Below are 135000 nucleotides of genomic sequence, written 5' to 3'. Positions count from 1 at the left end.
TGTTCACCCTTTTAGTTATCATTCCAGTGTTCTCTCCACTGGTTTGGTTCATGACATCAGCACCAAGAGGAACAAGCACTTCTTAAGAGCACTGGCCAAGGAAAGAGAAGACTCAAATGTGCGCTCTAAAGCAAGCGGAAATGTTCTGTCTAGCTTCTCCTGAAAAAACAAACAAAGGACGTCTTCTTCTCAACAACTAGAAATGATGTGGTGAATCAGGGGCATGCGGGCCAGTCTACTCATGTAGTTTAATTTGTCCATCTTTTTTTTCAAGAAATGTGTGTGTGTGTGTGTGTGTGTGTGTGTGTGTGTGTGTGTGTGTGTGTGTGAGTGAGTGTGTGTGTGTGTGTGCCAGAGAGAGGAGGATCAGAGTAAGAGCAGACAGGTGGACAAATAGAAAGAGAAACAAAGAATATGTGTGTGAAGAGTCAATCATGACCAAGCAAAGGCCGGTTAGTCACAGTGTTCCCACTTCTGAACAAATGAATGGTTGTTCTATTTATAGTGCTGAAGCCCCAGTCTGGCTGATTCAGTCGTTGAATAAGTGGGTGAGGTTAACCTACTGTACAGGACAACTAATGAGTCTTAAGATGTGGTGATTACAAGAGGTGGTGAAGTCTGAGAGGAATGCATTAGTTACAACTGGAAAGAATTACAGTTGAAGTTCAGTTCAGAAGAGAACTTCTGGAGCCGAGTTTTTGAATGAATCTCTACCCCATTCATGACTGTTCTGAAAAACCTGTTTGATACCAAAACGTCAATGCTGCATATTAATCAATACAATGCATACTAATCAAGAATTGAATATACAATCTATCATCTAATAATAGATAAGATCTCAGGTCTCACAATAATATCCTTTTCGATGTGCTAAGTCTGGTTAGACAGCATTTTAGTATCATGCTCCTTTGTCCTGGAAGGCACTTTAAAAACAGTTATAACTGTATTCATTCCACTTTCTGATTTTAAATTCTCCATTGGAAATATTAAATATCTCTTTGAATACTTTAGACTTCTCCTGACTATCCATTTCCCTTAGTCTGTGAACTACCTGTTTTTTTTTTTATTTTACGTTGTATTTTAAATTTTAAGTTGCATGTTTTATATTCCTTAGTTGCTGTGTAGTTACAGTGTAGGCCTAGTTGTTTTTTGGCCAGGGCTCATTTGGAAAGGAGACTTCTGTCTCAGTGGTGTACCTTGGTTAAACAAAAGATAAATCACATTAAATGAAAACAAATCAAATTTACTTTGAAACGGAGATTGTTGTGATTGTGCAACTTGAGGAATCAAACTACACAAAAACATTGATGTGCAACACATACAGTATAGTAGGTTAGACACAGAGGGGTTGTTCACTGGTCAGTCGTCAATAACAGAACCGAATAGGAGGAGCCCTTGGGCCGCCCCACTGTCGCCAACCGCTTGTCCTGCCTTTGAGGACAGGTCAGACGCCATAGTCATCATTGTCAAATATATAGATAAGGCTGCAGTCGGCTAGTGTAGCCAGCCACCAGTCTAGCCCCCTCGCTGCAGCGTCAGACATTTCCTTCCTGTGACTGAGAGGTGTCATGGATACTACAATGGATTGCTCAAGTGTCTGGGCTGCCCAGTGCCCATCTGACCAGCCTGTGACTGAACATTTTCACTTCTGCACAAAAAGGAATATCTAAGATTACGTTGGCGCAGCGGTGCGTCACTGAGGACAAGGTTTCCTTTCACTGCAGTGGAACACACACATACACACACACACACACACACACACACACACACACACACACGCAAACGCACACGCACACGCACACGCACACGCACACGCACACGCACACGCACACGCACACACACACACACACACACACACACACACACACACACACACACAATAAATCACTGCTATGTTAGTGTTTCAAATAAATGTTCTAATACATTTACCAACTAATTACAGTTTTTTTACAATCACTTTGCTACTATTTTCAGAACCTTGATGTCATTTTTCAAAACTCTAGACACAAAACTCAAAACGGTTAACACTTGTAACACAGGCCCTCTAATGTTCAAAACATTGGATTGTACATTCACATCTTCAAAGAAATCTTGCAATTGCACAATCATTGGTTCAAAAAACAAATTTACCGTGAAATACCACTGAAACATAACTATAGATCACCCGCACAAAAGCAACCGATAGTTTCATTGTGTCATTGTTCGTACAATCATTAGATATTGTACAACAAAATAGGTGATACAGGTTTCATTATGGTACTACAGGAACAGTACAGTAAACACATCTCTGTAAAAGTACTGCATTAGTAGAGAGAATACTACAGACACAGTGGAATCATTGATCAAAGTTTGTAATATATTGATGCAAAACACTACAGTACAATCACAGCATAGGTTTATTTGAATTAAAGTAAAAATAATTAGCTATGAAATAGAAAAGAAAAGACAGCCTGATGAAAATATAAAATATAAAAAAATATATATATTTTTTTATATAAAGATATAAAATATTAGGCTACATCCATGTATATTGTAGTCTAATTGGTTCATGCTCCACGCTAATTGGTGACAGTGAATCTCGTTACAGTATCTTGAAACTTTCATGATTTGCAGTAAACATGGACGATTGTGTGTCTGTTTCGTGTTTCCATACAACTGCATAAGAGTAATGCAACAGTTACTTATCATTTTGAGCAGTTGTATCAATCGATAGTTAGATCATTGTAAGGAAATGAATAGACGCTCATTTGTAATGTGTGAATTGCCTTTTGAAATAGTAGTACTTTGATGTTAAGTTGTATCATATTGAACAGGTGAGTTTTGTTGAATGAACAAATGATTTAAGTTTTATGTGTATTGTATCCAAGCAATTGAGAAAAGGGTTAGAGTTTTGAAAAATGTGCATTTTGATCATTGGTTGTGAGTTTTGTGTTTAGAGTTGTGAAAAATGACATCAAGGTTCTGAAAATAGTAGCAAAGTGATTGTAAAAAACTGTAAAGACTAAGCAAAGTATGTCCTATGCAGGTAATTAATTCAGATTAAACAGGATGGTGACAGTATACTTAATTGTGCTGACAGGTGACTGTGATGACTGTCCATACATGTGATTGACCTCAAATAACCCAAAGTTCAGATGAGCAGGTTGGCGACATCTTGTACGGTAGCCTCTGTCATCGGTGTATGTATGGAGTGTGTGTGTGTGTGTGTGAATCAATGTGAGGCATGAAATTGTGAAGCACTTTGAGTGGAATGCAATCCGTTTATCAGTTCCCAAAGAGTCAGCCACCTACACAGTGTAATTATGTGGTCAAATAACAAGAGGAAATGCTGGTTACACATGTGAAACCACTAGTGGTGCAACAGGAGGAAATTGGCTGCAACAAGGAGCTGTTCTGGTGAAGCCCAGCGGAAGTGGGGGCATTTTGACATGGCCATGCAAGTATGGGCTTTTACTATAACACATGTGATCTTGAAAAAGTATTAGCTTTTACTATAAGACGTGGCCATGAAGAAGCACTACCACTACTACTACTACTACTACTACTACTACTACTACTACTACTAATAATAATAATAATGATAATAATAATAATACAGTAGTAAGCATTGCATAGCACCAGGAACAGTTCAGATGAGGCGCAGAGGAAGTAGGGGCATTTTACTATATGACGTGGCCATGAAGAAGCAATAATTATAATAATAATATTATTATTATTATTATTAATAATAATAATAATAATAATAACAACAACAACAATAATAATAATAATAATGATAATAATAACACGTTTATTAGCACCTTTCATAGAATGCAGCTCAAAGTGCTTTACATTTGGAACATTTGAACAGTAATAGAGAATAAAATAATAATGATATATTTTGAGGCGAAAGCAGCAAGTTGTTGCAGTAGTATATACGGTACAGGCTTTGCTAACAAATGCTTTGGGCCTTTACTCTAAGACATGTGAAAGAAAGAAGCGAAGGACAGCACTCTTCAGATTTTCCTTACAGGTAGGTTTTACGTGGGATTCAGCACCCAGTTAAAGACTTGAAATTATTAAGGCGATAGTGTGAGCGCGTCTCCCCCACTCTAAGACATGTGGTCATGAAGAAGCATGGGCCTTTACTTTAGGACATGTGGTCATGAAGAAGCATGGGCCTTTACTTTAGGACATGTGGTCATGAAGAAGCATGGGCCTTTACTTTAGGACATGTGGTCATGAAGAAGCATGGGCCTTTACTTTAGGACATGTGGTCATGAAGAAGCATGGGCCTTTACTTTAGGACATGTGGTCATGAAGAAGCATGGGCCTTTACTCTAAGACATGTGGTCATGAAGAAGCATGGGCCTTTACTCTAAGACATGTGGTCATGAAGAAGCATGGACATTTACTCTAAGACGTGTGACTGACCATGAGTCAGGTAAACGGAGCAGAGTGGAGAAATACAGCTTGTTTTTCTTGTTTATGTCTTCAATTAGTCAGACTAACCTCCTTTAGTCAACCTGTGGAAACGTAATGATATTCCTGTCCTCTTACTGTAGGTTATGTCTGTAGGTTATGTTATGTCTCTTTTCAGAAACTTGTGATTGTTGCTCTAAAGGGAGCAGAGCGTTGATATAAGGCCCTTGTCTCTGTTTACAAGACTGGCTCAGATGGGGTTACAGATGTGGACAAATACCATTCCTAGGAGATTATGCTCGTGCATGCATGCCTCGTAAAAAGGCTCTTTGTGATGTATCCAAAACACACTAAAAAAAAACAAGTGCTTATAAATTCCTGAATCTGCTTATTTTGTTTGGTTGATCAGGGGACAAGGGGTTGATCCTGAGACTGCCAGTTTCAGTTGCTCTTCAGTGGTGAGAAGGACATGTTATGGAGACACATCTATAATCCGTTGTACACTTTGTATGAAAATCGTATCTTAGTTTACACTAAACAGGTTAGCAGAAAATGAGCTCATAGATTTTTTGGATAGCTTTTTGAGATAGCTTTGGAGATTTCGTCCAACCACAGTTAGTTGTGCTGCTTTGTTGCATAAACATTACAGCGCTGTTCTGGCAGGCGTGAGAGGGAGTGACGGGGCAGGCGATGCCTTTGCCAGCCCCTCACAGCCCAGCAGGGAATAATCAGCCCTCAAGGAGACTCCTCACAGGCCCTCCACCGCAGAGCCACGGACATGCATACCAAACACTACCAACCAGCTCTTTGGAAAAATATGCATGGTTTGGTTGGCATGATGAAGCCCCTCTCTCTTTCCTTGGGCCTGTTTGTGCATGTGTGTGTGTATGTGCGTGCATGTGTTTGTGTGTGCATGTGTTTGTGTGTGTGTGTGTGTGTGTGTGTGTGTGTGTGTAAACTCAAGATAATGGGGGTACGCAAGATCTAAAGCACACTCTCTGTGAGTGTGTGTGTGTGTGTGTGTGCGCGCGCGCGTGTGTTTATGTGGCTACAGCAGCAACCCACCGGATTTTAGGACCCTGAGCACTGTTCTCTCAGATCACTCGCCAGCTCACAAGGCCCCCAGCTCATGCTGGTTACCATGGGAGACTGAAGTTTCATAAAACAACACATCCTCGTCTCCTGTTCTCATGACAGTCAGTCTGCTTGCTCAGTCAGTGTGAGGCAACAGTTAGTCTGAAACTGTTATTCTAAACAAAACACACTCATTTAGGGAGGGAATCACACTTCTGGCAACATATTTGTTCCCATCAGCGAAGATTTTTTGGAAGTGTCTGATTCACCGGACAAGAGGGATGGAGTTCATCCATTTGGCTTTGGAAGTTCCGTGTTCTAAATGAAAGAAATGTTGACTGTAAAAGTTTTTGATAATCACAAATAATTTTGCCTGCCATGACTGCTGCAACATTTACAGTGAAGTACAGCAATTCAATGCTCATTGCTCTGTCTGCTAGCAACATCTGACCAGGGCATTTTTCACTCTGACGCAAACTGCTTGAGATTATATGCAACAATCAAGACTGGGTGTTGATTTCATGAGAAGTGCAGTCCTCATAAAATGGTCAGTCAGTTATTTCTGAATTCAACAATCCAGTTTTAGGCAATCAACACACCCCGATAGTAGCCTACTGTAAGTAAATAGGTTAAGTAAGTCTTTATCTATAGCACATTTTTAATGTATGCAACCCAAAGTGCTTCACAAAATTAGGTTATAGCGAACAATTGGAAATAGACAGAACGGCCGGACAGAGCATTGTGACACGCCAACCATTGTATCTGCCACCTAAATATGTTGAAAATGTGAAAAGATGAGCATAAAACTCGTACAAGCACAGTGACTGTTGAAAGTGTTTCGCATAGACACAGAAGGGCAGCATCAATAATAAGTTAAGGATTAGGGCCTGTGTCAATCAGTCAACACATTACACTAACTCTACTATATTGTCATGGCAATTCTCCATCATCATGTTCATCTTTTGAGTAAGTAAATAAGTAAGAAAAAAGGATCACTTTGCTGTGCATGGGGATTTGAGATTTTTTGAGCAGTAACATTCACTTCAGGAACAAAATATTTCCAGCAACAGGTAACAAAGTTGCTCTGTTTATTTTGTGTTGTTGCAGTTGATAGTGGTAACTGGTATAAATGACAATAAGGTCTAGCCCACCATAATAATATAGCTCTAGGTACTTGTTTTGGTGCAGCTATCAATTTTATACATACATTTTATACTTAGTTTGATTGTATTGATTCATTTGAAATTATACTTTGAATTCTAGCAGAAACTCCTCTTTCATAATTGCTTGTAGGCCTATAGCCTACTTGAATGTGGAAATAATGTGCTCCACCATGGCTACCTCTGATCAGCCTCTGTGATACTCAGTTGAAAACATTAAGGTTAATGCAAGGATTTAATTGGGTGTGCCCGATCAATTAGGTGTGCTTGACTGATTTGAGGGCCACTTGGGCCAAATACTCGTTTTTTTGTCCGTCCCTGCATGTAAGCCATTGTAACATAACCCACAAGTGTATTAGTGCTCAATATAAGGTCTGTAGTAGGCTGTCAGTACATTCAGTGGGTCTTTTTTCAACAATTTCTTATTCTTGCTCAATAGGTGAATTAGACTCTGGATAAGCAACTAGTTGGTCTTCATAAGGTCATCATGGATCAAAAGAGAATATCTAGACCCTTCTAAGACATGGTCTTAATATGGTATTATTCTGTCACTAAAAGTCACATTCAGACAGTGAACTCTAGGCTACTATTATATAGGTCTACCAGTAGTACCCTTCGATCAAGATCAATTGGTTGCTTATTAAGGATTTGTAAGAATAAATGACTGATTACCAGTATGGAAGAGTTCAATAAAGACATGTGCATTGCTGAGCACTAATAGGCTACATAATTACACACATTAATGGTAGCCTATATGTTTTCCCTGAAATAAAGTGTTTTTTTAAAAGTATTTGTTTAGGTTTTGTACTTGTTCATATTTTCCTTTATGCTGAATTTAGCAGTTATGTGCAAGAATATTGCCGGATGACCTTATATGGGTTTGCGCTGGCAATGAGGGCTGGAATCTCCAACTGAGTCACGAGCTCCCGTCGGGGGCTGCACGCAGCCATGGTAATAAATCCAGCGCTAATACCGCTTTCGCTTAGATTTCTGAACAGTATATGTATCTGAAGGACCTCAATCAAGCACGACAAATACGTTTTTTTCTTCGAATTGACGTTTGGAATATTAATTTGACATGTTTATCGCAGCATTGGGAAACGTAGCTGTCCTCGCGTTGGCTCTCATCTCCGCGATTTCAGGTGAGTTATGCAGAATCATTTTACTCATGACAGTGGAAAATGCGAGTTTGCTTGTCTTTAGGTTCTCACAACAAATATAATAGAAATTTGACCAGCAGTTCAACGAGAATGACCTTTCTCCTGTTTCTACCATAGGTGAAGATTATCCACCTCGGGCACAGAATGTAGCGTGGTCTTCCTTTAACTTTAAGACAATTTTAACTTGGAGTCCCAAACCCACAAACTATTCTTACAGCGTGCAGTACTCCAGGTAGGTTTACCCCCCCCCCCCCCCCCCCACACACACACACACACACATACACATATATAGATAAACAACCAAATATTCTCAGCACCAGTAGTAATATTGGAGGGGAGGCTGCTTGTGCTCCTCCAATGTTAATTACTTCAGCGCTGAATGCAGGATTCCAGATGTTTTCTATTTGCTACATTTTACTGATAAAGTTGTCGACAGTACATCAACTTCATCAGTCATTTCCAACGTTGTCAGATACCATTAATCAGCTTGACAGACTTTTGGTAACAGTTACATCAGTCTCCACAGCCTCCACAGCCTCCACGATACAAAATTAGGATGCTTCCATTATAATGCAAAACTGCTGTAGTTAAACCACCTGGAAGGTTGTTTTTAAGGACAGCGTTTTTGGAGACACATGGGCAAGTAGTCAGACTACTTTTCTGAGTCTGAAGCAGGGGAGCCCTTGAGTCTGGGGGTTATAGCACCTATAATATATTATTATCGGGGGCCCTGAATTATTGTCTGTCATAGGGCCCACATTTTGTGTCAGCGCCCCTGGCCTGAAGTATGGCCTATTTGAGTCTGAAGTTGTCCATTTTAACCACAGACTGGGTGAGGACAAGACCCTGCACTGCATCCTAACGCGGGAGACGGAGTGTGACCTGACCGATAAGATGGAGGACGTGAGAAACACCTACACTGCTGACGTGATCTCGGAGCCCCTGCCCTCAGCAAGAGAAGACATCGTGGAGCTCCCATACACCTCAGCACCTCACTTCTGCCCCTATGAAGAAAGTACGTGCTTGCTTTGTCTTTCAACCCACAGCATAAGTCTTCTTCAGGTGTACTCATGTTGACCAAGACTATGCAGGTTTTTTTAAAACATTTTTTTAAAGAAGTGATGATAATGGCAAGTCAGTAAATATTGTATATTATGGAACATCCTATAATGTGAACAGGCATTACTGAGTAACGATTTTAGGGTTCAGGTCAAACGCTGTTCTTTGAAGATTTCATCTCCTGTGACCTCAGATGACCTGACCAGTGTATGTCTGTATTATTCCCCCCTGACAGCAAAAATAGGAAGTCCGAAGTTTAAGGTGGTTCAGAATGAGGACAAGACTAAGATGGAGCTCCACATCCAAGATCCCCTGACGGCCATAAAGAGAAATGGGCGCCCGGTGAACATCCGAGAGATCTTCACGCGTGACCTGATGTACAAAGTCCAGTACAGCAAAGCTGGAAGCACAGGAAAAGTAGGTTGTCATTTTTACTGAGGAATTGAGTTTGTATTATGTTTTATTGCTGTATCACCGATTGTTATGTTTACTGATATCCTCAACACCAACCACAACGCCTCTACTTGGGCGTAAAGATACACTGTGTTACTCTTGGGTCTCGGAAATGATATGGTGTAATCGTTTTACAACCAAGATGTTGTGTACGTGTGACTCTAATCTTAGGCGATTACTCACTATATCACCACAATATCCAAGCCTGTGGTTATAATTATAATGTTTTCACTTGTCTACGGTGCCATTGTGACTATGGATCATCTCCGTGGTATTGCCTAATCGGAACAAACGGTGCCGGGTTTGTACGTTTCTAGTGAGTTATGTTCCTCACAAGCCGAGTTTGCCTGTGCCAAACACACAAAGCTGTGTTGGTGTCACCCAAAAGCTTGAGTGAGGTACATGTTTGTATGTATGTGTGTGTGTGTGTGTGTTTGTCACATGTTCGTGTGTCTAACAAATGTGTTATCTTTCTGTATCCTTAGAGCAAGACTCAGAACCACAGTAATGTGGTGGAGATTAAGAAGCTGGAGGAGGGCGTGAGCTACTGCTTCTCTGTGGCTGCGTACGTCAAATCCCGCAAATCGCAGAATCAGATGGGTACATGGTCCCTTCCCGTCTGTTGGCCTCCGAAGACGCCATCTTTCTTTGAGGGTAAGCAGCACCACATCTGGTCTGTTCTCTTAGCGATTCTTGAGAAATAGGACAAAACATGATGCATCATTTTAAATCAGTCAAGTTTTAAACCTTATAATAGTTCCAATTGTTTGGCATATTTTGTTAAATTGCTCAATAATCAGCACTAATCCAGAGGAAAGGAAATTGTATAAATTCAATTTAAGATTTGAAAGAGAAAGCCAACATGGCCGCATCACATAGGCCCATGTGCTTTGAGTTAATTGCCATGTTTAATTAATTGAAGAAGTTGATTAAACAGAGTGCCTTTATTACTTAAAACAAAATAAGATTTGGATAATGGTCTCATATTTCTTCAGTTCAGTTAATGAAAAATATCCTATTGTCTCAGACTCTCAGACAAATTAAATTCAGTTTAAGATCTTAAAATACTCCTCTGCTTTTTGCTCCTAAAGGGGATTTAGTAGAAGCGGACCAGTATTTAGGAACAGCTGATACAGTATATGTACTGTACGATTAACCAGCAAAAAGACTGCTGTAAGCAACAATATTTTCCTATGGAAAGCTGGTGTCACATCTGGTCACCACAAGCTTGACGTTGACGGCTACTGCACACCTTAGTCTACGATGTGATGGAGAGCTTCCTAAGCCCTCCTTTTTCTTCCACACTTCTGGTGATCTTTCAATCCGCTATGGGAATGTCCTGAGGATATATTTAGGAAGCTGTGCTAGCATTTTGGGTCTGGTACATTCCAATCCCCTCTGTTTTCCCATAAGTTGCGGTTCGCTGAGTCCTTAGGAGCCTCAAATGAGGGGGAGTCAGAGCAGAGGCCCTGAGGGGTTCCACACCACAGCTGTGGAACTCAGAGGCTCTCTCTCTGTCATGCCTAGAGTCGCCTACACTCTCCACACACATGTTAGCTACAAGAACCCAGGAACAGTAGCCAGAATGGTTAAAGGCACAGGCTTTTTATGAAATTCAGCTACCTCGTGGACAGTCCTCAGCGTTCATACAGTGCAAGCTCTTTAAACAAACAGGCCTAGCTCTGTAAAGGGGAAACAAACAGTCGTAGCTCTGTAAAGGGGAAACAAACAGTTCTAGCTCTGTAAGGGGGAAACAAACACAGTGACTCGGAGCAACAGTGCCGTAAACAGTTCCAGGCCATCAACACATTGTTGCAAGAGTAAGGGGGGACTGTGATTTTATTGGCTGTTGAGCTGAATTATCACCAACCTCTTGCCAGAATAGCATAGTCTTATCTTCCATATGGAAATGGAAATCAGCCCTGTATTATATTATATTTGAAATCTTGTAAAGCAGCAGGAGATTAACAAGACTAAAGACAAAAGACAATCTTGTCCTCCTGGTCCTCAATGTTTTCAATCTTTCAATGGGATAGCACAAGTTCAGTTCATGTGCTGTTTTATTGTTCTACGTGCTGTGACAACACCGTATCTCTCCGTCTATGTCACACTAATAAAGCATCTTTGAATTTGATTCTCTCTCCACCACAGAAGTCAGCTGGTACGTGTTAGCAGGGGGTGCGGCCATCCTCTTGGTCATCCTTATTCTCCTGATCGTCACGATCATTCTGTGCTGCAAGAGGGCCCGGTTCTCCAAGCAGCTGAAGGTCGAAGGCGCATTGGGGACAACAACGACTGCTGTATAGAACGCATTGCTGGGGACGAATCCAAGTCTGGGAGGCTTGCACAGCACTTTGTGGAGTGTGGCTGGTCCACACTCCTCTCTTTGGGAGAAGCCCTCTTGCATTTTTACACCTGACAGTTTCTGTGAAACAATGTGTTCGCTCCAGACTTTCCACTTTCTGTCGGGGGAGTGGGGAACATGGTCCGCAGATGAGGGTTAAGATATTTTTTTAAAGATAGATGTACTTTTATATGTAAGTAATTTATTTAATATTTTTTTGTGAAATATGATTTATTTATTGATGAAAATCAGCTATATGTTCCAGCATTTTGTAGTGTTTTGTACAATGTTGAAAGTTTTGCACTATTAAAACGTATCTGACTGGTACCACCATGTCCGGTTTCCTGTTACTTCTGAAGGAGAGCCAGATGGTTAACAACTTGGTGTCCAGGTTTACACAGCTGGAGGAAAAGGCTGCTGAACAGATTAACAGCGCCATCACCAGGCCAAAAGTTCTCTCAATCTAATAAACAGCCTGGTCTCCACACCCCATTCTGCGACACTTGAAGTTTATGGCATCTGCTGAGATTAACTTGTTTTACAGTTTTTGTCAACTGTTTACACACTAAATCTTTGCCTGTCACACAATTTTATAAACATGTCTTTCTTACACCACCATAATCTCTAATTGACATAGTTTTCACCACACACAATTTTCTACTTAACGCACAATAATCTAACAGGAAGTAACTTGATATTGTTCAAAATGCCATGCTTATTCACCAGTGTTTCTCTCTCTATCCTCACATACAGTAAATAAACACTCATCACTCTACTGAACACCATCCAAGCATGCCAGCCTCAGGCATATGCCTCAGGCACTTTTTTAGATCCTTTCAATCTGCTGTTAGAAGATTTGCAGCTGAAATGTTCAGAACCAATGCAGATACTTTGAAGCGAAAATGAGTTTGACTTTTGTTTGATGTTCTGCAAAAACTCGACTTCATATAAAACTTGTCTTTTGTTTATCCCCAAGTTACCATTAGCTCAATTATTTTTTTCTGTGCCTTCTTTGTTTCTGCAGTTGAAAGGGTCTGCAGGCCAATGAATACTGACACCCCACCCCCAACTCTCACACACACACACACACACACACACACACACACACACACACACACACACACACACACACACACACACACACTCTTGTTTGTAAATATACATAGAAAGACAAAGGAGTTTTAGCTTTTGAGCAACAGTGTGTACATGATGTATTCAAAATGTCATAGTAGATAGATAGATAGATAGATAGATGGATACTTTATTGATCCCCAAGGGGAAATTCAAGATTATTAGGGGACAGATGTGTATAATGTGAGGTGAATATTTGCTTTAAAGATGAGTTTATGACATTTTTATTGTGTGTCATTTTGCTGGAGATTTGAGGCATTTTGTATTTCTGGTTTTACAGTATGTGTAGGGTTTGGAAAAATAGACACAGAGGACCTCTTCAGGCGTATTGGTTTTGCAACGTGCACATTAAAAGATGGCGAGGTACTGTATGTACTTTAAACATTGCCTGGCTCCACCTGACTGAGAGGCTAATATAGTGGTTGTGTAAGTGTAAGCATACAAAGGAGAAGTGACTGAGAGGCCACTGCAGTGCACTATAGTAGTGATGCAGAGGTGTGAACGTGCAAAGGAGAAGTGACTGAGAGGCCACTACAGCGCTCTATAGTGATGCAGAGGTGTGAACGTGCAAAGGAGAAGTGACTGAGAGGCCACTACAGCGCTCTATAGTGATGCAGAGGTGTGAACGTGCAAAGGAGAAGTGACTGAGAGGCCATTTCAGTGCTCTAGTAGTAGTTGTGTAAGTATGAATGTATAAAGGAGAAGTACTGATCCACGTGATGAGTTTTCCAGCAAAGTGTGTGTGTTTTCCATGTCAAAGTGTGTGAGCTGAATGGATGCATTTGCCTAAACGTTGCTTATCTGCTTCTCTATGGCCTATGGGGCTATTTTAATTCCAACTAAGAAGTCATTCTCTGATGGGAAAAATACCTTAAACAGGTGGTTAGAGTTCCACATCCCATGTGATGATGGCTATTGTGCAAGCATACATGTCAAATTTGCACTGAACTGTCCCTGGACTGCATAAAAACTGTGTGAGGTGTACTTTTGTACACTGCAAAGAAAATAAAAAAAGTGTAGAACATTTCTCAATTTGGAAATGACGCTAGATATGAGAACATTACAAGGTATTACTCTGATGTAGGTCGGTCTCACTCATCTCATCAATAAGTGGGTTGATCCTTTGAGTACGCAGTGTTTTAATGCATTCACAGGAGGGTCAGGGGAAAGTGGTGGTTTTAAATAGATGGGATGGGAGATGTGTAACATGCACCTAATTAGGTATTCCCCTGTACTGTATGTACAAAAACTTCCCATGAAAGTGCACTAGTCTATTTTTGAGCCTAAATATTACTGCCTTGTAAAAGCAGGTGTTAAATGTGGTTTGCAGTGAAATGCGTCTATAAGAGAACCTTTCAAAGACAACAGAATCACTGTTTAGAACACCAGTTTTGCGTCTTTGTATTATATTAAATGCAACCTTAATTCTCGTTGCCCTTTTGAATGTCTTACTTTCATTCCATCCACTTAAACTTTCCTACTTGCTAGACTTGACCAGTCTTGCCTAGTTTGAGTAGAACTACAGATCTTCATTATCTTCCTGTTTGTTGAATTGTATTATTTCATGATGATAAACATATCATCAGTTAACTTCATTCAACTGTGCTACTGATTGAAGTGCCGTTCAGCTGTTAACCTCTGCAAATTGCAGTAGGGGGTTCGGAGAAAGGCGCTGTTTATCTGATATAAAGAGAAATATGACGTTAACATAAGTATGAGAATGTGCGGTTTCTGAGGGTTGGCGTTCGCAAGTGTACATACATATGGCCCAGAGATCCAAAGTGAGTAAAAGATGTTATATTACATATTCTGAGGAAAAGGTTGAAGTACCGGTATTGAATGAAGGAAGAACCAGACAAAAACATGAAATGTAACATTATATACATATATTCATATACATTAAATACTTAGATCATCTTTACAGCTTCTGAATTGTCTGTCCATTAACAGGTACAGTGCACTGATCCTTTTATAAAAACATAACTTAAAAAAGATCAACATACTAACAAGTCCATTTGATAAGGCGTTATTCACCACTTGTGCCTAAAGGTTTCAGTAATTACATTTGTGTACTTAATCATCAGTAAAGGCATTTTTCAATCTCCAAGTTTACCAATATGTTTCAGCAGGCACACATGAATCACTTCCTAAACAGTAATAAAATACTTCAGTACAGATAAAGTAGAGGTCATTTAAAACGCTGATTTGCTGAACGCATGGATGGGTAGAACTTCTGCAGTCCTCTGATTACGGGCCTTCACCGGACGGTGTCAGGATCCGAACTGCACTGTCTCCTCTGTGATTGGCTTGAACTCATAGCCCCCTCTCCCGTCAATGTGCAGGTAGTACTGCAGAATATCAACAAAACAGACCGCTCGGTTTTCATGTCCGCTCAGTGTGTGTAGTTGAAATGACATTAAATGATGACAGCTTCATATTCATGGGTTTCATCAGGTCCCTTTCTACAGGTGTATTACAGTAATCAAGCACCATACAGTCTGCATTCATAATCTAGGTGCTTGATTTGATACACCTGTGGAAAGGGAGCTGGTGAAACCCATGAATAGAATGTCACAGTAACACATCACATTCAAAGGAAGTCAAAACTAACACCTCTCATACTGTGGAACAAAATGCAGCACACCAGTGAGGAAACAACTAGTGAGAAAAAGAGTGTGTGTTGTGCTAACAGAGCGGCTAGGGCTCACCCTGTGGTGTTTCCATAGAGATTTCCTATGAGAGACGGTGAAGAGAGTGATGCCCACCTGAGGACAGAGGAACACAGGCTCACATCCATTGAGCACACACAGCAGAGAACAAAAGCAAGCACACACACACACACACACACACACACACAAATCCACTCGCCACACACACAAGACAACAAACAATCCCCTCAACGCCCACTACACTCATCTGGCTCCCAGAGACATAAACTTCCATCAGACACAAATACACACACACGCACACGCACACGCACACGCACACGCACACGCACACAAGAAATCCTTGTGTTAATGAATGTCATGGCTAACATATTATGGGTTCTGATTGGCTGTTAGCTTTTTATCGTTCGCAAAAGTGATCGTCCTTATCGTTCTTCGTGTCATTATCGTTATAGTTTATGTGTAAACCTTATCATTCATATTAACGAGAACGATATTTGTTTACAGTTATCATTACAGTTATCCATCTTGGTGTGAACGGCCCTTTAATTGTCATGTAGTACTGCTGGTAATAAACATATGTACTGTACATTTTTGCAGTGCGTGTAAATGTAGTCCTCAACGTCCACGCTCACTGCACTGGTGCACTCGTCCAGGATGGCAAACTGGGGCTTGTGGTAGAAGAGACGGGCCATCTGGGAAGACAACATTCTCACGGGTTACTCACAGGTGGCCTCAAATGAGCTGCACTCTCCTATGACTGATGACCCTCCCACCACGCATCTCAAAACCACATAGTGTCCACACCCAACACACAACTGAGCACAGCTCACAGATAGCCATTGATATAAAAAAAAAGGAACTTGTTCTTGTTGTTTGTGTTTGAGTACGGGCCACTTTACAATGAGTAGAGAGTCTAAAGACATGAATGGCAGTTAAGTTGGGCAACAGCACAATCAGAATCAGCTTTATTGGCCAGGTACGCGTTCACAAATGAGGGATTTGACTCTGGTAAATATTTGCTCTCAAAGTATGAAACTCAACAAAAAAAACCATCAAAAGAATAAAAACTACAGAACAGTTGGAACAGGATGACCCACTCACAGCCATCCTCTGCTTCTCTCCGCCACTCAAGATGTCCATCCAGTCCTGCTGGGTGTCCCAGCCCCCTTCTCTCTGGAGAATGTGCTCCAACTGCACTGCAGCCAGGAACTCCTTCAGCACCTACACACACACACACACACACACACACACACACACACACACACGTTTGAAAACACACACAGACACACACACACACACATATGAAAACACACACACACACACACACACACACGTTTGAAAACACACACAGACACACACACACACACATATGAAAACACACACACACACACACACACACACACACACACTCTCTTAATATCTGCAGATTGCCATACACTCACACTACACCTGTCACTCAGCCAATACAATAAGCCTTGTTGTGGGCGCTGGCGCTGTACCTGATCAGAGATGCCCTTCTGCCTCTGGCGCTCCACCGTGTCAGGATAGATCACCTGGTCGCGCAGCGTCCCCAGCGTCATGTACGGCCTCTGCAGAGCACACGGCAGCACACAGCAGCACACAGCGGCACGTCAGTACAGCCACACACAGCAGCACACAGCGGCGCGTCAGTACAGCCACACACGGCAGCACACAGCGGCGCGTCAGTACAGCCACAGAGGGTTACAGCGGAGCGAGAGGCGCAAACGTTCAAACAATTCCGCGTTCTGGGGAGGGGGGGCGAAATCCCCCTTTAAGCAGACCTAGAAAGTGACGTTACATTCGAACTAAACTGCTCGCCAATCTGACAGAGATCGATATCCCACTATGACGACTTTGCGACACGCCTCTTTAAGCAGACAGGAACTGCTCGAATTTTGCTTCCATAGAGATGCATTATGTTGCTCTATCTTGTCAGTAATGAAGGATCTTCCATAGAGATGCATTATGTTGCTCTATCTTGTCAGTAATGAAGGATCTTCCATAGAGATGCATTATGTTGCTCTATCTTGTCAGTAGTGAAGGATCTTCCATAGAGATGCATTATGCTGCTCTATCTTGTCAGTAATGAAGGATCTTCCATAGAGATGCATCATGTTGCTCTATCTTGTCAATAGTGAAGGATCTTCCATAGAGATGCATTATGTTGCTCTATCTTGTCAGTAATGAAGGATCTTCCGTAGAGATGCATTATGTTGCTCTATCTTGTCAGTAATGAAGGATCTTCCATAGAGATGCATTATGTTGCTCTATCTTGTCAGTAATGAAAGATCTTTGGTGCAGCTACACGCGGCTCGCACCTGCAGTTCACCTGCAGCCCAACTGGAGTGTGCCAACGGGACTTGGTGCTGGGGTACAGTAGGTGTAACGGGCAGACTACACTGGGCACGTGGTGTGTAAAAACATCTTTAAAAGACGGGTCAATTTTTTTCCCCTAAATGTACACATCGCTGTCATGTCTGCCATGACAGTTCCACTGATTACAGGCTCTTCAACAAGTCAACAAGAAAAACAAAAACAATGCTTAAACGTTCTATTTTGTTCCCAAACTACTTCCGCTAACATATGGAATGTAAAAACGGAAACCGTGTGGGAACAACCATGACACTGATAATGAAATTCTCTTGAAACAGTCTATAATGGAAGATAATTCTGCCCTACAAAGGCTAAGAGCAGTATCAGCAAAAATGTCAAACTGAGAAAAACAGCTTTTTGTGTTTTTCTTACATCAAGTATAAGCATAAAATTATATTCAACAACAAAGGGTATCATTAGATAGATCAAAGTGAGCTGAATATTAAACCATTTGTTTTTTGACATTAATGCAAAATTTGGTAATGTTATAGGCTATACTGCGCTTTGCCTTTGCATTACTGCTTATACTTGCATGGCCATTCAATAACATTTTGCAGTAAGTGTAGCAAGTGATCATAATCACTCAGTTTTTATATTAATTGAGGAGGTATTTACTACATTTTTAGTGAAGATATGCTTCTTGATGCCTTATCAATGGCATAACTCTGTCATTTATACACATTTATGTAAAAATAGAATAAAAGGCAAGTGAAACCAAGGCAGAATGCAGTAATGGCAAAGGCAAGTGAAACCAAGGCAGAATGCAGTAATGGCAAGTGAAATCAATGCAATTTATGTGGATACTGCAATCTGCCTTGGTTTCACTCTACTTTTCTGTACAAACTGCAAACTAAAAATGCAAATTAATCTAAGAAATGTATTAGGTAGCCATATGAAATTTTAACAGATCGAAGAGCAGATCCGGCACTTCTTATTAGTGCAAAAAAAAAAAATTGGAAAAAGTGCAGATACTGCTCTTAGCCTTTGTAGGGCAGAATTGTTTCAGCATATGCAACACAAACGGACCACTTCCGTATGTGCCTGGCTTATCTACAGTATAACAATGGTCTGGGTGTGCAAGAGGGTGAATGCAGAGACGGTTTATAAAGTGAGACGATTCTTAAGAGGGTAAATTCTGGTTTCATTGTGACGTAGGGTTCGCGACTGCCACTCCCCTTTAGGAGGCAATCGGGAGATCCGGTGTCAATGTATTTCTATGGGAGAAATAAACCTTATCTCGGATTATGACCATTCCCTTAGCCCTACATTCAGCAATGCAAGTAACAAACCCATATTCTACAAGAAACATGTCTTTCTAACATTCCCACATTGAAATCGTATTTTCCAACGAGATAAAAACATAACTTTGTCCAGAAAAATAACTTTGTTCGCGATCTGTCTCTGTCTCTGCTAATAGCGCAGGCCGCCTGTTCTCAACAGCACACTGCTTCTGCTGCTTCTACACCGTTCTACACTGATTATTTTGTCACTGATCACGCCCCTGTAGGAGGCAGGAAGTGGTGCCATTTCGTTCCAATGAAAAACCCCTTTATGATTCATCTTACAGTAGCAACTAGACAATCTTTGGTGAATGTGTTTAGGCTCGGTTTGCTTAGTCATGGTTACCTGAGGGACGTAGAAGAGCTTGCCCCTCTCGGGCTTGGTCAGACAGCCCCCAAACAGAGGCCAGAGCTGCAGAAGGAAACACAGAAAGTGCAGAAAGAGGAATCAACTCTGACCCAACCACCGGGTATTGCACAAACAGAAATTAAGTCATCGTGACAGTTACTGTACGCGGAGGAGATGAACTGACTGAACTCTTATTCCTGTGAATTAGTGTCATGATGATATTTTTGTTCAGTTTCCAGTGAATATTGGACACTGGTTTTCTGTCAAACTCTGGGCTATAGAGAGAGTCAAAGGTCATCACAGCACAGATCTCCAAGCTGGACTACTGTAATTCCCTGTTAGCTGGCCTACCTGCTTGCGTATTAACTAAGACCACTAAAGTTGATTCAGAATGCTGCGGCACGACTGGTCTTCAATCAGCCAAAGAGGACACATGTAACCCCTCTCCTAGTTACTCTCCACTGGCTCCCTATAGTAGCCAGAATTAAATTTAAATCTCTCACTCTGGCCTATAGGACACTGACTGGATCTGCTCCCAGCTACCAACCCAACCGCCCATTGCGATCTTCTGAGGAGCGTCTGTTATGTCGATCAACCAAACATGCTAGGTCAAATTGTAGATCCTATTCTTCAGTGGTTCCATGTTGGTGGAATGAGTTGCTCAGTGCTCTCCGTTCCAGCAACAGTTTTGGATCTTTTAAGAGGGGTCTTAAGGCATATTTGTTTAATATGCACTTAGTCTTTTGAGCGTTTGTTATGTGTTATGGTTTGTATGATAGTATTGCTTTGTTATAATTTGTCCATTGATAGAATTTGATGTTTATTTTTGCTATTGTCCTTAAATTTAGCCTTACCATGCCATAGTTATTGTTATTATATAATTGATTGAATGACTTATTTCATTGCTATTCTCATATTCATTGTTTTATTTCTCATTAGGTTAGTGCTTAAAATGATTGTTTTATACAGTTTTATTGATAATATTGCTATTCTCCTTATTTTGTAATTGTTCACTGTTAATTTAATTTGTATTGTTATTTATTTGTACGTCGCTTTGGACAAATAAATAACTGCTAAATAACTATAACCATAACCATAACCATAACCATAACCACAACCACAGATGAAATTAATAGAAGCTAGTGTGTGTATGTGTGTGTGTATGCACGTACATTAATGGTGTAATTAAGTATACGTAAATTAAGAGTAATTTTCCTTGTAAATTTGTTTCCATAATGCATTACTCAGCTCATCCTGTTGGTCATCATTCTAGCATGTGGTTAAGAAATGCTTCCTCGTTACTCCTTCTGACCTCTGCTCCAGGGGAGTGACCTACTGTATGGGACCAGTGGTCCATCTGTGTAGTTGCCAAATTTCTGTCGCAATCACTTTTCTTATTTACTGGTGTGACGCGTGGAAATACCAAATATAGCTGTGCAACTTCATTTAAAATGATTATTGGTGCCTAATGGTTTCTTGATGTACATAATGTACTACATACTTTATGTACCCCCCCTCTCCCCACACACACACATTACCGTAGAGCCACCAGACAGGTAGCACACTTCAGCAATATCCTGGAATTTGCCATGGTAGGCTATACATTTAATGATGTAATGATTTAATAATGACAAATATTGGTCGACACAAGTAAACTGTTTTTGCTGATGACAATGGAATATGTTGGGTTTAAATAAGAGAAATGCTGCCAATGACAAAGGCTGTGGTCTAGGGTGTGGGCTATCAGGGTACACCGTTTCCACCAATGATATGTATCGCCGCATCATCAACAACTTTGTGGAACTACAGTGTTCGAATGCTGGAAGTGACGAGTTGCAACACTGGTGCGATATTTGAGCTAATGTTGCGACATACCGATGGTGGTTTTGCAAAAATGTAGGTCACTTTTGTAGAAGCGGAGCCCTGATTGTGCGGGTCCAAACTAGTCACATCAGGAGAGGGTGACAGAATAGTGTAGTAGAATAGTGTAGTAGAATAGTCACAGGAAGCGAGAACATCAAAGTTGAGAGTTGAGTACAGTAATACTGTGCACTGACCTCTCCCAGAACCCGGAACAGAGAGCTCTTCCCGCTGCCGTTAGGTCCACACACGAGTACGTTAGTGCCGGAGGTCACCTGGGGAAAGACACAGAGGTCAACGTTCAGGTCAAAGGTCACAGTCAGATTCCATACCAACATGCACCTCAGAACTCCGGCAACAAGCACAGGGTGATGACACATTAAGGGTTGATCTGATGCTATAGTTCTCAACAGGTTACATCAGCAGAGTTGTGTAGTTTCTTGCACGACATCTGACATTACCTCAAAGGAAAGATCTCTGATGAGGACATCTCCGTTAGGGGTTGCTAAAGGAATGTGTTCGAACCTGAAAAAATACATAGAGCTGCGTCATCATCACTGTTTGTGTGTGTGTGTGTGTGCGCATGTGTGCGTGTGCGTGTGCGTGCGCGTGTGTAAATGAGTTTGCAATGCCTATGGTAAATCCAAACATTCCTCCCTTGGTCAGATTCCAGTAAATGACTTCATCCCACATGGCACCCACCTGATGATGTGGTCAGAGTGTACGATGGTCCCACTTCCAGGAACCAGTGAGATTCTGTCGGCCTCTCCAGTCTCTACAAAATGTCACACACACACAACACAGATTATCATGACGTTTACAGTTTTTCACAGTTCCTCAAACACTAAACCCTATTCTCTGAATCAAATTCTCAAATGCCTGAACAATATAAGTCAGTTCAGAGTTGAAACAGGCTGGTTGGAGGTTCATATCAACAACGGACAAAACCCAGAGACGCAGGGGACAAGTGTGTGTTACAGTAGAGATGGGGTACAAGGAAGAGGAAGGTGCAGGTAGGAGGAAGAGGAGGAAGAGAAAGACGAAGAGTCCCATGAGTTGCAATACTGTAAATGATGAAATCTGGGCAACAATCATTGACCATGTTCTGGTTCATGGAATACCAATGAGAGAAGCAGGACTTCAAGTCCAACCCAAAATCAGCAGTTTCTCTGTGGCTTCAATAATCCAAAAATTCAGACTATAAAACAGGAATAGCGTACATCATAGTAATCACTGAAAGTCCGTTATTACTGTACACTTACTGTACTATCCTTTGAGCGCAACTCTGAGAGAATGAAAGAGCTGAGATATCAGTATGTCCAAGTAAGTGTAAATTCAGACACAGTACAATATTACAGATACCTACTCTGAAACTTACTATCAGAGTCTGTGGCTTCACAGTACAAATCATATTCTGTACAGTATCGGCCTGTCTTTCTGTTCACTTACAAAATTACAGTATTGATTTATTTCTTCATATAGAGACTATTTCTATTTTAAAATCCTTATTCTTTATTTCCATTGTGATATTTTATTTTTTAAATTAGAATGAATAAACATTCCTCCAGGAGCCATACACCCTACCCTGTGTTTTGAGTGTTTTGTGGTGCTTTGAGGTGATTGTGTTCACAGTTTTGAGAAAAAGGTAGAGAGTTTTGAAAAAGGTGTTCTAGCAATTGTGAAAATCTGTAATTATGTTGCATATGCCTAGACTGAATTAGACCACAGCACTAGTAGAAAGTCCACCACCTACTGGCCAATTGGTGTAGAGTCACTAAACGTGCACATCTATTACAGTAATCTATTGTATGGCCCCCCCGCGAACGGAATTCCGAGATTTTTGCCATGGTTATGGGATGGGTTGAGATGATCCCTTGAGACCAACATACAAAAACGATGTGGTCATCCTAGGCCCTACGATTCTTGAGAAACCTGTATCCGCTCCAGTGCGGTGGGTGACGGAATGAAACAAAAATCAATGTAATAATCAAATCAATCGGTATCAGTCTGGCTCTATGGAATACCAAAGCATTGTGGGTAATGTCTCTGATATAGTAACAGCTGTGCTGGAGTAAGTGGAGGGACAGGCATGATAAGAGACATGTTGCCATGGTTATGGGATGGGTTGAGTACCAGCTGTGCTGGAGTAAGAGGAGGGACAGGCATGATAAGAGACATATTGCCATGGTTATGGGATGGGTTGAGTACCAGCTGTGCTGGAGTAAGAGGAGGGACAGGCAAGATAAGAGACATATTGCCATGGTTATGGGATGGGTTGAGTACCAGCTGTGCTGGAGTAAGAGGAGGGACAGGCATGATACAGTAAGAGACATGTTGCCATGGTTATGGGATGGGTTGAGTACCAGCTGTGCTGGAGTAAGAGGAGGGACAGGCATGATACAGTAAGAGACATGTTGCCATGGTTATGGGATGGGTTGAGTACCAGCTGTGCTGGAGTAAGAGGAAGGACAGGCATATTAAGAGACATATTGCCATGGTTATGGGATGGGTTGAGTACCAGCTGTGCTGGAGTAAGAGGAGGGACAGGCATGATAAGAGACATATTGCCATGGTTATGGGATGGGTTGAGTACCAGCTGTGCTGGAGTAAGAGGAGGGACAGGCATGATACAGTAAGAGACATGTTGCCATGGTTATGGGATGGGTTGAGTACCAGCTGTGCTGGAGTAAGAGGAGGGACAGGCATGATAAGAGACATGTTGCCATGGTTATGGGATGGGTTGAGTACCAGCTGTGCTGGAGTAAGAGGAGGGACAGGCAAGATAAGAGACATATTGACAGTGTGCCAGGCTAGATCACCAGCAGTCACTTCAGACACACACTGGAGAGAATGAGGCTCAATTCCTTGTGCTACAGATACAGGACTTCACACAGCGGCAGGCCAGGCACCACTGAAGCCTTAAGCCTTAAATCATCAACAGAGTCATCTTCGTGGGACAAAACACATCACCAACAGGGCAGCCTTCATGATGAGCCTTTCACTGAGGCCATGAAGCAGGCAGCAAGCAGTGAGACTCAGGATGAAGGGGAGAACTGATGGAACGACTCGTTTCATGACGTAAGGGCACACTAACCTCTGGCTTGCTGGGAGACCATGGTGCGCTCGTATCTGCCCTGGTTCAGGTCTTTCAGAACTTTCTGGATCTGAGTGATGCGTGCTGTGAAACTGAAACAGAGAGGGAAATGAGCTCATCGATACACTAAAACTACGACTACACACACCACACCATACTAAGTAAACAAAAACAAAAAACACACTGTTTTGTCTGAACTACCCCATGCTTTAAGCGAGCAATACAAAAACTATCTATAGAGGGAACATCAGTGGAGCCAATGGAACACGAACACACACACACACACACACACACAAACACACACATAGCAGAGGAGTTAATGGAGGTGGCTGGCGTTAGAGGTCAGAGGTCACATGAGGATGAGCCCTTACCCAGACAGTCGGGTCATCTCCCTGCCCGCCAGCACCATCCTACCCAGAGCCTGAGCCAAACTGATCAGCATCCGGCCACTCTGGTAGTACTCCTGTGGAGAGAAATGCATGGCTAAATGTGTGTGTGTGTGTGTGTGTGTGTGTGTGTGTGTGTGTGTATTAGAGCCCTACCGATATGGGATTTTAAAGACTGTACTGATTTCGATATTTGAGGATTTTGGATTTTTTTAAGCCAAAAAGTATTCATTTTTAACAAACGTGTAATATAAAAATGTACTTAAATATTTAGCGTTATTGAAAAGTGCTGATAAAGGTAGAACATTGTGTTAACACTAAAATGACATGCATAGCACAATTGTTTAAACTGACACAAGAGAGCAAAACCTCTTCTCAAGTCTCCAAAAGTCTAAGCACAATGGCACTTTTTAAATTCACTGAACAGGGTTCTCTGCATAAGACACGACAATCATGTATAAAGTAACAATGTTTGCCATTTCAAAACAATGGCATTCAAAATCACACTATATGAGCTAATTGACCAAAATATGTGCCATGTAGCCAAAGACTTCAATGGTTAATTTTTACCACTTTAATCAGGAAGTAAGCTCTATGAAAAGACCATAGGTGAGCACATTTTTACAACAAAAATGGAAGACGTTTTCTATATCATTTCTTTCTTTTTTAGTTTTTTTTTTGTGAGCATATTTCTGTTCACTCCGATGTAAATATATCTGCTGTGCATATGTTGCACTGACTTCTTTAGTGCAAAACAAAGAAAAAAAACGTTTCAACAGCATGCATGTGTTTCTGCAAATATTTCTGTGCATGTGAAGAACTTTCTACAATCTGAACTATTTTAGTATTATGGCAAAGCATACTAAAGACGAGAGTGCTTTTCATTATGCCCAACAGTGTGTTGTTGAAGAATCCTCTAATATGACTTATGTTTTCATTGTGTGCTACTCTATTCCTATTAGCTAATTTGAATATTTAAATATAACAATCAGTTACTAATGCTATAAATGGCGATACCAATAGATCAGCAAATAGCTTATATCAGCCGATAATATCAGCACACCGTATTATCTAATGTGTACGTATTGTGTGAGGTGTGCGGAGAATGGTTTAAGTGTTTATACATTTTGTGAGATATGCATTAGTGTATATATGTGTGTGTGTGTGTGTGTGTGTGTGTCCACTACACTAACCTCCAGCAGTTGAGAGTGTGTGCTGTGACGATGGCGAGAGTTGGAGAGGTCCAGGAATGGTCTACTGACCACCAGGTATCCCACCACCATGGCGATGTCTGTAGCGGGAGGAGTACAGAAACCAGCCAGTGGACAGTCAACCATTAGGTGTGAACCTCCTTCATATCATCAGCTCTAACCACCATCCAGTTTAAAGCTGCATTATTCAACCCGAGTGACTACTCAACTGAATCTCTACAGTCTCATTGATGTGGGTCAGAGCAGCAAAGCCAGTAAGCCTGTAAATACATATTTTATGCTTCTTGTCCATTTGTTTCAGATGCTTTGAAACAACAGTATACTCTGTCATACAGACAGGTTACAGGATAAAGGTTGAGGGTCAGATGTGATGGAGTAGGTAGTCTCTATGTTGTGATCTTTTGTTGACAAAGATATTGTCATATGGAAAATAAGCATATTTATAATGTGAATCATTTCACACAGCCATTCTTTGGGTGAAATATTTACGTTGGCTTAGAACTGGAGTAGGTGTAAAACACTTAAAGTTTTATAATGCAGCTTCACAAGATGATATCACAGTGACATGTCACTGCAGAGTGTTTGTGTGTGTGACATATTCTCACACTTGGCAATTATGCTGTCCACGAATCCCATTGAAAAGCGGAAATAAATGAAGCTGTGCAAATGGCTGACCTAAAGAAAAAAACAACAACAGAGAGAATGTTATGTTTACATCCCGTCATGCTATCCCAATACACACAACACAAACCTTAACTCAGACAGAATAAACAATGACTAATTAATAATCAATTTTATAAATAAATAAATATAAATATAAATACACAGAAATTGTCTAGATATTACACATTAATTATTTGTAATATGTGGTTTAAAAATATTATTACCATGAAATTGCATATTACCATAACATTACTCACTTATTACTGATCTGTAATTTAAAGTGTAAAGGACAAAATGACAATGTTTTGTCCTTCTAGAGCTAGTTTTTACAGGTCAAAGTGCCCATGTATTGGTTAGCAATACTGGATGATAAACTTCGACTAAACTAAGAACTCGATAACTAACTAGCCACATAGTTGACAGCATAATTTTACAGGTAAATGTTGGTCAACAGTGCATGTTTACAGTATATCAACAAAAATGTTAAAATGAGTTAAGTATTTGTATTAGCTTGACCCATAATAACCATTCTTACCAACTTCTGGAAAGTGGTCTGGATGATCTCCTTCTCTCTGGCATTGCCATTGTAGAAAGCAATCTCCTCACTGGAAATACAGAGGGGAACATGTATTATTAGAAAGCATTTCTGTAAGGGAAGGAGTGAGAGTCTGACACAGAGGGAGAAGGGGGTAGATTCTTGAATTTCCCCTTGGGGATCAATAAAGTATCTATCTATCTATCTATCTATCTATTAAAGATCCAGGGCAGAGGAGAGACCTGTTAGTGATGAGGCGAGAGTTGACGTAGCGGTACTCCCCCTCCAACGTTTGCTCTGTGACCGTCATGTGACTGGCAGGGCGACGCATGCGGGTGAGTACCAGGCCAGAGAGAACGAGATAGCTGAGCATGTAGAGAGGACCCTGGGACACACACACACACACACACACACACACACACACACACACATACAAATGTTATTAAAAGACAATGAGTAGGTTTATCAATAATTTCATTATTTGCATTATTTGTTAATAACTGCTGAAAACACTTTTGGTTTGATTTGTTCTGAATAACTCTGTTAGTTGATAAACTCAAAAACGGTCTTGTTGATAAGGTAAAGACCAGCCAGATATACTTTAGAGGTACAGTATAGAGGTATTCTTTTTTTGGTAACTAACAGGAAGACATACATATATATAGCAGTGCTGATGTCACATCCTTATACATTATGGACGGGGTCCTAGCATACAGAGACACTCCTTCACATACAGTACAGTGCTCAAGCTTACCTGAAACCCAATTGCTGAAGCCAACTTGAGGACATATATGCAGATATCTAGAAGAGGCTGAAATAGAGTAGAGAAGAAGAAGAATGACAGGAATACCACAGCGGGAAAAGAAAATGTAGGGGAAAAACCCCACAAAAAACACAAATCACCCAACAACTGATCTTCATATATGAATTTACCTCAAAACCAAATGTCAGAATTAGCTCAAATACTGACCCACACACTGTGTATTGCACAGACAGCACCGTAGTGCTATATCCTACCTTGCTGATGTTGGAGTATAGGTCCACTATACTATTGCTGAATTTCTCTACATCCTGGGTTAGAAGCTGGTCAGGGTTGGCGATGCGGTTATCTAGGTTGCCAATTTTGTAGTATGTGTAACCTCTGGGAATGCAAAGGAGACCCACATGAGAAACGTGGGGCAAATCAAAACAATGGCAAGGAATGGCATTGAAATAAATAATGTAAAATAAGTCAGGAATTCAGTACTGACTTCAAGTACTCATCATAAAGATGGTGCGTGAGCCGCACTCGAAAGCAGAGCTTTAGCTGGTTCAGTCCCAGTTTAAGAAAGTTATTCACCAGTGATATCTGAAAGATCCAAAGCAAATGGAAGATATTTAGTGTAAACACCTTCAGTTTATAGCGCAAACGCTTGTGAATGTTGTCGTACCATGTCATACCACTAGATGGTGCTAAAGAACCTTGTCTAGTCACAGAGGAGAGATTACGCTGTAGTTGACTGATTATGGATAAATGGCAGGTGGCTATTGTGGGGACTATTTGGATTGTGCTTATAAGATGATTAATATGCTTGGTGGAGATGAGATGGTGCAATGGCCTGGACACTTACAGCAGGCATAGCAGTGGCAAAGTTCAATAAGTATCTTGTGAAGGCTTCAGTTGAGCGTCCAATTATTGCACTGTAATCGAAAGATGGAAAATATATACAATTAAAGAATAAATCAATCAATTCAACACACGAACCCCTTATATTAAGAAACAGTTGCATAATCTTGAACACGGTCTTGAACATGGAAGTCTCTGGTAGGCCACTGGAAAAACCAGACTGGGCCAAGACTGGCAGAGCAAGTCGGACCACAAAGATGTGTGTCACAGACAGCGCCTTGTGCCGGCACCCACACTGGGACAGACTGTGCAGCAGGCTCACCTCTCAATCATGGTTCCATTATGGATCATCCATACATCACAGAACGTCCTTGCCACAAGCAATGCAGCAATGAACAGGAGATATCCCACCTAGGGATACACACACACACACACACACACACACACACACACACACACACACACACACACACACACACACCTTGTACTATGAACTTCACTATTTGTCCTCTCTAGCATCACTGTGCGTTACAATGACTGAATGGGTGAAGGGTTCATTTAGTGGAACTCACCTCTTTGCAAAACGGCTGAGGCACAAGTATTTTAATAAGCCGTAACATACGTGCGAAGAACACTTTGTCGACAGCTGCTCTCTCGGTGAGCCCATTTTTCTACAAGTAAAATGAATAGCGTGAGAATGAACAGCACATTATATATTAGATGTGGCAATACGGAAAGAGAAAAGTGGTCATCTTTTTATTGGATAACACAAGAAGTATGCTAACAACACAGGCTGAATAACAAAGCCTAACACTCCTTCAAACGCACAAAGCCCTCACGAATCTAATCCATTTACGAAACTAGATGGAATCGCTAGAATGTGTTAATTCCCTCTAATTCGGCCCGACCACAATGGACGTCACTTACCCCACTTTTTGCAACTGCCTCCCCCTTTCTGCTGAATGAAACAGAGAGAGAGAAAGAGAGAGAGAGAAAGATGGAGGGAGAGAGAGATGGAGAGATGGAGAGAGAGAGAGAGAATCAAATGACAATACTAAACTCCCGAAACAAGACAAATTAGTTCGCTTAGCTAATGCGTTTGCAGAGATAGGCTATGCTGAGTTTCCGGCGCGTTGTGATGCTCACACTGGTAGCATATTATCAGCCGCATCTTTCACAATTCGCCACAACTTACAAACACTACAACATGTGTCACCTGTGAAGCGTTCGAGAATGTCCTTGTCCTAGTCGCCGCTTACACAGAAAGTAAGCAATGATTGCTGCACCTGCCAGGGAACATCGCTTGGCAGTCAGGTACTTACTGACCGCCGCCATAACTGGGTGATAGGGTACAGGAAGAGAGTGCGCACTGTAGTGTAGTAAATGATGTTGATGTACGGCGGCCGCGAGGCACAGAAACTCAAGCAGCACAGCATCCATTATCGCCAATATTGATGGCCAACGAACTCGTTCTTAACGAAATAGAACTAGCCTACTTTATTTTGTTAAAACATTCAATAAAAAGCAATAAACACAGAACGCAACACTACACGGGGATACAGCATCTTATTTAGGCCTATTAATTTGTTTGCCACATTATTAATCAAGGTTTGAATAGCCAATGTAGCCCTAGGCTACTGTACCTTAAAGAACTCACTGCTGCTAGAATAGCATGCTTGATCAGCTGAAAACTAACCCCCAGTTACAGTAGTATAATTTTAGAAACCCTTTTTATTACTATATCATGTAATGGCAAACGCAATGTAGGCCTATGACCATAAAGCACTGCATGGATGTAGGCTAAACAGTGTCATTCCATCAGTATGTGTCAATGTCATTCCATCTTCACACCAGCTTTTATGTCACTTTAATCAATCAACAAGGCTTGTTTCAGTGGATAGGGTAAATACGTAGCCTGTATTAGCCTACATTTGATTCAGTTCGGTTAGAACAGAGTATGCAATTTATTTGCCCACTTATAACAATATAATAACGCTATATTAAAATGACAGAAGCTATCTTTCACACTGGCTTTGAGAAGCCAGTGGACACTATTCAAACGCTCTTGGTGTAACACAATCGATCTCTGTATGCACTAGTGGTCAAGTACAGTATAAAATGATCTCTACTCCAATTCATCTAGGCCAGGGGTATTCAATTAAAATTCAAAGAGGTCCAGTTACTAAAATGTCCTCCCGGCAAAGGTCCGAATCTTAAATTGTCACTCAAAATAGTGTAGGCTACCCTGATGTTAATAAAATCAATAACGCGTGTATTTCTAGGCCTATTTAATTTATTGCTACATTTCAAGTGTTTTCAAAGTAATATGCTTGTAACATACCAAAAAGTCTTAACTTGAATGATACTTGAATGCAAAACAATACTGTAGTTGTCTTTACTAGGCCTACATTTCAAGAAAGTTAACAGACAACAGACACTGAATTATTCTGAATAGAATAAATATAAAGTGCAAGCACAACTTTGAGCAGCCTGAACTTAGGGCCTTCAAGTAGCCTAATGTAAAACATTCCGAATCTTTTGAATAAAATAAAAGTGGATCTTTAAGAAAAAAGAAAAAGAAAAAGTTCTTTGCATACTGCGTTCTAGTTAGTACATTCTCTGCTAATAGTTCAGATTTATTTTCTTGTTGTTGAAGCTGACAATGGGATCTGTAACGTTTCTGCAGCCGCATTAAGCACTCATTCACAGCTGTCCCATCGCTACATGCTGTCTTGTGTTGCACCAAAATTACTAATTTGCCTGTAAATGCATGCGTGATCACACGAGTAGACCTGTCATAGTTTGCTTTCAATTTGATAATTATTATCCTACTCCGCCGAGGAGGAGAGTAGCCTATGTTTTCATCGGGGTTTGCGTTTGTTTGTCTGTTTGTTAGCTCTCGGAGTGCTTTTCAAGTTTTACTTGCCCTCACTGCGGACTTCTGCGCGTACAGTACCTTTCCTCAAACGACCCGTGTTTGATCTCATAGTGACGCTAACGTCGCCACAGTTTCACAGCGCATATTCACAGCAGAACGAACGTATTGATCCGTCCATTCATCTTTACAAGTTCGGTTTTCACCATCTATTTTTTCTTATTTTTGAGCAAGCCATTTTCTCTCATCTCCTCTCTCTCCCGCTATATAGGCCTATTCTCTGTTGCTGAAAGGTAAACAATCGAGTTGATTGGCTTGGCTACGGACGATGCTCTGATAATATTAGGCCGACAATTTCAACGGGTCCGGACAGAACCGTCACTGGGTCCGGACCCGGACCGCGGTCCGCCATTTGGTGATGCCTGATCTAGGCCTACTGTACATCTCACTGACTTCTGTGAGATGTACTTCTGAAAAAGTAACATCACAGCTAATTTGCTGCAAATTTGAAGGACAGCTCTCTAATTAGTAGTAGAGAAGACCTCAGTCAGCGAAACATTGCAAACAGCTCAACAGAGTGTGTGTGTGTGTGTGTGTGTGTGTGTGTGTGTGTGTGTGCAAACAGCTAAACAGTGTGTGTGTGTGTGTGTGTGTGTGTGCCTCTCTCTCTCTCCATCTCTCTGTGTGTGTGTGCAGCCTGTGTGTGTGTGTGTGTGTGTGTGTGTGTGTGTGTGTGTGTGAGCAAATGTTTGTGTGTGTGTGTGTGTGTGTGTGTGTGTGTGTGTGTGTGTGTGTGTGTGTGTGTGTTTGGGTGTTTGTGTTTGTGTGGCTGAAGGTGCATGTATTCATATTGTTGTAAAACAGCCATCAGGATCTAACCCTTTTGGTGTCTGGGAGGCTGAGATCAGGATGCTGGAGTTACAGAGATGGGGCGGTTGGTCTAACTGTACCAGAGCCTCCAGCAGGGTGGCTTTCTTTGAGGTGAGACTCACGCAGGCTTCAAACCTATACGATGGCATAGCATTTTCTTTCACATATTTTCTTTCTGCACTTTGGTTAACTGCTGTGTTTTCTTTAAAATGTGCTATACAAATAAATTGGCATTGATATTAATTTAGGCTATACTTTTCGAATAGACCCAAGACTTTGGAATTGATATATATTTTTGCATTCTCTGTCATGGAATTGATATATATTTTAGCATTCTATTGTCTGCATTCTTATGAATGCCTAGCTTTGCTGATTTTAACTCATATGTCTGTGGTTATTATCTGCTGTTATAGGGTGACACATATATTCAAAAAAGGATTTATGCATGCTGAACTTTGAACAACCCCTGCGTATATATGTGTGATAAATAGACACCTTAATGGGGGTGGGCTTCAGAGCATGCCTCTCATGTTGGCCTCCTGCCCCCTCATACCTCACTGACCTGTCCTGGTGGCAGTCGTCAAAAGAGAACTGTGAGCCAGCCAGTGAGATTGAGTTACAAAGGTCCGGCCAAGGACTCTGCATTACCTATGATAAATTTAGAGTTTACATCCCTATGTGCTAAATCTCTATTTTCCAGACAGGGACTGTTTTCTGTGTTTGTGTTTGTGTGCATATAATCTAGCTGAAAGTGTACAAGTATTAATGTAAGCATGCACATACTGTACGTACTGTAAGGTCACATGACAAAATGTATGAGGGTGTGTGATGTGTGGGGGCGTGAAACTGCACTATGGGCATTTGCCAGTGTGAGACCCTTTTGAACTGTCAGTCAGTCAGACTAATGAGATAACATGATACTGCCAGTCAGAGGCCAAATCTATCACTGCTGTTTACAGCCTTGTTGATTTGGCTGAGAGGAATCCATGCAAGGACTTCATTGTCACTCCCAGATGCCCCCCATAGCTTATCACTGCTCTAGATCTTATCACCCCGCCATAGCTTATCACCCTGCTCTTCCTCCCAAATAAATATTTGTTCTTTGTTATCCCTTTCTATTACCCCCCAGTGACATAGGTATGCTCATGGCTTAAAATAGACACAAAGTTACATGCAAAGAAGCTGAAATCAAATAACATTACAACACCCCAGTGCCGAAGATGATCCTCCGGTGAAGTCGTCATGTGCATGCCAGTCTCATGCCAGAGCAACGCCCGCATGTTGCTCTACTTACTGCCCCCCAGAAAGCCTCTCACCGGTCTGCCAGGGCTTTGCCACTCACTGCCATCCCAGCATGGCATCTTTCGAACTCCGAGACCTCTTTACGGTCGCCCAGTTCATCAAGGCCAGGTGCCAGCACGGCCTCAAGGCTGGGGCTGCAAAAGCGGATAAAAACTATATTTTCTATGAGGTGGAGATCCGGGACGCCAGGACGAAGGGAAAGCTGTGTTTCCTGGACAAGGTAAGGACACAGACTGACTCACGGATAGGTGCTTGCTTGGAGGTCAGGTAACCAACAGGCTTGTTTGGAGGTAAAAGTTTTGAGTGTTTTTAAGAAGGTTTTGTTTTGGTCTGTGCAGTTACACAAAGCAACCATGTGGACAAAACAACCAGCAGTACATTACAGTGACTTCCTGTGTATTAGCCACATTGTGTATAAGCTGCAGGACAGTGTTTGATGCAAATTAAAAGAAACAAAACCATATTTATACCATAACTGCCGCAGTGTATTAACCTCATAGCTGAAGAAATTTAGCAAAATCAACATATCAGCCGCGGCTTATAGTTGGGAAATTACGGTATTATGCTCTGTCTATTGCCACCTTCCACCTGATATGTGCAAGTTTACAAGCAGCCACGTGTTAATTATTTTAAAAAAAAAAATAATAATAATTTTGAGATTTTGGAAATAAGTATTCTAGGAGAGCTTGATTGTAGGCCTATACTGAATAAACTAATTTCTGTTTTTAGAGGTGGAAAGCCATGTTAGCTTGTTGCATATTGTTCCTAATAGTTCATGTTCTTGCAACACATGTTAGCTTATTGCATGTTCATAATAGTTCGTGTTCTTGCAACACATGTTCGGGTGTTGGCCAACGTGACAGTCATTTGTCACCTCTCTGTCAGGTGGAGCCCTCTGCCACTGTTGCAGACATGAAGAGTCTCATTCACAAGAGCTGTGCGTATCACCGACATGCACTCCTACATATCTCTACATCTGAAGCTATCCTCCTGTGTGTGTGTGTGTGTGTGTGTGTGTGTGTGTGTGTGTGTGTGTTTGCCTCTCTCTCTCTGACATGTACTCCTACATATTTCTACATCTGAAGCTATCCTTCTCGCAACACATTTTCTTTCTAAACATGAGTAGCTGTCAGGAATTATGAGTCAGGGAGGGGTCAATGGGTTATATGGGGATGCATTTCTTATATCACAGAAGACTGTAGCAAATGCCTAACTTGTTAATTTTCTCTGGTTTAATTGCAAAGGAGGACTGTGGTAGTAATTCATTGAAATGATATTCCCAGCCGCATCCCTCCCAGACAATTGCATTAGGCCTATCCCACCCACAGTGTCTATTTATTTGCAAATGTACATACTGTATTTATTATTATACAAAGCCTTATTCTATTGCCCTTCATTCTATTTACTGTTCTGTTCTTTATCCTTTCATATTTATTTGTTTGAGTGTTGTACTTGAGAGCAAATGAGTCAAATTCCTTGTTTGTTTATGCAAAGCTGGCCAATAAAGCTGATTCTGACTCTGGTGCACATTTGTGCTGTTGCAGATCCCAGGTGGTACCCATCCAGACAGGCCCTGATGCTGCATCCTGGTGAGTGAGTGACTACTAGGATGAGTAGAATTATTGTGTGGGTTAGGAAGGGAGGCTGGTCCTTACTTTGGAAGAGAAAGGGAAAAAAAACGTATGCGTTCCTGGGTCAGAAAAATGCAGTTTCTGTATAAATGCAGGGTGTTCATCATATTAGGCATCACTTGCATGGAAAAACTCCTGTAGTAGGTTTAATAACCTTAATGTATGTAGCCAGTGTTAAGCAAAGGGTTTTTAAAGTTACTTCATGAATGGCACTGTTTTATATTAAAGTTAAGATTAAGATTCTTGTTGTCATGATCCAGAGGGAAGAGTCCTCAGAGACGACGAGATTCTGGTGGATCTACCGGTGGCCACCACGGCCACCATCTTTTTCCAGGACCTGGGCCCCCAGCTGGGCTGGGCCATGGTGAGAACCATAGATACTGTATATAAAGCTTTATACAACAATTGGGTTCTATGAGGCTGTTTCTTTGTTTCTGATTGGCCGAGAGACGTTCCATGAGTTGAAATGTCCCACGATAATCCACTTGGACTCCCACTCGTGCTGTATTGCTTAATTATACAACAATTGGGTTCTATATATATCTATGGTGAGAACACCCTCCCTCGTAACGATCTCTCATGGCATTTTTATTGTAGATTTTTGTGGCTTTTTATGCCTTTAATCAGACAGGACAGTGGAGAATGACAGGAAGTGAGTAGGAGAGAGAGTCAGGGTACCCAGAAAGGACCACGTGGAGGGAATCGAACTCGGGTCGCTGGTGTGCAGTGCAGGTGCCCCGGCCAGTTGCCTTTAGACCAACAGAGAACTGGTTCTTGAACAGGTTCTGCTCAGAAATATTTGACCTTTAGTGACCTCTGGAGAACCAGCCTGCATGTCCACTTGTAGAACGGCATGCCGACTCGGGTTCAAGGGAGGAAAACACTTTTTTGGAGCCAGATCCAAACCAACTTTGCAGATTCCAAACCGGCTCAAATAGTCCAAATGCTCTGAGAGGTTCAGCATCAGGAGCAGGAGGCAGAATGGAGCTGGTTCCCTGTTGGTGGAAAAAGCCCAGTCATCCCCAGCAGTGCCATAGAACATTATTGCTCCCAGTGTTGGGCAAGTTACTGAGAATTGGTAATCAGTTACAGTTACTATACTGTAGTTACTTCTTTTAAAAGTAATTGAATTACTTTACCAGTTAGTGTATATCAAAAGTAATTAGTTACTAGGGAAGGTAACTTTTAAGTTACTTTTATGTCTGCTTTTTAAATGTAAATATGAACAGTACTGAACAGTCAATCAATTTATTCAACTCTGCCTGTCTTATCGGCTGCACTGCAGTCTGTGAAAAGTCTAGCTTTGGTTGTTTGCATGGAGTGGCGCCTTCAGCATTCATAGGGCTGGGGTCTTTCAATGCTCATTGATTGATTTGATCGGTGTATCATTGCGCCACCCTGCAACGTCAGATCAAAAGCAGCTAAAGTTAGCCTATCTTGACTTCTTGTCTGCAAGCGTTAATTTTTCACAAAAGAGAGTAATGTAAAGTAACTAACTCATTTAAATTTCAGTAATTGTAATTGTGTTACTTGATTTAAAGAAATAAGAGTTACATGCTCGTTACCACTAAAAGTAGTGGAATTACAGTAGTGCGTTACTTTGCGTTACTCCCGACACTGATCGCTCCTGATGCACCTGCTCAGGTGTTCCTGGTGGAGTGCATCGGGCCGCTCCTCATCTACCTTCTCTTCTACTACCGCCTGCCCTGCATCTATGGGCGGGAGTACAAGTTCACCCCCAGTCCTCATAAAGTGGTCAGGTAGGTTCACCCCCAGTCCTCATAAAGTGGTCAGGTAGGTTCTGACAACAAAAAAAATCATGTCTTACCGGTCATTTAAAAATGGCACGAATAGGTCACAGAAATATTCACCATGTTCTGGTTAAGCTACTGTATATTATTTTTTTAAATCACATCTTATCCTTAAGTTCATATCAAATAGTTTTGTCACATTTTAACCTCTGTGCATGGATTTGCAGGCTAGCTTGTGTATGTCACTGCTTCCACTACATCAAGAAGCTGCTGGAGACGATCTTTCTTCACCATTTCTCCCAGGGGACCTTGTCCTTGCAAAACATAACAAAGGTACATGCCTCATGGAATAGTACATGCCTCCCATAATCAGAACTGTAGGTAATATGAGCATGTTAACTTGGGCCTGAGCAACAGAACTGATGTATTGCTGTTGGTACTGTATGCTTGTATATTTGAAGAGCTTTTCCCCCCAAAAGTGATATCCTCCATTCTAAAGCTTAAAGTTGTAGTTTTCCAAAAAAAAAATTGTTGGGTTATTGTTATTTGATTTATCTTCACTCAATCAAAACAACAGCACTTTTATTGATCTTACCTGAAAAACACAATTGAATAATACACATGACATGTTAATGTTATTGTTTTGGAACAGAACCATTCATTTCTTTCTCTGCACTGACTTCAATCTATTTACACTGTGTAGCAATAGAGAACACAAGTGTTATGTGTAGATGCAGATGCTTCACTATGTGAAGGAGTGAGTTAAATGACACAGAATGCGTAGAATAATGACTATATTACAATTCCACTGTTAACAAATGGATGTCTTTGCAGAACTGTTTGTATCATTGTGGACTGACAGCTTGGCCGGCCTACTACATCAACCATCCACTCTACACGACCCCTTGTGAGTATGCACTGTAAATGAAACACATTGAATATACTTAGCTGCAGCAAAACAACTCCTAAGACATGTGTTCCATCCACAGCATATGGACTCCTGCAGGTGGTGTGTGCTCTGGCTGGGTTTCTGGTAGGACATACTTCCAGACATTTCATTTAAATGAGCAGATAAACATAGCAAAAGACGTCACCATGCTGATTTTCTTTCAAATTGATGTTCATGCTATATTTGTGCCGTTAGGTCTGTGAGATTGGGAGCTTCTCTACCCACCTGGTGCTGAACAGGCTCAAATGCAACAGTAGGTTCACATGCCAGTCTACACCGCATCCATCTTTGTTGGCGAGAGTGTACCCTTACTGGCCAAGCTGAATCAGCATGCCAACTACAGACTCAGTTACTCCCTCAGTCACACACGCAGAATGTGTCACTCTGTCCGTCAGTTAACTGATGAGTTTGACGAGTGTGTGCTGGTGTGTTGTTGGCAGAGTCCAGGCCAACTGAGATTCCTTACCCTACACGAAACCCCTTCACGTGGCTCTTCTTCTTTGTCTCCTGTCCAAACTACACATATGAGGTGAGTTACACACCGGGAGAAACACAGAAATATACATTTTATATAGGCCTACTGTGCGATGTTATACAATAATATACACTATAGCTCTTAGTAGACATACTTTTGTCCAAAGTGACTTACACGAATGACATCAATACAAATTATTTTAGCATTCAAATGATCAAATTAAAGGCATCCAATGCTAGTGTTTTACCTTAATTTAACAGTTTTGGAGTCATTTTAACGTTAACTATCTTGTAATAGGGAGAATGGTGTAACCTACGAGTCTATGGAGAACAAGCATTGCATTCCCTGACCTGGAGAATCATGAATTGCGTTACACTACTGCTATTTATATGAAACAGTGTAATATAACCTCGTCAGTCCAGATCATCTTTGCCAGTTTGTAAACAAATCTACACTGTAACCATGGGGAAGAGTGCAAGCAATGAATGATTTCCACTACTTAAGCCCTTTTGGCATAATTGTCAAATAAAAATACTCAGCAACTGTAGTCACAGCAACTGTAGTCACCTTGAGTCATATTGGCTAAATTAACAACAACAAAAAAAACATTATTAGTAGTAGATGAAATAGAATTGAACAGAATAACAACAATAGCACATAAACATATACCAATGACTCAAAATACAAGGTAAACAGATGAGTTTCAGAATTTAGTATTTATATTATATTATTATATCATATTTCAGCTCAGCTTTATTATGTTTCACTGACAATTCCAGTCACAAACTTCAGTCTTCATCTTTAGAAGTAAACATGTTTTCCCTCCTCAGGTGGGAGCATGTGTCAGTTTTGCTGTCATGACTCAGTGTTTACCAGGTATGCTGATATTGTGTTTAAAATAATATTGAAACATTTTATTTTGTTTAAAAATAATAATAATAAAAAATAAAAAAAAGGAATAATTTGCCTAACACCACTCTTCTCCTCTTCCCCATGCTCAGCGGCACTGGTGTCATTCCTGGGGTTGGTGCAGATGGTGATCTGGGCAAGAGTGAAACACAGAGCCTACATCAGTGCCTTCCCCAACTACCCTGAGCTACGCACAGCAATACTTCCCCTCGTGCTCTAATGGACGCTCAATGGGGTTTTAAGCCCCCGTCGTCTTGCAGGCTGCCTTGAAGATGACGTTAGGGGCTTAACACCAAGAAACCTCATGGCTGCGCTTCATGACCAGGCAACCCCATGATGGGCATCTACTGAACATCCTTGTTCTGCTGCTGCAATGGCTGAGCGATGGACGATCACCTCTTTAAAATCAATGGGAATTGAATTCTTGGCTCCTGCAATATTGCCACTGTTGACTGCATAAAGCTGTACTGCTTAAGCGGGATAGAGTTCAGCTGTATCAAGTATAAGATGAAGTTTAGATTAAGTTGCCTACCTGTTCATAAGATGATTTCTTTCTTTGAGAAATGTGCAATGTTAACACCTAGCTGCACCAAAAGGCACAGATTTCCTTGATTCAGATTGTGGGTGACTGGGATATCCTTTGCTACAAGTTTGCGAAGAAATCATTAATGTTGTTCCATACTTTCAATGTCAACAAAGATCTTTGTAACAAATGAGAATCAATCAATTTATTTACTTTTTAAAAATGTCATTTAATAATTAAATGTTTCATTCATTTCATGTGTGACAAGTTATACACAACTTCAACAGTGACTAGGCTAAACCTTGTTCTCAAGCATCCTTTACTTTTGAAAGAGCAACTTTGCTGTTGACTTGTCAGTTTTGAGGAGAAGCTTCCAGACATTAGCGAGCACACTTGCACAAGTAATATTTGTGAAGCTGCACATGTCGGAAAGTGCACACTTGGACATGTTCTATTTGTAAAGCTGCATATGCGACAAAGTGCCCACCCAGACAGAATGTATTTACAAAGCTGTACATGCCATTGAACGCATATTTCAACTTCTTTTTTCAGTTTTTGTAGCCTGGGTTTCCCATACTGCCTTGCGCGGTGATTTCTTTCACGCTGCTAAGGCAGTCTGGAAACTAACGCCCCCATGTTCGCCTGATGTTGGAGGCCAATCACAGAACAGGGGAGAAAGCAAGACCATGAAGAGCTATGCAGAGACGCATTTGATTGACATCCGTGGCGCCCAATGAACGGATCTGGGCATTTTTTTCAAATACGAGAAAATGAACGTCTGGTTGCCAGACCACGTCTCATTTGAGAAGTGGGAGGCGTTAGCCAGGCTAGTGGTGTTCCCAAAATCCTTCCAAACACACCCTTAATGCGGTAATTAAATGACACTTCATTTTGATGATGCATTCCCTGCTCATATAGTGTCTCATGCTTGATGTTCTAATTTAACAGTAGTTTCACATCATTCCATTTGGCCGTGTTTCAACATAATAAATGTGTCAGAGTGTCATAAAGCAAGTATACAGGAAACAGACAAAAACGATTTACAAACACACTTACAAGCACATGTTTTTACATTATTATACAATAAGGATAGAATGTCTATGAAATGGCCTATTAACTTTTACCACTTTTCCATTTCCCGTGCATGGTTGGTCAATGACAGTTCTGTCTACTATACCAGTGGCGGTGTGGATCACACAACAAGACCCATCATGAGGTTTGGCATGATGAGAGGGGATCCAGTGACAATTCAGTACATATTCCTGTGGCACAGATATTTCACTTCAGTTCAGAGTACTGCTGGAGGACTACAGAGCTTATGTGCTATTTGACACGGACAGAAAAGTACACATTTCCCTTTTCAATTCCCAAAAGCGCTCACAGGCTACAGGGACAAATGAGGTCAAAGTGAGGAGCTACGTTATCATTAAGATTCCTACATGGAGACTCGTTTTTGGTAATCAACATTCATGTGCAGAAAAAATCACACAGTACATGGATGGCATTGAGAAAGTCAAGGTAAACACTGTCTTGTGTAACGTTCTGAGATCACACGTGACTTAAGGGAAGTACATCAGATCCATAATAGTGTTCTGTTCAGGTGTGTTGTTTTTCCCCAGTTTTCCTGTACGCTTTTCCCTAGTTTTCCTCCAGTTCTGTACTGGAACTCCTTAACTTATCTGTGTCTATTTCTTCCTCCCGAACCCTCTCAGTGGGGCGATCTTCTTCACTCTCCGCGGCTGAGGCCGCACGTCGTCATCCTCACCTGCCTGCTGCTTGGCGAAGTTCACAAACACCTGCCGAGACAGAACAGTCAGCACACCAACAGTTGAGACAACATGTTGTTTTAGTTACCATAATGTTTGTTCAAGCTACATCTTAACATTTCCACTCAGTTATTTAGAAGACGCTTCTATCCCAAGCAACTTCCATACATCACTTCTATCACCAGGGCCACGGTCCCTGGATACATTTGGAGTGAAGAGCCTTGCTCAAGGGCATAACGGTGGGAGCCGGGAATTGAACCTACAACTTTTCAGGCTACTGCGTGCTAGCCCAGCTCCTTAACCACCAACCCACCTTCCCAATTAGAGCAACATATAGGCTTACCACATTATTTACCACACTAATGATCACTAATAGCAGAATCTCTCCAGACGTACATATAAAATCACACCTGCCACTGACTCACTCTATCCACTGTGGATTGTGTAAGACTACATATCCTCAACAGAACATCAGCAATGTTTATCTGACTTTTGAGCATAACCTGATTTAAAAATCAAATCAGAATCAAATATCCAACCATTCTATGTTGATACATTTATCTTCATATTATTTAATTTAATATATTTTTATGAGACCGATCATTTTCAGGGAGCGTATTTTGATGCTGATCATAGGTGGACCATGCACTGCAGTATACCTTCTCTCAAGAGGGGTCTAAAGGCATATTGTACTGTTCAGCACCCATTTAGTTCATTAATCGTTCCTTATGCATTATGGTTTGAATGTTAACATATTTACTTATTTTCATTAAAGGTAAGCTATGCAACGTTTTTCAATTCGTTCCATACTGTTATATATGATTAAATGAGTCATTGCAGGTCGAACAATGTTTTTTTCGGCCGCCGTAGTGGTCTGTAGCGGTAGAACCACGCTTGCAACTTCAGGAGCCCTCGGGCACGCACCCATGACATTGACATTTTTGTTTATCATTGCTATTCTCCTTAATGTAGTATTACCAACTTTTAAATGGTTCACTGTTGAATTGAACTATTGTATTGTTATTTGTATGTGGCTTTGGACAAAAGTGTCTGCTAAATAGCACAGCCATACTGCCCTACAAAGCAAAAAGGCAGTAACTGGATTTTTGGTTGAACATTTGTTTTGATCATTTTCATGACATTAAAGTTGTTATGAAGATTGATTTTTCCCAAAAATAAGTGTCAAGTAACACAACCTCCACATGTCCAAAAATCCACCTACAACTACTTAGGCTGGACAACAGGATAACTTTAAGGTAATTTTTTTCAGTTTGCACTCTGCGTAGCCGTGAGCGCACCTGGTCCAGGGTGGTCTGGGAGACGGAGTAGTCCTCGATGTGGAGCCGCTCCTTGTTGGAGAGCACGAGCTGGAAGATGCGCGCCAGCGAGGAGGTGGTGATCTGGTACTGCAGCGTGTTGTAGTGCTTCTCGCGCTGCACGCAGCCGGGGAAGCTGCTCTCGATGAAGGCCTCGGCCTGCGCCAGGTCCGGGGGGGTTCCCGGCTTAGCCGCGCGCACCTTCAGGGTGACCACGTAACCGTCGCCAAACCTTCACGTGCGGCCACACAAAGACACAGGCAGACAGCTCTTCATTTGAATCCACCAGTCAAATGTCTTAAAGAGGATTCAAATATGTTCAGAGATGATACAGCTTTGATAATCACGGGTACATTAAATACATGCCACACAGAGAGACTATCACTTTGCCTATCTCAGCTGATATAGAGCACACACACACACACACACACACACACACACACACACACACACACAGCTTCAGCTGCAGATGAGTACAGAATGCAGCCTTACTTGTACTTGAGTACAGAATGCAGCCTTACTTGTACTTGAGTACAGAATGCAGCCTTACTTGTACTTGAGTACAGAATGCAGCCTTACTTGTACTTGAGTACAGAATGCAGCCTTACTTGTACTTGAGGTGCTGAATGCTGCCGAGGCACTTGAAGGTGCCGTTGACCATGATGGCCAGGCGTGTGCACAGAGCCTCACACTCCTCCATGCTGCAGAGGCCCAGGACACGGGAGGAGGAGCGGGACAGAAGGAGATGCAGAGACCCAGGACACGGGAGGAGGAGCGGGACAGAAGGAGAGGCAGAGACATAGAGAGGGATGGAAGAAAGAGAGAAGGAAAGAAAGAAAGAAAGAAAAAGAAAAACAAACAGAAATAAGATAGAGATCAAAATGGACAGAATCAGCAGAACTTCACTACATCTGCCCATCCAGGACACAACACACTCCTTCAACACACTCCTCCTGCCAGATCTGTTCCCTGTGCAGCACCAGGAGGATGGGGGTAGTAGAGCTGAGGCAGGGCAGGAGAGGATGGGGGCAGTAGAACTGAGGCAGGGCAGGAGAGGATGGGGGCGGTAGAGCTGAGGCAGGGCAGGAGAGGATGGGGGCGGTAGAACTGAGGCAGGGCAGGAGAGGATGGGGGCAGTAGAACTGAGGCAGGGGAGGAGAGGATGGGGGCAGTAGAACTGAGGCAGGGCAGGAGAGGATGAGGGCGGTAGAACTGAGGCAGGGCAGGAGAGGATGGGGGCAGTAGAGCGGAGGCAGGGCAGGAGAGAGCCGGTACCCACCTGTGGGAGGTGAGGACCACGGCGCGGCCGTCCCTGATCACACTCAGAATCGCCGTCCACAGGAAGCGCCGGGAGTGCGGATCCATTCCTGTCGTGGGCTCATCCTGGTGATAAAATAGAGGTGTAACAAAAATGATTGATAGAAATGAAATGAGTAAATGCTCAACGTTCTCAAACACTTTAATTACAGTAATTACACCATCACAATGAATCACTGATCAGTCACACATGGATATTTACACTGTCATTAAAGATTACCCAGAGGGTTCAATACCCAGAGGGTTCAATACCCGGCTTCCACTGTTGTGCCCTTGATCAAAGCACTTATCCACGAGTTGCTCCGGGCTCAATGGCCCTTGTAATATAATGGACATGTTTGTAAGTCACTTTGGATAAAAGCGTCAGCTACCACAATTTCCCAACTATTAGCCGCAGCTTTTACATTGATCTGGCAAAAATTCTTCAGCTATGAGGTTAATAAACAGGGACAGTTATTATGGTATTAATATGGTTTTGTTTTTTTAACTTGCATAAAACACTGTCCTGTGGCTTCTACACAATGCGGCTAATCCACAGGAGATGACAGCAAATGAATAGATGTGAATGTGAATGTAAATGTGAGTGTTCATGGGGAGGGAAAAGGGGGTTGTGGGGGGGGGGGGGGCAGCTGGACGCACCAGGAGCACGAGGGAGGGGCACCCGATCATGGCGATGGCCGTGGAGAGTTTGCGCTTGTTGCCCCCACTGTAGGTGCCGGCACATCGCTCAGCGTACTCCGACAGACCGAGCTTCTGGATTCCCCACTCCGCCACCTGCAAGCACACACACACACACACACACACACACACACACACACACACACACACACACACATGAAACACACAGCTGACCTTCACAGCTCTCCATTCAACCACCCACAGACACAGGACACACACACACATGTGTAAATGTCATTCTGATAGCGATCTTCAGACATGTCACCACCTGTGTGATCGCTCCAAAGGAAGCCACCGTGTATTTGCATCCTGTGTGTTGGCATGACGACAGAAGCTGCACTCACCCTGTTGATTTCGCCCTCAGGTACGCCGCGTAGGCGCGCGTACAGGAACAGGTGCTCTCGACCCGTCAGCAGGTCATCGATGGCGTCGAACTGCGGACAGTAGCCCATGTTCTGGTGCACGTCCAGGATGTTGCTGAGAATGCTGGACGAGGAGACAGAGTTGGAAAAACATTGAAGGAGAGGTGCAAACGCACACCAAAAACAAGGTGCAGGCAACTGTAATAAACTTATGGGGAGAGAGAGAGAGAGATGCCGCACACTCCGAGTTACAAGTAGATTATTTATTATAAAAGCGGTAACGTTTCGGAGTTGGAAAAACAAACATGGTCTCTCTGAGCTCTCTCTCTCTCCCACAGACATGATATCCATGGAGTTTAGATGTGGATGGGCAATGCTGTGGATGTCTGTGCTGGGATGTGTGTGTGTGTGTGTGTGTGTGTGTGTGTGTGTGTTTGTCTCACCTGTAGCCTGTGACAGAGGCGTCTCCCGAGGACACGTCGGTGTCTCCTGTGAGCATCTTAAAGGTGGTGGTCTTCCCTGCGCCGTTCACCCCCAGCAACCCGAAACACTGAGAAACCCAAACAAACGTGGCTGAGCAAAGACCGCTAAACAAGAAACAATAAACAAGAAACTCTACCTTTCAAGTCTTTAGAAGATGTTTGCGTGTTCATTTGTTGAGACATGGTCCAATAAAAAAAATTGATATGTGATAGTGTAGTTTTCTATGTTATGCATAAGATTCCATAAGCCATCACAGTTTAGTTGTTTGGTCACATTAGCCACGTTTACATGGACAGTTTTTTTGTCTTTCCGATTATACTATTCCAATTGAAAATTTTGTGCGGCCTGTTTACATGGGCTACTTTCTATTCCGGTCAGGTGCTTGATTGTAAGTGAGAATCTTTGATCGGAATAGCCGTTGTTTGCTACTTTTCATTGGGAAGATATAGCAGTCAATCCGAATAACCGTATACATTGGTGTTCATTCGGAATAGGAACGGAATACACAACCTCTTCCTTTCCGATTACAATTCTGTTCGGATCAGGCATTTTCATTCGGATTGAGGTGTTTTTCCGTTTCTAATCGGAATAGAAGTGTCCATGTAAGAGGGGCTAATGACGTAGCCCACTAGCATGCAAAACTAGAGTAGGCACACACACACACACACACACACACACACACACACACACACACACACACACACACACACACACACAGCACTGGCAGCCCACTGGCATGTAGAACTAGAGTAGCGCTCACACTCACCTCTCCTGCTGGAACACCAACGCAGATCTTGTCCACAGCTGGCCTCTTCCTGCCGACATATGTCTGGGGTGGGAGCACAAAGACTTAAATTGTTAACTCTACAATCTTGTTAGCAACAAATCATAGTCCTGCAAACAACACTAGTAGTCCGGTACTGTAATTCTCCACCTATTAACCAAGGTGTACAGTATACTGTGAACACTGTGTCTAAGCCACATGGCCACAGTGCCCAATAGCCCAATGAATCACAATCAGATTGGGCTTTAATCAGGAAGAAGAATGAAGAGAAGAGATATATTCCCATGTTGCAAAATCAACAGGAAATGACTGTCCATTCACAAAGGAAGACTAATCCTCTTATCAGAAACAGAGGACAGCCCTGTTAACACAATTAACGGGCCCAATCCCATTTGCAGCAGCAGCGCTTTGTCATAAGAAGGTAGTCTCTAGGCATCAGGAGCACTTGTGATCTTAATTGGTGGTGCTTTGGCACTACAAAAGCTTGAGAGCTTAAAACTCAGAGTTTGCGACACTTCGTTGACATGCTAATTGCATGCTTACTGCTGTCGTGCTATAGTAGGCTACTGCTGCGAGTAAAAACAACTTCTTTGTGTCCATGCTGCCATTTTCAACTTGTTGACGTGATCAGTAGGTGCTACAGTATGTGACATGGGATAACAATAACCCTTGTCCAGCGGACTTCAATGTTCTACATTACATCTTATTACACTTACAGATTTACCATAATTTCCCAACTATTAGGCGCGGTTTATACATTGATTTTTACAAATCTTTTTCAGCTTTGAGGTTAATACATGGGGACTGTTAATATGGTATTACAGTATGTTTTATTTAGTTTATTTAACTTGCATGAACACTGTGTGGCTTATACACAGGAGATTGCTGTACTGTCCATCTCAAATGAGCATGGCCCACCCCACGGCCAGTGCCTCTACCTTGCACAGGTCACGGATGAACAGGATGTCGTTCTTGCTGCCTCCCTCTTGAATGCGCTGCCTCTCACGGGCCACATCATCATCCTCGTCCTTCACTGGAGGCCCCTTAGCGTCCGACATCCTGGGAGAAAACAGCACATTTGTTTTAGCTCCGCTCCCAACCAAAACATATGTTTATCTATAAACAACACAGCAAATATAGCCTCCAAAGCAGTTATGTGCTCATGGAAGAAATACATTAAAATAACATAACTTTAAGTAAGGCTAAAATGAGAGCGCTAGAAAGAGGTACAGCTGATTTTATCCTCCTGACTTACCAGTGGCTCAGGAAGAATCGGTATTGGATGAGGATGTTGAGTAGGAAATACACAAAGCCTTCCACAGCCATGAAACACAGATTCTTCCCAACAAAGTCCCACTTGAACGGATCCATACTGTAGTTCTCGCCTACACGAATCAAACAGCTTTAAAAAGGCAGCACCCCCGAGTGAACTACTGGCCAGTGACAATGCTATGCCATTTTTCACATTAGATCATTAAAATATGTTTAAATACACATTAAACAAAGCTGAGTGTGAGTTTGCTTGTGTGCGTGTGTGTGTGTGTGTGTGTGTACAGCATGTGTGCTCATGTACAGTATATGGCCTGCGGGGCTGCATTGGTGTGACTAACCAAAGCGCGCGTAGACCTCTGTGACCGCGTGGTTCATGGCCATGTCGATGAGGCCTCGGCCCAGGCAGAAGTGGGGGAACACCAGCAGAACCTTCTTCAGGTACTCATTAAACGCCAACAGCGGCTGGTGGGGGAACAGAACAAGGAAGAGACACCCAAATTCAACAGTTAAGGGACCGGGATTTATACACTTACTCTACATACACATGGGAGTTTCATGGTTTTTGGTTGTTGTTGGTTATATTAAATATATATATATATATATATATATATATATATATATATATATATATATATATATATATATATATATACAGTATATATATTTTTTTTTTAAGAAAAAGATAAACCCTGTCTCAGTACTCGATACTGTGTGAGAAAACAGTGCCTACACAAAACAATGCTCAACACTACCAGGTTATTCTCAAAGAGCTCCAGAATGAAGGTGACTGCGCTGCTGCAACACTTTACCAGGTTATTCTCAAAGAGCTCCAGGATGAAGGTGACGGCGCTGCTGTTGATGCCGATGAAGAGGTTGATGCAGGACAGAGACACGTAGGCCGTGCTGGGGACACTGAACAGGTACGACATGGGGTACATCATTGGAGTCACTGACCACCTGCAAACAAAAACACACCCACACACACACACACCCACACGGAGAGAGGGAGAGGAGAGAGAGAGGGTGAGAGAGAGAGTGTGTGTGAGAGAGAGAGAGAGAGAGTGAGAGAGTGTGTGAGAGAGAGAGGAGATAGAGAGAGAGAGAGAGAGAGAGAGAGAGAGAGAGAGAGAGAGAGAGAGAGAGAGAGAGTGAGAAAGAGATGAGATTTCAGTGATTTACATGGCCTCAAGGCGACTAAATAAAACAATCTATTTTCAATACTAAATGGCCTGGCTCAAAGTGCCTAAGCATGCTATTCCGTTACAACGGTTTTTCGCCACATGGGAAATTAGCTTGACATTTGCCAACTCATAGATGTAAAGTAATTCAGTTAGCAGATCCAGTATGTGCATGTCCAAAGTGTTAGGAACAGTGGAAGTGGGCTGATGGCATGAGATGAGATGAGATGAGATGAGATGAGATGAGATGTCCCTACCCATACAGAAGGAGGAGAGCCACCAGGGCCGGGAGGTTGCTGGGCGATGTGTAACACTTCTTGTCAAACGCCACAAAAATGCCCACCACCATAGCAGTGCTTATCGAGTAGTTGATCTGCAAAGAGAAAGAGAATGCACAGCACAGTTTTAGTTCTACATGAGTCTGCACAACACACGTCAACAGTATGTGCAGAAATACTGTACAACGAGACTCCGACACAGCTTTCCAATACACAGACAAGAACTTTTACTCAAACACCATACCTTATGCTACCACACAGAGTTTACTAGTAACTCAAACATGACACAACAGTGCAAACGTTGAGATACAACACACTGTCAATGAAGGCATTATTATATCAGGGACAGGGAGAAACTTAGAAGACACAGTACCATGTCCCAGAAGAAGTTAGCCACCCAGTAGACTAGTGGGCTGACGCCGCTGACGAACTGCAGGTGCTTGGCTTTTGTGACGCGCTCCTGGATGAGGTAGAGGACAAAACTGGCCGGGATGAAGGACATGGCGAAGATCACACAGATGGCCACCACGGCATCCACGGAGGTCTTCAGGCTGGGGGAGAGGACAGGGGCATGCCATATAAACTTCTAATGCACACAATTCTCAAGAATGATCAAGAATCAGAACCGAATCTGCCATAGAGGGAACAGGGACATGTGTGACATGCAGCACTGTCCCAATAATGGTGACCAACAGAGCTTTGATTCACAGAGAAATGTGTTCAGAGCAATTAAAACAAAACAGAGTTCAGTCTATTGTGGAGGAGCTTTCTTGCCTTTAATGTGATAAGATAGTGAAGATACTGACTGGAAGTGAGTGGGAGAGAGAAAAGCACATGGATCCGAATGGTGCAGTATGGGCTCAGTAGCTAGTTGCATCACAGCGTCCTCCATATTTAGAGCAATTTAAACAGACCCTGTTTACATTTGTTTTTAAAATGTGTTCTGGGAGATCCAATCACAAGTGATCCACTCTAAATACAACTGTAAACAATCACCAAGACGCACTGTGCTCCGATCAGTCAAAGCACTTTAGATGAGGTGGTCCGAGACACATTTGACCAAATATCATTTGCAGTGTAAAAGCTAATGTGTACTGATGTGTCTGGGACAGGAGTTGCAGTGAATTTGATGCTGGCAATAGCTCAATCTAAACACAGGCAGTCAGCAACATCTCTGGCTGTATACCAGGCTGTACACCTTGAGGATCACTTCACTAGTTCGCCCGTTGGACAGCTTGAAGTGAGTACAGAGAATGGCAAGTTTGGCTTGGTAGCTGGCCACGGTCCTGGGATGCCAATAGCGGAGATCACTTGTGAGTGATGTCCACTAACACCCCCTATGGATGAGGGGTTATTTGGAGCTTAGAGCTAATAGTGAAATGGAGGAGCAGGGGAGGAGGTGGGAGACAACTCCAGCATGACGTAAAGGGCAGCAAGGAAGGAATGTTTTATACCCTATGACCGGAAGTTGGGTGAGTGATGCCTGACAATCAACCCTATGGGCTCCTCCCGAACTTGATGTTTAGAAAACATCATTTGTGATGGAATCACCCAAGACACATTCTAAAAACCAATGTAAACAGGCCCAAAGCGGTTCCACTGAAATCTGGACTCCACGGGTGTGCACACTCACACAGTGACCTCGGACAGCTGGTCTTTGGTGAGGTTGAGCGGGTGGTTGATGGTGGTGATGCCGTAAGCGTTGGGGTTGGCGTGGAATGGCAGGTTGGCCCTCATGATGGCGTTGTTGGCCACGTTCAGAAAAGACACCATGGAGTGCCACCCTTTGTTGTTGTACCACACCTGAAACCAGACAGACAGCGATAAAGTGAAGGGGAAACACACACACACACACACACAAACACACACACACGGACATAGTGATAAAGTGAAGGGGAAACACACACACACACACACACACACACACACGAACACACACACACACACACACACACACACACACAGACATAGTGATAAAGTGAAGGGTAAACACATACACGAACGAACGAACGCACGAACGCACGCACGCACGCACACACACACACACACATACACACACACACACACACACACACACATAGTGATAAAGTGAAGGGTAAACACATACACGAACGAACGAACGAACGAATGCACGCACGCACGCACACACACACGTTTCTTTGTTCATTTTGGATGCATTTACATTTGCCATGTACTGTATTCCAAACATTCTCTATGTAAATGTACTGCATGTCCGAATGTCCTGCTTTAGCAATGCAAACATATTAGTCATGCTAATAAAGCACACTTGAACTTGAACTTGAGAGAGACAACACACATGACCACTCACCTTCACATTGTATTCACTCTCCATGTATCTAAGGAATGTGCCAAAGTCATCCAGGGCCAGCTTTGTGTAGTCACCCTGAACAACAAACATGTCACCGCCACAATGTGTTAGCATGTGAAATGAGAACTATTCATCTAAACATAAACAACAGCTCATGCATGTACTGTATTTCTCTGATCTGTCTCTGGCCTTATAGGAGTACTCGAGCTATTTTTCGCATCGATCTCTGTTTCTCGAGGTCACAGAGTACTGTCGAATGAAAAAAACGATACTACCCATCTCGAGTTGCTGGATCAGTAAAATCACGCCCCAGGAGTGCAGCACTGCGGATGCCTGGCTGCTCTAGCTGTTGGCTGCAGCAATTTGGGCCCAATCCCAATCCTCTATTTCACCCCTTTCCCTACCCCTACCCCTTCCCCTTCCCCTAGCCCTTGCCCCTAGCCTTTGCATCTCAAAATGGAGTGAAAAATCTTCGTTTAGAGGGGTATATAGCCCTACAACTTTCCCCTATCCCTCTGCCTTAACAGAAATTGGGAAATCCCTACCCCTCATACTGACAGTACCTGGTGACCTCGAGAAACAGAGATCTACATATGTGAAAAATCGTTTATCGTACCCCCGTGACATTCAGCATTCGGCTGAGCTGGCTGAAGATGTTCTGGATGGTTCTGGGGTCCACATCGAGGATGGGCAGTTTGCCTCCAACAGAGATCCCTCCGTACCTGACGAGAGAGACAGATCAAAGCCATCATGGATCAGCCTCTGTGTGAGTACAGCAGCCCCACAGCAGCATACAGAATGACCAACTCACTAGGTGCATTTCTTTGTTGCTGTGTTAAGCCATCTTGTTCTAGAAACTGATACTCTGCACAACAGTGGTCATAACGTGAATAAGGATTATGGCTTTCTGAAAACCTCATGGGGTTTGCCAAGGCCAGAAGTGAATGATCTTGTTGGGAATGCAGTGAAATTATCAGAAACAGAAGGACAGAAAAATGAAATGAATGTCATTGAAATTAAAAAGTTACCTCTGCTCGTTCACCCAATACTTGCTCTTCAAACTGTAGGGGAAATAAATGCCACATGAGCCAAAACATCTGAGCAAATAACATCCTCTTTGGTGAATAGCTGAACAGCACAAAAGCCTTTGGTTGAGTGTCAGGCTCACCTGGTGCGGATGAGAGTAGGGTATGTCTTAACCAGGAAGTCCGAGATGTTCCTGTTGGTCAGGTCCAGCATGGTGTCCCCTGAGAGCTCAGTTCTCTGCAGGACACACAACACAGCATCAGCATGGTCAGTTCATACCGCAGGCTTTGCATTCTTGAAAACAGAATGATTTTCATTTTGGCTCGTACTGAGCAAGCACATCAGATATCAAGGCTAAATATAAAAAACACTGCGTCTGAATTCAGACGTGGAGCAAGATCTGAGAGTAGGCAATTAGCCTGTATAATATTACCGTATATCTACATTGTATATAATATTACATCTTCAAATATGTCTGGTAGCTTAACTTCAGGCCCATAGATACTGTATGTTCCTAGTGCACCTGGTAGCCTACAGTATGTTATTTCACACAATATTTCTGTAATTTAGGCTACAGACTTGGAAAAGGCAGTTAGATACACTAGATATGAAAATCCTCATCATCCACTCTCTGGTTTGGATATTTTGAATCTATAATTCCACTCTCAGCCTCACACTCCTTGTAAACAATCTATCTTTTCTTTTTTTCTTTCTTTCTTTCTCTATCTTCCTCTCTCTCACCTCACCACACACACACACACACACACACACACACACACACACACACACACACACACACACACACACACACACACACACACACACACACACACACACACACACCACACACACACACACACAAACAAACCAACATCAGTGAAAAGATAATACCCCCACATGCATGGGTCAGACTCACCTGTCGTGGGGGTAGTCCTCCGGCTCCTATTGGGCAGATGGGCAGCATGGTAAGCTTCTTCCTGGTGCTGCACTGGCAGGTGGGGGAGGGGTTTAGTGCGGTCCACTCCGGGCTCATGAGGATGTTGCTGGCCACTGGGTCCACGGGGGGTACGGCCCACTCCGTGGTGGAGCTGCTACAGGTGAGGTTCCTGCAGACAGGAGGGAGGTACCAAAGATCCTTCACTACTGACAAGATAGAGCAACATAATGCATCTCTATGGAAGAAAAATTCGAACAGTTCCTGTCTGCTTAAAGAGGCGTGTCGCAAAGACGTCATAGTGGGATATCGATCTCTGTCAGATTGGCAAGCAGTTCAGTTTGAATGTTAACAGGTCTGCTTAAAGGGGGATTTAGCCCCCCTCCCCTTTGCGAAGACAGAACGCGGAAATGATCGAACATTTGCGCCTCTCGCTCCGCTTTAACCCTCTCTGGAGGTACGTTAAGGCCGGGCCAGTCACACCATGAGGTACAACTACTAAGATAACGGCAAAAACAACAGCAGCAGTATTATTGTTTTATCAACACGGCAGACTATAACGATAACAACATGAATGAACGGTATTGTCGGGGATCACTTTCAGAGTGATAAAAAAGCTGATGGCCAATCAGAATCCATCAAATTTGACATCTCACATGACATCACATTCATGAACATGAGGAGAGAGTTTCCTTTAGCTTTGTCAGTCTGGATGCTCATATCGTCATAGTGATGATCATCATTCCCTTTGCATCACAGAAGATTAGTGTACAGAACTAATGACGTGATGTTACTTTTTGCATGTAATCAACTGGTTGGTCTGGGACTGTTCATGGTTAAGCATGGTCTAATATGTAATGTTCTCTTATGTGTATTGGCAGATACATATTGGGAGTAAATGTTGGGGACAATGTTGGGAGTAAATGTTGAAGTGGAACGATGTTGCGGAACAGAATTTTCTCCCTGGGGACAAAAAATTAAGTAACTAATGTCAATCCACTTGACTAGCTAGCATAAGAAAACAACAGCATGAATCTGTCTCTCAACTATGGATAAGGCCAGTCTAAAACAACACCATGAACCTGTCTCTTAACTATGGATAAGGCCAGTCTAAAACAACAGCATGAACCTATCTCTTAACTATGGATAAGGCCAGTCTAAAACAACAGCATGAACCTATCTCTTAACTATGGATAAGGCCAGTCTAAAACAACAGCATGAACCTGTCTCTTAACTATGGATAGGGCCAGAGTGTAAAGCTGATGATACATGGGGAATCTTTTTGAGCAATGTTACTGGGCATTGGGTTACTGGGCACTGGGTTACTGGGCATTGGGTTACTGGGCACTGGGTTACTGGGCATTGGGTTACTGTTCCTCATTATTGAGTTCTGGCATGTTAATATTTGGCAACAATTTCTTTTCTGGAGAACTTTCATCATCATTTGGCAAATCGTCATGATCATCCGATCCAAGTAAATGGAACCGTGCTTGCTGAGCAACACTGCTGAAAAAGTTGCTCCAGTATCATGACCTTCTAGTAAGTGGGTAATATGAACCAGAGAGGATTAGAGCAGAGCGGGTAGTGATCAAGGATCTTTGGAACTCACCCCAGCGGTTCATCCACCATGCACCGTGTACCCATGCCAGGGGGACTCATGAGCACTTGAACAAAGTGATTCATTTTGGGATGAGTTGGCCTCTCGTTACTGAAAAACAAAGACACAAAAACATAAACACAAACACAAACATTAGAGTCAGACACAGCAGGAGAAGCAAACAGAGACAGTAGAACAGATGCTGTTAAAGCCAAATCACATGTTCTTGAGTCAAGTCCAGTTTATTTCATTACGCATTTCATACACAGAGGTCATTCAAAGTGCTTTACATAAACAAAAGCAAACAGGAATAGCTATTAAAAGCATAGAGGGGTAACTGTCAAAGAATAGCTTAAAAAGCAAATAATAAAAAAGAAAACATAAAACACACAAGGTAATAGTACATAAATGCATAAAAGGGCATAAAAGTGTTTCAAAAGTAATAATTAAAAGACATAACAATAGAATAGAAGGATTCCTCAATGCTAGTGATACTACAGCAGCACTTTCTTGGCCCATCATGTATATGAGCTCAGTGCACTGATGTGAAGACAGGACATCATGTATGTGGATGATCTCAGTGCAGTGATGTGAAGGCAGGACATCATGTATATGAGCTCAGTGCACTGATGTGAAGACAGGACATCATGTATATGGATGGGCTCAGTGCAGTGATGTGAAGACAGGACATCATGTGTATGGATGATCTTAGTGCAGTGATGTGAAGGCAGGACATCATGTGTATGGATGATCTTAGTGCAGTGATGTGAAGGCAGGACATCATGTGTATGGATGATCTTAGTGCAGTGATGTGAAGGCAGGACATCATGTGTATGGATGATCTTAGTGCACTGATGTGAAGGCAGGACATCATGTGTATGGATGATCTTAGTGCAGTGATGTGAAGGCAGGACATCATGTATATGGATGAGCTCAGTGCAGTGATGTGAAGGCAGGACATCATGTCTATGAGCTCAGTGCACTGATGTGAAGACAGGACATCATGTGTATGGATGAGCTCAGTGCAGTGATGTGAAGACAGGACATCATGTGGATGAGCTCAGTGCACTGATGTGAAGACAGGACATCGTGTGTATGGATGAGCTCAGTGCACTGATGTGAAGACAGGACATCGTGTGTATGGATGAGCTCAGTGCACTGATGTGAAGACAGGACATCGTGTGTATGGATGAGCTCAGTGCACTGATGTGAAGACAGGACATCGTGTGTATGGATGATCTTAGTGCAGTGATGTGAAGACAGGACATCGTGTGTATGGATGATCTCAGTGCACTGATGTGAAGGCAGGACATCATGTACAGTATATGGATGAGCTCAGTGCAGTGATGTGAAGACAGGACAAGAGCAGGGTGGAGGTTCTGGTGGCCTTGAGCAGGATGGAGGGAGCTGACTAGAGGGAAAGGAGGCTGGAGAATGGAGAGAATGAGATCAATTTGGGAAAAAGAAAGGCCAAACCTGAAGAAGGTGATCTGCGGTCCGTACATCCAGGGGGTGAGGGTGAGGCTGGGGTGCTCCCCAAATGGAGGGACTATCGTGGTGAAGATCAGAGCCACCAGCACAAACGTCGCTGGCAAAATAATCTGCACAAATAACCAGAAGTAATGGGAGTCAGTCTGGCAGGCATTACTACAGCTGGGCGATATGGCCGAACATGGATATCAGGATAATTTACATGATAATTTATCATACACACACTTAACATATACTTTAAACAAGGCCTTTCTCATATGCTTATTTTTTTCATATACTTTTAACAGTGCCTTAAATACTGAGCACTTGAGCCTTGATTGCCATTGCTCTGTGTGCGTGTGTGTGTGTATGTATGTGTGTGTGTGTGTGTGTGTGTGTGTGTGTGTGTGTGTGTGTGTGTGTCTGTGTGTGTGTCTGTGTCTGTGTGTGTGTGTGTGTGTGTGTGTGTGTGTGTGTGTGTATGTGTGTGTGTGTGTGTGTGTGTGTGTGTGTGTGTCTGTGTGTGTGTGTGTCTGTGTGTGTGTGTGTGTGTGTGTGTGCACGCGTGTGTGTGTGTGTGTGTGTGTGTGTGTGTGTGTGTGCGTGTGTGTGTGTGTGTGTGTGCGCGCATGTGTGTGTGTGTGTGTGTGTGTGTGAGAGAGAGAGAGATGGGAGGATGTGTGTCCACCTGGGCGAGGAAGTCCTTGTAGCTGCGTGTGGCGTGGTGGAGGCGTTTGACCACCAGGGCGTGGAACTGCTTGATGATGAGGCTCAGGCCCTTCACCTGCCTGGACCCGCGTCCAGCACTGCTGTCCGTCTCGGCAGCGCGAGGTTGCCCGTTGGCATCCACACCTGGTGCCCACAGGTCAAAGGTTAGAAATATACCGTACAGCACGAGGCTGCCCATTGGCATCTATACCCAGCGCCCACAGGTCAGAGGTCAGAAATATACCGTACAGCACGGCATCCGGCAGTGCCCACAGGTCAAAGGTCAGAAATATACCGTACAGCACGAGGCTGTCCGTTGGCATCTATACCCAGCGCCCAAAGGTCAGAAGTCAGACACATGTGGACACAACATTTCTGCTATTCATACTTGTAACAGGCCAAGGCCCATCAAAAAAGTTCCCCAATTTGGACATGATTTTTTTTTCATAGCTGAAGTCTGTTTTCTTCTCAAACTAAGAGCCTCAAATTGATTTGACAGGGGCAAATAAACAAACTATGCTGGATATTATGGATAATGCTATATTATGCAACAGGAGAGCAAATGTCCACAGTTAATGTAGCCCATGCTCTTTTACTCTCACAGTTTTCTCAAGCCAACTTACAAATCAGCCTTGTCTCATTAAAAATGCACTTGCATGCCCAAAGCCCAGACATGGTGTGCTCTAGCTTAATGAATGGGTAAAGCGTAAGGTCTTATGGGTCTCTTGTGCCCAGCAGTGCAAATAAGGCTTGCTCCATGCATTTTACACAGAAGATATTAGACCTTGCCATTATCTATTTTATTATCAGATCACATCTTGTGTCCTGTCTCAAAAGCTCCTTGTCATCTTGCACATTTTTGGACGCTTGCACAGGTCCAGAAGTGCTCTCCAAAGTGGCAGCAACAGGCAGCCCAAAAGCACCAGTACCAGTACCAGTACCAGTACCAAAAGCACTGCCTCAGCTGGGGCTAACAGGTATGCTACACCAGGCATGTACCTGAAGCGTTTCACTCGTGGAGCAAATGCTGCAACAATTCGCTTCCACTATAATCAATGGAACCGGCTGCACCAGATGTGAAAGTGGTGTGTACATTAAAAAAAAAAATGACCATCCCTGCTGAAAAAAAAACAGCAAGAAACCAGCTTATGCTGGTAGCTGGTTTTAGCTGGTTTTAGCTGGTCTTTGCTGGTTTTCTTCCAGCTATTGCTGGTCTTTGCTGGTGTAGCTGGTTAGGCCACCAGCTAGACATGCTGGCGTGACCATCTGAGGAAGCTGGTCGTGCTGGTGTGACCAGCCTGTCGTTTGGGATACAGCTGGTTTAAGATGGTCATGCTGGTGACCAGCCTGTCAAACTTTGACAAAGATTGTCAAGCTGGTTTTCTAGAAAGACCAACATAAGCTGGCGTGGCCAGTAAAAACCAGCCATGTAGACCAGCAACACCGACTAAAATGACCAGCTTGAGGTGGTACGACAATCGAAACCAGCTGAATTACCATCGTAAGCTGGGTAAACCAGCTGAAGGTATGTTTTCGCGAGAGTTTTGCTGGTCTAGCTGGTTAACCATCAAAGGGTGGTCAAATAAGCTGGTTAACAAGCTGGTCAACCAGCATACCACCTTTAGCTGGTCAGGCTGTTTTTTTCAGCAGGGATGTCAAGAGAGTTCCATTATCAGTGTCATAGTTGATAACGTTTAAGGTTTACGTTTTAACATTAACACATTAACAGTTATCTTAATGCAGCGGAGGTAGTTTGGGAATAAAATAGAACGCTCTAGCATTAGTTTTGTTTACTCTCCACCAATGGAACGCTTCAGATGTGGCCGGCCTAGCCCAGCTGTGAGGGCTCTACTCAGCAAGTGGCTGGAGGAGTGGGAGCCAGGGGTCACCTTCATCATCTGCCTCCTCCTCTCCCTCCCTCTCTCTCAGGAGGCCTCCGCCATTTCTCCGGCGATCCAGAACAAACCGCTCTTAGGGACGCACACGGGGCCAAGCACAAGAGCACAGCACAACACAACACAACACACACACACACACACACACACACACACACACACACACCAAGACATAACACACAGACCGATGACACATGACAAGACAGACTAAACACTTAACACACAACATAAATACCTATGATGACATCTGTTATAATAACTTAAAACATTCAAAGAATAGCCCCGTTTACATGGACACTTCTATTCCGATTAGAAACGGAAAAACAGCTCAATCGGAATAAAAATCGTCATATAAACACCTCAATCGGAATGAAAATCCTGATCCGATCAGAATTGTCATCGGAATGGAAGAGGTGGTGTAGTCCGTTCCTATTCCGAATGAACACCCATGTATACGGTCATTTGGATTGACTGCTATATCTTCCCAATGAAAAGTAGCGAACAACGGCTATTCCGATCATAGATTCAAAAGCGCTTACTAGCACCTGATCGGAATAGAAAGTAGCCCATGTAAAAAGACGGCGCAAAATTTTCAATCGGAATAGTTTAATCGGAATGACAAAAAAACTGTCCATGTAAACGTGGCTAGTGTTTTGGTGGAATCAAACAGAGATCAAACAATAGCTCTAGATGTCCTGCGTGTGGGGAGAGTGTACAGTATGCATACTGCACATGTGCAATGCACTTTCCTGCGTGTGGGGAGAGTGTACAGTGTGCATACTGCACATGTGCAGTGCACTTACCGGCAGCGAGGGGGGCACCGGCTCCTTCACTATCTGCAGTGACCTTAAGGAAAATCTGATGGAACAAAAACAAGCATGCAAATTCATGCATCACACACAAGAACCATGCACACACTGATCCTTGTGAACCAATGAACCAAATGGTGTGTGTGAGTGTGTGTGTGTGTGTCTGTGTGTGTGTGTATGTGGTTTGTCTATATGTCCATGTCTGCCTGTGTATGTAAGTGTGTTGGTGTCAATATGTGTGCATACATGTACAGTGTATGTGTGTGTGTAAATATGTGTGTTAGTATGTGTGTGTGTGTGTGTGTGTATGTGTGTCAATATGTGTGTATACAGTATGTGTGCGTGTCAATATGTGTGTTTATGTGTGTGTGTGTGTACCTGTGTGTGTGTGTGTGTGTGTGTGTGTGTGTGTGTGTGTTTATATGTGTCTTTGTGAGTCAATATGTGTTTATATGTATGCGTGTCAATATGTGTATATGTGTGAGTGTCAATATACAGTATGTGTGTGTGTGTGTGTGTGTGTGTGTGTCTGTGTGCCCACACCTCCTCCAGTGACATGTCAATATGTGTGTGTGTGTGTGTGTGTGCGCGCGAGTGTGTGTGTGTGTGTGTTTGTGTGTGTGTGTGTGTGTGTGTGTGTGTGTGTGTGTGCCCACACCTCCTCCAGTGACGTGTCCCAGTGTGTGTGTGTGTGTGTGTGTGTGTGTGTGTGTGTGTGTGTGTGTATGTGTGTTTGTGTGTGTGTGTGTGTGTGTGTGTGCCCACACCTCCTCCGGTGACGTGTCCCAGTGTGTGTGTGTGTGTGTGTGGATGTGTGTGTGTGTGTGTGTGTGTGTGTGTGTGTGTGTGTGTGTGTGTGTGTGCCCACACCTCCTCCAGTGACGTGTCCGAGTGTGTGTGTGTGTGTGTGTGCGTGTGTGTGTGTGTGCCCACACCTCCTCCAGTGACGTGTCCGAGTATGTGTGTGTGCCCACACCTCCTCCAGTGACGTGTCCGAGTGTGTGTGTGTGTGTGTGTGTGTGTGTGTGTGTGTGTGTGTGTGTGTGGATGTGTGTGTGTGTGTGTGTGCGTGTGCCCACACCTCCTCCAGTGAGGTGTCGGAGATGCCGAAGCTGCTGAGGCCCATGTCGGCCAGCATCTCCTCCACCTCGCGGAACAGGCTGGCGTAGGCGCGCTGCTTGAAGCCCTTGTTGGGCAGCAGGTAGGTCAGCTCCTGGCCCACCATCTCGATCAGCTTGGCCTCGGGCACGTGGTGGAGGATCAGGCTGGTGATGCTGTCCACGTCACCTGAGAAGAACAAGGAGGGAACACCAGGGCCAGGGAATGCAGTCATGGTCAATAGGGCCAGTTATAAGGCCTCAATTCCCTACTACACACTCTTCACAGTTTCGGCAGTAGCAGTTCAGAGACAGTAGGTGGCAGCAGGAGGTTTATTCCGCAGGACCATTGATAGGAGATGGGTTATAAATAACGACTTTTAAAGCCTCCTCCCTCCTCCTCTGTCACTCATGTACGTTGATATATAGACTCACTTAACACTCTTAAGCATTTAACTCATCTACATTTAACTGACAATTATTTTTAATAAAAACACCACATATTTTTTAAAAACACCACATATTTTTCAACAAATAAAAAGCTAATTTAATGTTTTTTCAAGGGGTCCATTGCTGCTAGAATGACAAGTGGACTGGAACTAGCAAAAGGCTGTATGACTTTTTTGGGAAATGTGCTGGCCTGTAGCTAAAAGGGAGCTATATGGGAAATGTGCTAAAATATCTAGCTAAAAGGGCGCTTGGTGGTGTAACCCACTTCCAGTAAATCATGCTAAGCTAATGCTAAGCTAATGCTAAGCTAATGCTATGCTATGCTAAGCCAGGCTTATGATGTCAGACTGGGTTATCAAGAGTATGCACGTAGATGGCAAATCTATATGTTGATGTTTCAGGAGCACCAGTGTTGGGAGGTGAGGTGAGGTGAGGTGAGTTCTTACCCTCCATAGCTCGCTCCAGATGCTGGGAACGTTCCGGAATCTCCTCTTTGTGTCGCGTGCACGTGGAGCATGTGCAGGAGCACTCTGAGGCACAGTCACAGCCATTCTGCTGAGAGACCACAATATCAGAAACACACACACGGACACACACACTGACAGTGACAGTGACAGTGACAGTGACAGTGACAGTGACACACACACACACACACAGACAGACAGACAGACAGACACACACACACACACACACAAACACACACACTCCTCCTTAATGCACTGGCCTGTTCTGCACCTGATACTACTTTATTAGACTCTTCCTACTCGCCTGGCTGTCCTCTCCCTTGTACATTGCCTTTCTCTCCCCCTCTATGCCATCTCCCTGGACTAGAGATTCTCACCTGTACAGTGACACACACCTGCTCTACTCTCCTCTGCTATTCTCACCTGTACAGTGACACACACCTGCTCTACTCTCCTCTGCTATGCTCACCTGTACAGTGGTGCACACCTGCTCTAACTCCTCTGCTATTCTCACCGCTACAGTGACACACACCTGTTCCACTCATCTGCTATTTAAATTCTCACCTGTACAGTGACACACACCTGCCCTACTCTCCTCTGCTATTCTCACCTGTACAGTGACACACACCTGCTATTCTCACCTGTACAGTGACACACACCTGTTCTACTCTCCTCTGCTATTCTCACCTGTACAGTGACACACACCTGCTCTACTCTCCTCTGCTATTCTCACCTCCTTCCTGGGCTGTGTCTCCTTGACGCGGCGCACGAGGGTCAGGTAGAAGCCCACGCCGAAGCAGTTCTTCAGGAAGAGTGGCGAGCCGGAGCAGTGGAGCTTCCCCTTGGAGATGATGGCCACACGGTCACTCAGCAGGTCAGCCTCGTCCATGTGGTGGGTGGACAGAATCACTGTCCGACCTGGGAGAGGGAGAGAGAGAAAGAGAGAGAGAGAGAAAGAGAGAGAGAGAAGGGGGGGAGGGGTGTGGAGAGATGTTTGAGATTTTAAACCACTTTATTGAATCATCACGTGGATCATGGACTCAGATGATTTGCTGCACTCCTGCAAATTATATAAGAGCTTAAAATAAACTAAAGAAATGGTTAAAGTAGTGTACATGATTATAGCTGTGCTAGATGTTCTGTTTGGCAGCAACCAAACCTGAGCGATACTTGAGGAGCAAGTCCCAGATGGATCTCCTGGAGTAAGGGTCGACACCTGACGTCGGCTCATCTAAAATCACGACCTTTGACCCGCCGACAAATGCCATAGCAACAGACAGCTTCCTCTGCATGCCTCCTAAATGATCATGGGGAAAAAACACATCATCAAAAACACATCATGTAAACTATGATCACCATTCAAACGCAACAGTACCCTGGCTTACTCATAGAATATACACAACAACTACAGTATATTCAACTTACAATAACTATTCAACTAATGCAATAACCACTGGCAAACCAATAGTAGGTGATGAAAGGCGCAAATCTATACTTGTGATCTATTCTAAACGCTACTTGTGGGGGTGGAAGGGCTGCTCCGTTGCCCTTACCTGACAGGTTCTGGGCCTGCTCGTGATCTTACCTGACAGGTTCTGGGCCTGGTCGTGGCGCTTGTGAGGGAGCCCCAGATCCTCCAGCATGGACTCCACTTCCTGCGCTGCCTCGCCCGGGGAACGCCCCTTCATCCTGGCGTAGAAGAAGATGTGCTCCTCCACCGTGAGACTGAGACGAGACACAGGAGTGCACTCATGAGACGAGATGAGATGACAAGAGTGCACTCATGAGATGAGACGAGACACAGGAGTGCCCTCATCTGTAATTCATGTGTTTTTTTATTGTCATGTTTTACTCTGATTTGTTTTACTTATTTAACTTATTTAACTTATTTACTTATTTAACTGAACTGAACATAACTGAACATAACATAACATAACATAACATAACATAACATAACATAACATAACATAACATAACATAACTTAACTTAACTTAACTTAACTTAACTTAACTTAACTTAACTTAACTTAACTTAAAGGGATCATCAACCTGCCAGGGACTAAGGATGGAAATTCGTCTTTGGCTATAATCCTGCATATTTACATTCCTTGCTCATTAATATACACTGTCCCTTTTTGAAATAAATAACCTTCAAACTTGATGAGAAACTCAGGCTGATCATCAGTGGAACATCAGACCTTTGTTGAGCAAAGGTGCTGTGTGGAATTGTCTTGCATGCAGCTACACGGCACTCCATTGACTGGCATTGTATTTCACACAGCAGTTACACATGATACAAGGTGTATGTGTGCGTGTGTGTGTGTCTGTATGTGTGTGTCTGCGTGTGTGTGTGTGTGTGTGTGTGTGTGTGTGTGTGTGTGCGTGTGTGCTTTATCACACATACTGGTTGAAGAGGATGTTGTACTGAGGACACATTCCCATGGACTGGCGGATGGCGTCCATGTCTGTGTGTGTGTGTGTGTGTGTGTGTGTGTGCTTTATCACACATACTGGTTGAAGAGGATGTTGTACTGAGGACACATTCCCATGGACTGGCGGATGGCGTCCATGTCTGTGCGGATGTCTCTGCCGTTGATGTAGGCGGTGCCAGAGGTGGGCGGGAAAAGCCCGGTCAGGATGGACCTGAGGGAGGATACAGCACAGTCCGCATCACAGCACACAATGGGAGAGAAACAAGCAGGCACACGTGAGGACAGCACAACAGGCTGCATTAGGAGACAATCAAACTACTAGACCATCACTGATTTACACCACAGCCAAGACACAAACAGGAGTCAAGTGAAAACAGGCCCCAGCCGTGGCGCGACTGGCTGGGGCACCTGCACCACACACCGGCGACCCGGGTTCGATTCCCGCCCCGTGGTCCTTTCCGGATCCCACCCCCACTCTCTCTACCATTCACTTCCTGTCACTCTCCACTGTTACTATCAATAAAGGCATAAAACGCCCAAAAAATATACTTAAAAAAAATGTGTTTATGTCTATGTGTTTGTCCATGCTTTCTTCTACTATTAACGCCCAATAATACATGCGTAACTCACAGTCGGTGTAAATTGACACACTGATTCTAATGGAATGCTATCGAAATAAAAATGGCTGGGTGTCAGGCAGTTCGAAACTATTCAAAAACAGCTCTGAGGTAGACGATTAGAGAACACAAATAAAGAACTGTAAGAGATGAAAACTTGCAAAATTACCAAAAACAAATACAGAATTTATTTTTACTGCAGTGTGTATATTCAGTCCCACACACTGAAGGGCTCTAACAGAGAAAACAATAATAAGAACACAAACACCTACATGGTAGTGGTCTTTCCAGCCCCGTTGTGTCCAAGGAAAGAGGTGATCTGGCCCTCAAAGAAGGTGATGTTGAGGCAGTCGACCGCCGCTCGCGGGCTCCCAGGGTACACCTTGACCAGGTCCTCCACACACACGCCCATGGGCAGCCCCACAGGATCAGCCTCAAAGAAGGTGACTGGGAGAGAGAGAGAAGAGATGGAGAGAGAGAGGAGATGGAGATAGAGAGATAGAGAGAATGGAGGTAGAGAGATGGAGAGTTTTCAATGCAAGATCTTCACACCATGACAAAAATTGTGCCAGACAAGAAATAAAGCTGTGAAGGGCCATTAATTAAGCAATAAGCAATAAGCAATACGCGTGGTTTATACTGAATTTAGAACAGCAGTGTGTGTATGCATGTGTGTGTGTGTGTGTGTGTGTGTGTGTGTGTGTGTGTGTGTGTGTGTGTGTACCTGGTTCTGGTTCCTGGGGCTGGCTGTGTGTGTGTGTGTGTGTGTGTGTGTGTGTACCTGGCTCCTGGGGCTGGCTGTGTGTGTGTGTGTGTGTGTGTGTGTGTGTGTGTGTGTGTGTGTGTGTGTGTGTGTACCTGGCTCCTGGGGCTGACTGTCCCCCTCCTGCTGCTGCTGCTGCTGCTGGTCCCTCTCGCGCTCCATCCTCTCCCTCTTGTCCTGGTGCTTGCACTGCTTCCTGGAGCCAGAGCCGTTGCACTCCGGAGACGGGGAGCGCACGCTCTCCACGTCGTCAGGACGACCAAAGCTCTCCATCATCGGCATCTCTGTGTCCGAGAGAGAGAGGAGAAATGGAGGGAAAGAAAGAAAGAGAGAGAGAGAGGAAAATAGAGTGGCAACAGAGAAAGAGAGAAAAGATGTGTACAGATATGTCCAAAAAAAGGATGAAAAAAAGTGTCAAACCCCTGTATCTACACAACACTGTACCAAAACCTCCCGACTATTAACCCAGGTTTACACATTGATTTTACAACATTTCTTCATCTACAGTATGAGGTTGAGATTCGCTTGTGCCTCAGACCCCCACCCCCCTCCCAAGATCGGACAGGTTAAATTTTGAATGTGGCTATTTGACAAGATCAAAACGCTCAAGAGATGGCAAGTCATTGAGAGTTTGTTTTTACCATCCTCAGGTTTGGGCGACTCAGAGGTTCTCCAGTACGACGGCTGCAGGGGGAAGTAGAACGGTCGACCAATTCCATATTGACCTGCACACAACACACAACACACAACACACATCTCACTGGAAACAGCACACACATGGGCATGCAGATGATTAAGAACATATTTCTTGTTGACTAATTGGCATGCAGGTGATTAAGAACATATTTCTTGTTGACTAATTGGCTAGTACTTTTTATCCAAAGCACACGCAACACGGACTAGCAATGGAGGATTTGGGAATTGACACCGGTCCAAAATCCGCCCCACCCCGACACACACACACACACACACACACATGCACACACACAGAACGTTCTTACTACTGGTCAATGTGTGGAGGCCTCACCTGGAAAGACGTTGTCCAGGTACCAGGCGAGGATGCCGTAGATGAGGGCGTCCAGCGCCATCATGCAGATGGAGGTGATGAAGGAGTACTTGTCCCCGTCCAGAGGGCTGGTGCGGATGTTGTCCCACTGCAGACCCAGGCCCTGCTCCTCGTACCGCGACAGATACTCCGTCCCAAAGCCAAACGCCACCTGGGAGAGTAGACTCTGTGGAGCACAACACACACACACACACACACACACATGCGCGCACACACACACACACGCACGCACACACACACACACACACACACACACACACACACACACACACACACACACACACACACACACACACACACACACACACACACACACACACACACACACACACACACACACACACACACACACACACACACACACACACACACACACACACACACACATTTTTCAACTTACACCTTGAGGAGCAGAGCAGCAAACTCTCCAACATACAGTAAGTGGAACTAAACACACAGACATGACATCATGCGTGCTGACACTGTCACAATCTGCAGTTTCTAGTAGAGATGAAAATATGTTTCTTCCCAAACAATGAAAATATTCATGGGTTTCATCAGGTCCCTTTCAACAGGTGGGTTAATCAAGCAGTCTGCGTTCATAACCTACTGTAGGTGCTTGATTATGTACATCTGTGGACAAACCTGATGAAACCCATGAATATGCTCAGCAGAAAGAACCGATGCAGAATGAGGTGGATGCAAGGGTGACATAGTGTGTGTGTGTGTGTGTGTGTGTGTGTGTGTCATGTAAAATAACGCATGGGTTAGAGTGTTGTGGGTGTGTGTGTGCGAGGATGACGTACGGCGCCCATCTTCATCTCCTTGGTGATGCGGTCCTGCCAGGCGAAGCAGAGGATGTGCGGCAGGTAGAGGGTGAAGTAGATGATGCCGCTACACGCTGCCGCCAGGTTGGCCTTGTTGAAGAACACGCTCATCAGGAAGCACTGCATCACCGTCGCCAGCGTGAACGTCAACAGGAACAGGAAGAGGACGATGGGGTCGCTGTAGTTTAGAACTTTACCAGCCTGCGGGTGGTGTGGGGGGGGGGGGGGGGGGGGGGGGGGGAGTCAGACTTTAAAAGCAATTCATACGGGCAAGAACATCATTCTCCAGCAATAAAACCCAGTAAACTAATCAAGGATCTTACCAGGACGTCGCTAATTTTGCTACACGAAAGTTGGTGTTTTGAGGTGAAAAAAAAAGGTGTTGCGCGATGGATGGTAGTCGTGTGACTGCAAAGTATGAATTGCCTATAGCACACACTTCATGGAGGGCTTTTCAGCCAGCACTAACATTTCTGATGGACCCCCACCTGAGTTGCAGCGGCTATTGTTTTAGTGCACCTGTTAATATGGACCCCCACCTGAGTTGCAGCGGCTATTGTTTTAGTGCACCTGTTAACATGGACCCCCACCTGAGTTGCAGCGGCTATTGTTTTAGTGCACCTGTTAATATGGACCCCCACCTGAGTTGCAGCGGCTATTGTTTTAGTGCACCTGTTAATATGGACCCCCACCTGAGTTGCAGCGGCTATTGTTTTAGTGCACCTGTTAATATGGACCATCACTGAGTTGTAGCGGCTATTGTTTTAGCGCACCTGTTTACATGGACCATAAGTGAGTTGTAGCAGCTATTGTTTTAGTGCACCTGTTTACATGGACCATCCCTGAGTTGTAGCAGCTATTGTTTTAGCGCACCTGTTTACATGGACCTGGTTGGGTGTTGCACCTGGTGAATGAGTATGCTAAAATGCTGAAGGATTCATGCCTGTGTCAAAGTTGACTTAAGAGTTGCTGATGCTCCGCCAGAAATAAATGTGCTGGCTGAAGAGAATTCCGTGGCATATACCGTATAGTCCCGACAGTCACAAAAGACATTAAAGAGCCCTTTAACTAAAGGCACACTGTTATCACACACTGGCACAGACATTAAAGTGGAAACACTGCCCACATTCCATTAAGACATTTGATATTTGTCATTCTATGCTACACTTTCACTATTGCGGTGCCGACTTCAATCAAGTTAAATTTCTCTCAGTGCGACATGAGAAAAGACATTGTTTATCAAATATTTGTAAGTTGAACAATGTTATGTTGCTGTGCTACTGATGCGTTGGGTCAAATGAGTGGAGTCACACAGAAACGTGGAAGAAGAACTGCTAAGAGCAAAAGATAATTTATGGAAACAGTGGACGTCAGCGGTTACAATTCTCTGTCTTATGAGAGCAGGTGTAATCCAGATTGCGGTTAAATGCATCTCTCACAGCCCCAGCTGTGGTGCGACTGGCTGGGCCTTCTGCACTACATGCCGGCGACCCGGTTCAATGTCCCCCCCCGTGGTCCTTTCCAGATCCCACCCTGGCTCTCTCTCTCACTCACTTCCTGCCATTCTCCACTGTCCTGTCCCATTTTATATGAAGGGGTCCTTTAAAATCAGATTTGAAGGTCAAATCTTAACTTAAAGGGGACATATTATACCTCTTTTTAAATGAGGTTAGAATTGGTCTCTCCCAAATTGAGCCGTTTCTGGGCTGGCCACGCCTCCGGCTGCATGTATTGACTACGCTGCTCGTTTCACAGGTGAAAATGACTAAAACAGAGCCGGCATCCAACCACATATGTTAGACCCTGGTGCTAGGGTTGGTCTATGCAAATTCCCTTAGTATGACATCAGAATAAGGGAGCCATCCAAATGGCTCACAGCAGCATACTTTCTTGACACCAAAGTCTTTCTACTGATCTACAGAAAACGGATGGATGGGGTTTTTTTGCGCTTGGAGTGTTTATAAGAACAGTAGAGGCCTAAATATGAACACAAAGGCCCGCAAAAAGTGAGTTTTGCATAATACAGTATGTCCCCTTTAAAGTGCTTTGTACCACCGGCCTCTGAGCTACTTCAGTTCCTGCATCTGAATTTCAAACTCTCGTAAAGCAGCACTGTGACGTCTCGTAAAACCAACCGTAAAAAAACGTAAAAAAAAACAACCGTAAAAAAAACGTAACCCCCCCCCTCAAAAATCTGCTTCAAAAAGCGGCGTCTCTCACCACGATGATCCAGGTGAGCAGCGCGGTGCTGGCGGCCATCATGAGGAAGCTGTCGATGAACCAGGTGTACCAGAGCACGCCGTTGGTCACGCCCATGGCCTTCAGCGTCTCCTTCAGACGCAGCTCCTTCTCCAGCACGATGCTCTTGACCGTCATGGACACCGAGTAGATCCACGCCAGCACCATGAAGATGGGGAAGCAGCGGTTCAACGTGATCATGAACCTACACACAGGACGGAACACTTTAGTGTGTGTGTGTGTGTGTGTGTGTGTGTGTGTGTGTGTGTGTGTGTGTGTGTGCCAGCACCATGAAGATGGGGAAGCAGCGGTTCAACGTGATCATGAACCTACACACAGGACGGAACACTTCAGTGTGTGTGTGTGTGTGTGTGTGTGTGTGTGTGTGTGTGTGTGTGTGTGTGTGTGTGCCAGCACCATGAAGATGGGGAAGCAGCGGTTCAACGTGATCATGAACCTACACACAGGACGGAACACTTCAGTGTGTGTGTGTGTGTGTGTGTGTGTGTGTGTGTGTGTGTGTGTGTGCCAGCACCATGAAGATGGGGAAGCAGCGGTTCAGCGTTATCATGAACCTACAGTACACACAGGACGGAACACTTTAGTGTGTGTGTGTGTGTGTGTGTGTGTGTGTGTGTGTGTGTGTGTGTGTGTGTGTGTGCCAGCACCATGAAGATGGGGAAGCAGCGGTTCAGTGTGATCAAGAACCTACAGTACAGTACACACAGGACGGAACACTTTAGTGTGTGTGTGTGTGTGTGTGTGTGTCTGTGTGTGTGTGTGTGTGTGTGTGTGTGTGTGTGGGTGTGCCAGCACCATGAAGATGGGGAAGCAGCGGTTCAGTGTGATCATGAACCTACAGTACACACAGGATGGAACATTTTAGTGTGTGTGTGTGTGTGTGTGTGTGTGTGTGTGTGTGTGTGTGTGTGTGTGTGTGTGCCAGCACCATGAAGATGGGGAAGCAGCGGTTCAGTGTGATCATGAACCTACACACAGGACGCAACACTTTAGTGTGTGTGTGTGTGTGTGTGTGTGTGTGCATGCTTGTGCGCATGCATGTGCGTGTGTGTCTGTGTATGAGTATGTGTGTGTATGTCTGGATACATTCTTCAATCATGTAGAATAACACATGGGTCAGAATATTGTTACTGCTTGCAGTTGCAAACCTAATTGCCAAGATTTTACTTGTTTTAGTACTTTTAGATAATCTACAAGGATATCACTTACCCATACCATATTGTCTGTTTATTTGCAAATGTACATACTGTATTTATTATTATACATAGCCTTACTATACGGCCTTTCATTCTTTTCTTACTGTTCTGTTTCTGTTCTATGTTTTATTTGTTTGAGTGTCGTACTTTGAGAGCAAAGTCAACCAGAGTCAAATTCCTTGTTTGTTTACGCAAGCCTGGCCAATAAGGCTGATTAATAAATTGTGCTTAGCGTTAGCGGCACTTACAGGTCGTCCACGTAGCAGGGGTACGGCATCTGCTGCACGTAGACGCCCAGGGGCCAGTCGCGGCCGGTCTGCAGCTTCAGGATGCCGTGCTCCACCATGTCCTGCAGGTACGCAAACCCCCCCCAGATGTAGCGCAGGTCTTCCAGCGCTGAGGCCCGCGGACCTGGGTCCCAGTACCTACCATGAGGAGGGGGAGACGGCAGAGATGAGAGGAGGAGGCGGAGGAAGAGGAGGAGGAAGAGGGGGAGGAGAGGGGGAAGAAGGGAAACAGGGGGAGACAAATACACAGAGAAGAAGCAATAGCCAGAGGAAGAAAGAAGAGAAGACCTGTCGGCGCTAATTAGCACTAATATATATTTCCTCGCATTTGCGACGAGGTGCTCGCAGTGTACAGCCCTGCCTGTCGATCAACTTTAACATACTGTACAATCTTAAAGCATCGCAAACCAGCTTTTAAATAAACATCCCCTTAAATACGGCACCGAAGACTCTGTAGGGGAGAAGTACAGATGTTTTGAGACTGAGACTAGTTAGGATTGATATGATATTTTGACACTGATAAGATTTGTGACCGATCATTTTGCACTTAGAGCCAAATTAGAACATTTTAAACTCATGTTTACTGCATGACTATACTAGCACGCTGCACTGAGGAGCAGATCACGTAATATCTAAATGGGCTTTGGTGACCTCTCACTGTTTGTGAGTCTCCCACCAATAGCCCTGTCAGACCTCTCCTCCTGCCTCCACTGCCCACTCAGACCCTAACTCTCCCCTGTAAGAGGAGGAACCGTGGCATTCCCCACTCAGACCCTAACTCTCCCCTGTAAGAGGAGGAACCGTGGCATTCCCCACTCAGACCCTAACTCTCCCCTGTAAGAGGAGGAACCGTGGCATTCCCCACTCAGACCCTAACTCTCCCCTGTAAGAGGAGGAACCGTGGCATTCCCCACTCAGACCCTAACTCTCCCCTGTAAGAGGATGAACAGTGGCATTCCTGACCCTGGTAGCCGCACAAGCTGCTTATCTCCTCAGTCTTTGGCCCCTCCGGTCAAACGGCCTATTGGTGGCTGTGAGCTGTTTTTTTTGCTATCACTGTGAGAATCCCTAGACAGCAGCAGGTTTAGACCTACGAGAGCTGAGGAGGGTAAGTGAGGACGCTGGGTGGTCCTCTATGACACCCCAGCAGGGACCCAAGCATGAAGAGAGAGTGGGCTGTGGAGTGATCGTGGAAGGTCAAAATTGAGCTACCTACCTACTGTACAGTAGTTAGCTGTTAGCTAGCTACCATCACTAGTTAGCTCATCGTTTCCCAACCTTAGGGTTGGGACCCTGGGTGGGGTCACCTGAAATTGGCATTAAGGCAGGTGTGTGGGCATTAAGGCGGGTATGACTAACCTAGAAATCTAGACGCACCCTAGGCTTGCCAGGCTAGAGTATGACCACTACAATTTCCATCTTTATGGATGAAATGAACTTGACTGACTTGAAATTCAAATGGGGTCACCTAAGATACTGGGTAACTGACCAGTACATTACATTAAAATATACATACATTAAATAAAAAATGTTAAAACCCCAATGATATCCAAGTTAACTTACTAATTGGACCCCTCATTACAATCTGGCTACGTAAAAATAAACTTGGACAGCCCACATTAGATGTTTGAATGATGTAATCATGCTTGATCAACTTCCAAACAAAGTAGCAAAACATCCAGATGTGCAAAGTTAACCAAGTGAATTAGCTTGCTAAGTTGCTAGGGAAAATCAAAGCACTGGTCTCGACTGCATGTTACTACAAAGATGCTGTGAAGGATGAATGGGGTCGCTACATTTTGTGACATCAAAACAGGGTCACCTGTCAAAAAAGGGTGGGGTCCCCCGAGATGCATGTGTCTCTCTCCTGTATAGCCTACAGTACACTCTGCAGCTGGATTGGGCTTCTTTGTGACTGGATCTTGAGTGTCACTTTGGTGTGCAATATTTGAGCCAATGTCCGGTTACCTGTCCTTGATCTTATTGGTGCGCTCCACGGCGTCGATGTCCATGCGGATCTTGAAGCGGATGTGGGGCGGCAGTGCGTCGGTCCAGGAGTACATGTCCAGGAAGACGAGGCCGGCCCAGAACTTGTTCTCCTCCAGCAGGTAGAGGGCTTTATGGGCCACCTCCTCCTCATCGGCCAGCCCCTCAAACTTGTCCAGCTTTATGCACTGCAGAGAGAGAGGACCCACTGATCATTACTGCTTCTCTCTCTGTGTTGTTGGTGTGTGTGTGTGTGTGTGTGTGTACTGTGTGTGTGTGTGTGTGTGTGTGTGTGCATGTGTGCGTGCGTGCGTGCGTGCGTGCGTGCGTGCGTGTGTGTGCTGTGTGTGTGTATGTGTGTGCTGTGTGCCTCACCTGAGCATACTGGTTGAAGGTGCGTGTGAACTGATCTGTCAGGTTGAAGACACTCCTCCAGTCTACACTGGGCATCCCAGCCTCACGCTTATGCTCCGGACCGTTGAACAGGAAGTTGAGGACGTGTCGAGTAGTGAACTCCGTCTCCGCCAGGCGGCGGTCCAGGAAGTCCATGACGGTGGGGTTTCTGAGAGTGTCCTGAGGGCCAAACATGGAAGACCAACATCAACAGAGACACACACAACACTAACAAGCGTGACAAGAGGGACCAGAGAAAGAAGGGGAGGACATATTTGTTTGTGTTTGTATGTGTATGAGTATGTGTGTGTGTGTGTGTGTGTGTGTGTGTACAAGGCAATTTATAGTCCAGGCGAAACAAATGTCGCTCGACAAAATATGACACATCTGCAAAAGTCTGACTGGATCGCAAGTCAACATTCTACTAGTGTCCTTCACTCTGTTGTGTGTTTACTCTCCTTATGCAATCAGACGTGATGTGTAGAACAATGTGCACGTTTAGAAAAATAAGGGGAATAAATTGCATTCAACATTTTGCCACTGATACAAACATCACTGATACAAGTTTACAGTGGCACACCATCTGTTGATAAAGGCACTGAGTATGGGGGTGTATGTTTGGGTCGGCAGCATACAGTATATGCTTGAGGGTTCGGGGTGTATGTTTGGGTCGGCAGCATACAGTACAGTACATGATTGAGGGTTGGGGGTGTATGTTTGGGTCGGCATCATACAGTATATGATACAGTATATGCTTGAGGGTTGGGGGTGTATGTTTGGGTCGGCAGCATACAGTATATGCTTGAGGGTTGGGGGTGTATGTTTGGGTCGGCAGCATACAGTACATGCTTGAGGGTTGGGGGTGTGTGTTTGGGTCGGCATCATACAGTATATGCTTGAGGGTTGGGGGTGTGTGTTTGGGTCGGCAGCATACAGTACATGCTTGAGGGTTGGGGGTGTGTGTTTGGGTCGGCAGCATACAGTACATGCTTGAGGGTTGGGGGTGTGTGTTTGGGTCGGCATCATACAGTACATGCTTGTGGGTTGGGGGTGTATGTTTGGGTCGGCAGTATACAGTACATGCTTGAGGGTTGGGGGTGTATGTTTGGGTCGGCAGTATACAGTACATGCTTGAGGGTTGGGGGTGTATGTTTGGGTCGGCAGTATACAGTATATGCTTGAGGGTTGGGGGTGTATGTTTGGGTCAGCAGTATACAGTATATGCTTGAGGGTTGGGCGTGTATGTTTGGGTCGGCAGTATACAGTATATGCTTGAGGGTTGGGGGTGTATGTTTGGGTCGGCAGCATACAGTATATGCTTGAGGGTTGAGGGTGTATGTTTGGGTCAGCAGCATATATGCTTGAGGGTTGGGGGTGTATGTTTGGGTCAGCAGCATATATGCTTGAGGGTTGAGGGTGTCAGGGAGACGTACGCGGATCATGTTCATCTGGACGCTGTCCTGGAAGAAGCTCCATAGTTGAGGTCCCACTTCCTCCCAGGCCCTGCCCATGACCATCAGCCGCTCCAGCTCCTCAAAGGTTGTGTTGGCCTGTGGAGCGCACACACACACACACACACACACACACACACATACACATGTGCAAATACATACACATGTACGCACACACACACACACACACACACACACACATTGTGTGAAATGTGAGAAAAAAGTGACTGTTTATAACTATAACTAACAACTGTAGTGTCCACACTGGCCAACAATAAGGAAAGTCTGTCCTTGTGTTGAATGTGATCGGCTACAATTTGATGATTGGCTGTACTGTAAGCTTTTTGTAGTTCTCAAAATCGCTCTGCAAGTGATCCCCAATGATATCGTTCTTCATGTCATTATCGTTAAAGTTGATGTGTTGTGATCGTCACTTATATTGGCTGGAACAAAACTTTTTTGCTGTCATCTTTATAGTTATCGTTCTTGGTCTTTACGGCCCTTAAGTGCGTGTGTGTGTGTGTGTGTGTGTGTGTGTGTGTGTGTGTGTGTATCCCTCACACTCTTCAGGATCCTGCGCACAGCAGGAGAGTCTGGGGCATAGAGGATCTTTCCCATCAGCAGTGGCTTGGCTGAACTCCACACGATCTTAGTGATGGGGTTAGACTCCAGGGTCTGCATCAGGTCATTACAGAAGGGAGCTACGAACAAGAGAGAGACAGAGAGAGAGAGAGGGAGAGAGAGAGAGTGAGAGAGAAAGAGAGAGAGAGAGATATGACAGATTAGAGAGATTTAAAAAGATGATAATCCAGAGACACTGAGGGTTTGCATTAGTAATAGTGGATTATATTGTGTATTTACATTTGTGATAACATGAAACTGGAGAAGGGAAGGAGACCTACAGTATACACGGCAAACCCTGGAAATCTACCCAATCTAATAAGGCTGGGGCAGGAGCTGGACACGTAACCATGCAATAATGAATGTAATGTAATCTAATGTAATGTACAGTAACTGATAAACGTGGAGTGAAAAAAGAATGTCTGATGATTGTGCTGGTCTTAATACAGGGTTAGAGTCTTGAGAACAGTCAACATACACAGTGTTTGTTCACAAACATGAAGATCATGAAGAACAGTTAAGTTCATCTAAAATCCATTTCACATCACAACGCAGTTTGTAATTGAAGACGTGTGCAATTGACTTCCATTTTAGGTCTCAGCATACAATGAGATGCCAGAGGTCTCATAACGGTGCAATGTATTGTGAAGTGATGACCAATTCTGTAGCCAGCAAAAGCAAAGGTAATTGTAGTGTCCTTTTACAAACACACTGAAGCTGAAGGGTGAAGCTATAGCTGGTAAAAGCAAAAGAATTTATCTAAAAGAAAAAAAAGCAATGTTTCAACCCAACAGGGTCTTGAACATCCATTTTGCAGAAGAAGACCCTGTTGAGTTGAAACATTTAGCTTTTTTCTTTCACTTGAACTCTCGGAGCTATACCGGTGTGACTCACTGGAGCTTTCATCGTAGACGTAGTTGTTGCCACTCTTGGAGTTGTTGACGCCCAGGAAGACCTTGTAGTTGTTGTCCTCGTACCAGTTGAAGGACATTACACGGCTGCTTGACCCCTCAGGGTACCCGCAGAACAGGTCTGACACGATCCGCATCAGTTGGCCGAAGGAGGGCTGACCCCCCGACTGGAAGAGCGGGGACAGCACCTTCAGGAGGTCCTGGGAACTACTTCTCTGAGCCAGCTGCAGGAAGGAATTTCAGCTTGTTACAAAAGTTCTGATATATCATATCCCAGCTCAAAAGTGTTTCATGCACCAGTAAAGAATATAAAAAACACGATGTTCGGTGTCCATGTCTTGCTATATACAACATGCCAGAGAAAACTACAAACTACCAACAACCAATTTGCTTGAGAAACTCTACCTCTGACTCCTTGTAAGTACTTTATTGATTATCTTTTGATCAATCAAACATAAAAAATAAACAGTAAATCAAGGTCATGAATATTTGAAAATTAATTTGGCCAATTGTTTTTAATGTATCACATATTACTATCAATGACAGACCATAATGCAACTGTATCAGTGCTGGAGAGTTGAGGGGGGGAGAAAGTGATGGAGGCCACACATGATGAAGACTGAGAGATAGAGAGATAGATAGATAGAGAGAGATAGATAGATAGATAGATAGATAGATAGAGAGAGAGAGAGACAGATAGATAGAGAGAGATAAGAAAAGAAAGTAAAGTAATAGGAGATGGAGAAAGAGTAACTGAATGATTGAGAGATAAGATAGGTTGGAAGTAAACGGACAGATAGTATATCAGTCTCTTTGCAAATGTCTCACTGCAAATGTCAGACTGCTGATCTGTTGATCTGAAGATCAAAGCAAGCTGGGAACCTTATCCCCTAACTGCTCCACATCCGATGATCAAAACACAACCTGCCAACTAAATCCAGCAGGTGATCCAGTTGTAATCCCAGGGATGAAAATACAACCAATACATTTGGGAATTGTCCAACTGGCAGCGTTGTCAAACGTAGCTCCATGGATCCCAGCCAGTACTATCCCTGACTTGCTGTGCACCTCGGCCCAATGTTTTTAAAGTGTTCAAGTTTCACTGAGACATTTTGGTTGAATATTAAGTTATTAAGTATTAATATCTAATTTCTAAGACGCTCACTTACAGTACATGCTTACATTATCTACAGTAGCTGCCGATGCCCTATGAGTGTACTTTTACAATGTGACAGGGTGGACCTTGGACACTGTTTATAATATGAAATTAAGAAATTAATAAGTTATTTAATTACCTTTAGTTCATGTTTCTTTATTGCTTAATGAAGCACTCTGTACATAGTCTAAATTAAAGGTGAACAATACAAGTCATTGGAATGCTTATTTGACTTATTTCGGGTTGAATGATGGCTTTCTCGCTTCCCCCTATCGACTGTGAGCGGAAAAAACGTGCTTGCAAGTTTGTACCACCAGGCCAGTGACACTAACAAACAGAAAATCTCCAGCTTTGTGATCATGCTCATGAAAAGGCAGATTGACTGATTGAGGAGTACGCTAAAGCTCAAGGGGAAGCTCTGCAGAGAAACCTGCAAGCTTAAAAAGGGCGAAAATGAAAAGCGAAGAAGCGAAGCGAAACGAAGAAATGGCCAAACCTGCATAGTTTCTCTTTAAATTAAGGCTCCACATGTGCACTTGTCCAGTCACACTACCTACAGTATGCTACAAACAGAAGTCCTGCTATAAACACAGAATCATACAGAGATAGAAATGTCGGTCCGAACATGAGTTAAAAAGAAAGAAACAAAGGGAACGCATACAGTAGGGTCTCTTACCTCTTGGACCTGGTCGGATACGGAGGACAGCACAGCTCCCCAGTGGGCCATGTTCAGACCCGTGGTGCCATCGTCCAGCACAGTGGGAAGCTGTGAGCAACGGCAGAGAGAAAGCAAAGGAATGAATGAAAGAGAGAGACAGGGAGAGAGAGAGAGAGAGAGAGAGAGAGAGAGAGAGGGGGGGGGGGGGCAGTGGGGCACAGGAGATTTCAGCATTCAAAACAATTCCCCCACAACTTTTTTGTGGAGGACCAGTTCTTTGCTCTTTGTTCTTCATTTCAGATTTCCTTCAAAGATGAAAGATGGTAGATGAAAGGCTCCATTTTGAATAGTTCAAAATGCTCAACTTTGCTACTAGTAATGAAGTTACATCCAGTATGAGTCATGACAGGGGGCTTTTGCTCATTTGACATCAGGATTTCACAATCAGCATATAAGTCAGAAACAGCTTGGCTGAACCCCCCGCTGCCGATGCACATAACCAGAGGCAGGGATACTAAACATGAGGTCAGGAGGAGCCGCTAGGCCTCACAAACACACACACACACACACACACACACACACACACACACACACACCTACACACACACACACACACACACACACACACACACACACACACACACACACAGGCAGGGATGCTAATGTGAGGCCAGGAGGAGCCGCTATAGGCCTCAGCCCCGGGGCTCAGGAGGGCATGTGAGGGCTATTTATACCCAGCGCAGCGCAGCGTAGAGCGGGCAGGCAAGCGCCACGGAGGGGTGGGGTGTGTGTGGGGGGGTGGTGGAGGTGGGACGAGGTTAGGGGAGTGGCCTGCCTGGCCTGCTTAAGCCTGTTAGTGAAATTAGAGCAGAGATGACATCAGCTGCAGTGCTGCTTGTGTATCCGCTCAGCTGTGCTGTGCTGCCTAACATGAACTCTCGTCTTGGGAGAGCTCTCTGGTCCACTTGACTAACATGAACTCTCGTCTTGGGAGAGCTCTCAGTCCACTCGCCCACTTCTGAAGAGACACCTCTGTGTGCTACAGGATCCTCCCCAGAGGGAGTTCCTCTCCTCAGCCACCAGGATATCCTGGTCAGCATCCTTATACAATGGCTTTCTGCTTTGTTGAAGCAGTGTAAGAATACAAAGAACCTTAAGGCACACAATTTGATTACTACAAGAAACCTCATATTCCCTATAGCATAACCCATAGTGAAACAGCACAGTCGACTATATCTTTCCCTATAGCATAACCCATAGTCAAACAGCACAGTCGACTACAGTATATCTTTCTCTATAGCATAACCCATAGTCAAACAGCACAGTCGACTATATCTTTCTATATAGCATAACCCATAGTCAAACAGCACAGTCGACTATATCTTTCCCTTGCACTAAATGAAACCATCATTATTCTCATCCCATTCTACATACAGTACATACAACACACTGCCCCCCCCCACACACACAAATGCCCACTTCCCCTACACATATACACTGCCCCTTAACCCTTCAATCCCTACATATATACAGTACACCACTATTACCCCCCCCCCTTTTTTTTTACCCACTACCACTCCACCCAAGACATCACACACGCCTGCCCTAAGGATTCCTATGCCCTCACACACTCACACACACACACACACACTTACATGCTCCCCCTACTAGCATGACCCCAGGCAGTTGGGTTGGCCCCTTGAGCCGTGGATCTGCCCAAGGTTTCTTCCTACAAGGGAGTTTTTCCTTGCCCCTGTTGCTCCTGGGTGTCCCTTGGTGCTCCCCAACTCCTCTTTTGTATAGTATCTATTTATTTATTTGTATCTTTAATTTATTTCTGGACACTTGAGCACAATGAATTTCATTACTTATAAATTATTTTTTATGAGTACATGACAATAAACTTGAACTTGAACTTGAACTTGAACTTGAACTAGATTCTATTGACTAATACTACCAGTCTGGGGCATACAAGTTGCTCTGTTGGTATATGTGTTTTTGTTTCAAAAATATTTTCCAAAACAATATCCCAGAGACAAATCGAGATCTCAAAGAGAAAGAGAGAAAGACATACAAGCCTAGCCAAGCCAACCAACCAACCAAGCCCACTCACCAAATGAAAGATCTTGAAGAAGTCCACGTTGGCGTAGAGGGAGTCCTCGATCTTCTGCAGGCGGGCCTGGGAGAGGGCACACATGGCGTTGCGCACGCCGTAGAGACCGCGGCGGCTCGGGAAGATGATGAAGCGCTCCAACAGCTCCTGGCTACAGGCGATCTGCTTCAGGGTCAGGTCCGGCACGCCATAAGCAAACTACCCCATCACAAACCAAACCAGAGGACAGGTTTCAGAACATTAGAGATGTATACGCCATAAGCAAACTACCCCATCACAAACCAGAGGACAGGTTTCAGTACATTAGAGATGTATACGCCATAAGCAAACTACCCCATCACAAACCAAACCAGAGGACACGCCATAAGCAAACTACCCCATCACAAACCAAACCAGAGGACAGGGCTTTCAGAACATTAGAGATGGATACGTAACTTACCCTTAATCTATCACATTGTCTACCACTTTTGACTTTTTTTGGATGTGCGCACCTCAACCAAACGCCTACGTAACTTAACCAATCATATGTTTTGGAAGGGACCAGCTACATGTATAAATGACTCTCTCCACACTTCTGAGATACATGTGTTAATAGGCATACTATTTCATCACTAGCGACAGTATCTGATGTTAGCTTACATACACATTAGAAAATAACAAAACAAGTTTAAAATTAATCCGTTTAGATAGTCTCTCTCTACAGAATAAAAACGGCCTGTCTGTGATGATACTACATTCATCTATGGTCTTATGGTCTATGTATGCTGAACAACCACATTTCACTGTCTCTATTAAGGTGCAAGAATAAAGACATATCCCACCTCTAATCACCACCTTATACAGTTTGACTGTATGACAGATTTTTCTGACAGGAATGACAGTAAATATAACTGCCGTAAATATGGACCGCATTGTATAACTATTTACACACATTTACATAAAGACAGCTGTTGCTTTGATTTAGCTTTGCTGTAGCTGCATGTGATCAGGAAACACCATACTGTACACAAACTCCCATGCAGCCTGAGGTCAGCATTATTGCATTATAAAGTGTGCCATTATGCCGCTTAGCAACTCAACAGATCGGCCAGGTGGCTGCTTGGCCAGCTTCAGTATTACTGCAACAACGTGAGTTATTGAGAGAGATAACTGCAGACAGCAGAACAAAGATCTCCAGCCAGAACTGATTCCTGCTGAAGTTCTGCTGTACAGTATACTAAGCTATCATGAAAAGCAACTGTAGTTATCTGCCCTATCAATAGATCTGGTCTCTGAATCAATCCAGCATTCTGAACCCCGCATTCTTCCTTTTACACCTTATATAATAATCAGAGTACCGTACAACCTCAAATCAGAAAAAGTGTAAAATGTGAATAGAAACTGATTGTAATATACTGCAGGGAAGACCTTGAATATTTCAGGAAACAATGGCAAAATGAATTCTGCACATACTCAAACAGTATTTCTCTATGGAGGAAGAGTGGAGCATGACTAAGAATACCCCATACTGTTGAGCAACTGGAATCCTATATCAGGCATGGGAGTCATTTCATTCTCAAAGCTCTAGCAATTGGTCTCCTCAGTTCCTAAACATTTGCACAATTGTGTCAAATGAAGAGCTGAAGCAACACAGTGGTAAACCTTCCCAAACAAACAAACCAAGACACACAACACACAGACCCGACCCCACCCTGGACGAGCTGTCCAACTGTTACGAGCAGTGTGTCCCGCTCCGTAACGCCAGCAATAGCCTGGGTACCAGTTTCACAATAGTCTGCTCAACAGCAACACTGGGCCCCAGTTGAACAGATTCCCCAGATGAGGTTCCATTCTAGGCTGGGTGAACCCTGCCTGAACTTCCGGGGAATTTGAATTTCGCCCGGCAGCTCAGGCTGGGAACCAGCAGATCTATCTCCTCTGTTTCCTGCCAGAACCTTTGGCTCCAATCAGAAACGGCCATACTCTAGTCCTGGCACGCTATTGGCCAGTGACGTGACGATAACGAAACTTAAGCGACGCGAAGTGCAGTAGAAACAAAGCGCAGCCAGTTAAATCTTAAAAGATTGAGCTTAGTATGGTGAAAACCAGACTAGTTCCCTTCCCCACCTGCTCCACTTTGACTAGGGCATTGATCAGCTGGTTCACGACTGAGTCAGAGAGTCCGGCATCTCGCAGAAGAAAAGACGTGAGAGTCTCATCGTCCTTCAGGATATCCCCAATCTTCAGTCCGCGGCCTAAAGAAGAGACACAGGAAACGTTTAGTTATAATACTAAAACTGGCTGATCAAAAGGCTTGAGGAAATGCTACAATCTACAATGGGGCGGCGGTGGCTCAGGAGGTAGAGGAGTCGTCCAGTAACTGGAAGGTTGCTGGTTCGAGCCCAACTCCTGACCTTGTCGAAGTGTCCTTGAGCAAGACACCTACAGTAACCCCAGTGCTCCCGATGAGCAGGTTAGCTAGCGCCTTGCATGGCAGCCTCCGCCATCGGTGTGTGAATGGGAGAATGTAAGGCATGATATGTAAAGCGCTTTGGGTGCTCGCAGAAGCCGATAAAAGCACTATATAAATGCACATTTACCATTTACAATCTATAGACAAAATGCTACAATCTATTGACAAGATTTTTAAAAGAGGTTTGAAAAGAAAATGAACTAAGTCAATTTGTTTGTAGGTTAACATGATCCTCACAAAATTTGCTCAGAGTCTGGTCTGACCCACAATCACACCCTAGCCTGGAGACGAGGCGAGTCTTAGAGCACAAATACTGTACTCTGGCAAACCTTTCCATTAAAGCCCATCTCCAAATCCAATCCGAACCAATCACAACCAATGGCTGCACTGCTGGCATCAGCATTAAATGAGAAAGATGTGCCTTTAGTTTGAAATGTAAACAACTGCATTTAAACCTCCCTTTACAATATCAGTACTGAATGTCAACAACCACAACAATCATTTTATTGACATACCGGTATTTAAACCAAAGTCTTGTGATGTGTGCTGATATTTGATTTTGTGATAATTTTGTGACTTGTGGGGTGTCCGCTATGGTGTCTGAATGTGTTGATAATGTGCATACAACATGTTTACCTGCCACACGCTCTGGATGGCTGCGCAGTGTGTCCATGAAGTCACTCATGACAGACAGCTCTTCCCACAGTTGGCCCAGCTGTTGGAACTCTGGGTCATTCAGGAGCAGCTCTTGTGAATCGGCATAGAATCGAGCCAGCCTGAAAGGAACGGAACGTGGAGCATGGAACATGGAGCATGGAACATGGAACATAGAACAGGGAACATAGAACAGGTAAGAAATATAAAGACCCTTGGACAACAGCTTATCGAAACCAATGAGAAGGCTATTTAAAGTCAATATGCTGCAGAAAAAAACCCCAACATAAACCTGCTGCAAAAGCAAGTAAATATTTCACAAGCAAATATTTCACAAGTAAGCAGAAGCAGGTAAAGATGTCTGATCTCCACTGTAGATAAATCTTCTTAAAAACACCAAACTTAAAAAAGTTTCCAAACTTTTCAGGCATGGTTCCATCAAACTCTTTAAGGACCCAACAAGGCATGAGACACAGCTGAAGGTTCATTTCTGTTATAACTGTGTAACAGTGATGGCTAACTATGTGGTCTATTGCTTGTTCCATCACAAAAAAATATATATCAATTAATGCAAGCACCTTCAATGATCCAAATCTATCTATGTCCAACATTAATTTCAACAACATTCAAGGTCTCGATGTGCTTTATTTAAATTCACAAAAGTTGACTGATTTCAAAGGAGCCCGCGGGAACCCTGAATGATATAAAAGCACGACACTGAAGAGAACAAAGCGGAGAGGTGCCTTTAAATGTGTGTGTGAGTGAAGCAGACATCAGACACACTATACAGTTACAAGTGAAGCACACATCAGACACACTATACAGTTACAAGTGAAGAGTTCAGATGCTGCAAAACCCTCTTAATCCATTTGAACACTTTCCTTTTAAATGAAATTTTTTTTTTAATCAATCCTATAGGTTTCTGCCTATAGATCTATTTCAGACCAGGAAGTACTGTAGTCTGACGTTTTAAGAGTGGTATTTAGTTGGTTTTGAAGTGAAATGATTTGATGAATATATGTGTGTGTAGTAAGCATTCACTCACCATTGTTATCTCATCTTTGACAAAAGTGGGTTTCAGAGGGCTTTGCATCTTAACTCTTCCAATGTAGCTATACATATATATTATATAATACATATGCATATATATTCTGTGACTCCAATGGACAATGGTGATTTATGTGAAAGACTTACACAGAGTTGTTGTAGTTAGACACCACACCAGGAGTTTCTCCGCGAGTAGTGTGTCGGAAGCATGGGTTGTCCGCATTGCAAAAAATGCCCTGAATCCACGGCAGGATCCCAGTGGAGGGCATGGCCTTGGCTGGAAAATGACCTGCGATGATCACACAGGACAAGGAAGTGGGGATGAGGAACTTTTGATGTGGCCTGGCCTGGGTGAACCCAAACAAAAGCTGGTCATTTGTTCCACAAGTCCGTCCGGCAATTCTCTGGAGCGTTGAGTTGAATAATGTCCGATCTCTCAAATATTATAAACACCGACATGACTTTCTGACAAAGACTACAAGCTCAAAGACTACAAGCTCAGAGTTTTTGGACTTTTTGGAGGGAACTGTCGTGAACTGCAAATTTGAGTAAACAACTGCACAAAGCCTTGTTTACAGGAAAGACATGTTTACTTTAGCCTTCTCGTTCCCGTTTTCTCGGACAGCATTCTGTAAGTTTTATTTCACTGCTGGTTAGGTCCCAATGGAAATAGGAAATTAACCAAAGATTTCCAGACACATTTTCACTTGAGAATCCATCTGGGGTCAGCCAGCCTACTTTAGATGACATGTTTGCAATAGAACTGCTTAAGCAGAGTAGAATGATTAGAGAATAAATAAAGAATATTGGACGTTGAGTGACACTGTTGGTCAAATAGGCCTAATCATTTAATCATCACTGACTTACGTTCATGCTGGCAGTAGGCTACAAAATATTTAAAATGTGAGGCGAAATACAGTCTGTTAAAAACTCTTTTAATGACTTACATTCATGTTGGCGGTACAAGGGGTTTGCTTTCCTCAGCCAAACCAGACCAATGAACAAAACAACTGGCCATAGGATCTCCACCACAAAGCGGATCTGTGAACATGAACACGCCTTATTACAATCCACATTCAATGTAGTTAATGCATATAAGCGGAATGCTTTCAGTAATCTTATATGCAAACCTCCAGAAACTATTCATGAGAGCAGGTGGAATTGACTGAGTGATGACTAACAGTGTGATTGCACAATGACAGTGTAGCCTATTGTAGCATAGCCTACATGGACAGTAAATAACAGACCATTGAAATGAGTCCAACGTTAGTATATTTTAATGAATGTACAGTAGGCTATAATGGTGCTACCCACTGACCATGAGAACAATATTTTTTATAATTGCATAACAATCATTGTTATTAACGATTTTATGTTATCAGGATTAGGGCCTACTTTAATGAAGTAACCATGTATTCACTGAGCAAGATACCCTGAGGATGTAAATGCACAGACAGTAAAAGGCATATGCGCATTGGATCACTGGCCTTTTGACGTTTCCTGAGTGTCCAGTTCTTCCATAGCAAAAGCCGTATCTGGCTGCCGACCGTCATGACTGCGCCTGCGCAGCTTCAACCCCTTCTGGGGCCTTTAGAGTGGCGAGAGACCTGTCACACAGAATAGGCTACTGATATAAGAAAAGTTTTCTCACAACAGTAATGAGCGGCTTCGTTGAGAACAATGATTAAAAGGATAACACTACCATTTTACTCCACTGAATAATAACGTGTAGGCCTACTGTAGCGTGTAGCCTATGTGCTGTTGTAGGCCAATGTTTTTAATTATTTTTTTTATTTATTAATGAGCCACAAAGTGAGACAATCTTCGTCGTTTTATAGGGTAATATGCGCTATAATTAACATGTTGACCAAGTGCTAAATTACTAAAACTATTAATTTCAATGACAAGTGCACATTATTAAACGCTGGTTAATTACTACAGGTCTAAAATTCACGTTGCATTTACCATCCCCTTCAGGTTAGAGAGTGGCCTATGGCTATGATGACGGAACACTGACAGCAAGGCAAAAACCTAATGTATCCCCTTACCTCAGAAGAAATGAAGTCCAGGTTACTCAACATTTACATAGTTTATACGAGAATGAAGAGGAGAATAACTGCGGGCAAACGATAGATCCACAAACAAGCGCTGCGTAGCGCACAGGTGAGACGGTGAGACCGCTAATCAGATTGCTGTAATCTCCAGATCAACATGGTCAAATTGGGAAAACTACAGAGGAATGATACGAAACCAGAATATTACATCACTAACTCTTCTGCTTAGTTTACATAGTATCTTCACGTCTAGTTGCAGAAATGTTGGGTAAAGTTTCTCCCAGTCTCACCTTTCGGCTCTGTGCCTTCATTGGGTGCGAGACACGAGGCAGATGACAACGCAGATTAAGGTTGAGATAAACTGGCTGGGGCATGGAGTAAAGACGCTAATCTGAGGAGGATGAGTTAGTAGGCTATACTCGAGGCTGGTGCCGCTTCTGTGACCAACACGTTCACATGATGTTATATATACTCATCATGTTGACACATGGTAGCTTTAAAAGAATGAAGAGGCAGAGCCTGTTGTAACTTCATGTATTAATTCATGGTACATGAAATTCACAATTCATACAAAAATAACAATATAAAGGTACAGTTTATCACATTAATGCAGTTGTATTGCATATCATCGGAATGTAGTTTACTCTGACAGAACAATACGTGTTTTAATGATATATGATAAAAAATAACATTGGTTTTAGATTAATAAAATAAACCTGAACTCCTTGATATACAGTAATAACTGATGTGGACTGAGATGAAAGAACAAAAACAAAACCACAAACATGTGAGAAACCCTGTGAGAAGAACCTTGTCAGAACATTTGAGAAGAACTACAGTACATATCCCATGAGAACTCCACATTCCATGAGAACATGACTAAAACAAAGTGGCTTGAGTGGGGGACGGCAGTGACCCCACGGGTGGGACCCGGATGAGAGCTGCAGAAGTATGGCGAGGGCTTTACAACTGACACACCTGCATTGTCGTCAGATAAACTGATAAACTGAACATGCCAACACACCACTCTTTCTTTCTCTCTCTGTCACACACTCTCTCTCACACACAACCGATAAACATGCAAATACACCACTCTCTTTCTTTCTCTCCCTCTCTCTCCCCCTCACTCCCTGTCTGTCTCTCTCTCTCTCACACACACACACACACACACACACACACATACATACAAGTCTTTGTATTTAGACAAAGTGGGCCTCCCGGGGTTCCAGTTCTTGCAGGCTACTCCTGAGCCGTTGTCTGGTGGTGGCACTGGTGGGACTGGTGGCACTGGTTGGCGATGGGGTGGTTGGCGATGTGGGCGAGAGAGCGGGCGGAGTGTCTGGCGTTGTGGGACTCGGCGACTGCGGTGGGGGCTGGTAGAAAGTTCCGGATGGAGGGTACAGAGTCCGCGGAGCCCGAAAGGCCACCGGTGGGCCCCCGCGACCCACACTCACGCAGTAGGGGTTACGGGGGAAGATGGTGCTGATGCTGGACACGCCGCTGCTGGAGGCGGTGTTGTTGCTAACGGTGACGGTGCTGATGGTGCTGATGATGGAGGTGGGCGAGGTGGCGTCGGCGGATGGACGGGGGAGGTTGGCGAGAATCATGGCAGTGCGGGGCGTGAGCAGCGGGGGCCGGTACTCCTTCTCCCACGTCCGGCGCAGAGCCTGAGGGTCCAGCACGGTGCCCTGGACCTGTGACGTGGGCACGCCGCCTGCAGTCGGACTCGTGCTCGCGTCTGGAGCTCTCTTGCCCGAGTCTGGGACGTCCGAGCCTGGACTGGCTGAGCCGCTCGTGTCTGTGCCCGCCGCTGCTCCATTGTCCGTGCCCGCGCCCCCGTGGGCATCTTCACCCACGCCTGGCGCTGCTGCCACACTCGGGCGCTCTCCGCCTGCTCCCGGATCAGTTAGCGCGTCGTCTACGCCAGAGCTCTCGGCTCCTCGGAGGGAGTCTTCAGGCGTGTTGGTGTCAACGGCCGTGCCAGGGGCAGTGGGGATGGCAGGCTGCGGCTGGCTCTTCGCAGGCACGCTGACCGTCGTCACACACGCTGGCGTGGACACAGGGTCGCTCACGGGCACGCTGACGGGACGGGACGGCACGAGCTGTTGCAGGCCGAGCGGAGGGCGCAGCAGCTCTGGGCTTCTGATCGACCTCTGACCCTCAACATCTAACCTGCCTCCTGGGCTCAGTAAAGCTGAGAGAGAGGGAGAGAGAGGGAGAGAGGGAGAGGGACAGGGAGAGGGAGAGGGAGGGTGAGAGGGAGAGGGAGGGAGAGAGAGAGAGAGGGAGGGTGAGAGGGAGAGGTAAGGAGAGAGAGGGAGAGAGAGGGGGGGAGAGAGAGAGAGAGAAAGAGAGAGAGAGAAACACTTCAACACTTCAAACTTGATTAAAATATTAATGTCACGGTACACTTCAGGTTAACGCTGGTAGCCATAAAGCAAATGTGTCTGCTTTGGCAGGACTCACCGGCGTCTTCCTGAGGTCCATATGAGAGCTGCATCTCTGGGAAACACGAGTAGCGGTGCTGCCCCCTGCTGGGGTGAGCCTGAACACACAAACACATCAACAACATGTGAAATCACATCAACAAGCCAGGACGGCACAACACAAACACTGCACATCAACAAGCCAGGACTGCACAACGCAACATTTCTCACAACCCAAAACCTCCACACTGGCCGTGTGCACTGCCACACTCTGGGTGCAGCCACTCTAGCAGTAAATGTAACCATGTCCTGTTCACATAAGGTGCTTCTCAACATGCCTCCTCGATCCTCGATGCTCGATCCTCAAGGGCGTTCCCACTGATCTACTGTATAACTAACACTGGATAGACTATCCCATTGTTTTCGCCCCATCATTCTTTATGTAGATCAGTGAGGATCGAGGCCCGAGGAGCGAGGGAGGACGTATTTAAAGCCCAAATGAGAGGCACCCACAGATTCACTCATTGACCCTCTGAGCCCCTGACCTCTTTCATGTCCAACAAGCCAGCACAGCACAACGCAACATCTCTCACAACCAAAACCTCCACACTGGCCGTGTGCACTGCACACACTCTGGGTGCAGCCACTCTAGCAGTAAATGAAACCAAGTCCTGTTCACATACAGTGCAGTGCCCTCCAAAAGTGTTGGAACACATGCTAAAGCTGACAATATAAAATCATCTTTTGGAAAATTGATCTTAAATCAATTTCCAAGCTCAATTTCCCAAAAATGATTTTACATTGTCAACTTTTAGCACATGTTCCAATACTTTAGGAGGGCACAGTACTGTAGATCCGCTCCCTGACCCTCTGAGCCCCCCCTGACCTCTTTCATGTCCAGCAGCGAGTGGGAGTTCCTGCGGAAGGCCTGCTGGGTGGGCAGGGAGGAGGCGATGGGCAGTGGCAGGATGGCGCTGTGGTAGCGCACCAGCAGCTCCACGGCCAGCGCCTGGTACGGGTAGTCCACCAGCGACGACAGCGACACCTCCGCGCCCGTCTGCCGCGCCCGCAACAGCGTGGGCCCGAAGATGATGCCCAGGTTGCTGGCGCTCATCTTGTTCTCCTCCTCCTGCTCGGACACCCTGTGGGGGGCGATCACATTGATATCACAGGGAGAAGCGCCAACGTTAGTCCTCGTTTTTGCAGCTGGCGCTTTGGAGAGAAGCTGCTGCTTAAAGCAATACATTTAAATGTGATGTAGAAAAACAACACAATCATGAACAGGAGGGTGGGTGCACCGTAAAACACACACATGCATTCACTTACTACTATAACATACTGTATATGTGTGTGTGTGTGTGTGTGTGTGTGTGTGTGTGTGTGTGTGTGTGTGTGTGTGTGTGTGTGTGTGTGTGTGTGTGTGTGTGTGTGTGTGTGTGTGTGTACACATGTACCTATACAGAAAAACACAGTCATGAACAGGAGGGTGAGGGCACTCTAAACACACGCATGCACTTACTACTATAACATGTGTGTGTATGTGTGAGCATTAGTGTGTGTGTGCATACTGTATGTGTGTGTGTGTGTGTGTGTGTGTGTCCACATGTACCTGTACAGGTGGGCCAACAGGAAGTGTAGTGTTTTGTAGTGGGCGGACGGAAGGTGCCGGAGCAGGTCTCTCATCTTGTGGACGACGCGCTCCACCCCTGCGGTCAGCCTCTGGCCCGAGGCCTCGTGGTCAGTGGCCGCCTCCACCATGACGATCTTCTGCGTCTCCTTGGCGATCCCGATCACATCGTTATAGAAACGATATTGGATGAGAGGTTCTGGCAGCTGTAGTGGGATAGAGGAGTGATCGATAAACAGGGGAAATGGCCAAAGCACAATAGCGTATAACCATAGATATATATACTACATGCCTTTCGGCATGTCTGCAAAGTGCATGCCTTAGTTGCTGTTGAGTTTATTTTGTGGACAAATTGCATGCTTTACGTGTTGACGGAGACTGTATTGTCTTTGTTTACCTGTCGCAGGTAGAGTTTGAGCACATTGCTGATGTCGTGAGGCGAGTGGTCGGACAATTCCACCAGCTCTTTGCCGTTCTCGAAGGCCTGGCACAGTTTCTCCACGCGTGACTTGGCCCCGTTTATACGATAGATCCCCTACAAACAGAGAGAGCCGTTAGAGTATTTTTTACCTATGGGGAGTACACAGACTCCATATATAAACACACTAAGAGCCTGTTTCTGCCTAATCCCCTCAGTCTGACTGGAATCCCAAACCCCTGCCTGTCTCAAATAAGTAAGTAAGTACTTTTATTGTCTCTCTTGCTGGAGAAATTCGTCTTGGGCACACAGGAGCATCGGCGGTAGACAAAGGTTTTTACATAAATCATGAAACATACAGTATGGTACCCCCATCCACAACACCATTATAAAAAACAAACTAAGGCACTAATGTTTAAGGTGTCTGAAATATGGATGTTTGTGTGAGCCATCCCGTGCCTGTCCTGGACACTTCCATATCAGTAGTTACATCATATTTCAACCTTCATTGCAACAGTGAGTGAGGTTCCCCCTTCACTGCAAACCACGTTGGGTGCCTCGATAAAATCATATAGAAATGGAAGTTGTTGTTGTAACAAGCATTTGCCGCCTGATAGGAGCAGGTGGATCGGGGCACACACACACACACACACACACACACACACACACACACACACACACACACACACACACACACACACACACACACACACACACACACACACACACACACACACACACACACACACACACACACACACACACACACACACACACACACACACACACACACACACACACACACACACACACACACACACACACACCTTCAATGATTAGCTTTGGTGTCATTGCATGCGGATTTATTAAGAATGCCACCTGATAATCACGTGCATCAGGACACACAGGCACAGACACAGACACAGACACAGGCACAGGCACAGACACACACACACACACACACACACCTTCACGGTGAGTGCTCGGCTCTCCACCTCGGCAGCACACTTCCTGATGATGAAGGGGATCCCGTCGTGACTGCCGCGGGCCACCATGGCGAAGTCCTCCCCGAAGAGGGCCAGCCGCCCCTGCAGCTTCCTGTGTCCACACTGGATGGACAGCGCCTCCAGACACTTCTTATGGCACGCCAGCGAGCACTGTTACACACACACACACACACGCAAACTTCTGTGTTGCTCTGGTATCCTTCATCTCACACACACACACACACACACACACACACACACACACACACACACACAGACACAGACAGACTCCAGTACTACTCCAGTGCTGTATTAGCACACAACAGACATACACGCACGCAAGCATGCACGCACACACACACACACACTTAACACTGCTCCAGCGCTTTCTCCATGTGAGGGAAGTTGTTTAACACTCTGTAAAGCGCCATGAGACATGTGTAATGCTTTGCCGCTCTATAAGTGAAATTTAATTAAATTAAAAGTGTGTGTGCTCAAATAATGGATGTGGATGTGTGTGTGTGTGTGTGTGTGTGTGTGTGTGACCATGTCTATATACCTCCTCACACTCTGCTCCATGGAACACCACCAAGCCGTCACACTCCCGGCACTTGGTTGGGGCACGCAGTCTTCTCAAGCGGTGCGTCTGAGCGGCTTTGGACATCTGAACATTCTGGAAGGGCCCAGTGCAACTCACCAACTCCCCCTGTCCGTCCCCAAGACCTGCACAACACAAACCACCCAACACACACACCAAACAGTCAAAGAGGGAGAAATGTTCCCGGCCAAGGCACTCCTTAATTAAGATGACTTTATTCACATTTTCTCTCTCTCTCTCTTTTTTTTTTTTTTGAGTTTGTCACCTTAAACCAAAGAGCACCCGAACCTAAAGAAGTCCAAACATTTCTTGTGGATTAAGAGCACCCCATAATCTTCCAATCAAACCCCAGACCAAACACTTTCAAAATAACCCCTAACTCTGGTAATGTCGGATAACGTTACAGGAGTATTTCCCAACATGTGCATGTGTTAATATTTCTTCATCTATGTTACACACACCGTTATCTGGGTCTCGGACGTCTAGGTCGTCTGCAGAGGACATGGTTCCAGTGGACGGAGTTCTGGGCAGTCCTCGGCCCACAGATTCTGAAGGACATCAGCTGACAGTCAATTCCATTGTTCTCACAGCTAGAACATACAGAAACTGTGTGTGTGTGTGTGTGTGTGTGTGTGTGTGTGTGTGTGTCTGCACCTGGGCTGGCTACAGGTGAGTCTATGGAGTGTGTTGATCTCATAAGAACGACTGTGTGTGTGTGTGTGTGTGAGAGAGAGTGTGTGTGAGAGTGTCTGTGTCTGTACCTGGGCTGGCTACAGGGGAGTCTATGGAGTGTGATTCGCTGCTGCCCCCTGCGCTCTCTGAGTCACTTCCTCCTCCTCCTCCGTAGTCTCCTCCACTGGCCCTCCGCCGGGACACACTCCGCAGCTCCTCCACCTCATCCCTGGAGCCCAAGCTGTCACACACACACACACACACACACACACACACACACACACACACACACACACACACACACACACACACACGGAGTGAGGTGGGTACAATCTTTTCCTCATTCAGTTTTCCAGTAGAAAACACACCAGAGTTTCCCCTACAACTTCTTCCAGCAACGATGCTAGGGGCCGTCAAGCCCATGAGTTGCGTCCTGAGAGTTGTAATCAAGCCACAGCAGAGAGCTCCAGCCGGCATAGCCTGACACGTATAACTTTTGTGTAGCCTAAAGCCCTGAATACTTAGAGGCTAAACCACAATTTGCAACTTAGTGAAGACTTTCAGAAAACAATTTCAACGATGACGTTGGCTGTTGTGCTTTTACAATGTGCAAGTAGACCTAATTGTCGTGACACTGTACTGATCATGTGAAGCTTTTGCAGCGCCACTGCTGAAGACATTGTAAGGGAAACACTGCACACAATTCTGCTTTTCCAAACAGACAGACAGATATCAGGACACATAATTACTTCATGAAAAGATGAACAAGTGTATGATTCAATGAAGTACAGAAACAACACCGAAATGGGAAAAAAAGAGGCCTGACCTGGTGAGGTCGTAGGAGCGTGTTTTGAGGTGTGTGTGCTCGCGGGGCAGGCTGCTGAGGAAGTGTGTGTAGCTCTGGCCGGGCTGGTAGCGTCGCGCCCGCTCACTCAGACTGTGCTGCGCCGCCGGCAGACTGGAGGACTGGGCCCGCTGCAGCTGGAACAGGTTCACCGTCACCTGCCACACACACACGCACACACACACACACACACACGCGCGCGAACACACACACACGCGCACGCGCACGCGCACACACACACACACACACACACACACACACACACACACACACACACACACACACACACACACACACACACACACACACACACACACACACACACACACACACACACACACACACACACACACACACACGCACGCACACACGCACGCACGCACGCACGCACGCACGCACGCACGCACGCACACACGCCGGACACACAGACACACAGACACACGCACGCCGGACACACAGACACACACACACACACAGACACAGACACAGACACAGACACAGACAGACACACGCGCATGCGCACACAGAGACACACACACACACACACACACACACGCACACACACATGCAAAACACCAGAGCATTCACATGCATCAGTATGTATGTATAATTTAAATTCCAGTATAGAGAGAATTGGTGTATGCATACATTATTTTGTGTATGTGTTTGTGTGAATATGATACAACTTTTAAACACAAAACTGTCATGAAATACAGTGTCCCAGATGTGCACACAATGCTGATGACATCAGATGTGTTTCACACCAGTGACACCTCTGTAGACAGAAACCTGTATTTGCATAATTTGCATTTAGAACACTATTAGAGGATGAGAGTAGTCCATAGTGTTTTGGGAACAGCAGTGTGAAACGAGAAGCATTGAAAGCATGTTGGTTACAAAAATCTGCCAAAGACCTACCCACAAAATTCCCTTTCTGCTTTGGCCAAGCCAGTGAGGTCAATGGTTGAATGTTTGCGTAACGAGCTACTTTCTTAAGTTGTTTGTTGATTCAGGAGGAAGCGTGAGAGGAAGTGTTCCTTTAGTTGCTTGGGTATGTGGGCACTGCTTGCAGAAATGCAAATACCTCTGACTCTGTGTGTGTGCGCGTGTGTGTGTGTGTGTGTGTGTGTGTGAGTGGTAGACTAACCGCTTTGAGGGTCAGGTCACACTGGAAGAGCAGCTCTCGTAACTGTGTGAGGATGCCGGCCTGAGTGCTGGCCAGCGCTGCTTTCCTGTTCTCTGCCTCGGACACACACACTTTGTACTGCTCCAGCGCCTCCTCCATCTGAGGGGGAACGACAACACTTTATTAGCGCACACACACGCACGCACGCACGCACGCACCAGCAGTAAGTCTTCTACAGAAGACAAAATTCCACTTTTCCTCCTCTACAATAGAGAGGAAATCAAGCCCAACTAAACAGAGGCACTTTTCTTTCTTTGCAAACTGCAAGTGTAATGTCCCAAGCCATGAGAGGCCACCTTGAGCAGAGCCTCTTCCTCCAGCCTCCTGCGCTTGTCACACACACACACACACACACACACACACACACAAAGCCATGAGAGGCCACCTTGAGCAGAGCCTCTTCCTCCAGCCTCCTGCGCTTGTCCCTCTGGCGCCCCCCGCTGGTCTGCTCCTCGTCGGTGCGGCTGGAGGCGCCGCGCACCTTCTCGTACTCCTCCCTCCGCTGCACCTGCAGCAGGTAGGCCTTCTTCTTTAGCGCCTCAGCCTCGTGCTGGGAGGGGAACGGGAAGGTGAGAGGTCAATGAAACAGCACCACGCATCGCCCCCTCCTTATGCAATTCGGTTGTTTTTTTTTTGTTTTTGCACTACTGGATGGGCTTTTTTTTTCCATGTCGGCTGAGAGGAAGATTTTTTTTTTTTTTTTTTAAGTATATTTTTTTGGCTTTTTGCCTTTATTAGTACAGGACAGTGAAGCGGTAGACAGGAAACAAGTGGGAGAGAGAGATGGGGTGGGATCGGGATATGACCGCAGGCCGGATTCGAACCTGGGTCCCCGTGGGCACTTGGACCCGTAAATGGTACGGGCGCTGTAGCCTGCTGCGCCACAGCGCCCCCCTGAGAGGAAGATTTTTAAAAAGATTGTTGAAATTTGAGCTCAACAGGTGATACAATTCACATTGCTTTTCTTCTGTGCTTCAAAGGCAAGGTGTTGATAGTCTGCATGTAAGTGTGGTGCACTCAGATTTCGACATTCGATTACATTGCTTGTGAGTGTGCATGTGTGTGCGACGCGTGCTTTCAATACAATCCCACACACCAGCGCTTGAACTCTGCCGCCGCCAATGTATCTATTACGATTCAGATCTATTGTTGCCGGCACCGCTCAATAAAGCTGAAATGTCAGTTAAAAATGTTGTTTATCCAGCAAGAGACAGAGTAGGTTGCTGCTCTCATGTCAGTGCCTCTAAACTACTGTAGGTCTTACGAGATGGCTGAAAGCAGAGCAACATTGTAAACATTTTTAGTTATTGTTTTCTTTCTTTCTCTTTCTTTTTTTTCTCCCCATAATTACTGTGTTCATGTTGCTGTGACATGTGCGTTGGTCATTGCTCCCACTCATTGCGTATTGTTTTTATTTTTAACCTTTTATAACATCAACTCCTGTCCAGGGACTAAAGATGCAAATTAGCCTTGTGGCTAAAATCTGGCTCAATTATATATTGTGCATTGTCCCAGTCAAAGAAACATAAATAAATAAATGTATCACCATGGTGTCTTATACTGCCGACCAAACCTGGTGTGCTAAGTTATAGCTTAAATCGTGCAAAACTACCGCCCTCTGACCAATCCTACTGACTACTGACCAATCACTTATCTTGAAAAACAAAGTTCTCTCACGTGTGAGATTCTGTCATAAATCTTACAGGTAGAGCTCCACCTCTCCAAACATTGTCGTGTGTGCAAATATGCCACTACAATGGACGACGTGCATACCATACGATATATCTAGATAGCCTAGATACTGTATGTCTAACTTGCTTCATTGGATACCCTACTGGCAAAAAAAGTTTGTTGATACTTGAACTCAACAGGCAGTCAAACTCACAATTTTCCCCCTCCGTACTCCAGAACCAACATGTTGATTGAATGGGTACTCTGAGTACTCTCTTTGTTTACCTACATACAGAACTGAAACTATGTGCAAACATTGCGTTTGTTGAGCACCTATACAGCGCAGACAGCTAGATGACGGTGAAGAACAGTGCTTGTACTGTACTGTACCCTTGTGATCAATGCTTGTTTATAGCCTGCAGAAGGTGTACACAGCGCCCCCACCCCATCCCATGGCCATCTTGGTAATGCACTTTGGCCAGTTATCAGTTATCTATTTTCCTACACAAGTGAATGGGGAGGCATCCAGTTATCAGTTATCTATTGTCCTATACAAGTGAATGGGGAGGCATCCAGGAAGGGGCGGGATATGTGTAGACTACTGCCACATTGCCATGCAAACAAACTAATCCTATACAAGGAGTTTCCAAACAAATCTCTGTTTATAAGGATCTTTGAGGGAAGGGCAATTTATGTGAATTTCATGTCCAAGGGATCAAATTCTGAAGCCAAATGTGTGTTGCATACAGCCGGAGTAGTTTTTTTGGGCTTAAGGCTGATTATCTAAGATGCAGATGTTTTTAAGTCTATTAGTTGCTAACACCAGTGTAGAAATGGGTCTTTGTACGACTTCTCTGTGTTGTATGTCTGTAAGTGTTAGAAACTATGTGTTTTAAGATTGCTGCTGCCTGTCTTGGCCAGGTCTCCCTTGTAAAAGAGGTTTTTAATCTCAATGGGATTCTAACCTGGTTAAATAAAGGTTAAATAAATAAATAAATGTGGGGAGTGTGTCAGGAGCAGTATTCTTTATGGGGAGTGTATCAGGAGCAGTATTCTTTATGGGGAGTGTATCAGGAGCAGTATTCTTTATGGGGAGTGTATCAGGAGCAGTAGTCAGGGCTGTGTACCATTCTCTTCCGCTCTCTCTGCCACTGCTCCTTCAGTTCCTTCCTCAGTTTGTCCAGCTCAGCCCTTCTGGACAGGAGAGGCTGATAGAGAGGAGAGGAGAAGAGGAGGAGAGGAGGGGAGGAGGAGGAGGAGGAGGAGGAGGAGGAGAAGAGAGGAGGGGAGGAAAGGAGAGGAGAGGAGGAGAGGAGGGGAGGAGGAGGAGAGGAGAGGAGAGGGGAGCACAGGAGTAGTTAATAATAGTTCAAAGGAACTAAAAAGGAAACGGAATCAGGGGCGTAGCGTGCGACGGTGCAGCCGGTGCAATGCACCGGGGCCCCTGAGCTTCGCAGGGCCCTTTACATTTCGAAATATGCCCCGCGTCTCCTAGTTCTGCGACATCAAGTCAATTACTGTCATCAATGACGCAGTGTCTTCTCATATAGTCAAGTATGCGAACTGATTGCTATTTAAATCCTTCACTATCTCCTACGACTTGGTCTCATGGTGGCACCTATCCATTCCCCAATTCTTGTATTTTCTCCTACTTTCCATATCATTTTGATTTTACTAATGACATTTCAATGTTAGAATCAAAATTAATCAATAAAACTAATACCATTAATGATTATTTTATCGTCAACTTACAAGATGTTGTAACATGGCCTGCTGGGAAATCTGTTTGTCCAGTCATAACATTTTTACGTCATCTCTGATCATAGGCTGCTGCACATGCTAGCAAATGTAAACAGGTATAGGCTACTACTCTTACTAAAGTCGTGGAAAGTCAGCAAATTAAAAATCTGAGGAGTGCCATGGGTCAGGAGCGACTGAGTGGATTGGCCATACTCTCCATCGAAAATGACAGGGCGAGGAAATTGGATTTCACTACAATAGTGAACGAGTTTGCTGAGCAGAAGACACGTAGAGTAGGCCTACACTTCTGACGGGTGAGTCCAAGGGTTTTTGCTTATACGGCAACTGATCGGCGAACAGGTTAGTTAAATGGCCGCTGTGCCATAATTTATGTGTCTGCTTGTTCTTTGATGAGTTTGCAGAGAGAGGGGCGCTCAAACTCCAAGATATCTCCTTCTTCGGGTGCGAGTTAAATATCGTATTCCAATGTGCAAAAGAACCGCACTCACTAGCTAATTATCTTATACTTTATTGTAGCACCATGCCTATAAAACAAACGCGTTTCGGCGTCAAGCCGTCCTCAGTGTGTTCTTTGATGAGGCCATTGTTGTGCTGCAAGGGAACGTGGTGTGTTCAGTTGAATGAATTTGTATGCATTCTGTTTTTGATCGTAGGCTGTGTGCAAGTTACGCAAATAGTCGCTGTCCATGTAATAATGACCGTGCGTGCGTTCTTTCCCTCTGTGGTCGGTCGGTGTGTGTCTTGAGATATACAGGGATGGGTCGAGATAGCGGGGGTCCAGCGCCAGACTTGCACCGGGGCCTTGCGCAACTACGCTACGCTACTGAACGGAATTCAATAAACTGTCTATTTTTGAGATGTTCACGCTAGCTGATGACGCAAAGTGACCATATAACTTTAAAAAACTGACCTGGATGAACTTATTGGTTTGGAGAGCAGCGGCGGTCTGCAGAAGGAGCTGGCTGTATTCAATGTCCTTTTTGAAAGCGGAGATGTAAATCTCTCTGAACGGCATGTAATCCTGAAAGGGGGACACACAGGGGAGAGACAGGACAGACTTGCTGTGTTATATTATCTGATTCTGTAGGAATCTATGCGTGCATGATACGGACCATACTAAAGCTGTATAGTATAGTAACAGTGCAGCACCTCTCAACACAAATGTGACCCTTTAAAGCGAAATCAGTCGCTTTGCGCACAACGTTATTTAGAGAAAATCCACAATAAACAAACTTCCGGGTTAAAATGTTGAATTACCGTTTTCGCATAATTCGATAGTATACAGTCTACAGTTTCATACTGTGAACTAATTTAACGGAAAAACATACGTCTTGACTGTTAAACCCGGCGAAGATTCAACACATTTGGAGTCATTCCCGTTGTCCATGCTGCTTAAAAAAGGTAATTTCTCCTCTTCTGGCATATCGTGACAGGAGAACCATGTCAACTTTGGATGTGGTTATCTTAGCTATAGTTAGTGTAATACCCTCGATATACATATTGTTGGAAAGCTTAGTTTGTGGCCGTTCACGTGAGGTCAATAACTTAATTTTGTTAATTTTACCGAAACGACTGGTTTCGCTTTGAGGGTCACAAATAGTCAAGTTAAAGTTGACTGGTGTTTAACAGATGACTTTCATCCAAAATGATACAGATTTGGGAATTGAACTCAACTGATTATCAGGTGTTAGTACCACTATATGGCTAAAGGTAGTGGATTATCAGGTGCTAGAGCCGCTATATGGCTTTCCAAGGGTACAGTAGGATTACCCATTTACTGTGCATCAGCAATGTGTATCAGCAGTACCTGTTGGCTGAACAGCGTCTTTGCAGATTCTGCCATTTTGGCCATGCCTTTGGCACATTCAATGTCTGTTGACAAGACAAAACAAAAAGACAATTTGTATGCAGATAGTTGTATCCCCTCACACGAGAGTGAGCGAGAGCCACTGAGAGTAATTGTATGGAGCAGACAGAGAGCAGTGGACCCACCCAGGCTTATGCGCTTGTCCACCCAGGCCAGCAGGTCTTTAGTGTACTTGCTCCAGGCTTTGGCATAGAGCAGAGCCGACTCCACCCCACGACCATTCTTCAGCTGGCTCACATCCACATCAGGCAATGGGCCTACACACACACACACACACACACACACACACACACAATAATAAATGATCTCTCTCTCCTTGCCTACACACACACACGCACGCACACACACAATAATAATATATGATCTCTCTCTCCTTGCCTACACACACACACACACACACACGCACACACACACACACAATAATAATATATGATCTCTCTCTCTTTGCCTACACACACACACACACACACACACAATCATAACACATAAATCACTGGGCCTACACACAATCCTAAATACCACAAAGACAGAGTAAGCTCAAGAATTAGCCTGCTGACAAACATACAAATACATATTCATAACACACACACACACAACACAAGCATGCACGCCAAGACTTGCACGCACACAAACACAAACACACACACACACACGCACGCACATCCTCTCTCTGCTTAAGCTCCACGTGCGATTCTCATTTCAAACAGCTCAGGAATCTCAACACCACTGGAGCAAGAGGCCACAAGGGCGAGGGGAGGGAAGCGGACACACACACCAGGGCCAGAGGAGGAGATCCAGGAGGAGGAGCAGGGGAGGAGCAGGGGAGGAGCAGGGGAGGGCGTGATGGAGAAATAGAGGGCAGAAAGATGTGAATAAAAAACAATATAGGGAGTAGGTGAAGAATCTCCAAGCAGGGGGGAAAGAAGGGGGCGCAGGTAGGAGACCATTCCATTTGCAGGACAGAAAACAGCAAGAGAAGACCAAAAAAAAAAAGGACCAAAAAGCGAAGACGGCTCTACTGGTGAAACACTCACTCACCTGTAATGTCCCCTGTGCCTCGACCATAGTCCCCTGCATCACTGGTGAGATTGTCAAAAGACTGCACACAAACAAACACATTTACAAAGCATTTCTTAGATGACCAGGAGGATCAGGAATCATGTGAAATGGTATCTCCATGTTCTGCAACACAACAGCAGCTCTCAGAAATGAAGGCTTTGGACAGATCCTTCATGCTTTTGATGCCTCGTGCACAATCAAGCATGTCTCTCCTATCACTCCACATGCTGTTGCTTTCCTGTCAAGCTATCACTGGCCTCTTTTGCTCTCATATCTCTTGCCCACTTCCACTCTCTACATCTCTCCTCCGATCCGAGAGAGAGAGAGATAGAGAGAGCAGAGCAACATTTGGAGGAGGTGGAGGGCACACACACACACACACACACACACACACACACACACACACACACAGACACACAGACACACAGACACACAGACACACAGACACACAGACACACACAGACACACACAGACACACACACACACAGACAGACACACACACACACAGACACACACAGAGAGGGAAGGAGTCCAAATAAAAATAAGAAACCTGACACTTTACTGCTCACGAGTTTGGGGCAGGACACGGTGTAAGCCCTATTCGCACGGGATTAGTATTACCTGTGGACCTTTGGTGATTTGTGATAATTGCGGAGAATGCCTGAGATCTTAGTCCCGTGCGAATGTGCCATGTCTGTAATTTGTAAAGTAAAAATTCCGCCGCAAATTACCTACTATATTTCGCCAAACACAGACGTCCGGTGATAATACTAATCCCGTGCGAATCTGCATCTCAGTGAATGCTATTGCAATTGCATATCTTTTCTACTTTCTGTGTTGTTTTCGGACGTTAGCATACGACATATCCGGGTGTAATGTCAGTGAAAATAGAGTAATTTACAGACTTTGCTTATCCCGTGCGAATGCGCTGCAATTAACACAGAGGTGGGGCGATAATTTGAAGATGACCAGAGGTCCACAGGTAATACTAATCCCGTGCGAATAGGGCTATAGACACAGGGGACATCAAACGCAGCACGAAGGGAAAGGTAAAGATCGCCGCTCACTCACCAGGCTTCTGCTTTTGCTGAGCCCCAAGTTGGAGGTGCTGTCCACATCTCCCATCAGGAAGTCTGAAACCCTGCAGAGGAAGGGGGTGGGGGGGGGGCGGGGTGGGGGGGGGGGTTGGAGGAGGTCACAGACGGGGGTCAGTCACAGGAGGGCAGAGCACGGGCAACTGCGTTCAGCAGCCGTCGACCAACACGACGTGAACAAGCAGCGCGACCAAACGAAAAGAGAGCAGAGAGAAAAAGCAAAACAGCCTACTCACACATTGCCAAAGGTGAACGCCAGGGAGTCGATGGATGTGTGTATGTCGCCAAAAATAGTCTCTTTGTTTTCTTTGTTGACTTCCTTAAAGTTTACGCCTGGGGAAAGTGAGCAATCACATGGCTTTCAGACAAACTTCCTGAGGACATCAAGCTAGCGTCCTGAAAACATGACATCAAATGGCAAAAGAATGAGATCAAATAGAGATATAGAAAAGCATGATTTATAAACCAACAAAGCATTCTGCGCCCATTCAAAATCATAGAAAAATATATGCTTCAGGCAAACATTCAATGTAATTTCAACCAACTGACACCTGCTGAACCTTTTCCATAGTACTGTATAATGTGAGCGGGGGTCACGACAGTAGATAGCTATGTTTCTTTCTGCTTCATGCTCTAACGGTTCCTCTAGGATGAGCTCCAATCTAAGAGCCAAGCTACACCAGGCGCACAACTGAGCTTTAGAACTGCAAGTGCAACACAGTACATTAGGCTGATGCTGCTGTCTAGCCAAAGCAACTTACACCATGGTAAACAGTTTAATGCAATTCTCACAACAATTTTAGGAAGATTTTATAGAATGTAGAGTGCAATAAGAAAAAGTGCATCAGTAAGTGCTGTTTTTAAACAGTCAAGTGTCAGTTATAGTGAAGTGGTACGTCTATGATCAGCAAGAGTAATTTCTCCCAAGGTGTTCACCACCCTTGTGTCTGGTGTAGCCGGTCCCACTGAGCGCGTTTACATGCACACTAATAAACCGATTAACGGGCAATAAACGGGTAACTGTAATAAACCGTTTAAGGTGTATACATGCATTTAAGAATTCTGATAATAAAAACCGAACGTTAACATGATTCAGTCAATTGTCAATTGAGAAGACTGGTGTCTGGCGTAGCCGGTTCCGTTGATTAAAGAAGAAGATAATTGTTGCAGCATTCGCTCCGGGAGCGGAACACTTCCATTACACGCCTGGCTTAGCCCAGCTGTACAGCTGCCTGGGTGACGAGCCAGCATTCTGCCTGAGTACAGGATCTCATCATCAGGGTGTGATACATGAGACGCATTTACACACACACACACACACACACACACACACACACACACACACACACACACACACACACACACACACACACACACACACACACACACACACACACACACACACACACACACACACACACACACACACACACACACACACACACACACACACACACACACACACACACACACACACACACACACACACACACACACACACACACACACAGACACACACAGAGAGGGAAGGAGTCCAAATAAAAATAAGAAACCTGACACTTTACTGCTCACGAGCTTGGGGCAGGAGGAACAAAAAGACAAACAGAGGGAACGGTGGAGGAAACACATGATCAGGGTTCTGGACTGGTGAGAACGTCTGGTGTCCAAGAGGCTGGGCAGTCACAGAGCACAATGTATTACTTGACCTACAGTACTATGTCTTTTGCCTTGTGAGTGACTCCCAGCCTCCATTTACTAGGCAGTGTTGGGAGATGTAGTAGAATCAGGACATGCTCATGTTCATCAGCCACGTAGATTGATTTATGTTTGGTAAATCAGCCAACACCTTACAATATATTCTGATCTTCCTTACAGCTTAAAGCTGCTTACAGAAAGTCGGTCAATTTCTTTGCACCTTAAAAGGTACACTACGGAAGACTTTCACCTTTACTAAGCCAATTTGTCGGTAAACAAACTTGTAATAGGCTAATCGTTCACCTAGCATAGCTATATACAGCATAGACATAGGGAGTCCCTACCGAGAAAACCAGCCACGCAACTTTCAAGAATGGCAGCCCTCTAAATCTCTAAAACATGACCTTGTCAGTAGGTATTGCTCTTTGCAGATAGTGTTTGCCTGTTGTTAATCCTTTACCTCCACAACAAAAGTAATTTCATTGTGAACGGGGGGGATAAGTCACAAGACGTTTGTTATTTACAACAGCAGAATAAAACATAAAGGGAGCTCTGCAGTTACAGCAAAAATACCTAAACCTGCAGAGTACACCTTTGCTTTGTTGCACAACACTATTCAGCGGCGCCAATGGTTGCTTCGCCTACGATCGCTACAGGTAGCTGAATTCCATTGAATGCTATTTTATGATGTCGCTGCATAGCTCCAATTGTCTTCTTGTCTGTGTGCAGCTTAACAGCAGAGTCACAGCTACCTTGACCTTCCATAACATCCTCTCTCTTACTTAACAAAAGACTACCTGATGACTAATGATAATGAATACACAATGCACAAAAGAACTGAAACAGATTGCGACATCAAAATCAAGTCACACATCTAATCTAAAAATCTTAGACAAACTTTGTGACTAAACACCTCACAGTCTGTAGGGACACTGTGGCTGTGTACGTGCGTAATATTTATGTAATATCCAAATGTCAGTGCTTACAGACACACACACTGTAGGTGGATTTGTTGCTTATCCAATGCACCTGACAAGCACACTACAAAGCAAGTTTAGTGGTATGTTAAGCCTTAAGACAGTGGTGCGTACTAATTCAGCAAAGGGGGCAAACAATTGCCTGGTTACTTGCCATTTTAAGTCTGAAACATTAACAAGGAAAAAAAAACATAATCAAAACTTCAATGAAAACATGTTAAGCAGAAGGGAGCAGGTTTTCTTTGATGTTTTTGAGGGTTCACCTCTGTTTGTCAAACGTGAACGCTCCTCTGACTTTCATTCAACATACCACTAATCTGACTTCATAGCATACTGATGGACCTCATTGCGATTGAAAAGCATGGCCAGAGGTACATTCAAATTCGCAAACATAGCCAAGCGCTTGAAACAGTTTTCCATCAGCCAATATTTTGGCGAACATTTTGCGAACAACTGCAAACAGTCTGAGGAGGTGAGTCTCCGCTAACATACTGTGGAACTGGACGAGGGCAGCAACAATGCAATCGCCATTAGAATGGAATGCTAAGACCGAATCCTTCAAATTCAAAGAAACAATTCAAAGAAAACAATTTTCACCACGAATGTTCACCACTGTTTGCCAAATCTGAATGCACCCCAGGAGGGCCGGGCCTTAGTCTGGTTTTCACCACACTAAGCTCGATCTTTTAAGATTGAACATTAGTCTGGGGAGGCTGCGCTTTGTTTCTACTGCACTTCGCGTCGCTTAAGTTTCGTTATCGTCACGTCACCGGCCAATAGCGTGCCAGGACTAGAGTATGGCCGTTTCTGATTGGAGCCAAAGGTTCTGGCAGTAAACAGAGGATATAGATCTGCTGGTTTCCAGCCTGAGCTGCCGGGCGAAATTCTAATTCCCCGGAAGTTCAGGCAGGGTTCACCCAGCCCAGCCGGGCCTGGTACCTGCCCTGTGAACCTCGGAATGGAGGTGGAGGAGGTGGAAGAGCTGGAGCTGAGACAACAGCTCCAGCGTCACCAGCCACTCCGAGCTGCAGGAATGTCAGCAGCGCAGAGGCTCTCTCAGGCCCACATTCCAGAGGCGGGAGGCGGACAGAGGAGAGGAACTCCCACCACCTGTAGGGATCGAGTTTCTGCTGGAGCAGTCGCAGAGGTGGAGAGAGAGAGAGACTACAGCGCAAGCACAGGGCTCCACAGAACACAGTACAGCACAGAATATGGAGAGCAAGAGCGAGAGAGAGAGAGAGAGAGAGAGAGAGAGAGAGAGAGAGAGAGAGAGAGAGAGAGAGAGAGAGAGAGAGAGAGAGAGAGAGAGAGAGAGTGAGAGAGAGCGCGAGAGAGGAAGAGTGAGAGAGAGAGAGAGAAGAAGGACATATTTCTTAATTAAAAAATGTCTTTATAAATTCAATCCACCAACTAAATTTTGGCTTAAGATAATGGACTCCATTATCAAGCCTATTGCTCTGTATGGCAGTGAGATTTGGGGACCCCTGCATGGACTTGATTATAAAAAATGGGATAAGGGTCCAACTGAGCTACTCCATCTACAATTCTGCAAAGATGTCTTGGGTGTACATAGAACATCATCTAACTTGGCCTGCCGCTCGGAGTTGGGGAGGTTCCCCTTACTTATTGACATAGACAAAAGGGCCTCTAAATTCTGGTTACATCTAGCCAGAAGCAATGCTGAAACCTACCATCATAAGGCTTTCAAGCACAAGTCCTTTACCCAGAAGTGTGACCCTTATTCCAAATTGCCAACAAAAATAACATAAACAGCCTAAGTCACATGTCAAAATCTGTACTGAAAGAAATTAACAATACAAATCAAATGCATTACATTAATTTCTGGAAGGAAGAAATAAAAACGAATGATAAACTAGAGATATACAGAAGCCTGAACAGAAACTATTGTTTAGCCCCATATTTAAGTAACATAAAAGATAGAAAGAAAAGAACAACACTGACAAAATACAGAATCAGTGACCATAACCTACACATTGAAACGGGCAGACATAGACAAACGTGGGTCCCTAGGCATATGAGGAAATGTAGTTACTGCTTAAATGATGTAGAAAACGAGGAACATTTCCTTCTCAATTGCATTACATATACAACTGTAAGGGATTCCTTTTTTGCCGAATTCAAAAAGCAAATCGCAGAATTTGAAAATCTATCTCCTCAAGGGAAAATATATATATTAATGGGAGAGGAACCAAGCTGTACATGCCTAGCTGCAGATTACATTATGACCTGCCATAAAACAAGGGAAAACTTAAGAGTAGGCCCATAAATAGGTGTTTTTATAAGTGTTTGTTGTTGTTTTATATAAGTTTCTTTTTCTACAGTATACAGTAGTACTGCTGAACTTATTACTGTCATTTTCTACTCTTACATAAATAGGCGTTTTTATAAGTTTTTGTTGTTGTTTTCTATAAGTTTCTTTTTCTACAGTATACAGTAGTAGGCTATTGCTGAACTTATTACTGTCATTATCTACTAGGTATTTGTTATAAGTTTTTGTTGTTGTTTTGTATACGTTTCTTTTTCTACAGTATAATAGCCTACTACTGCTGAAGCTATTACTGTCCTTCTAACATAATTTACAATCTACTATTTTGATATTATTATTATTATTATTATTATTGTTGCTGTTTTTGCAATTATTTCATTTGTATCCCCTTACTAATGTAAAGTTGATTATTAACATGTTATTCTTGTAGCTTTGGCAACAATGACTTGACACATTCATGCCAATAAAGCAATATTTGATTTGATTTGATTTGATTTGAGAGAGAGAGAGAGAGAGAGAGAGCGCGAGAGAGGAAGAGTGAGAGAGAGAGAGAGAGAGAGAGAGAGAGAGAGAGAGAGAGAGAGAGGGAAGGAGAGACACACAGTAATTTCCCGCATTTAAGCCGCATTGTGTATAAGTCACAGAACAGTGTTTTATGCAAGTTAAAAGAAACAAAACCATATTAATACCATATTAATGCCCCCCCTGTATTAACCTCATAGCGGAATAAATTTAGCTAAATCAATGTATAAGCCGCAGCCAATAGTAGGGAAATTAGGGTAGGAAGAGAGTGAAAGATGGAGAGTGAGAGAGAGATGGGAAAGAGAGAGAGAGTGAACATAGTGAGAGAGTGAGAGAGCGGCGGGCCTGAGAGGAGGGCGGTGGGCTGCTGGGATACTGACCTTTGACCTTGGCGATGAGGTTCCCCGTGGCACTGAGAATGTGGGTGGAGTTGAGCGTCGGGTGTTTGGCGATGATGGCCCTCAGGATGCGCAGCAGCTCCGTCAGACGCTCCTGGACCACACGGTGAGCGCTGACCGGCTCCTCTGGAGAGAGACACAGAGAGTCTTTATGGGCCTATACGGATACTCCTCTGGAGAGAGACACAGAGAGTCTTTATGGGCCTATACGGATACTCCTCTGGAGAGAGACACAGAGAGTCTTTATGGGCCTATACGGATACTCCTCTGGAGAGGGACACATAGAGTCTTTATGGGCCTATACGGATATTCCTCTGGAGAGGGACACAGAGAGTCTTTATGGGCCTATACGGATATTCCTCTTCACACGTCAATACAGTCCATAAAAAGACAGCAGCATTTGATGTTCACATCACAGCCTCATACATATCACACATCACATGTCACACGTCACAGGTCACACGTGACACATCACATATAACATAACATAAAACATAAACAGTGTGTGTTTGGGTGGGGGCAGTCAATTATACATTAGACAAACATTCAGTTCACGCATATGCGGCGTATTCAGGGCATTGCGTATTTCACTATGGAAGAACATTTACTAAGTTTCATATTGCTCAAATCAAACAGAAATCAGAGAAGAGTTAACATAACAAATAGAGTGTGTCTGTACAGTATGTGTGTGTGTGTGTGTTTGTTTGAGTGAGGGAGGGAGAGAATGAGAGAAAACTACTGGTAGTTTGTACTCACAAAGCAGTGAGCAGTAAGTAGCCTCTGCAAAAAAAGAGTGACCTTTCTTAGCAAACATCATTTATTATTCATATGAACTATACTATGCTATTTCCTCAAAAGACGACTCTTTTTTTATTCAAATATCTGCTTGTGTAACCAAAGGAGACAAAACAAGGTATGACGAGGAAGGACTATTTACTGGCAGTAAACCTGAGCCATGAACCCAGGCAGGCGTAGGTGAGAAAAGATACAGACTGATTCTGTACTGGTGGAACTCGTCGTCTAACCGTAGTCACCTTGCTGACACCCATAATTACTCCACCCTCCCCCAGTCAGACACAGACACACACACACACACACACACGACTGCTTAGGTTTCTAAAGACTGCTTAGTGTGAAAGACTACTCCATGGGTGAAATAGCTCTTGAGGCCCGTGAGCCTTCTTTTCAGGGATAAGAGAGTGAGAATAAGCTAAGCTGCTTTTACTTAGCAAATGACTACTGGATGACTAATGAATACACAATGCACAAAAGAACTGAAACAAATTGCGACATCAAAATCAAGTCACACACCTAACCTAAAAATCTTAGATCTTAATCCCAGATTAATTTCTTATTACACACACTACCTAGGCTGGGTAAACCCTGCCTGATCTGCCGGCAATTGGGATTTCGCTCTGCAGCTCAGACTGGAAACCTGCACATCTATCTCTCCTGCAGGCTGCTTCCCATCCACAACTTCTGGGTCCAATGATCACAAATTAGCTTATCAAGTGCACAGGGATCGTTGGTGTGATTGGTTGAAGGACTATCCGAAAGGACTGACTGCGATTGGTTGAAGGACTATCCGACAATCCGAGTCATTTGAACTACAGTACGCCCATTGATCACGCCTCTTGAGCAGTAGAAACAAAGAGCAGACTCCCCAGACTAACGTTCAATCTAAACAGATTGAGCTCAGTATGGTGATAGCCAGACTACATACTGTCCTACCTTCATCCTATAGCCATAGTCTACTACAATGTAGTCCTATATTCTAGGAGAAACCCAAACAGCCTCTTTCCGTTACCCGAAAACTCTGTTGATGGAAATCAAGCTGTGTACACAAGCTGTCTCAGACTCCACGGAGCATTGTGACCAGTGACTGCTGGCTTTCCGCCGTCAACAGCAGGTTATCACACAACTTGTCTGAGCCTGTCTCTAGACTTCTCGAAACTGCACCATCCCCTCAAACGAAACCTGTGCCCCCACTCCCTCCCCCATCCACACACACACACCCCACCCCAGCCCCCAGTCGTCTTGGCCCTGTCCTAGGCATTCTCTCCTCTCAGCTCTGCTGTCACAACACAGGCTACCAACGCTTCTGAAGGGCACACAGGGGTCACACAAGGCAGCGGATCAGGTGTGGGAAACGGGAACTCAGAACACAAAAAGGGCTGCCTGGCACGAGGAACTCAAAAGTGCAGAAGCGCCAAGCAGCAAAGGAACACAACTAACTCCTGAACATGACAGAGTAAATGCAGTAAATCCATCCACAGTTCATCGTCGTGTCATTAAATCATGCCACCTTGAAACCTCTGCCAAGGTGACTGACGCTATGACACTGACGAGACAGTCAGGGCGGCTCTACATGAAGTGCACCAGGAAGTAGATCAGCTCTGAGATTGCTGCATGACAGACCATGTAAGGTCAGCTCTTCACTTACAGTATCTCTTGTCAGACACGCAAATCAGAAAACCTTTACCAGGTCTCTCAGTGCAGAGCCAGACACATCACACAGACACTTGATTCACAGGAAAAGAGGGGTGAGATCATGTTTGATGGGGGAGAGATGGTTCCTGTGTCCGATTTGTCAGATGCAGGTTGTGTAACATTTGTTTATTTGGCAGGTATTTCTGAAAGCAAGTCGAAAGGAACTTGCAGGTGAAGACCGTGAAATCTTCTTGAACGAAGCTAAGCCTAGATTAAAGCTACCACTGAAGCGTAAGAAGAAATAATAGATTGAAAACACACACCACACACACACATGAACCACCTTTGAGCTAAGGGACCTTCCATCAGTACTATTCACACACCTCCACACCATAGACAAACACTACGAGCATACCTACTGTAGCAGAAATGGCATGAATATAGCTGTAATAAGTATGAATAGCAAACTCAGAAAATCAGTGACAGGACATAACAATAAGCACAGCAGTAGGGCTGTGCAATTAACCCAATTAATCAAATGAATCGATTAATTGTGATTATGACTTCCAACGATTGTGAAAGTATACAGATGAGAACAGACATACACAAACTGAACACTGGCATAGTGGCCCAAAACATAAACAAGAGCACTGCGTGAGAAAGCCTACATGTTCACCAAGGAGCATGTATGAAAAAGCAAACGTAAACTGTGAACACAGCACATGCAAGAAATAGATGCACTCAACTCGGGAGGTTTTTGAGTGTGTTTAACAAAAGAAGCACTGGATAAAACAAAAAAAAGTAAAAGCACTCTCGAGCTCATTTAATTAACATGGAAGCATGTCACAAGACGGACGCGTTTCGGTCTATGCAGTCTTCAGCGTCCTGGCACAGCACATGTACACAGCAACAGTCGAGACAGAGAACAGGCAAAGCGTTTGCAAAGACCAGAGAAGGGGGAGTACAACCACAGCTATTCACAGCAGTGCCACATTCCAGCGGTTCGGAGCCATAGTCCACGGACCACAGGTGCACGGTAAACACAGCTGGGCTTTCATGCACATGTCGTGGACTCGCTCAGCCAAGGGGCTGAGGTTCCCTACATCTCAGAGGATTAAGATTTCCTTCATACGGCTTGTTGCTTTTGTACATGATAACAGTGGAGATGGATAACAGTCAAATGGAATATCTGCAGATTAATTCAATATGACATGTAAAATACTTCTCCACAGGACAGTCAGATTGTGCTGTTTGTTTGTTTGTTTGTTTGTTTGTTTGTTTCATATTTTGGTGATTTACAAATCACAAACATCTCCATATTCAGGGGCAATACTCGTACATCTCAATCCTCAGAAAAGATACACAACCAATATCGTGAACTTGTTGTGTTCAATGTTGTGGTCCTGTAGTAGCCACCCATAGGGCTTAAAGCAGGAACAAACGTATCAGATGTGTAAGCCTTTATGCACAATAATCTATTTTCAAATCTTAAAAGAGTCATGCTTGAATTGCCTGAGAACTTTATGTCCTGGATTCAGGGAGGCATCAGAGGTCAGAACAAAAAACCTCTGGTTTCAGCAAAGCTACATTTTCCTCCTGTCCATGAATTTACATACTTCCACTCTAGCTGTCTGAAAAACGCTCGGAATGTTTGCGTGCGCTCTCCTCTCCTCTCCACCTCTCAGGGTCTCCCATTGGCCTCCTCCGCTCACTCTCAGGGTCTCCCATTGGCCTCCTCCTCCGCTCACTCAGGAAGCTCCGCGCCGCGGCCACAGGCGTCAGAGTCAAGCCTCAATTTCTCCACTGCGGAGTCGGGCCTCGTGGTCAACACCACAGGCATGTGTGATATGATATCAAGCCACCGAGGGTCCGCCGAGGAGCGGCCCGCCCGACACACCACTCCCTTTGCTCTGGCGGACCAGACTGAGACTCCCATAGTGCCTTGCAGGCCTCTGAGATGGACTATGCATGCAAACTCCCAGTTTTAGTAAAGCAGAATCAGCACAAGGAGGGAAGCACTGTATGAAGACCAGTGCCATTAAACACCAGCCCTCTAGCCCAGTCAAGGCAGGAGGAGAAGAGAGGGAGGGAAGGAGGGAGAGAGAAGAGAAGAGAAGAGAAGAGAGGAGAGGAGCTACATTTTGAGGAGGTGGAGAGAACTTCAGCGTAGACAGAGAGGAATCAAAAGCAGGACAAAGGGAAATGTAAAGTTCACCACTCACTCACCAACCTTAAAAAATCACCAAAATACAAAAAATAAGGTGGAAGAGAGTGGAAGAGGTAATGAGAAAAACAGAAGTATTAATTAAATGATGAGTCTCAGTGTTACAAGGCGAACTTCCTGGTGTGGTCATAGGAAGCACGATGTGCACACCAGACCACAAAGATGTGCTTTTGGTTTTGGCTTTCTGGGAATTCAACAGATAATAAATAAGGAAAGTGCAGGCCTCAAACACCAAATCCGTTCTGACTTCAGATTCAGAATGTTGAAACATTTCAAATGACTTTTGTTGGGACTACATCACTGCCCTGTTAGCTGAAGGTCATAATAGACCCCTGAGGTTCGCCTGCAAAAAACCTGCCATCATTGAGATCTAGTATCTTGCGATTTTTTCCTGTAGGAAAATAAGATGGGGGTTTTGAATTATCACACCTGTTAAACTCTCGCGGAGACGAAAAAGTCTGAAATGCAGATGTTTTGCTCAACGCACTTTTCCCCTCTGCCTTCAATTCTGCAGTATGTTAAGATGGCAAACTTAGATTATTGCTACCCCAGAGCTAACTTGTAATGCAACTTGCAATAGGTAGTTAGCTTCAGTTAACACCCTGATTCCCTTATGGGCAAAGATGGCAGTTTTGGTTCTTCTAGGTCTATGGGGGCAAACAGCGTGGGCTGCTCCACGTCTGATACACTCACCCTCAGCGAGGAAGGCGTCCTTCAGGCTCAGCAGCACGTCCGCAAACCTGCGCAGGTCCTCCACCAGCCGCATGATGTACTCTGGCTCTCCGCGGGGAGGGTTAGCCGTGCCCCCCTGTGCGTCACCGTTCAGCCCTCCATCCTCACTAGTCCAGGGTTGGTGGGACGTTGGAGAGTCTCCAGTGTGTGGCCCCAACATTGCAGCAAGGCACAATATGCTTCCGTCAGCCCTGGACCTGGCACCGAACCTGACTGTGGTGCTAAGAATAAGCATCGGGGGTAGAGGCAGAGCAGAGGTGTAAAAATAATATTTTCGTTTAACACCACATATACCACAGCAGTGGCTAGATGGTGGTTTGGAACATCCTCATTCTGTGCTTATCACAACCCCTTGTTGGATGTGGTTTAAGAAATCATTTTCATTTGAGCCCCTTTTACTTGATCTCATGAGAGAGAGATTTCTGAATGTTCCTATGACTTCAGCTGTCCAGTACCACAGGGAACACTGTTCAGCTCTACTCTCAAGGTCCTTCATGTTCTTGCTGACTATAACAGCGAGACATTTTCTTGAGATGGATCTCTGCCTGTTGGATCATACCAGCCCTTCTTTTTGTCTTGACTACTTTCTGCATAGGCTACCTGTATTTCCTCTTCTAGAAGACGTTGTTTCAGATCAATTCGTCTACTCCTGAGAATGTGCAACTCGGAAGGAATGCAAACGATGCAATGATTCTTATCTCAAGTAAGTCTGGCGACTTCACGCCAAAACCCTTCCTAGCAGGTAGGCTATCCTAAAATCTGGATAATCACTAATCACTACTAACCCATTTTAACAACCAACATTTGTCCACCTAGCCCTCTTAGAAAAGTAATGCTTAACACCGAGACAGTTAAGGGAAATCGTCACGACGGAGACACAACGTCGTTTATACACACCCAATACTAACATTACTTAGGTCTATGTTTTTGTCAGGCAATACCAGAAGTTCTCTCTATGTTAAGGAACATCATTAAAACTACATAAACAACTATTTTGACAGTAATGTTAGCCTACCTGGCGCGGCTCAATTAACATTACAGTTAAGTTAGCCTCAAAGGCGGACGGCTGAGAGAAAGTAACGAAGTGAATAGATTAAAATACTCACAAGGTTGTGTTTATCAAGCATTGCGCACCAAATTCCAATCGTAAAATATATGAATATAGAAGGCAATCAATAAAGGGGTAAGAAATAACTCAAGAGGCAGCTGCCCCTATCCAGATGAGGCATTCGTACCCTCAATTTGCTTCCTTTCCATAGTTCCTTTCACGTAAAACTCCAAACTTCAGTCACGTGACAGGAATAATCACTTTTGATTGGATCCCTGAACCATTTGAGGAGTATTTGGAATTTTGGGATGTTGGGAATTTACTAACCAATCATCGGTCCATGTAACGCGTACTGATCCATGTACGCATGCATGTACGCCTATCAGTTTATTGTTTAATTAGGCCTAAAAACAAATAATGGAAATGAAAAATAGGATTTGTTTACGTGGAGGACTTGCTGTGGTCAATGAAAGGCTTAGGCTACTTTCCCCCCCTCAAACGTGGGCGTAGATTATGTGTTTAGGTGATTTCGAGGGAAAATGGCACAGTGACATTAGCTTGTTATTTGATATTGTGTAGGCTACATTATTGTGCCTGTGCCATGATCTACATTAAATTATTTAAAAATGTGTGATGTCATTTCAAAACATTCCTTACTTTTGAGTTAGAGTCAGAATGAAATAGGTAGGCTACTATGAGACGCTTAGGCTACTGAAAAGACAAGTTACAGAATTTAAGGGAAAAGTAGGCTATGTAGAAGCAGGCAACAATTATTATTTTAGAGGTGAAGTGATCAAATTATTTGAAGACAAGGTGATCTAGACTAGGCCTACATCAAAGTAATTTTACGATCCAAGGATGACAAAGATGAGAGTTGTATCTAGATACACTGTCTATGGACAAGTGCTCCACTCAAAATAGAATAGACTTAGGTTACTAGGAACACAATTCATCATTAGTTTCATCTGTGAAAAGATAAAAGTTTACAGCAGTAAACATGTCTTTGTTGTACACTTATCCACAAGACCTTGTTCTCTATTTTGAAATAGAGTTGTGAAACAGCCAAAACAGTAGGCTATTGACAGGGGCAGGGATGTACTGTATTGGAGGCTAAACGTAGGTTATCCACCTCTGAAATTGTCAGAAATAGAGCTTACACCTCTTATTAGAGTTTATCCACCTCTCAAAAGAGTTTATTCACCTATTATTTCTTTTGTTGCAAAAATCACACAGTATTATCCACATTCACAATATGCATACTGCTTGTTAGAAACGTTGGGCAATAACCTCCAACATCATCAAACATGTTTTGAATGCCTTTTTAAAAAAATCGAATACCGCATGGCACAGTCCAACTCACCGAGATTACAAAATTCATAGCTCACCCATCTCTTCTTTTACCACTGCATCCCTGGACAAGGAACCAAAAATGAGTTTAACAGTTTGCTCTGCTCATAGACATGGAAATTAGTGTCAGAGATTAAAAAATAACCTGAACAAATTTAAAATATAGCCTACTGTGAGTGCTTTGTTAAAAAGTGTAGAGGTCACATATAAAAAACTGGATACTCCCCTGTCACATATCGTCTGAAAACACAAAATCTCCCCTCGGCCCACCGTCTAGTTGTGACGTCATGACATCCCAGGCAGTAAATCATAGTGGAACAAGCTCTCCTCTGATTAACATAACTTTGCTCCCAAACTTTGCTCTGTGTAAGCCCTGTGTGGGATTATACATTTACATGCTGCTCTGTGAACATTATGGACCAACAGAGAGTGTGTTCTTGAACCAGTTTGATACACCATTTCTGGTGCTATGGATGCATCTTCAACAGAGGGTGTGCACGCATGATCAAGAGTTAGTGATATGTATTAACAGAAGGTAATGATCCCCGAAAATGCCAGAAACAAGACTTTAATAGCTGTGTAATGCTAGTTAACACCTGCAGCGTAATGTTCAAGCTCTGAACCAAAGTTGAACTGTTCTAAACGGGGTCCGAACGGTTCAAACGTTGGGTTGAGAACAGAAACAGAACCGGTCCTGTCGGTAGTAAAGGGCTATATGTGTGTCAGTTTCAAAATAGTATAGGGACTGAGTTGATTAATCAAAACAAGTGTCAGGTTCATGTCCCTACTATAACTTACGCCCATGCATTTCAGACAACATAAAATTGAGAAAACCATCAAGGTCTTGCAAGGTTTTAATGAAATTCGATGTTCTGAATATTAATTTAAGAACATTTCTGAAGCCATGATTGAGCTGTTGAAATACATGAGAATATTCATGATAATCAAACACTTGCCAAGACGTAAGACTCTAGATGACAAGCCATTAAATTGGCAGAAAATCCTCTAATGTGAATACTAAGTGGATGCACTAGAGGGGTTGGTGGATTAACTCTGTTGTAAATGTTATCCTGGGAACCTTTTATTTGTATCCCACAGTTGTTCCCAACTCTTCCTGTGATTAGGAGAAAGCCCTTTTTTATTCTAAATAATACAGTCAATGGAAACAACAGTCACATGTTCTTCAGTTCAATTTTCAAATGCACATAAAATATACAAATGAGTTGGGCAGAAGCCCCCACCACACACACACGCACACTCACACACACGCACACACACGCACACACACACACACACACACACAGCTGATCCTGTGATCCCTTAGCCACTCTTATCCTTCTGCTCGTCTTTCTTCTTGGGGATCCGGAAACGGCTCTTCTGAGAATAAAGGAGGTTCTTGCTGAAAAGTCTCGGAACATGTCCCATGTAGAGGAACACGGCCAGAATCATTCCTGTGGACCAAAAGAATATGTTTAACCGTGTGCGTGTGCGTGTCGTGTGTGCGTGTGTGTGCGTGTCCACCACTGAGTTTTTAACATGTGTGTGTCAATCACTGTGTGTCCATCACTGGTTGTCTCATGTGTTTAAACTTAAAATCTAAACCTAAACCAATTCTTCAGTCACACACACATACACATACACATCTAAGATTAGTGACGCAAACTCAATGCGCTCCCCACATCCCTCACACATTCACAGAGGTGGAAAACTCTAGCTTCAGAAAGTACAAGTCCAGTATTATCATAGGCTATCATATAGTTGACATAAGTCACTTTGGACAAGTAGGCTAATGTTATAGAGCAAGCAACAACTCCAGGCCTGGTGGGTGCATTAGTTCCAATAGTGTCTCAGTCCTTCAGCCTAAAAGAGAACTCACGCACCAATGTTGTCCATGTAAAGTTCAATCCAACCAGTGAGAAGTGCAAAGTAAGTGTGCACTAGGGTAACACTAGTAACATACAGTACTTCTCACTGGTTGGATTACACTTTGCATTGGCAACATTGGTGTGTGAGTTCTCTTTCTGACTGAGATGCTAAATGTAATGCTAAATGTAACGTGATGTTACGAACTCACCAACAATCGGCCCAAGCCAGTACACCAGAGCATATTGGGCAAAAGAGAACCCGGGGCAGTTGAAGGTCACCGCGTAGGCCAGCGCAGGGTTGACCAGGCCTGCCGAGGAGCCGCTGGCTGAGACAAACACACAACACACACATGAACACACACTCTTAGGGAAAAAGTGCTCTATAGAACAAAACATGGTTCAAATATGGCACCCCTAAATGGCTCTTTGAAACATTTTGAACGATTCAAGGAACCCCTAAGGGTTCTTTAAAACCTGTGTGGTTCTACAGTATGTAGCACCCCAAGAACCCTTTGTTAAGACTAGTGCATTCTCATATCAAACATTGTCGGTTTTTTTTTAATTAAAGTTAAATTAGATATTCTCAGGTTAGTTATGTGCCAATGCAAGTCATTTATTGGAGACGATTGGAGGAGACAGCTTACTGTTTTGTTCCATGATGCACTCAACATGACATTTCACTCATCCATGCAAACACCTCACAGTTCTTCACAGTTATTCAATTAGACAATTACTGTATGTGGTAAGTTATGAATACACTGTGCCAAACACATGCTGTGATCTCGCAGCTGTAGTGAAGTTGGTGTTGTGAAGACTTGCACATGTGCAGCTTTTCCCCAAAAGATGCCCTATAAGTGCCCAAAAGATGCCCTATAAGTGCCCAAAAGATGCCCTATAAGTGCCCAAAATGTGTTGCAATATGGTCGCAGGGTGGAGGGACTTTCCTATAAGGACTTTGTACATAGACTGAGAGCTGCAGTATGCCCTCATGACCAGAGGAGGGAGCTGCTGTTCCATGTTTTAGTTGACAAGCAGACAGTTCAGTTAGAGCTTGAGGGCCAAATGTACAGTAGGCCTACTAACAGACAGCGCTAATACTGAGTTTTTGTATGAGCAGAATGCGAACGCTGTGCCTTGCTATATTGCGTGGAATTTACTAAGCTGTCACTTCATTACGTTAACAGCGTTCATCCTCCTCTACAACGGCAATTGTGTGTGCAGAGCTGAACTACAAGGGCAGTTTATTATTGCAACATTAAAAAGAATCAAAACTTTACATGTTATTGTTGCCACAGTATTCCTCAAGCAACTCAGAAAAACTTTTTCTCGTTTTCAGAAACTGCGGTGAATTTAAATATATTACATTTGTGTTTTATATTACATTTCTGTTACACATTGTACTTATTTGATTGGTAAATCAATTCTAATAACTATATGTCACAGTCATAGTAAGCTTACTAATTATTAACATTACACTACATTCACATAATTGGCTGTATGTGTGAGTGTGTCTAAACTGCATGAGAGGAGAAAGAGGCTTTGTGTGTTATGCGTGTCTCATCTGAATGTGTGTATGTGTGTGTGTGTGTGTGTGTGTGTCTTTCCAGCATTTGAGAGAAGCATGAGGCTCTGTATGTTTGTCACCTGTGTACACTCTTAAAATGAATGGGCTGGAAACAACACAAACTGTGTTGCCTCTGTCTGGACACAGATATGTGTTAAAAAAACAAAACAAGTTGTGTTATTTTCAGCACATATTGTGTAACAAATAACAAAATTAATGTAGCTGAAGGTCACTTGCACTTCAGCCTGGTTGGTGCTCACAGAACAGGATCAGGGGGGAGACCCACTCTGACTCTGAAGAAGACGCATGGGCATCAAAACGTTAGTTACTTTGCACCATGTGTGTGTGTGTGTGTGTGTCTTCCCTGCGTTTGAGAGCAGCATGAGCTTGTGTGTGTTGTGTGTGTGCATGTGTCACCTATGAGAACAGCATTAGGTTGGGCTGAATATGTGTGTGTGTGTGTGTGTGTGTGTGTGTTACCTGCGAATGAGAGAAAGGTCAGACACAGGGCGAGCAGAGGGACCCTGAGGAAAGCGGAGCGCCGCTGCAGGCAGAGCAGCAGGAGATGGAAGGCGAGGGAGCAGGCGGCCTCGACAGCGCCGCCCTGTAGGACGGAGCCGCGCAGCGCGGCGGTGCACTCGGAGCCCATCAGGCTCTTGATCATGTGCAGGTCGGTCAGCATCAGGCTCCAGTAGAAGCCGGCCGCCAGCCAGGCCAGGTGCGCGCCGGCCACCTGTAGCAGCGTCCGCAGCAGCAGCATGAGCAGAGGAGGCCCTCCGTCCAGGACCAGGAAGCCCTGCAGGCCGACGGTCGGGTTGCCGCTGGCGACGGGCCAGGTGGCGGCGTGAGCCAGCAGCGTGAGGAAGAGGACGGACAGCGTGACGTCCGGTCCGATCCCCGCCGCCCAGCCCCCCAGCTCCTCGATGGCACGTACCTCCAGGCGGCAGGCGGCCAGCGAGAAGACGGCCGGAACCTCGGCCAGGTGGGCCCAGAGGCCTCCGCGTCGCCGTAGCAACAGGCCCAGGAGCGCGCTCAGGCCCAGCACGGACAGGAAGTAGCCCAACGTCAGGTTCAGGTCCGACATGGCCAAAGCAGACGACACACACACACACACACTCACGCGTTAGGGGACGGTTGGAGTCCGAGAGAGAGAGAGAGGAGAGGACACCTGTGGGCCCTCGAGGGTGCGTGGTCAGAAAGGAGGAGTGTGTGAGCTGTGAGCTGTGAGCTGTGTGTTTGCTCGGGGTGTGTGCTAACGTGGCACACTCACACACGCGCTGCTTATCTCATGGATTCCCTTTTTTTTTCTTTTTTTTCAGCTTTTTTTAGCCAACAGCTCGTGCCAGAAGCACAGTGCCCTTTTCAAGGCCAGCTCCAAAAAGTCATTCTGTGTCCAACGTGTGCACCAATGTGTGTGTCTGTGCAAAAACATGAGCTTAAAAAAGGACGACAGACTCTTTGCTATACAGACCTTTATCACTATGTTCTGACATACATAAGCCACTTCTTACTGTGTGCGTTAACCATGCTGTTTAGTGGAAACCATGCTGACATCCGTCAGCTGAATGATCCTGAGGGGTACGGTCACAAATATGTGATTAGAATGTTCGGTCAACTGAGAGTTCCGCATTATGATGAGACAATTACCCTCCGAGATTTTCCCCACAGACTGTATACAGAACACTGAAACTATAGATCGTTTGCATTGAATTCTAGAAGGAACTTGGAAAATAATTCACTCCTCAACAGGTTAAGCTGCTGCTGCAGTGCTGCGGTCCAGTCCTCATCCACTTGACCTCCTCTTCTTATCTCCACGTCTACTGGCCTCCACACACATTACGCATTGCTGTACAAAGCAACGCAATGCAGGAATACCTCATTCCTACTCTGTTTTGTGTGCTCTCTTTCCCTCCCAGAACAGCCATGCCTGGCAGTAGCACGCTCAATGGTGTTTTTTGCCCCCAACGGCACCTTCCAGCACAGCCTAAAAGGCACTACCTTTACCCTATTCCTAACCTTAACCCCCTCAACCCTCATCCTACCCCTAAACTGAGGGGAGTAGTGCCTTGAAGGCAGCGCTGACTTGAAGGCACCGTTGAGGGCGAATAATACCAAAGACCCATGCCTGTCAGTAGTACAACACAGTACAGATGCATTGCTCCAGGACCAGCTGAAACTGACAGCTGCCTCAGAGTGTTCCCGGCACGCAGTGGCCCCCCAGTGTGACCTGTACCTGCTGTTTCACCTGCCTGAAGTCTACAGGTTAGTAGAACAAACTCATTAAAGTCTCACACTACGACTACTTACAGACAACGATTCCATCACAGCTCACCACCAGTCCATCACAAATTTTGCACTGTGGTGCTCTGATAACTACCTACAACTCAACATTGACAAGACAAAAGAACTGGTCGTTCATGCATCAAAATCACCCCCTGGACTCACTCACATCACCATCCATGGCCAACCAGTTGAACAGGTCAGCACCTTCAAATATCTTGGTCTCACCATTGACAATAAGCTTAACTTCAATGAACATGTTACCATCACACAGAAACGTGCACAACAGACTGTATGTTATACGCAAACTGACGTTTCCAGCTCTTGGACTCATCTTCAGGCTTACAGTGGAACAAACCAGCCTGATAGTCAGGGGGCCAAAACTGATATTAAAACTTTGTCGGACACTTTTTGGTACAAGCATACAACCTATCCAGTATTGATATTTAACCCCTCAACATGAGTTCTAGACAGGTTGTCAGCTTAGAAAATGTTATTTTGTCCATTTTAACACTATATTCTTAAAAATGGAAAAAGCGGATTTTTCCCCCAAAGTGCTTCCTTTTTCTTCCATGTTACCTACTGTAATCTTGGGCAAATGTGCAATATAATCCAACTTGTGTGCAAGCATGATCATTAAAAAATAATGATCAATAAATACCACAAGAGTATCACACCACAAGGGCCACTGTTGTGTCAGGGGGCCAATTCTGAAAAGGGCTTCCGTTAAGACTTTTGCAGACATGTTTTGGTTCAAGCTGTCAGTGTCACCCTATTTTTTTTTTTTTGTTAGAAGACACAAATAGGTAAGATATCAGGGTGGTTGTGAAGACGAAGTTAAAAGCTTGTAGGGAGAGACATGCAATGCTGCACAAGTTATAATATTTAAATGTTACAGTGAAAATGTAGAATTGTAGATGGTGGTGTAGTGCTATTTAACTTCATTAATATACCAGGTTGTGACACAAATTATATTTAATGGACATATTACTATAGTTATTCATTCAAACCAAACATAACTGCTCTCTCACTTCTTTAGGGTTAGGGGATAGTAACTAGTTAGCAATAACAACTTTGTTATAGTCGTATGGCAAAGGTATGTTTTTCCCCTGTAAAACCCGGGAAGTTAGCTGAACTTAAATTATTTGAGTACTGTAAAGCCTGGGAAGCTAACTTATCTGAAATTATTTGAGTAAACCGGATGCCTTGACATTTGAGTTTGGCAACTCATTTAATTTGAGTGTAAATAAGTCATTCAACGGGAGTTATTAGTATATTGTACAGTATGTATTGCATTTTGTGTTGGGATAACTTAAAGGAGTCAAGTAAACTACACTAATTTTATTCACCTAATAACAACTTGAGTGAATTATCAGGACAAGTAAGAATTATGTAGGCCTACACACGAAAAAATGCAATGTACTCAATGTGTGAGCTATCATTTTCTATGGATTATGGGTAAATATTTGTTCTCTTAGCTGTTAATTGTGGCTTCTTACTGTTTACCAGGTGATGGGCAAAAATATTGTGTTGATGATTTTCAGAATATGGTCAGATATACCATTAAGGAGAAGCCCATTCTCAAAATATAAAGAACATTATGAAGTTCACTTTTACTTGGCCTAATGCAAAGTTGATTGCGTTTCCCATTTTGACTTTGACCTATAGTCACTTGAAAGTGTCACAAAGTTGAGTATCCCAATGGTGTGATTGAGCCTCCTATTGTCTGTCTGTATTGTCTCGTGGGGAGATACAGACACATTATGCATGTTTACATTGAGTAACTATATTACCCCTCTTATGGGCAGGATATGAGCTTCAGGAGTAAAGATTTCAGGATTTTTTTTATAGGTTTAAATTTCTATTAAATTAATAGGATTACTGCAGAATGAGGGTAATTGTGAAACATAATATTTAACACCATGGCAGTACTGGCCATCATGATATACTGTATCTTCAGATTATCATTACGTCTTGAAGCATTACACATGATCTAAGATTTTAAAATCAGCCCACAGGCCAAGTCTGTTGTGGATAGTCATCTGCTTGATGGTGTGTGGTGTCAATGTAAATAACACAATAACATAACAGCTCTAGTATAGCCGTAAATATAGTTTAACTATTGCATTTAAGATTCAATTTCAGTCAAGATTAATATGTGATAATGTGTTAAGAATACTATGGACGGTGACATTCTGGGAAATGTAATGTGTGGTCAGCCATTTCTTATTGTGAATATACTTCTTGCCATGATTAATTGAAATGAGTGGCATATACAGTCATGGCTGAAAGTGTTGGCACCCCATGCAATGAGTAATGTATCATGAATAAATAAATGTTCTTCCTTAAAAGACTGGGGTCATACGTATTGGCACCCCTATGTTAACCCTATGTTCTCAACTCCCATAGAGGCAGGCAGATTTTTATTTTTAAAGGCCACTTATTTCATGGATCCAGGATACTATGCATCCTGATAAAGTTCCATTGGTCTTTAGAACTAAAATTGCCCCACATCATCATACACCCTTCACCATACCTAGAGATTGGCATGGTGTTTTGTTCAGTTTTGTTCAGTTAGCCTATTAGCCTGTTTGATGCTCATTGAGCTCAAAGCAAATCAAACCAGCTAATAGGCCAACTGAACAAAACACCATGCCAATCTCTAGTTATGGTGAAGGGTGTGTGATGATGTGGGGCTATTTTAGTTCCAAAGGTCAAGGGAACTTTATCAGGATGCATAGTATCCTGGATCCATGAAATAAGTGGCCTTTAAAAATCTGCCTGCCCCTATGTTAACCCTTTGTGTTAAATTCCCATAGGGTTACATAGGGGTGCCAATACATTTATTTGTTTATGATACATTATTCATTCACATAGAAAGTTGGTGTCCTTAAAGGTTGGATATTTTCTACTTTTATTACTTAAGGCATTAAGATCAATTTCCAAAAGATCATTTTATATTCCTCTTTTTAGTCAACTTTAACATGGGTGCCAACACTTTCAGCCATGACTGTATTTTACTCAAGTTGAAATTAGGTGAATAAAATGAGTATACAGTAGTTTACTTGACTCCTTAAAGTTATCCCAACACAAACTACACACCAGTGTTGTAGTCAAGTCACTATGCCTCGAGTCCGAGTCCAGGTTTGAGTCTCCAGTGTCCGAGTCCGAGTCGAGTCCAAGTCATTAAAAAAAAATTCCGAGTCGAGTCCAAGTCGAGTCCACCTCTCATCCGAGTCAAGTCCGAGTCGAGTCACTATTGATTCAAGTTCCGCACTAGAGTAAGCATAGCCTATAAGGTTTTAAACTAAAAACTAAAAAAAGTCCTAATGGCGGACGCTATGAACTTTCATACAGGGGCGTCTGCAGGAATGAATGGTAAGCGAACTGTAAACACAAAACTCATGGGCAAAGTCGAGTCTTCATCTCAATTTTCGAGTCTGAATGCTTTGAATGTCCGAGTCCGAGTCCAAGTCCGAGTCATTCAGTGCTCAAGTCCAAGTCAAGTCACGAGTCTCTAAATTTAGCTAATGACTCGGACTCGAGTCCGAGTCCTGGACTCGAGTACTACAACACTGCTACACACATAGAAATAACTCAGCTGAATGACTTATTTACACTTAAGTTAACTTCCCGGGTTTTACAATGTAGCCAAGCAGTGGTGCTCAGGTAGGCAGCCAACAGAAGGTACCCAGGGACCATGTCCATGTGCTCAGTCTGAGTCCTGGTCAGGGACATCGACACTGCCTGGTACTGCACTGACTTCCACTTTCCTCACATCCACATATCGTCAGCTCCAAGCACCTGACCTGTTCTCACCAAGCTCCAAGCACCTGACCTCTGTGGTTAAAAGCTGGGGGGAAAGCATGCCATCCTTCATGTCCCTTCTTCTGTTGGCTGCCTATACCCGAGCACCACTGCTTGGATGGGGAAAAATACCTTTGCCATACGACTATTACAAAGTTATTACTACTAACTAGTTACTAACCTCTAATCCTAAAGAACAGAGAGAGCAGTTATGTTTGGGTAGAATTGATAAATATAGTGATATGTCCATTAAACATAATTTGTCACAACCTGGTACATTAATGAAGTCAAATAGCACCATAGACCACCATCTACAGTTCTACATTTTCGCCATAATATTAAAGTATTACAACATGTGCAGCAATGCACTGTCTCTCCCTACAAGCTTTAAACTTGGCTTGACTCATTCCCATAGATAGGGGTACTGATTGATAGAGGTTTTGGAATGCTATGTTATGTTTCCAATCTGATATTCACTTTGAAAACTGGTTCTCTTTAGGCGGAGATTGTTTTTTTCATGTTCTAGGTCTGTTGTCTCTTATACTGTACAATAAATGTTAATTCTGACACTTCAGCAGACATCCCACGAGTGTTAGCTTTCATTCCATACCATTTTTATCTATATGGTCCTTGTGGTTGTGGAGATATTCAACATTTATCGTTGGCATGTCATGTTGAGCCCGAAACCAAAAAATTGGCCTGAAATTGCTTGCACAAGTCAAAAAAAGAAATGTTTTGCTTGACAACCACCATAATATCTTACCTATGGGTGTCTTCTAACTAAAAAAATAGGTTGACTGCTTGTACCAAAACATGTCCGCAAAAGTCTTAACGGAAGCCCTTTTCAGAATTGGCCCCCTGACTATGACGGGGAGTGCAAGCTTCCAGGGGTTTCGCAGCAGTTGGAGCTGTAGAGCTGGGGGTCTGACAGCAGGGGGAGCTATTGAGCTGGGGGAGGGGGGGTCTAGCAGCAGTGTGATAGACATTAACCACTGACAAATATGTGATCTCATCATCTCCTTTTCCCCCTTCATCCTGTTGATAATTCATCAGGTCTAGTCAGGCTGATGAGTTGCTTGCCTTTCCTGTGTATAGGTGACAATACAGTACAATGCAGGACTGGTCACTTAAGAATGGGAGATGGAAGCAACTTAGGCTTTGAATAAAAGATTCCACACTCAATGACTACAGATGAGTATGGGATAAACTGTCGGTGCTTTTGTTTCTTTCGGCTGAAGTCTGATGGTCAATTCAATCCAGGCTGCTGTAAACCCAGCCCGATCTACGCCCAGTGATCACGCCTCTTAGTAGAAATACGGCGCACTCCCCAGACTAATGTTCAATCTTTAATGATTGAGCTTAGTCTGGTGATAGCCATATCTATCCTGCAGAACGACCATGTGAACGGTATTGTGGCTACACGCGTAGCCGGTGAACTGCAGAGCGGCTGCACGCGCCCACCTGCAGGTGGAGCCGACATGCACGCGGAGCGAAGAGAGAACACCATCACGCGCGTCGGGAGGTCGACAGGGAGCGCACGGGCATCTGTCTCGCGTGCGGTCTCGAATATCTCCGTCTCTTTATAGGAATTGCTCTGTTATCACGATCGGTGTAGGACTATAATGACATTGTTATTAAACAATGTGATAGGAAGGCTATTCGGATTAAGACTTTCACGGACACAGAAGGCAGTAATGTAGCATTCTTTCCTCAGTGATTGATTCGGGTTTTTTTTTTCCTCAGCGAGAAGACCTGTGCTGCCGAGAGGTAGCCTATTCTGCACGCACCTGCTGACAGTACAATAGAAACGGTGAATACGTTTCTGGATTATCAGTAGACATTATTTTTTATTCTGATCAACGGAATTTGATCTATGCTTCTTGCATCCTAACTTCAGTGCATTCTCCGCCGCCGAGCTCGCGTCGCACCGTCGTGTGTCAGACACAATGGATGTAACGGCGACAGTTCTGCTCCTCTCGCTGGCTGTCCCGGTACTACTGTCGGCGGACAGCGCGAGCAGCAAGGCGCGAAGCTGCGCTGATGTTCGTCAGTTCTACAGCGGCAAGGGTTTCACGCTAAATGGAGTTCCTCAGAGCGAGATATCTGGTGAGATCACAGGATGGAGTCCGGTTTGGGGGCCCGGGTGGGAATCATACAGCACGCGGTTGGCGTGTTCTATTTGTTCTCTTTGTAATAAGTGCTCACGCCCTCACCGTCATAGCGGCAGAGAGGGCACTAGTCACTTACTGCCGAATATCTCAGCCTCGATTTTGCCACACTGTGCTTTTCTTAACCTGTGCTTTTTAAGACCTGATATACGAACATTCGAATATACAAAAAAGAGTGGTTAAGCGTTTTTGAGTCTGGTGCCAGCATCCTATTTCACGTTGCCTGTTTAGAGTGCAGATTCTTTTAAACGGTGCTGTGTGTCTGCAGAATGAAAGAAAAGAAAAGAAAGAAAAATGAAACAGTTTAGCAGTTTACCTTATCATAATTTGCATGTTGTAAATGTAATGTGGTCCCATGCACCACTGCTGTGACTGTAAGTGGCTGCTCCCAGGCTGCCCAAGCGATGATGGTCTCAGAGCAGGAGCACTGTGTCCAGTCTGGAGTGAGTCCAGTATATCCCGGACTGGTTTATGTTCCAGGAGGTTTTTCTGCATACAGCTAGGCCCTGCGCCTGTGGCCTGGACTCAGTAGCCTACTAGAGTGTGCAATATGAGCTCCTGTGGCCTGGACTCAGTGTTAGCGTTCAGTACTAGAGTGTGCAATATGAGCGCCTGCGGCCTGGACTCAGTACTAGTGTTCAGTACTAGAGTGTGCAGTATGAGCTCCTGTGGCCTGGACTCAGTAGCGCTCAGTACTAGAGTGTGCAATATGAGCGCCTGCGGCCTGGACTCAGTACTAGTGTTCAGTACTAGAGTGTGCAGTATGAGCTCCTGTGGCCTGGACTCAGTACTAGTGTTCAGTATTAGAGTGTGCAGTATGAGCTCCTGTGGCCTGGACTCAGTATTAGCGTTCAGTACTACTAGAGTGTGCAATATGAGCTCCTGTGGCCTGGACTCAGTATTAGCATTCAGTACTAGAGTGTGCAATATGAGCTCCTGTGGACTGGACTCAGTATAAGCGTTCAGTACTAGAGTGTGCAGTATGAGCTCCTGTGGACTGGACTCAGTATAAGCGTTCAGTACTAGAGTGTGCAATATGAGTTCCTGTGGCCTGGACTCAGTACTAGCGTTCAGTACTAGAGTGTGCAATATTAGCTCCTGTGGCCTGGACTCAGTACTAGCGTTCAGTACTAGAGTGTGCAATATGAGCTCCTGTGGCCTGGACTCAGTATTAGCGTTCAGTACTAGAGTGTGCAATATGAGCTCCTGTGGCCTGGACTCAGTATTAGCGTTCAGTACTACTAGAGTGTGCAATATGAGCTCCTGTGGCCTGGACTCAGTACTAGCGTTCAGTACTAGAGTGTGCAATATGAGCTCCTGTGGCCTGGACTCAGTACTAGAGTGTGCAATATGAGCTCCTGTGGCCTGGACTCAGTACTAGTGTTCAGTACTAGAGTGTGCAATATGAGCTCCTCCTGTGGCCTGGACTCAGTACTAGCGTTCAGTACTAGAGTGTGCAGTATGAGCTCCTGTGGCCTGGACTCAGTAGCGTTCAGTACTAGAGTGTGCAATATGAGCTCCTGTGGCCTGGACTCAGTACTAGAGTGTGCAGTGGGCGTGCCTGCTGCCTGAGCCCACTAGAGTGTCCATTGCTAGCGTCTGTGGCCTGGACCCATATACGTATGAGGCGTGGTTGTTGGTTCTATATGCACGTTTGGTTTTCTAAGAGTGTAGTATTGGCAGCCGTGGCCTACTGGTTAGGGCTTGGGGCTTGTAACTGGAGGGTTGCCGGTTCGATCCCCAAACAGTCCATGGCTGAAGTGCCCTTGAGCACCTCACTGTGTGTTCACTAATTTGATTAAATTGGGTTAAATGCAGAGAAGCGAATTTCCCTCACGGGATCAAAAAAGTATATATTCTATTCTTTCTATTCACTGCGAACGCCTGCGGCTGGACCCAGTATTAGAGTGGCCTCTGCACCCTGGACTCCTCTATGGTGCCCCCTGTTCTTCCACTGACCTTTGGCATCGCCTCTGAACCATCCAGTGTACTGACAGGGCGCCTGAAGCCTGTGGATGCTAGAGTGTGGCGTTACTGTAACATTTCCTACTGGTGCTAATGTGTGGTGCTGCTAAAATGACTCCTAAGGAAACTAGTGGCACTAGCATGTCTCTCCCTAATATAACACATGTCTGTAAGGGATGCTAGTGTCTGGTGATGGCATGTCTCTCTCTAATATAACACATGTCTGTAAGGGATGCTAGTGTCTGATGGCATGTCTCTGCTATTCTATGTGTGTAGGCCTACTTTCTTTTTGCTTCTGTAAACACACACTCTGATGAACACAGAGTTGTAGGGTGTGTGAAGAAGAAAGAGAGAGAGAGAGAGAGAGAGAGTGTGTCTGTGTGTGTGTGTGTGTGTGTGTGTGTGTGAATAACTGCACAGACGGCTTCATCTCTAGGCAACCAATGATATTCTCAAGGTCACCTCCATCGGCCTCAGCAGCACTGGGTGTGTGAGATGGAGGAGGACAGTGTGTGTGTGTGTGTGTGTGTGTGTGTGTGTGTGTGTGATGCAGGAGGGGGAGTGTGTGGTGTGTGTGCGTGATATTTGTGGAGATTTGAATAGGTGTGTGTTTGTGTATAGGTAGGAATAGTTGTGTGTGTATGTGTACAGGTATGAATAGGTGTGTGCATGTGTGTATGTACTGTATGTGTGTGTGTGTGTGTGCAGGTATCATTAGGTTTGTGTGTGTGTGTGTGTGCTGGTATGATTAGGTGTGTGAGTGTGTAGTACTCCACCTCAGTGTCTGGCTGCTTGTGCAGAGGAAACCTGTAACAGGAGCCGAGCACCATTGTCTGTGAGTGTAGCTGATGGTTTTGTCTGGTGTGTGTGTGTGTGTGTGTGTGTGTGTGTGTGTGTGAGAGAGAGAGAGCAGCTGTGAGCAGCTGTATGTGGGATGCAGAAGGCTGTAAAGTCTGTAAAGACCTGGGCGTTTTATGCTGTGCGTGTGTGTGTGTGTGTGTGGGGGGGGGGGGTGTGTGTTTGTGGGTGTGTGTATGTGTGTGAATCTGTATGTGAGCAGCTACATGTGGGATGCAGAAGGCAGATGTCTGTAATGGTCAGGGTGTCACATGTCGTGTGTGTGTGTGTGTGTGTGTGTGTGTGTGTGTGTGTGTTTGTGTAAAGACTGGGGTTAGGGTTAGGCTCCGGGCATCTCATTGTGATTACGTGTGTGTGTCTGTGTGTGTCTGTAGAGGCTGGGTTCGGTTTAGGCTAGGGTGTGTTTATATATGTGACCCGGGAAAGGGAAATCAGTCGCTTTGCGCACAATGCTATTTTGAGAAAAATTATTTATGCATGTGGGGTTGTGTGTACACAGTATAACCTACAGTGTGTATATGGTTGTGTGTACAGTAGGCATCAGAAGTAGTGTGTATATGGTTGTGTGTACAGTAGGCATCAGAAGAAGTGAGTACAGGTTTCTGTGGAATATCACTGAAATAATGGAATTGTTTGGAAAAAAAAAAACCACCTCCCAAGAATAACATTCCCAAGAGTAATTGACAGGTGTTCTTTGCAGATGCAAAAACTACACTTTCTTTTCATGAATGAACAATAGAATATAGGGTATGGGTATAGGATTGACAATCCGAAAGGATTTCAATCAGATTTTGGAATGTTTTTGGACAATCTTATAGGATTCCTAAATCCTATAGGACTGTTGCTTTTGGAATCCTATAGGACATTTTGATAAGGGTACATTATATTTTAACAAAGGACCAAACTAAACACACCAGAGAGCTCACACCCCCCTTCAGTACTCTCAGGGAATCTGCACACAGGGTTTCGACTTTGTTACTAGGTTTCATAGCCTGGGCTGCCTACAGAGTTTGTTTTACCGTGTACTCACAAAATGGCCAGCTAGCGGATTGTGAGAAGATTGCGGAATGTGTATGTTATCCGCTTGAAATCGTGTATGAGCGCTGACTTTACTTTTAACTGTTCAGTAAGGAGGAAAGGATAAGATTGTGTGTGTGTGTGTGTGTCTGTGTGTGTATTTAGAAGATGAGAGAGATTGTTTTGACAAGTTTGGTCAGTCTGCTTGTCCGAAAGCAGATAATTGGTTTCACACCAGGGGTTAATCAGCTTAGAGTGGCAGCAGAGGTCAGCACAATGAAAGTTGCCTAGCTGGCGTAGCCGCTATCATTAGCTGTTAGCAGCAGTTTTTGCGATAGATATGAAGTGGTCAAGGATGGTTGTTATCATAGGGGTTGTCATAGCAGCCTCCAGGACTAACAGTGTTGTCTAGATAGGTAATAGTCAGTGGTTGCCTTCGAAGCAGCCTGGAAGTCCACTGCAAAGCCATCCAAAGTTCACCTCACGGAGTAGCCTTGCGTCTCTACCAGTCAGAGATCAGTCGCCTAATCTCCTCCCCCACGGAGGGGAAGACTGTCCACTAGCTCCGCGTGTGAGGTCATGCTCTCAGGTGAACCAAGGCTCACGTGTTGACATGCTGCAGACTGGCCACAGCCTTCTTACCATTAGAGAGGCCAAGACTGCAGCCGGAACATGTCGAAACCCAGAGGGTCGGGCTGCTTGATTATGGAAAAAAAAACATTATCACGATTATTTTGTTCAATATTGAGATCACGATTATTAAATATGATTACGTGATTTTGGTAGCCTAGAAATCTAGACGCCCCTAGTGGCAGCAAATGTAATTTGGCTGGCGGGGCAGTCTAGGCACGATCCATAGAGCCAGGGAGCTGAGAACCGAAGCACCAGCGGGCCAATCACAGCGTGTATAGAGTCGGTTGGTGGGCTTAACATAATGGTGACTGACATGCGACCAGAAGTTGCGACGGTAACGCATCCTGTTATTTGAAAACAAGAAGATGATTTGTTTAGCGTTATCCTATTGCGTGGAGAGGGAAGGTTACGCATCCTGCTACTTGAAAACAAGGAGATGATTCGTTTAGCGTTATCCTATTGCGGGGAGGGAATTTGAAAGACAACTGTTTATCCCACCCCTCCGATTGAGCCCTGTCTACGGTGAGTGTCCAGACCCTACATCTTGATGTGGGTCTGGCTCGTCAGGCTATGATTTTGGAGCTATCGTCCATAGTTTTTTTTACATTTTTTAAATTGAATTTTAAATATAATCCAACAAGAAAAAATACATGTAAAAAGATAATGCACATGACAACTCAAGACAAAAGGAGAGCATTGTTATGAAACTGAATGTAGCAAAATAATCATTATATTTCACATAGGAAGGAAACAATCTCACTTGCAGTCTTTTATTGGTGCAAACAGACTAACGTTTCGGCACTACTGTGTTCTTCAGAGTCCAATCACTATATTTACCTCCGCCAAGGAGGTTATGTTTTCATCGGGGACCGGCGTTTGTTTGTCTGTTTGTTTGTTTGTCTGTCTGTCTGTCTGTTTGTTTGTTAGGAAGATAACTCAAAAAGTGAAAGATGGATTTCGATGACATTTTCAGGGAAGGTCAGAAATGAACTAAGGAAGAAACGGTTACATTTTGGGAGTGATCCGTAACACCGTCGGGATTCCCGTTTATGTATTTCGCTTAGTGGTGTAATGGCATGGTATGGCCACGTGGTGGCGATCTGAATAATTTGAGAGGCGTCCAGCTGCAGCTGCACTGTCAGGCCCAACTGCACTCTCAGGCCCCCTGCACTGTAAGGACCGGAATTGACGTTTTTTTCATTCCCCCCAATTCCGTGAAGATGAGAGAAGATATAATCCGCCATTAATCAAGAAGAAGAAGAAGAGAGTTTGTGAGCACTGTAATCGGGCTACTTAATTAAGTTACCCAAAGGTCCAACAGTCGCTTTTTCCACCTTAATATACGTGGCAATACACCGTGGACATGCAACATTCTTGTGGATAAAGTCAATTTCTGTTCTTTTGCACGACGAAAACTTGTCACATTAACTTACCTTTACTCCTCACAAACTCTCTTCTTCTTTTTCTTCTTCTTTTGACTAATGGCGGATTATCTCCACAGTTTGATAAAGACGAGCATAACGTTATTATTTTTCTGTGACTAAACGAACGGTTTCTGAGAGATCAAAATGGACATAAACACATAGAGCAGGTTAAAATAGCGGTTAATGTTTAAATCGGTTGCTTGACAAGTGAGGACCATGAACAATTTTTATGTGGACCAGATCTGAGCCGCATGCATCCAATTGAATAGGCCTGTCATAG

The 135000-nt window shown here is 44.2% G+C and overlaps 7 protein-coding genes across 8 annotated transcripts in view; 3 read left to right on the top strand and 4 right to left on the bottom strand.

Annotated features, from left to right (window-relative positions):
* Positions 1 to 7572: 7572 nt before the first annotated feature.
* LOC134102033 (tissue factor-like) lies at positions 7573 to 11984 on the top strand. Its single transcript, XM_062555982.1, has 6 exons — positions 7573 to 7777; positions 7913 to 8027; positions 8623 to 8810; positions 9090 to 9271; positions 9793 to 9961; positions 11459 to 11984. Exons 1-6 carry the CDS (start codon positions 7714 to 7716, stop codon positions 11611 to 11613), a joined length of 873 nt encoding a protein of 290 aa, XP_062411966.1. The 5' UTR covers positions 7573 to 7713; the 3' UTR covers positions 11614 to 11984.
* A 2669-nt stretch (positions 11985 to 14653) lies between these two features.
* On the bottom strand, positions 14654 to 30172 carry LOC134102486 (ATP-binding cassette sub-family D member 3-like). 2 transcript variants are annotated; one of them, XM_062556595.1, is made up of 23 exons: positions 30046 to 30172; positions 29757 to 29784; positions 29402 to 29500; positions 29152 to 29240; positions 28834 to 28903; positions 28474 to 28571; positions 28241 to 28364; positions 27978 to 28034; positions 27466 to 27608; positions 27224 to 27293; positions 26631 to 26700; positions 26008 to 26105; positions 24800 to 24891; positions 24429 to 24520; positions 22037 to 22109; positions 21796 to 21859; positions 21532 to 21609; positions 19472 to 19537; positions 16951 to 17040; positions 16553 to 16672; positions 16039 to 16143; positions 15491 to 15547; positions 14654 to 15130 (listed from the first exon to the last, which is right to left on the bottom strand). In XM_062556595.1, exons 1-23 carry the CDS (start codon positions 30162 to 30164, stop codon positions 15053 to 15055), a joined length of 1980 nt encoding a protein of 659 aa, XP_062412579.1. In that variant the 5' UTR covers positions 30165 to 30172; the 3' UTR covers positions 14654 to 15052. The 2 variants fall into 2 exon arrangements, with proteins under 2 accessions (XP_062412579.1, XP_062412578.1); XM_062556594.1 differs by having other exon boundaries at positions 29757 to 29787; positions 30046 to 30170.
* Positions 30173 to 33859: 3687 nt separating this feature from the next.
* Positions 33860 to 40432, top strand: LOC134102715 (very-long-chain enoyl-CoA reductase-like). Its single transcript, XM_062556913.1, has 12 exons — positions 33860 to 34096; positions 34762 to 34813; positions 35421 to 35465; positions 35768 to 35871; positions 37152 to 37267; positions 37486 to 37591; positions 38093 to 38165; positions 38248 to 38291; positions 38403 to 38460; positions 38648 to 38736; positions 39513 to 39558; positions 39684 to 40432. Exons 1-12 carry the CDS (start codon positions 33929 to 33931, stop codon positions 39809 to 39811), a joined length of 1029 nt encoding a protein of 342 aa, XP_062412897.1. The 5' UTR covers positions 33860 to 33928; the 3' UTR covers positions 39812 to 40432.
* A 563-nt stretch (positions 40433 to 40995) lies between these two features.
* LOC134102711 (retinal-specific phospholipid-transporting ATPase ABCA4-like) lies at positions 40996 to 86769 on the bottom strand. The gene is made up of 50 exons (XM_062556910.1): positions 86704 to 86769; positions 86164 to 86257; positions 85364 to 85505; positions 84152 to 84291; positions 83170 to 83297; positions 81064 to 81261; positions 78969 to 79058; positions 77120 to 77360; positions 76166 to 76305; positions 75587 to 75703; positions 74136 to 74333; positions 73743 to 73948; positions 71736 to 71912; positions 70253 to 70475; positions 68012 to 68233; positions 67167 to 67371; positions 66781 to 66864; positions 66229 to 66423; positions 65649 to 65820; positions 64839 to 64970; positions 63913 to 64052; positions 63487 to 63624; positions 63061 to 63245; positions 62310 to 62415; positions 61398 to 61603; positions 60311 to 60365; positions 59502 to 59582; positions 57593 to 57756; positions 56911 to 57035; positions 55447 to 55545; positions 53820 to 54009; positions 53046 to 53140; positions 52906 to 52938; positions 52494 to 52599; positions 51878 to 51952; positions 51182 to 51351; positions 49922 to 50099; positions 49528 to 49643; positions 48902 to 49049; positions 48431 to 48554; positions 48076 to 48205; positions 47759 to 47879; positions 46803 to 46865; positions 45997 to 46103; positions 45536 to 45677; positions 45153 to 45287; positions 44476 to 44579; positions 43805 to 43897; positions 43179 to 43428; positions 40996 to 41910 (listed from the first exon to the last, which is right to left on the bottom strand). Exons 1-50 carry the CDS (start codon positions 86767 to 86769, stop codon positions 41800 to 41802), a joined length of 6960 nt encoding a protein of 2319 aa, XP_062412894.1. The 3' UTR covers positions 40996 to 41799.
* A 1020-nt stretch (positions 86770 to 87789) lies between these two features.
* LOC134102713 (rho GTPase-activating protein 29-like) lies at positions 87790 to 115991 on the bottom strand. Its single transcript, XM_062556911.1, has 22 exons — positions 115851 to 115991; positions 114706 to 114965; positions 109341 to 109484; positions 103716 to 103812; positions 103457 to 103526; positions 102365 to 102425; positions 101452 to 101583; positions 101267 to 101331; positions 100370 to 100480; positions 98826 to 98906; positions 96413 to 96577; positions 95989 to 96126; positions 94824 to 94999; positions 94087 to 94238; positions 93787 to 93873; positions 93287 to 93450; positions 92710 to 92898; positions 91721 to 91858; positions 91306 to 91529; positions 90583 to 90838; positions 89737 to 89815; positions 87790 to 89464 (listed from the first exon to the last, which is right to left on the bottom strand). The coding sequence occupies exons 2-22, from the start codon at positions 114902 to 114904 to the stop codon at positions 88470 to 88472; spliced, it is 3723 nt and encodes a 1240-aa protein (XP_062412895.1). The 5' UTR covers positions 114905 to 114965; positions 115851 to 115991; the 3' UTR covers positions 87790 to 88469.
* Positions 115992 to 117691: 1700 nt separating this feature from the next.
* Positions 117692 to 121785, bottom strand: aqp12 (aquaporin 12). The gene is made up of 3 exons (XM_062556915.1): positions 121049 to 121785; positions 119214 to 119330; positions 117692 to 118590 (listed from the first exon to the last, which is right to left on the bottom strand). The coding sequence occupies exons 1-3, from the start codon at positions 121650 to 121652 to the stop codon at positions 118460 to 118462; spliced, it is 852 nt and encodes a 283-aa protein (XP_062412899.1). The 5' UTR covers positions 121653 to 121785; the 3' UTR covers positions 117692 to 118459.
* Positions 121786 to 128601: 6816 nt separating this feature from the next.
* Positions 128602 to 135000, top strand: part of gpc1a (glypican 1a) — a 15488-nt gene continuing 9089 nt past the window's right edge. The window contains exon 1 of the mRNA XM_062556912.1: positions 128602 to 128761. Within this exon, the coding sequence (XP_062412896.1) occupies positions 128602 to 128761 (160 nt within the window). The remainder of the gene's footprint in view (positions 128762 to 135000) is intronic.

This window comes from Sardina pilchardus, chromosome 15 (genome assembly GCF_963854185.1).
Source record: "Sardina pilchardus chromosome 15, fSarPil1.1, whole genome shotgun sequence".
Taxonomy (NCBI): domain Eukaryota; kingdom Metazoa; phylum Chordata; class Actinopteri; order Clupeiformes; family Clupeidae; genus Sardina; species Sardina pilchardus.
Note: the sequence above shows the minus strand (reverse complement) of the source record. Positions and strands in the feature narration are given on the sequence as shown.

What these genes read in the sequence shown, in the direction of transcription:
- LOC134102033 (XM_062555982.1), top strand. Translation starts at nt 7,714, where the DNA reads ATGTTTATCGCAGCATTGGGAAACGTAGCTGTCCTCGCGTTGGCTCTC. An exon ending in TCTCATCTCCGCGATTTCAG is followed by an intron (nt 7,778 to 7,912) that starts GTGAGTTATGCA and finishes TTTCTACCATAG; the next exon opens with GTGAAGATTATCCACCTCGG. An exon ending in GACGCCATCTTTCTTTGAGG is followed by an intron (nt 9,962 to 11,458) that starts GTAAGCAGCACC and finishes TCTCCACCACAG; the next exon opens with AAGTCAGCTGGTACGTGTTA.
- LOC134102486 (XM_062556594.1), bottom strand. Translation starts at nt 30,164, where the DNA reads ATGGCGGCGGTCAGTAAGTACCTGACTGCCAAGCGATGTTCCCTGGCA. An exon ending in GAGATGACCCGACTGTCTGG is followed by an intron (nt 24,521 to 24,799) that starts GTAAGGGCTCAT and finishes TCTCTGTTTCAG; the next exon opens with TTTCACAGCACGCATCACTC. An exon ending in GAGAGAAGCAGAGGATGGCT is followed by an intron (nt 16,144 to 16,552) that starts GTGAGTGGGTCA and finishes TTGTCTTCCCAG; the next exon opens with ATGGCCCGTCTCTTCTACCA.
- LOC134102715 (XM_062556913.1), top strand. Translation starts at nt 33,929, where the DNA reads ATGGCATCTTTCGAACTCCGAGACCTCTTTACGGTCGCCCAGTTCATC. An exon ending in AGTCCTCATAAAGTGGTCAG is followed by an intron (nt 37,268 to 37,485) that starts GTAGGTTCACCC and finishes ATGGATTTGCAG; the next exon opens with GCTAGCTTGTGTATGTCACT. An exon ending in CCTTGCAAAACATAACAAAG is followed by an intron (nt 37,592 to 38,092) that starts GTACATGCCTCA and finishes ATGTCTTTGCAG; the next exon opens with AACTGTTTGTATCATTGTGG.
- LOC134102711 (XM_062556910.1), bottom strand. Translation starts at nt 86,769, where the DNA reads ATGACGGTCGGCAGCCAGATACGGCTTTTGCTATGGAAGAACTGGACA. An exon ending in TCTTCAAGATCTTTCATTTG is followed by an intron (nt 79,059 to 81,063) that starts GTGAGTGGGCTT and finishes CGTTGCTCACAG; the next exon opens with CTTCCCACTGTGCTGGACGA. An exon ending in AGCTCTTTGAGAATAACCTG is followed by an intron (nt 48,555 to 48,901) that starts GTAAAGTGTTGC and finishes TTCCCCCACCAG; the next exon opens with CCGCTGTTGGCGTTTAATGA.
- LOC134102713 (XM_062556911.1), bottom strand. Translation starts at nt 114,904, where the DNA reads ATGTTGGGGCCACACACTGGAGACTCTCCAACGTCCCACCAACCCTGG. An exon ending in CGTCCGAGACCCAGATAACG is followed by an intron (nt 93,451 to 93,786) that starts GTGTGTGTAACA and finishes TGTGTTGTGCAG; the next exon opens with GTCTTGGGGACGGACAGGGG. An exon ending in CTGTTGGCCCACCTGTACAG is followed by an intron (nt 90,839 to 91,305) that starts GTACATGTGGAC and finishes CGCCCCCCACAG; the next exon opens with GGTGTCCGAGCAGGAGGAGG.
- aqp12 (XM_062556915.1), bottom strand. Translation starts at nt 121,652, where the DNA reads ATGTCGGACCTGAACCTGACGTTGGGCTACTTCCTGTCCGTGCTGGGC. An exon ending in GACCTTTCTCTCATTCGCAG is followed by an intron (nt 119,331 to 121,048) that starts GTAACACACACA and finishes TGTTTGTCTCAG; the next exon opens with CCAGCGGCTCCTCGGCAGGC. An exon ending in CTGGCTTGGGCCGATTGTTG is followed by an intron (nt 118,591 to 119,213) that starts GTGAGTTCGTAA and finishes TTTGGTCCACAG; the next exon opens with GAATGATTCTGGCCGTGTTC.